Below are 144,179 nucleotides of genomic sequence, written 5' to 3' on the forward strand. Positions count from 1 at the left end.
AATAAAATTCATTTATTGCCATACTTAGTCATGAAGTTGTTCGAAAATATTTCACGGTGTGGTGTCTATTGTGTGTCAACATCCAGCAGTATGATTCGGCACGCCAAATTGAATGCCATGTCTATGCACAGGACTTCAATAAAAAAAATAGAAATAATGACGCCCGTCGAAAGATACAATGTGCGCGCAAGTTATTTGTGTCGTGATACAAAGTAGACAGTGCCTTCATAATTGGACGAGCGAGAATATAACGAAGGGCACGGGTGAATAACATGTACAACAATATGTAGTGTATGTACTTGTATAGATCTTGAAGTTTGTACTTCGAACTCGATATGTAAATTCAAAGTGAAAAAAAAAATGTTTTACAAGTGCATGTAAAGTTCATTAAATTTCCTACTCGTGCAATATGTGGTTGGCATACTTGTATACAATATCGTGAATGTGAGGGATTTACTATTTTACTTAAATGTGTATGTGATTGTTCATCCTTCATTTTGTTTAAAATTCTTTCTTGTATTATGCAGGAAGATTCGCCAATCCCTGAGCCAAAGGAGAATGGTAAGGCAGTAAATGCATATCATATAGGGAAAGTTACTTTACCCGAGTGTCAGAGATATTTTGACATTTTTGGAATGACAAAAAATGGACCAGAATATGATAATAATAATAATAATAATAATAATAATCTTAATAATAATAATAATGATAACGATAATAATGATAATAATAATAAATGATAATAATAATGATGATGATGATAATAATAATAATAATAACAAAAACAATAATAATAATAATGATTATTATTATTATTATTATTATCATTATTATTATCATTATTGTTATTATTACTTACCAAGAGCTACGTTGTACCAACGACATTAACTCATTCTGTATAATGGGAAGCGAAGGGACTCACAATGAAGGAGATAATAATGATTGTTGAAATGTCTCTAAAAGTTGATTTTCATGATGGGACCAACTGAAAGTGCTGGGCGACACTTGTCCCTTGCTTACCGATGGGGTACAATAAAAAAGATAATAAATTTGTTGTCGACAATTTGCTCATCACAACACAAGATTCGAAGCCACAGTATTTAATCAACATCAATACACACACACATACACACATGCTCACATCACACACACACACACACACCCAAGCAAACAACCACAAACAACCACTCAAAAACTTACAAACAGAACAAAAAGAAGGAAAATAATAAACACCCTCGCTATGTCTTGATACTTCTATTTACTCCTACAATAATACATAATTGCTGCAAAGTACAGGTATACAAAAACATTTCAAAAGCCGTATTATGCCCAGTATTATGTAAAAATGCGTTTTTGCGCGTAATATTATTATACTAAGTACATGAATGCATTGCTGTATAAGAAAACTGATACCACAAAGCCTTATAACACCAACGAAGAAAAATTAACATCTCAATTGTAGCATTACATGTATATACATATATATGTGTATATATATATATATATATATATATACATATATACATATGCATATACAGATTTTTATTTATTTGTATATTTATTTATTTCATTTATTTACTTATTTATATATATATATTTATTTAGTTATTTGTTTTCATTCTCTTAGGGGGAGGGGTCGTGGTGATAAAGGTGTTCCCGGAATGTTTTTTTTTTAAATAATTTACTTATTATCTTTCTGTGGTTGTGACGCCGTTGACTAGCAATTATTTTCGAGGAATACTGAAGGAGGATCTCGATGCCTTATGCGATTCCCACAACAAAGTGTTCCTAGCTCGGGCTGATCAGTTGACGCTGATTTTTTTCGGACTTCAATACATTCCTTGATGTGATCTCAAAGTTGACAATGGTATAGGTCTTGAACCTTGAACCTTGAAGTAGTAATCCCTTTCAGCAGTTCCTTGAAACTATCCCGGGATGAGTCTCTCTATAAAGGCCACATATAAAGTTTCCCTTGAGTGGCCTTTCTATATACAGACATTCTATTTCGGTAAAAGCGATGAGTTTCCGTAGAGACCATTATTTTATCTACATGTGTTAGACCACATTTATGTGTGGTTGTGTGGATGTCTTTTTTTTCAGAGGTCCAGCTCAAAATGGCAGCAGTGGGAATCTGTGGGTCAGATATTCATATGTGGTCCGATGGCTCCATAGGCGACCTTGGAATCACATCGCCAAAAACTCTAGGTCACGAAGCTAGCGGCACTGTGACAGCAGTGGGATCAAATGTTACGTCATTGAAAGTTGGTGAGTCATCACCATCAGTAATTTGAACCTCCTGTTGGCCAGATTTCACTCCAAACACACACAGACAAACACACACATACATTTTACAGCGAAGTTTCTTTCTTATTCATTTCATATAATGAAAAAAATCTCATATTTCAGCTGCATAAATATAAAACTTGTCTTATAACCACCCAGAATAAAAAAAAAAATGCCAACGCTGATATATATCTTATTATTATGGGAACATGCTTATACTTGTATTAGCTAAAATGACATTTTTGTGAATTTCGTACATAAAATTCGTGAAAAATTATGAGGGCATGACATCATCAACTCGCTGATTTCAAAATGTCGTATCTTCCTTATTTCTTATCCGAGTTTGATCATTTTTGTATCATTTTGTAGGGAATATTTCTCTCTTTCGTTTGACGTTTATCTAATATTGGGGTGGATTTCTGATTAAAGAAAAAAAAACTAAATCAATGTGCATTTAACAATCAAGAAAATATTCAATTATGATTTCTTCCATTATGTTTTGTAATGTGAATAGGTGACAGGGTGGCTTTGGAACCCGGTATACCGTGTTTGAGGTGCGACATCTGTAAAGGTGGTCGCTACAATGTTTGTCCGAGTATGCTCTATACTGGTGTGACTGTTGACGGTGGACTAAGAAGATACGCTTGCCATCCTGCCGAATTTTGCTTTAAGTAATAAATAATTGCGATTCTCTTTCTCATTCAGCCCCAATTAAGTAAATACTTGCAGCCGTAACAAACAGCAATTGCAGCTATATTAAAGACATTGATATTGTTATCATTTGATATGAAATGTCATTATATAAACTTACCAAAATTATCTTAACTCATACTTTTATTTTAGAAATGTAATTATGATATACACTTGTATCTGTTTGTGCTCGTGTAACTCTAGTTGGGCAGTGAAGTCAGATGAACTGTCGTCATAATTAGCTATTATGGATTGATTCAAATCTTATTTATAAATGTCACTTTAATCGCTCATGCCAAGCAGTTCTCTGTTAAACTTCATTTGTACATGACTTTGAAAAAAGCTAAGATTTACATATTGTCTTTGTGCTACTATCATGAACTATATATCAGTAAACCTAGTCAACTGGACTTCATACTTAATTATGTTTTTGGAGTAGCGACGCTTCACGTCATCTCCGGGACTCTTTATCAAGCCGACTGATCTTTGGCGGCAATTGGTTGTTGACCCGTGACAGGGTCGGGGAATTTTACGTCTGCCTGATGAAACGTCCCGGAGAGGACGTGAAACGTCACTACTTCAACGATACAAGTAAGTCCAGTTGACTAAATTTACTGATATGTTCATGATCTACTTTACCTGGATGACTGAGAACATTCACAGACAATAGTTGGATGTTTGCAAAACAGGTAAACAATTAGTGTTACACAAGTAACTTTATACCTAGGAAAATTTTGTATTTATATATATGAATTGTTATTCTCTGTTTACTGTCCCGTTTTCCTCCTAGTTCCGTTTTGATTCAAGTTCAACCGTTTGTATATTTGCTGTCATTCTTTTTTTTTTTAAATGAAAGTCGATTTGAGATGGAGGGAGGTGGAGTGGAGTTTTAAAGTGAAGTTCACACCACTTTGCAGACTGCCTGACCACGTGAGTCTGGAAGAGGGCGCACTTCTCGAACCATTGTGCGTTGCTATCCATGCTTGCCGAAGGGCCAGCGTCTATGCAGGGTCCAAGGTACTGATCTGTGGCGCAGGTAATTGTGATGTTCTCTTACACATTGATTCTTAATTAACGCAGTATATCTAGTGGCAAGAGCAGTTGAAGTAAAGGCGTTTTAGAAAAACGAACTGATGTGCTGTGGTGTAAAAGTATAATACGCGCTGTACAGACCTCGGAAAAAAAAATAAGGCAAATACACTACAATATTCATATTCTTGAAAATTCTTGATGTTTTGGTGAAATCTAAAATAATCGTATATATCATTTTGATCGTTCGTGTTCTCCATTTGGCTTGGCAAAACTTTGGAAGTATTTTCGTCGCCAGTTGGTCTCGAGGATTGAATAACAATATATTTGCGAAGGCATGCAAGAGCCTTGAACGCATTTTTTTTTTCAACTTAATCTGATTAAACTGAGGAAATGATTTGTCCGACCGAATGGATTTAATTACCGAGTGTGAAACTGAAACGCACGAAAAGTGGCAGCCAACCGTTGCTTCAGATTGTTTTGTTCTTTGTTATGTGCCATTCATTGGTGATTTATAGGGCCGATCGGACTACTGTGTCTTTTGACTGTAAGAGTCATGGGGGCAGCATCTGTTGTTATCACAGGTCAGTAAAACTTTTTCTTTTTCCTTTTTCTTTATTTTTATGTTTTGGGTCATCCGTATGTTCGTCTGTACTGCCTAGATCTCATTAAAATGACTGACAAAAAAAAAATACTAAAATTCTTTTTTTCAGTGCTTAGCAATGATATCATTTTAGGCGAAGTATTTTGTGGTCAGGATCTAATTAATGCCCGTCAACTTTGATTCAGAATGTTATATTCCCTCCATAACTTAAGCTGGAATAAGCTGGGCTGAAATTGAGATAGAGTATACAGTCTTATTATTTATCTGCATAAAACTCACCTTCATAGTTCGCTATGTGACTGGTTTATGGGATAATAATATTACATGTATCATAAGAATGTTCACCATCCTCTGGTATTGAATCAATGTTCTCTACAGATCTCGTACAGAGTCGTCTGGATATGGCCGTTCAGCTGGGCGCTGACCATGCGGTTCTTGTGGACACCAAGGATGTCCAAGAGATGGTCAAGCGTATCCACACTGCCCTTGGGGATAAACCCAACATCACCTTGGAGTGTACTGGGGCGCCCGCTGCTCTACAGACAGCAATTCATGTGAGTATGTCAGTTATCTGCATATATGCGTCATATTTGCATATGAAAATTCGAATTCACTCATATACAAATGTAATTTAACTTGCTAAAATTCCACATTAAGTAATGATGAATGGCAGAAATGTTAGAATTCAAACTTGGACGATATTTAACAATGAAGAAGTTAGGATATTTAGAATATATTGACCAAAAAAAAAATCCATCAAAGGTTGTATTAGGGTCAAATCCTATGTCATCATATCACGCAAGGACCAATGTAGAATATCGAATTCATCCGAAGAGAAACAAGGTAAGGTGGTAGAGTAACAGGAGATATATTTAGGACTTACAGCCTAATCCCTATTTGGAGTTTAAAGGTTAACGGAAGCAGAGCCTCTCTTCAAAGTGAGAAAACGAGATAGTAATTGAGTCCTCGATGTAAAATGAGTGGATGTAAATCAACACTTTCCTTATAAGAGGAACTAAGATATCCACTGACGATTATACAGATTCCAACCGGTTCTCGTAGACGATTACTTCAGATTAATAGGAGAGATAATGGTCTGATGACCGCATTCTTGTTGACTTCCTGATTTCAAAGTACAATATAGTACATGTATAGCACAAATGACGGACCGAAAATAAAGGAAGGTTCGTTAATCCGAAAAGGGAAAAGAAAGTGCGTACTAACAAACCTTCGGAATAACAAAGATTTTTATGTTTTCGGATTAACCAATCTCCGGAATAACGACATTTTTTCATTATCGGATGCATGAATCATGGAATAACGAACCTTATTTCATAACGAATCTTCGGAATAGCCAACCTTACTTCATCTTTGGATTGACGATCCTTCGTTGATAACTCTTAGTGATGAGAGACGAAACGTTAGATATTACTCACTGTACTTAAGCTATTTTCTTCTTTTTTTCGTGTCACATTTCAGCTTTTAATGTCCAGTGGTGATTCAATTTTGGATCTATATTTATAGGAAGGATGAGACATTTATTTCGCTGAAGTCACAAGTTGGAAAGGTCACTGGTTCAAAAGCCACTATAGCCTTAGCTCAAAACTGCAGTTTTTTAGCCATTATGGATAGTCAAAAAAAAAAGGAACTCGGATCGTCCCTCCTACCCCCCCCCCCCCCCTCTGCAAAGAAAGTTAGTCCTCGGTGTCAATAAATAGGATCATTGAATTGCCTCTAAATGTAAATGAATGGCCACTATTATTTGGACTACGGTTATTTCATCAACAACAAAAAAGTGAGGGCATTCCAGCTGAATGAGCGCAGTAGCCAAATACTTGAGCTCGTATTAACATGAAAGCTAACGCACTTCGATTGATCCGGTAGAAATGGATACTAGTATATCGTTGATCGATTCTACATGGTTCTGTTAACAGGCTACCCAGATAGGAGGTGTTGTGACTTTGGTTGGACTGGGCCCATATAACATTGATCTTCCAATCATCCTGGCAGCATTCAAAGAATTGGACGTTCGCGGCGCCATCATGCAACTGAACTGGTGAGTGAATTCTCCTCTGTCCGTCCAAACCAGTGTATGCTGTAACCCCCACCTCCTTTGTTTTGATTTATACTATGATATGATTTCAATTACCTCTTACCAAAACGGCATACAAAAACAAGCATTATTGTGTGTGTTTGTGTGTGGTGTGTGTGTGTGTGATTGTGTGTGTGATTGTGTGTGTGTGTGTGTGAGTGTGATTGTGTGAGTGATATTGTGTGTGTGTGTGTGTGTGTGTGTGTGTGTGTGTGTGTGTGTGTGCTAGACAACCCGAAGTCTATTGTTGATATAAATTATCTTATCAGGACCTTTCTGTATTATAAATACATTGTAATCTATGTCTATCTACATATTCAAGTTATTTAGTGTTCGAAATGATGTATTAGCTTTGTATATTCTGCTTTAATCGCAATCTTTATATTCGAATGACTACCATACATCAACCGTAAATTTTGATTGTTGTTTAAAATCTGCTTGTAGTTTCCCGACTGCTCTGGACATGATAGCGAGCGGTAAAGTGAATGCCAAGCCGATCATCACCCACCATTTCAAGCTGAGCGAGGCGATGAAAGCCTTTGAGACTGCCAAGGCTGGGGCAGACGGCGCCATCAAGGTCATGATCCACTGTGACCAATAGATGGCGTCCTATGAGGTTTCCAAGTGATATTGAGGTTTTCAAGGATTCTATCATAGCGTGAAACACAGCATATAATTTGTGCCAATGCCAGGTTCAAGTGTGTACGTGTGTGTCACACACAAACACTGTATAGCTTCTGACCATTCGAGTATTGAGAATTTAGGATTTCTGGGACGAACACTGAACTAGGACTTTCTATAGCTCGGTCGGTAGAGCACTGGGCTAGCATCCGGAAGTCTCGGGTTCGAATCCCGATGGAATATAAGATATTCAGGGGTGTCAGATAACATGATCGTGTGATAACGGATCATAATGAGTATACTGATCCATTTGGCCATGATTAAGGTCTCTATTGATCCCCAGTCAAATACAGTGCTTTGTTAAGATATTCTTCTATGGGTAATGCCTTTGATTTGGAGCGCAGATATGCCTAATTTCTTTAATCAACCTTAGTCGATACGTTACTGTTTCTCTAAGATTTAGTCACATTTACAGTACAATTTTCTATATAATTTTATCCATCACTCTGTTTGTCTGTCTGTCTGTTTTCCTCTCTCTCTCTCTCTCTCCCTCTCTCGCTATTATATATATATATAATATATATATATATATATATATATTTATATATATATATAATATATATATGTATAAATTATATATATATATATATATATATATATATATATATATATATATTATATGTAATGCATATACATACAGAAACAATTTAGGTGTAAACATAATCCTATCAAAAATTGAACAGAACAAGCTCATGCTGACAGTACCAAGTTTAATTTGGCACACAAATTTTCGAGCTCCTCTCCCTTTATCAAGTGTTCTTGTGTGCATTATTATAATCGTATATTATAATTTTAGTCATGTATGTATGTGTGTTTTGTGTGTGTTTGTTAATGGACATATTGGAATTGCCTGCAAGAAAGTGTAAGAAGCAAAAATTCAATTCTGTGGGATAAACATTTCTTTTTGTTGAATATTGCTATTGGGTATAAATTGTCTATGACAGTCTCATCATCGCAGTCATTCAGAGCAAGAAATGCCGTGTATTATCCTTCAAGTCGAGTGCCTCAGCACAGATGTACTTCGATGGAACATCTGGACAATGCATTTAGCATTACAGTGTATAATGCTTTAATAGATCATACAGGATCAAATTAGAAGGTAGAGAAACAGACTGAACAGCAGTTTAATTCATATTGAAACTGAGTGCTAGTACTGAACATGCTATTATGACATCACAATATTGTTATTACAGTGTACTCCCGTTATAACGAAATGCTCGGGACCGGCAGTGTTCTTTCGTTATAACGAAATTTCGTTATAACCGAACAAATACAATATATAACAAAAACAAAGAAACCGTGCATAGTATTATATTCTGTTTGTTGAATACTCATCGTACACTGGAAAGCAATGTGAAATGGAATGGTACCTTTTTAATTTCGTTTAAATATTACATTTAAAACTATTCGTGACACACGGAGCAAACACACGGTGTTGTGAAGCATTCTTCCATGCAGAGACGCTATAGAAATGCTTGTTCCGCTACGTATTTTCGAAAGCGATCCGCATTTCGTTATAACGGAGCACATTTCTTTTGTTTTTCTTTGTCAGTGGGGCTCGGAAAAGACTTCGTTATGACGAAAATTTCGCTATAACCGTGTTCGATATAAGCGAATTTTGTTCCATAGACTTTAATGGCGATAATTTTGGGACCATAAGTTTTACTTCGTTATATAACGAAATTTCGTTATAACCGTGTTCGTTGTACCGGGAGTGCACTGTATAAGAAGGTAGTGATTATTATGATACATTACGGTGAACTGGTAGGATAGGGAATTGTTATGGTGTTAATCCATCAATACTGAATTCCGAAATCCCCGAAGACTTATTTTTTTTCTGTATGATTTGTGTATGCTCCTGTATGTTCCGGTATCATGTTATGTAACTATTTGCTGTTGTTTTTTAAGATGCACTGACTTGTGAAAGAACAGCCTGTGGCTGAATCAAGTGCACGTGTGGAAATGAAATAAACGAAATGAAATACATGTACACAGGCCACCAGGTTCGTACAGGAAACGATATTTCATAGAAAAGTAGCAAAAGGTATTTGTTGTTATTTTGTTCATGTTTTTATTGTTTTATCTCTTCAAACTGTTTTCAACGTAAGCAAAATTATATATTTCATAGTACTCAACATGACATACATTGGCTAATAAACGAATACAAGGTACAATATGATGTACTATGATTTAGCGAAATAATAAATCATAACATGTAGTTATATGTCTTACAAGATCATAACATTTCCTTGCAATCATTATCCTATGATTAATCTCTTGGAATTAATGACTGAACTATACTGGAGATCGCCATCATAACCTGATTTCGATGTCGGCTTGAAAAAAAAAAAAACCAGAAAATGTATGAGTGAATAATTTGATTTCGATTGGATTGGATTGGATAATGTGTCTGTCCGAAAAATAGTTCGTTATTCCGAATGTACTTTGTTCCGAAACACAAATTCCGAATACCTAGAGTGTTCTTCAATTGTCAAACATTAAAGATGCGTTATTCTGAAGGTTTGTTATTCCCAGGTTGCGTGCTAACGAATTACGAAGCTTGGTTTGTTTTTTTAATTAACGAACTTTAGGAATAATGAGCTTTGTTTCATTTTCAGATTTAAGAACCTTCGGTATAACAAGCTGTAACCCTTTCTAGCACTTCAGCATTCATTGTCCGTACAGACCGCTTGTGTTGATTTCCAAATGCTTGTCATCTAAGTACATGTTTGGTTCAAACTAATTTAGGTGGTGTACCGGTAACTCTCAACCCGATAGAGTTTGGGATGAATTGCACGAAATGCAGTAAATCCGAGTTAAATTACAATAGTGAATTCCACCAAATGCAGTAAATCCGAGTTAAATTACAATAGTTGCATCTGATTATGAATTATTGAATTGTTTACTTTCAAGTAGATATGTAAAATGCGATGCATATTATGCTACCATTTGTAAACATGAATGAAAATATAAAGGACATACCTGTATCGCTTGTGAAACGTGATACTCTTGCGCAGTGTGTTGCGTCCATGTCTACACCAACTACTGAGTGGTATGCTAATCAAACACCTTTGTGACAGACAGAATACTAGTGTAGAACTGCAGTGTTATGTGTTAGATCTTACGCCGATAAAAATGTCGTAGTTTCATGTTGAATAATGAGGAAGATGACTTCGTCGTTCAAAAAACATGTTCAAGTTCACGTTGTAAATGTTATACAAAACCATGTGTGTGTGTGTGTGTGTGTGTGTGCGTGTGAAAGCAGGACTGATAGAAAGTAAGGGTATCATATTGCTGCTTGCATTCAAAATAATCAAAATAAAGTCTCGTCCTTATAGTAATGTTTTATATAGCACACAAATACAAAATCCTTGTTTAAATGCTATAAATTGATCAAATTAAAGAGCTGTCTTAATTGTATGTACACCCAAAGAAGCCACAAGTTCAAGTTGATTTATTTCACTTCCAACAAACAAATAATTACAAATACAATGAAACGCTCGTATACACAGACGTCAGGAAATCAGTACCACAATACGATGAACAAAATAACTTTGTAAAAGAGATACAGGTAAATTATCAACAGAGATACAAATAACTGTTACGTCACTGTGGTAAATGCATAAACAATATTGCTGGAAATGGGGGGGGGGGGACTGCTAAAAAGCAGAGCTTGTAGAATGCAGTCCCCTCATAGAGAAAAAATATAATTGCAAAAAAAAAAAACCCCAACAAATTTCCCTAAGCGGTAGTAAAAAAAAAAAGAAAGACAGAGTAATACACACATACATGCACACATACGGACGCACATTAACAAACACAAGGCGGCTCTCTTGTAAGGAAAGATTGATGAGAGGATAGAAAGATATAGTAGTGAAGAAGGTAGTAAGTCCGAGGTGGACAAGGGGGGGGGGAGAAGAGGGATATGGTGGGTCATAACCAGGGTACTGGAGGCACAGAAGCACGGGCTCGCTGATGAACAAAGAGTAGTGACATTAACGAAGCAACGACAATTTTGAAAATCAAAAGTGAAAAAAGAATGAATTATTATGCTGTATAAGAAGTTTTTAAATGATTCTTTAACTTTAAAGAAAATGTACTAAAAATTAAAGCTTCTTTTAGATTATTATCAAGAGAATTCCAGTGCAATTCCTCTATTTAAGTTGACTTCAATACAGAAATTCAGACAAACAAAGTAGCAGAAGTTTCATAAAGATTTGACATATATAAGAGAGATATGGACTTTTGAAGTGTCCCGTTTTTTCATCTGATGGTGATATGATTGAAACAACGACACGCTTTCATCAGATGCAGGCGATAATGGCATATCTTTTTGTTTTCTTGATGTGTAAACCCACTTTGGGTTGAACTGGTAAATATTTAGTCAGGCATGATTTCATTTTGAGAGAATAACGCAGAACATTTACGTAAATTCTGACATGGAATCAGTACCTTCTTCATTTATGCATGTTCAGTAAAGGTAGAATGACGTTATTGTTTTTAACATAGTACTATAGTATGCAAAAGAAAGTCACAATAGAACATACTCTTATCATTAGAAAAAATCAGACTTAGTGGATGCAGTGAATTTACAACTGAATGAAACTCAGATTACGATCACCTTGCTAATACGCCACCTAATAGACACGTCTTCACATCACACATATACACACACATACACACACACACACACATATATATATATATATTCATACATATACATATATATGTATATATACAAACAAATATATATATATATATATATATATATATATATATATATATATATATTTCAAATCTATGTCATTATTTGGCTTCCATCTACTCATGATGCATCTGCCTTTAATTATGATGTCAGTGATGTTACCGGTGGAAATCCAGGGTCCACTGTCCACGCATTGTAGCATGTTCGTAGTCTCCGTTCATTGCCTCATGGGACAAATTCCACCTCTGCATTTACCTGCAGAAAGCTGAATATCGGTGCCCTTCGCTAGCCCATCATTTCATTGCCAAGCCAGGTATTTTATCCGGTTGTGTCATCTACGTTAACAGTTCCAACTCCTTTAGCAGGTCAAACTCCTTGGGGAAAATTTGGCGTCCAAAGAAGAAGCCCTTCATTGTCGTAATACCGCAGAGCGTTTGTCACATCTTTCCATCCGACGCCATTTTGAAGCCTAACCCGGGAACATGACATGTACTCCCTCACCAGGCGGAAACTTATCAGTTGTCCTACACGCAAAAAATGAAATAGTTTTGGTGAGTGGCAACTTAACATTAATCACGCATCGTATACGAGGTATAATATTATGCTGACAAGCAAGCAGGGTATGGCTTTCTTGATACGTGCTAATATTTTTTCATATTTTTATAATTCTTATCATACTTTATAAAAACATTACTATTGTCAATGGGACACATGTATGTTATGTATAGTAATATGTATGTATAATATACAATATATAACATATAATAATAATAATAATAATAATAGTAATAGTAATAATAATAATAATAATAATAATAATAATAATTGTTTTGGATATAAACTCCAAATTTTATTGTCCAAGAATGGAAATTCATTTTGCCCAATTGATCGTGGGTCCGGCAGCCACTGAGCAGCGCCAGATCGACGTTGCTCTAACCTTTTCAACTATTGAACGGCAAACAATGTAGCAGCAACTCCCATCTTTTAACGTCTTTTGGTATGACGCGGCCGGGGTTTGAACCCACGACCTCCCGATTGTGAGGGCAGCCGCTCTACTCACTGAGCCAACACATCGGTACATATAACATGTAATATATAATATATGACATATAATAATATGATATATGATATATACAATGTTATACTCGTGCATATACAAACAACCGCAGGTCTATATTTGTGTCTTTTGAGACTCTAAATCAATTGCTTTTATTTTCTGCTGTAATTATTTATATGCAATTAGGCTCAATATTTTGGATAGACTGTTTAATGTCAATGATTATAGTATCGTATTATTTGTTTCGTTTGTATATTCACATCAAGAACACGCAATTTAGCCTATGGGCTGGTATGTATTTTCCTTTTGATGAAACAAACCAAGATCTATCTATCTATCTATCTATCTATCTATCTATCTATCTATCTATCTATCTATCTATTCTTGATTTCATAACAATGCTGCCCTGGTCTGCTTGTCCATTCAGACAGTTGCACGGCAGTAAAGAGCAAGTTAATCTGCATTACAGATATGTTTCTAATAGCTACTGATAAGGTATCTTCTTAGAATTTTGTCTTTGGTTTCTCTCAACGAAAAGAGCATTATGACACAGACCCAGATATTGGCGTTTTACGACAATATTATAACTGTAGCTTTTTCAATAAAACTTTTGAAACAAACGTATTGCAGAAGGAAACATATAACACACGGGTGCAGTATTACTGTTTAAGAGAGAGAAAAAGAGAGAGATCCATGTTAACTCTGAGTGCTCCATTAAGGTGATAGTGATATGATCAAATGTCATTTGTAACCGTGAAGTCATTGTCTTTCGCTATAATCAGAATTTGAATTTCATCATACTTGACAGATGCATCAAAATAGAAAAGGGCATTTTAGGATTTTTCTGTTGCTTAAAAGACTGTATGTTTTCCAGCATCGATCTGTTGCGTGGAGTTTTGATTATGAACGACCGACATTTTTAGAAGAAATCGCCAATTGTTCCTGGGTTAGAAAGAGGTCTTTATAGGCCTACTATATTTATGTGATGTATATAATTCATTATTGATTTGATACACAGTCCAATTTCTACTCAGTTAGATTCCAGTCAGTTGCACTTTATTTCCATGAAAAAAAGAATACAGATAGTACGAGGTATAAATTTGGCAAATTATCTATTGTTTAAGACTCTTATAAGTAGTGCAAGTCAAACTTTTTAAAGTATAATACAGGATGTACGAATGAACGCGTAATCAAAGAAACGCTGGGTGCATACTTTGCAAGGACCACACAAGTGAGCATCGATGAAAAAGAGTGATAAACTGAAAAACAAGAGTTTGCAAGACGCAGATCACTCGATAAACAGTATGCAAATAATGCATTTAATATTTAAAAGATATGTGTAACGATAGATCATTATAGCAGAATATGCACGTAATATAAAAAAAAAATACTATACTTGTAGCCAGTACTTGACGTACAGTATAGAGGAATGACAGTTAATGAAGGAGGTGTTTAGATAGTAATCCACTGTCCACTGATTTAAGTGTTTAATACACAATAATGTACTCACAAAATACATCAGTGACTAAAGGAAAGGCTACGCAAGTGATTAGAATTACACTCATGATGTAGAACTACCCGGGAGTGTGACCTATATGAACAAGCAAGAATCATTGAACTTCGTACTTCAGACAATAAGGTAAAAATAACATAATGATTTCTGTATGATGTATTGTTTGTGTTAAAGGACAAGTTCACCTTCATAAACATGTGGATTGAATGAATGCAGCAATATCAATAGAACACATAATTGAATGTTTGGGGGAAATCGGACAATCCGTTCCAAAGCTATATGAATTTTTAAAGCATCTGCGCAGTCACTCCTGGATGAAAAGACTACTACAGTGTATGATGTCATATGCGTAGAAAGATATTAAGAAAATATAAAGAGAATTTCACTTTTTTTAAAGTGCAAATTTCCTCGACTTGTCACTGACGTATATTAAGGGTAATATTATTCCCCTTGCCCTCTCAAAGAGACAAGACAATTGTTCTTTTGTTATGCGAGAAGAGGGAAATTATGTTGAATTTTCTTTATAATATTTTCTTTATATCTTTGTACACATGTGACACCATAACCTGTAGTCGTCTTCTCGTCCAGCAGTGACTGAGCAGAAATTTTGAAAATTCACAACTTTTCAATGGATTGTCTGATTTTCCTCAAACTTTCATTGATGTGTTCTAATAATATTACTGCATTCACTCAATTAGTGTAGCATTATTGCACGTACGGAACAGCTACCTTGATACAGAAAAATGCAATATGTATGTGAACGATGCAATCCTGTGCATAGAGCAGAATACGTGAAGAATTATTTTGGCTGCATGATTCGTTTTGAGTTCCGAAATTTGATTTTTCGTCTATTTGGCAGGAAGATGTGCCCATCTGTGAGCCACAGGAGAATGGTAAGGCACCAATGATTTTTTTTTCCAAATTTACCTAAGTGTCACATAAAACCTTTTAAAACATACTGGACTATAACTGTTGCGCATGCGTAATAAACTAAATCACTTCCCTTCAAAATTCAAGAACCAATGTTTTTGTTTGAAATGTGTGTCGAAATGAGATTTTTGTATTTTCACAGGGTAGGGACACCCATCTTCTTAAACCTTGGTTTAATATTGGTTTCTGACTGACTGTCCGATATTCTATTTGCTTATGACTTACGCTTTAGATTGCGTTCATTCTTTACTCACTCAAATTATAATGACCTAGCTGGTCTTATTTGCTAATGAACGGTACCGTATTAATGTGAAGGGGCCAGGGCGAGTCCATTGTAATTAAAGGTTTGAGACTTCCATGTGGTGTAAAAACTATATATTTGCTTTATCTCAGAGGTCCAACTCAAGATGGGAGCAGTCGGGATCTGTGGGACAGATATTCATTTTTGGTCAGAGGGCAGCGTTGGCGACGTCACAATCAAATCACCAACGATCCTGGGCCACGAGTCTAGCGGCACTGTGACGGCAGTCGGGTCAAAGGTGACATCCTTAAAAGTGGGTAAGTGCCATGATGCCATGAATAATTTTGACACAAGTCACAGCATGGAGAGGGGATGGGGAAGGGGACCGTGATCAAAATGATATAGGAATACTAGGACTTACATGACTTTTTATGCCTAATATCTTTAAGCAGTTTATGTCGTTTACTGATTTCTATATACGCTTCTGCTACCTGGGTCAGAGTGGTATATTTTGAGGCAATCCTAGTGCGCTATGCCCATTAATGTCTTGACAGTGTATAGAAAACGTCAAGTTGAAGTTTTAAAGTTTTATCATGCATGTCATACAGAAAAAAAAAAACGTAATTTGTTTTAAGAATAGCCAACCCTGATGAAAACGCACACATCGGTCGGCTTAGAACTCTCTTATTCAAGTTATCTTGAAAGGAAAATCGGATTTCTTTTCTCCGATAGTAACACAGACATTCATAGATATTTTACCATGAATTCCCTCATTTTTTCCATGACATAAACAGGTGACAGGGTTGCCGTCGAACCTGGTATACCGTGCCTAAGGTGCGACATCTGTAAGCGTGGTCGCTACAATGTTTGTCCACATTGGCTCTTATCCGGGATGACTGCTGATGGTGGGTTGACGAGATACATGTGCCATCCAGCCGACTTCTGCTTCAAGTACGAGTTCATTCCGATTTCTCTATTTCAAATAAGTTTCCTCCAATACTTAAAGGTTGATTTAAAACAAATATGTATGTGTGGATTTAGTGAATGCAGAAATATTAGTAGAGCACATCAATGAGGTTAGAAGAAAATCTGACGATCTGTTAAGTTATGAAAAAAAGGTTGTTGCCGGCACGCTTTGGTGGATAAGAAAGCTACAGCAGTTTGTGTTGTTGTTGTAGCCTTTGAACGATATGGAAGAAATATAAAGAGAATTCAACATATATACATTGTATATATTCTTATATTTAGGTTATACAGCATTATAAAAGAGCAGTTCGTCATACTCCCTTCAGAACTAAGGCAGGGCAACTCAGGAAGAATATACCCTTAACATAAAGCATTACCGGTACAATGCCCTTAGTTTTTGAAGATATCATTGTTTTAAAATGATACGCTGCCACAACACTAGTGTTGTGCAACTCAATAGTGTGTGATTACGAACTTGATCATAATACTCTATGAGGAGTTCTAAACAATAGAAAAGTGTTTTGAAGAAAAATAGATTATCACCACCAAATCAAAATTAATTGGATATCACATAGCAGTGACCATTATACATATCACATTAAGAATCACAACTATAACGTACCGCAACTTTTTCTTAGTAATATTCCGTATGATGCAGTACCATGGGGTGGGAGGGAGGATTATTGCCTATAATAGGTTATGGTCCAAGCTGCGGATCGAGTTCAGGGAAGCATCACTCTTTTTTGGCAAGTTCTGCAAGCCCTCCTGGGAACTACCGCAGGTAGCAGTCATCCATGATGTGACACAGAGTTTTGTCATGATGGCCGCAGTCTGTAGTATTACGCCGGGCTGTTTAAAAAAGCCCCATTCGTGTAGACGGCGGTCTGTGCCGTTGTATGGAGGATGCGGATGCGGTTCAGGGTGGGCCACTGTTTCCGAAGGAGGTTGAATCCCTGTCTGTGGTTTTAATTGCTCTCGGGTAAGTGTTGGTGTTGAACTTAACATGACAGGTACAATGTATCGCAGACAGCATCAGATCAGCGTCTGCCCCATTAAGTTTCACATGGAGTCAAAGTTTTCCAATGACGGAAGGACATTCAGATTGGATTGCAGGATTTACGGCGCTTTGATGGCAGGTTGTTGAGGTTATCGTGGATTTGAAGGTCATGGTCTGCATTAATTGATGGCACTGGTCATCCCAGTTACCATCCTTTCTCTTCCGCGTAGGGAGGGGAAGTGATGTGTGCCAAGTACGGGCAACCAGTGAAGAGAGGTGGACTTGAGAGTGCCTGAGACTACTCGACATCGCATTGCCGAGTTCAGGACTGTATATCAACTCGTTTCGTGTGGCAGATGTTAGCACCTACTCTGTAGTCGAGTAGGTGTTGTAGTATGAAGAGCACGTGCTGGCTTTTGAACCCCAGTTGTTGCTCGCTATTTTCCTAGTGACCATGGACCGGTAACTGGGTGGAATGAACCAAGGTGACGAAGGAGGTTCCATGTCGATCATTCTTCTGGAGTGACTGAAATCCAGTATACGTCCACCATTTCCTGCCACCTTTGGCGTCTTGCTGTTAAGTGATGCCAGGAATTCAGTGTCAATGCCGCAACTCCTGCACTTGAATATCTTTTTTTTTTTTGAATAATTTATTATGCAATAAGCTCGACACTCTTCATGTAACTAGTTGTTCCGTTTATCCTATTTGACAGTTTTACTGTAGGCCCTAATACAAGATACCCTTTTGCAAGTAATGGTATAACTGAAAAGATCAACATTTCTGTCTAAATGTTAGAGTAAGTACTACCGTATGAATACCGTACTCTATCCCCTATTCTATCCAGAGTAGCTAAGCATAGAGTCTCCATACCGTCAAGCCTCGGCTTATTTTGGAGACCCTTCTGTTTAAGTTCCCTATAAGCTGTTTGTATTTGTCTTGTATAATTGTACTAAAAACTATGTGTCGATATACTGTTTGTCATAAATGACGTGTATATAATCATATCTAATGTAACGGAATTAAGCAGAAATAAATCAAATCAAATCAAATCAAATCAAATCAAATCAAATCAAATCAAATATCATTATACGTGAACATCTAAGGTGTACGCCTAATGTATACACTGTTTGCAGACTGCCTGACAACGTGAGTCTGGAAGAAGGTGCACTTCTCGAACCATTGGCTGTCGCTCTCCATGCTTGCCGAAGGGCCAATGTCTTTGCAGGGTCCAAGGTACTCGTCTGTGGCGCAGGTATTCTAAATGCTCCTGTTAAACTGATGCCTTTTAAAAAAATTTTCTCAACGGTTAACGTATACTAGTAATAGAGGCAAAAGTATAAGTAATTGTTTTTGCAGCCAAGAGCTTGTAGTGTTACGATGAAATTAGATTATACACAATTTATACATTGACAGTTGTATATTGACAAAGGCAAGTTCTTTAAAGGAAAACACACAAAGTTCCAAGATGAGTTGCACTGGCATAGGAAAGTGTTGGTCCACAACATAGTACTTTGAACGCGTGTTCTCGCGTTTTTCAGCAATGAAAATGAATCAGTAGAACAATATTACTGGAATAGTATTACTATCAGTGATAATATGCTGGCGATGATGATCAGACATGACTGGTAGAAACTCATCCCTAATTTTGGATTTAACATGTGACGATGCATGTCTTTATCGATATAATGACACAGGTCGTGCAGGAGCAATTACATGTTTTTGCCAAAAAAAGAAAAGAAAAGAAGAAGGCAGCGTTATTACAATTTGATTGCGTTTATTGGTATCTTATACTGGAGAGCATGAATCAACTATATCCATTTTATGGATTTTCTTTCTTTTATTGCTATTTCTTCGTTTTGTAGGGCCGATTGGGCTCTTGTGTCTCTCGATTGCTAGGGTTATGGGGGCGGCGTCTATTGTGATCACAGGTTTGTATACCAATAAGGTTCTTTCTCCCTTTTGTTTATCTATATCATATTGATTTTATCATAAATTTTGCTTACACAATAATATGATAAATTGTGCGAAAAACATAGATATATGAAGAAAGATATATGTTATTGAGTTTTTGTCGGAATGAAAAATACAAGCAAATTCTGGTTTGTATTTTTATCAAGTCATTCCGTGTCATTAACATTTTTTTTTTTAAATACAATTCATTTTTATAAGACTGGTGGCCGGTGATCACTGCATCATTATTTTAGATGCCACATTTCATCACCAAGTATACATGGACTACTGATATTTGCATCAGAAACAGCAGATATTCCTTGAATTTTCCTTCTATATAATGTTACGTTTACTGTTTTTTAAGGTGGCTTAAAAACCTCGTTTGACTGACTTTGATTTTCGTAGTGATCGACAGATTCAGGATGACAACTTTACAAAACGTATATTTACGTTCAACTAATATTGAGGCACGGATTACATGCCCTATACATATACAACAGTGCTATTTCTCTTTTGGAAGCTCGTGGTATTGCATACTCTATGAGGGCTTGCATCCTTACAGTTCAAATACATTTAATAATCTACAGATCTAGAACAGTATCGCTTGGACTTAGCCGTTCAACTGGGCGCTGATCATGCCATTCTTGTGGACACCAAGGATGTCCAAGAGATGGTCAAGCGTATCCACACTGCCCTTGGTGATAAGCCCAACATCACCTTGGAGTGTACTGGGGCGCCCGCCGCTGTTCAGACAGCAATTCATGTAAGTACAGATGGATCCAATTTCAGAGCACTGTAACTTATGGCGGCCATAACTGGGGGCTTCCAAAGAAGATCAAAAACACTTTCAGTAGGTTGTGCAATGAGCCAGCTGCGACGCTATGTCAGTAAATGAATTATTTATTGTTAGGCATACTTGAACCCCCACCCCCGTTACAAATTACCATAAGTAACAGTGCCCAAACAGAATTTGTTTATTTATAATAGACCATATAGGAAAAGCAGTAAGTCTCTCCTTTTTAAAAATATCTATATTCTGTCTAAACCCTGCAACCAACGAAAACGATTCTGTTTTCACGTTTTTTGTTGTTGATGTTGCAATTTTTTATTACAACTTGTCGAGATACTGTCAAGAATGACGCATTCTTTTCACCGAGGTTGAGGAACAAGATAGTGAAATTAACTTAGAGGTCGAGGGTCAAGCTATGGCCTGTAGGTCAAATTTCAAGCTGAATGTTAGGTAACTTCAAAAACTGTTTGACTAATGTACGTAAGAGGATGTAATCTGAAACAATTTCCCAATTACATTCGAAGCTTGCTAAATTGATGCTGACCTCTCTTTTTTGCCGCAGTGAATATACCAGTAAACCATCGTGTTTTATTCATTGGTGGAACCATATTCTCAATATAATTTTCACTCTTAAGTGAAATCTAGTGCAATGTGAAAAGAAAACAGCAAAGCAAAAAGAGATTCTGTCTGTGTGGTTCTCTACAGGCTTCTCAGATAGGAGGAGTTCTGGCCGTGGTTGGATTAGGAGCGTACCACATGAACCTTCCCATTTTTCCGGCGTTGATGAAAGAGCTGGACATTCGCGGAACTAACGCTTATGCAAACTGGTATGGGAAAAGTTTTTCGCCTCCAGTGTTGTGGATTAGTTTAACGTAAGAGTGACAATTACCTCTCTTCCACCAATCCGCACACTGCTACACGTAACCTTGCAAAGTTATCAAATATTATTATTATTAGACGTATTTTCAAAAAAATCTTATTCTGTGTTCTGACTTCAATGGCAGTGCCTGTTCTTCTTTTTAAAAGCACGGACATTTCGCAACGGATTTGATTAAAATTATGATAATTATTTCTCGCAGTAGATCAGTGGATTTCACGAGATGTGTTCTTGTTTTTTCATCTTTAATAACCATCATCATACCGGCTCTTGTTAACCGTTATTAGGAAGTGTTCCCCTCTGTAATGTTTAGTCGCTTGTGACTAACTGCCGTGATATTAATGTCATCATACAGGCATCATACAACAAGAAGCGCCCTTTTGATGTATATATACTTTCCATATAATGTCAACAGAACGTTAATTGTGCAAATAAACAATCATAATATCATGGAACTTGTTATTTTTGTGTGTTTGTAGTTTTCCGACTGCTCTGGACATGCTGGCCAGCGGTAAAGTGAATGCCAAGCCGATCATCACCCACCATTTCAAGCTGAGCGAGGCGATGAAAGCCTTCGAGACTGCCAAGCAAGGAGGAAGTGGCATAATTAAAGTCATGATCCACTGTGATCAGTAGATGCCGTCTCAGGAGTTCCCTGAAGAATCACCAGTCCGGCGTTGACTTCAATATTCACAATAAAATAACGAACGAATTTCCTTTTCCTTTATTATTCAATGTACAACATAGTCGGCCAAACTCAACAAAATTTGAATAACAGTATTCTTTTGACGAAAGTGCATGATTCTATATGAATTTATAAAGGTCAGACGCCGGGCTGAACTAACTTAGGTGTCGTATAGTTCAGTGGCGGAACCAGGAGGGGGCGTACCTGGCGAGCGCTCCCATCCCACCTTTTTTCTTTTTTTTTTCTGAAATAAAAGAAATAAAAAGAAAAAAACATGGGGCTCTTTTAATTTTGTAAAGGCGCCCCCCCCCTTTACGGACTTTCTGAATCATTCTCTGCAATGATGATTACAAAGTATAACTTTTAAGATGTAATATAGAGTCTATATAGCCTCCGAGGGACTTTAGGTTACTTATTATGGTAGATGGTAAATTTTTATTGTCGAAATGATAATGAAAAATTCGATGTTATGGATAAGTTCATCGGCAAACATCAATCAAACGTATATCATTCTAAACACGTTGAACACGTACTATGCATGTTGATAATGACTGTAAAGTGTGGAGCACAGATCCAGAATAGAACCATCTCAACTGTTGGTTTTGAGTTTCCATACCGTACAAGTAATAAGTATCGTTAAAAGTAATAGACCTACAGTCATTAAAGGGGAAGGCTAGTAACTGATCAGTGGGAATCAGTGGAAATGCTGGGAGATGATTGTTCCAATCCTTATGGGATTCATTCAAGAGTTCATTGTATATCTATTGTTGTGTGAAAATGATTTGCTTCAGAACGGTCTCATATTCAAGTAATGTGCAGATTAATGCTCCGTCACTGACCAGGGACGCTAACCTGGAAGCGTTAAACTGCACATTACTTGAATATGAGACCATTCTGAAGCAAATCATTTTCACACAACAATAGATATACAATGAACTCTTGAATGAATCCCATAAGGATTGGAACAATCATCTCCCAGCATTTCCACTGATTCCCACTGATCAGTTACTAGCCTTCCCCTTTAACTGTCGTGTATTATGTGTTCATTTAAGGAGAATGACAATTTCTTGTTTGTGATGGTATCTCGTAAATAATGTCATGAAAAGCTTATTTACTTCTGCTAATGATGACTCTAACTCGGGGCGTTCAGTCTTAACAACTGACGAAGAAAAGAGAGGATGACGTTGTGCATGTTGATACTTGCCATTATAGGACAAACATTTCAAACTTTGAAACAGAACTACGTTGTAAACGTCTCAAACTATATTCATCGTGTTGTTCTAACGAAAGTAATAGTTAAAGGGGATGGCTAGTAACCGATCAGTGGGAATCAGTGGGAATGCTGAGGGATGATTGTTCCAATCCTTGTGGGATTCATTTAAGAGTACATTATATATATATCTACTGTTGTGTGAAAATTATTTGCTTCAGAATGGTCTCATATTGAAGTAATGTGCAGATTAATGCCCCGTCACTGACCAGGCACGCTAACCTGGAAACATTAAACTGCACATATACTTGAATATGAGACCATTCTGAAGCAAATAATTTTCACACAACAATAGCTATAGTAAATGAATCCCACAAGGATTGGAACAATCATCCTCCAGCATTCCCACTGATTCCCATTGATCAGTTACTAGCCTTCCCCTTTGAGGGTCATGCCATCATGATGCCCAGTTGTGGCCAAGCTAGATCAATGTATGTTTAAAACGGATAAGCAAATAAAATGAATAAAAGTGCATGATTATAGACGTGATTATAATCGCGTGGAATATGATGATTGATTACTAACAGCACAAAGACAGCACACAGACTGCAATTCAAACAATTATTGATTCTCTTCAAAGTCAGGAGCAAATCATTAATATTGTGACATTAAATAGTCTATAGCTCCATTTCAATTCGGATGTAGAATGATAATAAAAAAAATCAAGATCTGACACTTCTCGTTAATTTTTGTTTCTGCCCTGTTCAATGCAACTTCGGTGCAATTTTCGTGCATGTTTTCTTAGCGTAACATATTCTTCACACTTGGAATGATTTTATATGGATATCAAAATTAAGTGTTTCTATTTACCTGTTGAGAATGTCGTTAATGAAATTAATAAAATGAAAAGTGAAATAAAAATGTAAAAATCAGACGTGCAGTGTTATTATTTCAGTATAATACAGTCATGGAACAGAATTATCTATTTAAACATAAGATACTGCAATGTTGCACGAATAAAATGGTCAGTTTCAACATTGAATATTTTGTCGATCGGATGCCTAAAAGCATATGACTTTCAACTTGGGAAACAAGTGAAACATAAATCTATGTACCTTCATTAATTGTTTAAAACATTTTTTTATTTTAGTCAGGATATTCATGGTCACAATACAAGGTCACATGATCTCATGCAAACCGTCAGGCACCGAGAGTCCATCTTTCAGGTAACCAATTCATTATACACCGGCATAAATTGGGCAAATATATGATTTTGCCCCCCCCCCCCCTCATAATTCCCGAGATGTGGAAAATTTTCTAGCTTTTCTGTATAGAAAACTGTTCAAATATTCCACCCAAAGCATGCACCAGATTGCTGACTGTCGATTCTAAAATGCTAAATCTCCCTCGCATGGGAAGGGAATACCCCCTCCAACACCCTCCCCTCATGCGCTCTTGATTCTTTGCAATAGACTTAGTATTACATTGCAGATTGACAGATTTCCTAATATTTCATGAAAAGCGCCATACGCAACAGGTCTGTCACTTCAACTAAGGAAATACAAACCTTCTCTTGTGTTGGAATGCTGTATCTTCCCAAATCAAACCTTTCCCCTATCCCCCATAGGTCTAGTTCTATTACACTTTGACTTTGAAGATTTAAAATTTCCCATGTTCTTGTAAGATGCGATATCTTACAAGGTATTATATTTTCATTTGCATTCGAAAAAGAAATGAATGAAGGTAGCTCTCTTGACGCCCGGTCGTCTGTTCTGGGGGCAAGGGGAGAAGTTGCCATTCCTTCTTATGATTTTTTTTTTTTTTTTTTTTTTGGGGGGGGGGGGGGGGGGGGGGGGCTAACACATGATTTAGACCCCTCCCCCATAATTCCAGAGATGATGATGGTGATGATGACGATGATGATTGTTATTCTTATTATCATTATCATTACAATTAGCAGAACCTTTTATTATTTTGTTTTGTTTTTTGAAACAAAATTGTCCAAATATTTCGACCAAAGAGTACGTGCGCCAGGAAGTATAATTGTACATGTATTTCAGTTTCTGAAAATGCAAAACCTCGGCGCGTGGGAATAGGATGCAGCCTCCAACACCCTCCCCCATTAGTTCCCCACTATTCCATACTTGGCTCACTTTCAAGATTAGGCCTAAAAATCAATGTCCAAATTTTACCCCCCCCCCCAAAAAAAAAAAAAAGAAAAGAAAAGAAAAGAAAAGGGGTGATGTTCATCACTTTGTCACTTCAATTCAAAGAAAAAAACAAAACAAATATCAAGAGTTCTCCGCATAGATGACAGACTTAAATTACTACAGTTCTCTCATACAGAATGCATCCGGATATTCCACCAAAAGTGTGCGCCAGATCGATTGTTGAATTTCAATTCCAATATGCAAGTAATATTACTAATAATTAAGCTCCCTCGAATGGGAAGGGGATACTCCCCCCCCCCCCCCATCCCCGACAATTCTCTTCCGCGGTCCCCCTCCGTTGAATCTTTGGGGATTGAGAATTGTCCGAAAATTCCACAAGTTTGCACCTCTTTTTCCCACACACCTTTACTGTGCTACCGATACAATGAGAAAGAGATTCAGAGAGACAGACGGAATGAAAAACAGAAGCCAATTTGGCGATTTAGGCTTTCTTATACAGTGGTTTCAGGTTGTTGCGCACGCACGCGCGCCCGTGCTACTTGTTGTTGCTCTTTCTGCTTCAATATTTGGCGAGAAGATGAGTTGATGCTGAAGGGGGAAGGTAAGAGGATTTTGGCAGTTTGAGACGGGCCCAAGCTTTTTATTATCAGCCCATATGTCGTTAATGTGTCACCGTTATTTGATGGTTAAAAATAACTGCATAGCTGATTTCTCTGTCATTTGCATAGCCATTTATTTTGGTTGGGTAATAAGCTTAAAAAGCGATGGTTGTTTGTGTGGTACCACCTACTGAAAGAAATGTTGGAAGTTTTCGCCGTGCTAAATGCACTGCTAAGACAGTGCTATGCGCTATGCTCCATACGAGCGCTGAGCTGAGCAGCTAGCAGAGCAGAGCTGAGCTGAGCCTGAGGCTGAGCTGTAAGTTAGTAACTATAATAATCCCGGGGCGCTGTGACCAGTACGTGTTGGGGTTGTCATGCGGTTAGACCTAATAGGACTAGAGTCAAAAGGCCTATGATTTAGCTTAGGTCTAGATCTAGACTCGACTCTAGTAATAGTATACTCTACACGGACTACAGCAGAATTGATAGAGATTAGAACCCTAAATAATGATCGTGCTAATTTATTGTGAAACATGATTCTCTTACTCTGTCTAGTCTAACCGTAATACAGTTAGCTAGGTAGAAACCACCTTCTAGACTAATCTAGGGCTCTAGTCTAGAACCTAACAAAGTTACAGAGCTAAATAATAGAAAGTTGCGGTAACAAATGTATATATTTTTATTTTAAGTAATTCATAAGTGAAATTTGATTTAAAATCTAACGTTACCATGGGCGTAATTATCATTCTAAATCCTAAAGACTTCTAGTTTTATAGTTGTTGCCCTCAGGCTCATGGTAAAGATGCTAACTGCTACAAGATGGTAATCATTAATCATGATAAGTGTAGCTGCTGGTTATTGCTACTGACTCTTATATGCTGTAATGTATGATACCCTGGCACCTTGTGTAATCTTGGGTTGGCTCTTTCTTATCACGCCACTCTTCCGCCGATCCGTCTCCCGATTTCCACTTCCATTCACACTTCATCATCCGATCATCACACACACTGATGCTCTGCACACACTTGCGCTGCTCTGGCACGGAACGGTACTCACAAACTTGCAGCGAATCACAATCAAGTAACTGTGCTGTGGTATTGTCCACTGTGTTCTTTAATGCATCGTTTCACGTCTGACTCACTATTTTCTACACTTGGACACTTGAGACACGATGGAGCATCAATGAAGGTCAACACGATGAATTCTTCACTGCCTGTCTGTTCTACATCCTTACATGATTACCGAGCAGAAAAGGTGAAAAGGTGGAAAAGCGGTACAAAGTGGGAAAAGCAGAAGAAGCAGATTGACAGATTGTGCGCCTCCCCCGGGTCACAATCACAGCATCCCTCACTCGTTTCTATCAGCCAAGTCCTCTCTTCTCTTTATATGTACTGCCTATTATACTAGTAAGATGCATTTTTAGATTCGACCACAAGGTGGCGCTATTCCTGTTAAATCGGCAGTAACATTCCGGCCCCTTAATTTTCAACACGCTCGCCGGTGAAAATTATCTCTTTCTGTTTCCTTGAAACCATGGTAACCAACAATATGTAATCAAATGGTATCCCCATTAAACCAAGCACTATCTGTGCTGAAGAAACTTCACTTAGGTTTCTACAAAACACTTCAATGTTCTAGTAACAAATTCAAATACGAACAGATGGTTATCTACCATGCATACATTATAGTATGAAACAAACTAGAACAAGTTAATATAAAACACATAACCCAGTGCTCCTTTGAGTTTGGCACTTTAAACTGTTCTGACTGATGAGCATCCTACTCAACTCAATACAAGGCATGTATTTAATCAAGGCACTTGCACCTCCTGCTGCTCTTTTTACTAGAATCAATCGTCAAGTGATTGAAATCACAATTTCTCTGAGTTAGCTTGTGTTTCAGAGAGTGTTTCTATGTACATGACCAACTTGTAAATGCACAAATCTAGCTTTGAAACTCAGCTTGTCACTATACAACTAAGATCAATTAAGAACAATTGATGCAAAATGTATGCAATACCAAATAACGAGTATGCCCATAACATACCAATTTTGTTCAAATACAAAAACTCTCACTATGCATTTGAATCCTCCTTTGGCCTTTTAAACTTTCGATTCTCTTCTACCAACACCTGTCAACACCAAATCTGCAAACATTATCATCTGATGAACATATTTGCATGATACACTATTCACTATTAATGACATTTACATTGTATGTACCATGTTGTACCTCAATGATAGCATAAAGCAAACAACATCAGAACAACAAATCACCACTTGGTTTTGTCTGATTCTGAAACAATAAAATATACCTTGATAGTATACCACTGCTTCTATCTCTCTTGTTCTGACTTTGTGATCTCACAAAATCCATGTTTACTCTGATCTTATACTAGAAAACTGCAACAACTCCCCATAAAATGAGAATACAATGCAATACACTTGCAATTACAAAGTGCACTTTTGTTTTCACACTTTTCCAAAATTAACTACACCAAAACCAATGATTTGCATACCAAAATTCTATGGTTAACACCTTGACCGATTTAGAAATATTTCTCTTTGTACGTCTGTACCAAACCTCTTATGTTCCATGTTGAATCAGACTTGTGTCTGCACAGCATAACATAAAAACACATAATATCATACAGTACACCTTTGAACTGTTCCATTATGTCATAAAGCATTACACCAAATGACTCACACACTGAAGTGAGCATAGATCAAACAAAATATATCCAAAGACATATTACTGGGAGTCTCTTTGTCAAAAACTCAAACTTTTGGTATGCTTCTAAACTGCATATGTTCAGTGCTATTACATAGTGTGTACATATAAATACTCTTATCTCATATACCACTTTTGGCAAATTATTACTCTTCACCTAAAGAGCAAATTACCACTGGAACTATATTTTCTGAATGTCATCTCCAAAAAATGCACACATACTTTAGCACCTCCATATGATGCAGTATCATGAGGTATATCCACTAGTCAATGAAATATTCTTCTTTTAAGCATCAAAACATGTTCCCAGTGGTCAACTGGTGTAGCACTCCTTTTCATAATCACCTTGTGACTCAAAATGCAATACAAATGTGTAACAAATAACACAACTGCCTTTACCTTGTGTTACACACCAGAATTTTCTCTGTTATAAATGGATCCTTTTTTTTTTTTTTTTTTGAAAACTGATGTTATTTCAGCTTAAACACAAATTTAACCATTTACACATGTACTCTTCATGCAACTGCGGCCATGAAGTCCAATATCGCTTGAAGCTTATACAGTCGGCTTGTTACAGTCTCTGTCTGTATATATCTAATATGTCCAATTTTCTTTGAGTTCCATTAATTTGTTGTTTCCACATATGTCCATTGTGCATCAAACGGTTTGGAGTGTCCTCATCATGCACTTGAGCAAACTTTGTTGAATGCGAGATGGCACATATCCGGTGATCACAAAATCACGGCAAACTAAGAGTGTGGCGGCGCTTGGCTCGCACCACACCTACTATACATTTGCTATTATCTTTGAAGCAAGCAATATTCACACTATTTCAACACGCGATTCACAAATTGTTGTATTGCTGCATAACTGATCCTGCTGCATACACGCTCCATGTAAACGTCATGCTATCCTGCTTGATGCTCCAAAACATACAGCTGTGGTCCAACTTCCATATCAAATCTATTTGTGGCGGCGCTTGGCTCGCACCACATCATAAGCACAAAATAATTCACAAACTTCAGGATCCCACAACTGATTACACATCTCCTTCCAGCAAAAGGCACAACTTGCTGATAGGCCGCGTATAAGCACCCAACTTTGTCTTCACTTCTACGCTGCGAACGTAGCCCTCAGCATCTGGTAGTGTGCGTGTCACTCTCCCCAGCAACCAGGTGTTTCGTGGCAATGTCTGGTCCACCAGCAGCACCAAGTCACCAACCTGGAGATTGCGTTGTGGTTCCACCCACTTCTGCCTCTGCTGCAACTGGGGAAGATATTCTTTCGTCCATCTGCGCCAGAACAGATCTGACATGTACTGCACCTGACGCCATCTTCGTCTGGCATACACATCAGTCTCTCGGGTCACCGTTGGTGGTAGTTGTGGTTGTGACTTCATTAGAAGCAGATGGTTTGGAGTTAATGCTTCTAAATCAGTCGGGTCATCTGACACCTTGGTAATGGGTCTCCCATTAATGATGGCTTCTGCTTCGCAAAGGAGTGTCTGCAAACCTTCGTCATCTAGTGTTTGCTGCTTTACAAGGTTAAACAGCAACTCTCTCACTGTGCGTATCTCGTTCCCAGACGCCGCCATGATGTGAGCCCCCGGGAGGATTGAAGCTCCACTGTATGTTGTGTTGCAGCAGTGCATCGTTGATCTGTGCTTGATTCCATGCATCTATCTCTCGTTTCAGTTCTCTTTTTGCTCCAACCAGATTAGTGCCATTGTCAGATCTCATTACTTGCACTGCACCTCTCCGTGCAATGAACCTTCTAATGGCTGCGATGCATGAATCTGTACTGAGACTGTCAGCCTTCTCGATATGCACTGCTCTGACTGCAAGGCATGTGAACATCACACCATATCTTTTCACAACTGAACGTCCTCTCTTCACATCCAGTGGGCCAAAGAAATCGACTCCTACCCTTGTGAATGGAGGATCATCGGGCTTGATTCTGTCAGCTGGTAAGTCTGCCATCTTCTGCTTAAGAACCTTTGCTCGGTTACGTCTGCATTGGATACAGCTCCCCGTTATCTTCCGGACGGCAGAATTTGCACTTGGCATCCAGTAGTTCTGGTGAAGTCGAGCTAGTACATAGTTTCTCCCACTGTGCCCTGACATCTTGTGTATGTGTTCTAGGATCAACTTTGACACATGACTCTTCTTAGGGAGAATTACAGGATGTTTCACATTCATGGGAAGTGAACCTCGACTCAGCCTTCCTCCAACTCTCAGCAGGCCCTCATCCAGCTCTGGGTCAAGTCTATAGATAGGACTTGCTCTTTTCACCCTTGTTTTCCGTTCTCCTTTACTTGCTGTTTGAATTGAGCCTTCGTTCTGTAGTCCCTCAATTTCACATGGGAATGCTTCACTCTGGGCAAAACCCACAATCTTTGCTTCTGCAGCTTGCATTTCCTGAAGTGTCAGTCTCCCTTTCAGGGATTCATCTTGAGAAGTGGTCTGCTCCTTCTTCTGACTCATCCATTTCTCAAATCGCCTCAACCAGCACACTGCCCTTTTCAGTCTCATCCAGTCTGAGTAGTGATGGATAAGTTTGCTTGTGGGATTTGAAGTTTCCTCTTTGGTCACTTCCGTGGCAAGGCATGTTTTCTTCAATTCCAATTCAACATGCAGATTGCTTGGTGAGACTTCACTTCTTGTCAGCCACTCCTCATCTGGTGTTTGGAGGAACTCTGGGCCTTCCTTCCAGACATCTGACTGCAGAAACTTATCCGCTTCGATTCCTCTTGAACACATGTCGGCAGGATTAAGTGAAGACTCCACATACCTCCACTGGTTTGGTTTGGATCCATCTCGAATCACTGCCACCCTGTTCGCTACGAATGTCTTGAATCGTGACGTGTCATTACTTACGTAGCCAAGAACAGTCATACTATCAGTCCAGAAGAAGGTCTCATCTACCAAGATGTCGAGCTCTTGCTTGATCATGTGGTCAACCCTGACCGCTACAGTTGCTGCTGTCAATTCCATTCTAGGAATAGATACCTCCTTCAGTGGTGCAACTCTAGCTTTGCTCGTCACAAACTTCATTTGTACTCTTTCTGCATTTTTCCATCGCAGATATGTGACGCTGCCATAGCCTTTTTCACTGGCATCACAGAAATGATGCAGGGTGACTGACTCTGGCTCAAAATCTGGCAGTTTCAAGCATCTTTCCATCTTGAACTCCATCAGCCTTGGTAGTTCGGTCTTCCAGGTGTGCCATTTCCTCAGCAAGTCCGGCGGAATCTTGGCATCCCAGCCCAACCGAGATCTACACAGCACTTGGAGCAACTGTTTGGCTGGCAACACAACTGGTGCTACACATCCTATGGGATCATACACAGAGCTCACAGTGGATAAAATCCCTCTTCTTGTTTCAGGTTTGTCCTTCAGATTGATCGTCACACCCAGCGTATCTTCATTTGTAGACCACACAATACCCAGCGCCTTCTCAGTGATCTCATTCTTGACATCTAAGCTCAAGTCTCGAACACTCTTTGCTCTTTCCTCCACTGGGATCTTGGCTAGCACCTCTGGCTCATTGCATAGCCACTTCGTCAGACGAAATCCCCTTCCTCTACAGATCTCTGTCAAGTCTGACACCAATTTCTCAGCCTCCTGTACACTCTGCGTTGAACACAAACAGTCATCGACGTAGAAGTTTCGATGCACAGTACGAATGACCTCATCTGAGAAGCTACCTGTCTGGTCCTGTGCTGCTCTTTTCAAGGTAAAGTTGGCACATGATGGTGATGATACAGCACCGAAGACGTGTACCTTCATTCTGTGCTCTGTCAAAGGTTGCTCAATGTCGCCGTTCTCCCACCACAGAAATCTCAACATGTCTCTGTCTCTTTTAGGTACACGGATCTGTGAGAACATGCCCTCTATGTCTGCTTGCATTGCCACTCTGTCTTGACGAAACCTGGTCAATACTCCAAACAACTTGTTCGCAAGATCCGGCCCCTGTAGCAGCTCCCTATTGAGAGAGAAGTCTCCATACTCAGCTGAGCAATCAAAGACGACCCGCAGCTTCCCTTTTTGAGGATGTACCACACCATGATGGGGAAGATACCACACTCTTCCATCAATTCTTTGTATTTCTTCCTCAGGTACTTTCTCCGTGTACTCTTTCTTCATCATGGAGTCTACAAAGTCAGTGTATTCCCTTTTGAAGTCTGCTTGTCGTTCAAACCTTCTCTTCAAATGGCCTGCTCGCTGCATTGCTTGAAGTTTGTTATTCGGCAACTTCACATCATCTCTACGGAAGGGAAGAGCTATTTCATAATGACCATCTTCCAGCTTCATTGACTGCTCTACCTTCTTGATGAAGATCAAGTCTTCCTGTGACGTCTCTTCCTTGTCATCAATTATCCTTTCATTGAAATCTTGATTGAACAGCCTCTCAAACTGCTGGTCAATGTCAGCCTTAGCCTTCACTCTGTGAGACTGGATTTTGTTTCCTTTAGCTCCATCCCTTGATACACCGTACACCAGCCATCCAAGAACTGTTCTGCATGCAAAGGGCCCATTTGGAATTTCACTGCTTATCACCTCTACTGGCTCCATTGCCCTCGGAACATTGCTTCCTATTAGCAATCCCACATGCGCCTCTTCTGCTAAGGAAGGCATTTCGATGTTCTGCAGATAGCGCCACTTCCGCACATCCTCTTGCCTAGGAATGTCTTCCTTGTCTACTGGTATGTACTGTTGTGAGTAAACTTCTGGCAGTCGTATGATGTTGTGTCCCTGCACATCCATAACCTCTAAGTCTCTCAACACTTGGCTGGTCGTAATCTTTTCGTCTGTCATGGTAGACATGTGGAGGTTGATCGTCTTGCCTTGCACATTCAACGTTGTTGCCAGCTTTTCTGTGCAGAAGACCGCGTTACTGCCAGAGTCGATGAACGCATATGTCTCTGTGCACACACCTGTCCTTTGTGAGCGTACTCTGACAGGCACAATGGCTGGCAAGGTGTCATTTCCTGGTGAACTTGTGTTTAAGCTGCACTTAATTGCGTTTGATGCCACCGCTTGATTTTTGTTCTCACTATTCTGTTGTGGCTGCTGCGTAATAGTGGCAGAAGCCTCTGGTTCTATAGCTTGCTGCTGAGTGCCAGCCGAGTTGTTCTCCCTTTTAGGTTGATCCACCTTAAACTCCCTATGCAGCAGTGTTGGGTGTAGTTTGCTACAAATGCTGCACTTCAATCTCCTCTTGCAATTTCTTGCAAAGTGGGCAGCACCTTGAAGACAGCTGAAGCACAGACCTTCTTTTTTGCAAAATGACAGGCGGTCTTCATATGGCTTGGATGCGAGCACTGTGCAATCAGCCAGAGTATGTGTCCCTCTGCTGCAGAACAAGCACACTTCCTTCTTGCTCTCTGCTTTTGCTGCAGGCATTGCCGATGTGCTGAAACTTGATTTGCCTGCACTTGCAGACACCTTGCCTGTGCCTACAAATTTTGCTGGTGGTTTAGCCTGGTACTTCAGATTCCCATACACCGGATTCGTTGCAATCCTTGCTTGCTTGGCGATGAATGACACCACATCATCGAAGGTTATGTTGCCTTGCTTCTCCTCTTGGATGTCATCTGCTCGATTTCTCCATTTATCCCTCAGCTTGTATGGGAGCTTTCCAATGATCAGCCTTATGTTGTGAGAGTGGTTGACCTCTGACTCCATGTTGAGGTCCCTGGCAAGATTGTGCAGCTCAGTTACAAAAATCGAGAAGCGATGGAGTTCTTCTCCATCTTCTGGTTTGATGTCAGGCCATTGCACTGCTTTCATCATCATGGTCTCTACGATGAGCTGCCTATTGCCAAATTTCCTTCGTAGCAAATCCTTCGCCTTTCTGTAGGCCACAGTCTGGTCTTGGCCGTACATGCAGCTTTTCACGATGGCATTGGCTTCCCCCAATGTGTATTGGTCCAAATAATACAGCCGATCCGAGTCACTGCAAGTCTTAGCTTCGATGGTATGTTCGAATGCTCGCACGAAGGAGTGGTAATGTAGTGGGTTTCCTGTGAATGGTTTCACCTGCTTTTGTGGCAGAGAGGCCTTCATGTTTTGCTCAACGAGCATCCTCATCAGCTGATTCTGTTGCTGTAGAAATGACAACATTGCTGCATTTTCCATTCCAGCAGCACTAGCTGGTGCTGACATTTCCTCACGTGCCTTTCCATTTGCATGCATATTAAGTGGCTGCATTCTTGAAAAGCCTGTATCTAAGCTCTCTGGTGTCCTGAGTGGACTCGATGGTTGAGGCATGTATGGGTCTTGATGATACATTGGATAGTCATCCGACGTCTGCTCATCCATCTTTACAAATGGCTGTCTAAAGTCACTGTACTCCCAAATAAGTAAACGTGAACTAAACCTCGAAACTTGCTGCTTGCTTCCAGCCTGTTTCACTCTTAGTCCTGGCACTGCTTCATCAAGTCTTATCCAAAACTTGTTTAATCTTGGCCTTGCATTTACACTGTAATGTTTGCAAGTAATGTCCTTCAGGATTTCTGTAGTCCTGGCCTTGCTTAAAATATCATCCAAGACTATGCTGCTTTGGTCCTCCAACTCCTTTCAATACTAGACTGTCGACTGTAGATCTAGTCCAAGCTGGCTTCCAGTTGTAGTCCTACTGGTACCAAAGCAATTTGTGTACTGTATTAGTCCTAGCCTTGTTTATGACTGCTCGTAAGCTGTAGAGCTCTAGATCCTTTCTCATTCCAAGGCTCTGCAAACAATTGGTCCTCCAACACTTAAGATCTAGACAGTCCAGATGTAGATCTAGTCCATACTGCCACGAAGTTGTAAGAGTAAGACCACTTTCTATCCAATTGCAGTCAATATCCAGTTCGGACTGGGTATAACAGCACTCTCACATCAATATAAGATCTATTTCCAGACCTTTTCTCCTTTATCCTAGTCTTCAGGTCCAAGACTCTTCCACCATAGACTAGGTGCTAGTCAATGTGGCCTTGTGTCGACATAATATCTATAAATTTGCTATAGTCTTGGCCTTTTACCTGCAGATCTGTTCCAAGACTTCTTAACTTTAGTACTTAGTCCTGGCCTTAGTTGAAGATCATCTGTTCCACAACTATCCTCAGTAGAGTCCTGGCCTTGTGTTTACTCAGATCTGTTCCAAGACTCCTTCACTTTAGTACGGTACTTAACTTAGTCCTGGCCTTACTTGAAGATCATCTGTTCCAAGACTCCTTTACTTTAGCACTTAGTCCTGGCCTGTATACTTGCAGATCTGTTCCACGACTATACTTAGTAAAGTCCTGGCCTTGTGTTTACTTAGATCTGTTCCAAGACTCGTGCTCTTCAAGTTCTTAGATCTAGTCCTGGCCCTGTGTTTACTCAGATCTGTTCCAAGACTCCTTCACTTTAGCCAGGGCTGCCAACTCTCACGCATTGAGCGTGAGACTCACGCAATTCAACCAATTTTGACTGTCTCACTCTGATAAACGAAATCTCACGCTAAACCCCCTAAATGGACTGTACATGACTACAAAAATAAATATATCTCTAAATTCTCTGATATTCCGAATATCGATATGCCCAAGCCCAAAATGTCGAGATTTTCCAGCGCGGGTGTAAAGCTTAACCAATAATAATCGTTTTCGGTTCGCGCGCAAAGACGAGCTATTGGATTACGATTGGCTTCTACCTATACCACGTGAGCGTAGCGTGTACTTTTGGCAAATTACAGTACATATTGTATGGCTATGACGTGTGCTTTACATCGCTTTACATACACTGACTGTGTACGTAGTACGTACGTACGTACGTACGGCCGCACAGCAGGCCGCCAGGTGCTAGCCAGCGAGGTCGCTCCGCTCCCTCGTAGTGTCTCACGCCAAACTCTCACTCAAGGTTGGCAGCCCTGCTTTAGCATCTAGTCCTGGCCTCAAGTACTAGCAGTAGCAGATCTGTTCCAAGACTGCTCCTTCGTAGAGACTAACGTTATGCACTTGTCAATGTAATGACGCACCCCACTACCCCCGGACATGGGTGCGTCATGGTCATTTTTTGACTGACCACACGGGGTTTTTGACGGACACCACAGTCACTTTTTTGACGGACATAACGCTGCAAGTGACGAACACCACAGTCACTTTTTTGACGGACAACACGTTGAAAGTGACGCACACCTCGCTCACTTTTGTGACGGACATCCTCGGTACATTTGACGCACCCCCGTAAATACTGAAACGATTTTTGCATACGTTTTATTCAAGCAATTTCATTTTCTTTTGGTTCGTACACATAATTTGTAAAAGTTTCGGCAAGTTTCCCTTACCATGTAAGCACCGTATTGTCATTCACCGTACATCACGTTGCTGCTACTATATTCCGAACAGTATATTCTGTGCATGCAATCCATACATGACAATCACATGTTCCCATGTGTGCAGAATGCGCTGTGTGTGCGCGGCCATTGCTAGTGCGGTGGATGCATACTGCTGCAGCGCAGGTAGGTACACACCACGCCGCGCCACGGCATTCATATTCCCGCTCGAGTACTGCGTAACTACAGCCTAGTCGCGGTACGTAGAGATCTTATTCGCACAGCTAACAGCGTCGCGCGCGCGCGCTTCAGGCCAGCTGGTCGGGCTATCCCGCGCGATCGCGAGCAGAAAATAGCATGCGGCAGGCAGTTCTTCTGCTGCCGTTTCGACAGGAAAGATTGAACTAAGTTGTTACATCGCTGAACAGTCCCTAGTTTGAGATTGAGTATGCATGATTTCATGGGTTTGTTGGAGGGAAAATGTAAGGAGAAAGGGTGGCTTTTAAATTCTTTGCTTGCCAGATTCTGGCAAGCATTTTTTCCTCTTATTCCAAAACGCTTCCCGACTTTGATTTTCACTTGCCGCGGGAAAGCGCTCACTGTAATTTCACTCGCGGTACGTGTATCCGGGACCGGTAGCGTGCAAAAATGCGTGCAGTTTTCCATAGCCAAGTAAACGTACCATGACGCACCCCTCGGTTCAAAATAATGCGTGTTATTTTCCATAGCCAAGTGACGTACCATGACGCACCCCTCGGTCAAAATTTTGACCGACATTGATGGGATTTTGACGCACCCCTCGGTCAACAATTTGACGGACATAGCTGGTAAAATGACGAACACCTGGGTCACAAATTTGACGGACCAAACGAGGAAATGACGCACCCATGTCCGGGGGTAGTGGGGTAAGTGCATTAGAGTACTTAGTCCTGGCCTTTCTTGCAGATCCGTTCCAAGACTCCTTCACTTTAATACTTAGTCCTGGCCTTCATTGCAGATCTGTTCCAAGACACTGTCACTTTAACGTTAGTACCAATTGCAGGTACTAGACTAGTCCTGGCCTTACATTGAAAGAGTTAGACTTTCTTTCCTTTCATCATTCATATTCCAAGACTAAATCTAGATCTAGATGTCTAACTAGCCATACTTGTACTTGGTAGGACTGGTTTAATTACTTCACTGTATCCACTGAAGTCGCCTCTGTTCCAGTTCATGTTGAGACTCACTGTTTCCACCCAATCAGTTCTGTCACTACACAGTCTCATTCTCCAAACGAGGCAATCTTTCAACTGAATGTAGCTGCTGGTTATTGCTACTGACTCTTATATGCTGTAATGTATGATACCCTGGCACCTTGTGTAATCTTGGGTTAGCTCTTTCTTATCACGCCACTCTTCCGCCGATCCGTCTCCCGATTTCCACTTCCATTCACACTTCATCATCCGATCATCACACACACTGATGCTCTGCACACACTTGCGCTGCTCTGGCACGGAACGGTACTCACAAACTTGCAGCGAATCACAATCAAGTAACTGTGCTGTGGTATTGTCCACTGTGTTCTTTAATGCATCGTTTCACGTCTGACTCACTATTTTCTACACTTGGACACTTGAGACACGATGGAGCATCAATGAAGGTCAACACGATGAATTCTTCACTGCCTGTCTGTTCTACATCCTTACATGATTACCGAGCAGAAAAGGTGAAAAGGTGGAAAAGCGGTACAAAGTGGGAAAAGCAGAAGAAGCAGATTGACAGATTGTGCGCCTCCCCCGGGTCACAATCACAGCATCCCTCACTCGTTTCTATCAGCCAAGTCCTCTCTTCTCTTTATATGTACTGCCTATTATACTAGTAAGATGCATTTTTAGATTCGACCACAAGGTGGCGCTATTCCTGTTAAATCGGCAGTAACAATAAGATTAAAAGAACATCACTCTTGACTTGTAGTAAAATTAGATGAAGTAGCCATTGGAACGAACAACTCCCCAGTACTTTCCAAATGTTGGTGGGACTGTGAATGCATGCATCCGTGTGTGTGTAAAAGCCAGCAAGGGTAGAGAATAAGGTCAGGTAGTTTTGTTGAGTGGTATGGCAAAATTGATGGGGGTGGGTGGGGGGAGCTCAGGGGGGGGGGGGGGGAGACATAAGGAAGTCTTCCCAATGGGGTTATGGCTGGAATGACATAAATTCATTAGTCTCTGAAAGTCCATGATGAAATGATTACATGTTTATCGAAGAATAACTCTGTGATGGACTAGCCAAAGCGAAAGGAAAGTGTCTTTTCAATATTTATAATTGAACAGGGAGAGCTAGATGACAACATGGCCAGCCTTGTGAGCTATGGAATGGGAAGCAGTGATGAGAGTGAGGAGAGTGACCAGGAAGACACTTCTTCTGTCCCCACGATGTCAACAAAGACGTCGTCTGGTCCAAATGCCAGTGCCAATCCATCGCCACCCGTAGCTGAGAAAAAGACATCATTATTTGCCAGTTTACCCAAGCCAAAGCTTACGCCTGGCCCATCTCCTGAAGTCCTGCAGACTGACCCCACTGATGTTGGTGCTTTGGGAGGTTCAGCTGGAAGCTCTCATAGTAATGCCAGTGAAGCTTTCGAGAAGAAGTCCTTGTTTTCCAGTTTGCCTCCTCCGAAGAAAAATACCCCTCCTGTCGGTAAAACAAGTAGGTCTTTACTCTGCTCTGCTGATTGCCTGATTGCCAAAAAAAGAAGAAGAAGAAGAAAAAACAAACAAACAAAAAAACAAACAAAATAAAATGCCCATTGGCTCTATTTCATTTCTCTTGATTACTCTGCCTTTGATGTCTAAGTTTTGCCTTAATTTCATACTGTAGAATAGCTTTTGAAATAGAATTCTTTGTGAGAAAAACTGGCATATATTTGCATTAATGCTAACCCTGACATTATATATGTATCTATTATCCATACCTTTGATGGCTGTAGTAAGTATGATTAACTACCTGTATAATGTTCATGTCATCTGTGCAGCAAGCTCTGTTGCAAACCTTAAGACAATGTCATTAGAAGAGAAAATGCAAATTACATTAAATGTATCTTGCACCAATTACCATGATCATTCTATCACTCTGTGGTTCCATTGCAAATAATGCTTTCCATGTACAGCTCCATGACTCTGTGTAGGACAATTTGCCAGAATGAACGGAAAGGGTTGTGCAAAAGTTATTTAGAGTTTTCTGTTTTACAGCATCCGAGAGTGTAAACATATGAGTTTTACCAATATCTTTAAGTGGACTATTCACTGAAACTGTACACATTATAAAGCATGATTCGTTAGATCTCTCTGGGGTATGATATTGATAGACTAGCCCATGACCACCTAGGCTATAGATACGAGAGACCACTTATCAGTACTTTGACACTGTCCAATTCTCTTATCATTCTCCTGCTCAGATTCTGCTCCAACTTCTGAGCAAGCAACATCATCTGGAGGAAGTAGTGCTACTTCAAGTGGTGTCTCCAAGGGTCTGCTGAACCTACCGCCTCCCAAACGGAAACAGCCTGTGAAAATCAGCCTCCCATCCCTTCCAGATGTACGTGTTGGCACCTTTATGGTGACTTATTTGAGAGAATGTATTAAGAATGATTGATACAGTTGGCGTTACTCAGCCTTTTTGCAGTATTAGGCCAAGTAAAAAAAGAAACCAGTTTCTCGTCCTCGCGCGCATCGATTTTGGCCGCCGCATCGATTTTTTTACTATTTACTATTTTCAAAATGGCGCTGAAAATACCAAGAAATTCATAATTCTCGTCCCAGCCCGCTCCCCGCCCGCATCGATTTTCAGTTGCCGCATCGACTTTTTTGATATTTACTATTTTTTCGGCCGCCGAAAAAAAAAAGATCGACAATTCACCTACCAATCGTGACGTCTCATTTCTAATTTTTACGCCTTGCGTCCTCTACTTAGCTGTAGACTGTAGTACAGCTGTAGCTTCTGTGTGTAGTGCGTATGTAATAACGCATGCATTTCACACTGCGAGCTCGGCCGATCGGCAAGAAGGAATGACCCACAAAGCAGTCGAACTGCACTGTAGTTGGATGGGCGGCGCGGCGGGCCGGCCTACTGGGCTGTGATGTACAGCGCACTCGGTACGTCGTGAACGCAATAGCGGCAACATTTTTGCGAACAATCGCTGTTATTCCACGCATATTTCGCGCGTTGTTCTTATTTTTCCCCGTTTCTGATATTTTAAGCGGATGAATTGTACTGTACAAATGCTTGTGAGGATTGTACGGTATCGAGTTTGTATACATTTTCATGTCATTGTGACTATGTGCATGTGTGTGCAGTGTCGGAAGGTACGGTGCCAGCAGGGAGGTCCACACCTCCCTGGTGCCAGTGCAGTGGCCGTGCCGCACCGTATATCGGCAAAGTGTGCGTGTTTTGTAGCTGTCCAGAGTCCCCATCCCCTGGTCTGTCACGGCGATACATTCTATTTTGCAGAGAAAATGAATGCGCTTTTCCAGCAAATGTAGAATTATTAAATGGGTGTATCTACAAAATAAATAACTTTTCCACGGATTCTGGTTTGTCTCGTATTTCTGCGGGATACTTTTCTTCACGATGTAAATTCACGGACACAGCCGTGAGTGGTATCATCTGTAGTGTGTACTGTTATACAATCATTCATCATCCAAATAATGAGTGATTATCAAATGTCTTTTTAGAACATGAAGAAACATCTTTAAACGTTTAATGCTAGAATGCCATATCAGTATCATTTTGACATCCATCTGCAATTGTACAAGCCAGTTTCCAGTTGAATGTGCTACAATTGTACTGTGAAGAACTGCAGATATACATACCAGCTGTGTGGACACAAAAAGTCACAAACACCAATAAATAAAGCTAGTGTTTTGAATATCATGGAATTTATTTCAGTCGTACATTTGTTGAAAGACATGTTTTATACCTGTTTCAATTAATAGCACAATACATCAGAATTGCAAGTACACTGGTATCAGAAAAGCCATTACAACACTAAATACCAGTATTAAGATGGTCATTTTCCCTTGACATCTGTAGTGGAAAGAAAAAGCAAATGTATTTCTGCATGCATGAAGTTTCATTTCAAGTATGGCACATATATCTATTTGTTTGAAAATGCACAGAGTGCAGGCAAGACGTACACTTGGGACCTGGTCTCATAACACAGCTACCAGAGTGATGTTTCATTTCATAAATTGAATATAGGAAATTGTATAGCCCTCTCTCGTTACCTTTCTCAGAATTACCGGACGAGAAACACATATTACTTTCATTTTGACGATCCTTGAAAAAATAGTAAGATATCAAATAGTAAGGACCTCCCTCATCGCCTTGCTCAAAAAACCCGGACGAGAAACTACTTTCTTTTTTTACTTGGCCTTAACTGTGTGTGTCATATAAAATGTAGGTTTTAGTTCAATGTCATTCTCATTGTAAATGTGCAGTTGCAATTTGGACAGGAATTAAAGAGTGATAAAGAATGATGAGAAGGCATCCAAAGGACAATGGTACCTCCAATTATGATGTTTTCGAAATACAGCCCTCTGATTTAATGACATTTCAACAACTACAGCATATCTTTTACAACACTATGTGAAGTGCATTACATCACTAGAACAATGTCTGATCTTGTTGTTAGCATAATTGTGTAACATGTTAAGTGATTCAGTATGATGTCACAACATAATTTTCTGTCAGATATTTTACTGCAATTTCCTGTAAAGTCAGAACTGAAACTAATGAATCAATCACAGAATGGTTATTCAGTGGAGTGGTGATGTTTACAAGTCATTGTCAATTTCTGTGATGAAAAAGCTTATTGCTATGTCAACATTCATGCTTTCTTTATTCTGATTTTGTCAATGCAGCCCGACTCAGATGAAGACGAACCAGTTGAAAAGAAAACCAAATCAACTAAGGTATGTTCAAATGTAAAGCTCTTATGGCTTGTTTAATTAAGGTTTGATAAAAAGAGACCCATGCTGATAACATTTAATGAAGAATGTCATGGAGAAATTTTAAAGGAAAGAGAGCAAATATGGAAACACATGAAATTGCAAGTTTTGATATAACAAAGCAAATATTGTGTACTTTTTGTGCTTAGAAAGAATTTTTGAGAAACCCTTTCCAATGCTATTTATGTTTGTACATTCAAATACTAATCATAGATTAATCGTACAAGTGTATGCATAATCTGGAGAGTCAATAGTATGATGAGAAAACCAATCTTGAAACCATGAGTTTGCATGTGATGTCAATGAACCTTGGTTTTGAGGTAAGCTGTTCATAGATCCATATTGTTTGGTGAAACCTCGAAGTACTTTATTGCTACTTTCCCTTTCGTTGTTGTTGTTGTTGTTGTTGTTGTTGTGCAGGGAGTTGGCCTGTTCTCTTTACTCCCGAAGCCAAAAACTGCGAGCAGGAAGGAAGCCAACCGCATCCTGATTCCTCACACTCTGACCAAGAAGCCTCCACCTCCGGCATCAACATCAGTTGCTAGTGCCCCACCACGCCCCAAGCCTCCCCAGGTACGCACTTCCATTGGTAGCACCAGCCAGGAGTTGAGAGGTACTGGAGCTAATCCATTGGTGTCTGGATACAACAGTGATGAGGAAGATGATGATAATGAGGGACAAGGGATGAATTTTTTCTCCATGGGCGGGGATGATAATGACAAAATTAAGCCAGTTAATCCAGTCTCCCAAATTCCAACAGTATCAAGTTCGGGAATACCATCTCAAACTTTGAATGAAAACCTAGGCGATGGAGGTGAGGGGAGTCTCCTACAAAGTGGACAAGTTTTGCAACCCCACAATGTGGTATCCAGAACTGATGATGGTGGTAGTGTAGAGGGAACGGCTGCCCAGCCGCACCCATCAGAACACACGTTACCCGCAGCACAGGACCAACCTCTTGTATTCAACCCTGCAATGTCTCACACAGCCAGCCACGCCCCACAGAACTATTACCATGGAAACTACAGTCACAACACTGTGCAGTCTTGGGATGCATCAAACTACAACTATGCAGACAGCAGCGGAGTGCAGTATCATCAATCGTATGATCAGCTTGGAGGTCAAGGGTCAAGTGGTGTGCAGTACTATAACCAGCCCTTCCAGGAGGGGCTGGAAGGTGAAGCATCAGGAGCAGGGGTGCCACAAGTGCAAAATTCTGATACTATGGAGCAACAGCTCCTTCAAGACAAAGAGGTGAGTGGGATTAACTGCTGCATCCTCCTTTGAACAAACACTCCATCCAAACTGTAATGTGTGTATGTGTGTGTTCATCATTCTGTAACGATGTGCTCCGTTGAGATAACACAATGCTACACACTGGCACTAGTCCGACGCTTCAGGAGCAGTAAAATCACTGTCGGTCCAGTAACTTTTTCAGGAATGGACCAGTAATGAATGGAAAAACTGGGTACCTACTGGTCCGACAGACAGGTCGGACCAGTAGAAAAAAATTGGTTAGTGTGCAGCCCTGGGTAACAGGACCCTCCCCCCCCCCCCTCGCTCTTTCTCCTTAGCACATGGCTTGAAGAAGAGCTTCATTGTACTCTATGATTGCAGATTTTCTGATGAGAAAGATATTCCAGGGAAACTGATTTTTCTTTTCTTTCAAGCCTGCGTTGAACATTGTGAAGCCCAGCAACACGGGTGAGAAATTGATGCTGGTGGATAACATGAAAACACTGAAGACATACCGTAATTCTTTATCTTTGCCTAAATTCTATAAATGACCAGATGAAGACTTGTAATTATTCTGGTATGGGAATCCCCTGACATCCGTTTTTTTATAGAAGTACCCCAATTCTATTTTCCCACAAATATGTATGACTTAATTTGTCACAGGTATTTTGTCAACCTAGTGCAAAATTTTATGCTTGTCCCTACTTTCCTGTTTTCTCATTCTGAAGGACTTACTGAACAGTGGTAAAGTAAATTAAAAAAGAAGAAGTGCTGTACAGATGTGGTGCATAATCTTCATAGTTACCCTCTTTCTTGAGCCAACTCTCCATTACTTGCATATCATGCTTTGGTTGAAGTTTTCTTTTTGTGTGTGTGTGTGTTATCTCAAGCTTGTAGTACTGAACTGAAAACAAAAAATCAAGAACAATCTTAATTGTACAAGGCAAACAAGAGTTAAGAAAATCAAAAGTTTTGTCACTCTGTCTTAGTACTCTCTGAAGAAGATGCTCCCATCCCTTTTCTTCCCCTCTCACATTTACATGTTCCATTGCATTGCAGTTTGCTAAGATGGTTGGCAAGAGCAATCGTGGGAGGGAAGCGATTCAAATCATTGACATCAACGCCGATGATCAGATTGGGCCGACATCGGGGCTTCAGCAAATGGTCAAGTCAATGACGGAGGAGACCGAGTACAGAGGAAAACTGGTGAGATCGTCCATAATTCATGATTATAGTCATGGTGGTCCACATTCTTGCAGCGAAGCATTGAACCTGCCTTATTATCATAGTGTGTGTGAGATAACAAAAGTGTGCATGTTGACAGAGTTCTTACTGTTACCATAAACAAGGCATTCTATGTACAGTGCACTCTTGTTATAACGAACACGGTTATAACGAAATTTCGTTATAACGAAGTAAATCTTCTGGTCCCAAAATAATCACCATAAAAGTCTATGGTAAAAGATTCGCTTATAACGAACACGGTTATAGCGAAATTTCCGTTTTAACGAAGTCTTTTCCGAGCGCCATAGACAAAGAAAAACAAAAGAAATGTGCTCCGTTATAACGAAATGCGAATTGCTTTCGAAAATTCGTAGCGGAACAAGCATTTATAGCTTCTCTGCATGGGTGAACGCTTCACACCACTGTGTGTTCGCTCTTTGTGTCACGCACAGTTTCTGAGGGGAACTTGCATTTATTATTGTGATACAGTTATCCCATCACATTTCACATAGCTTTCCAGTGTATGATGAGTATTCAGCAAACAGAATATGATATATATATACGTGGTTTTCTTGTTTTCATTATACATTGTATTTGTTCGGTTATAACGAAATTTCGTTATAACGAAAGAAAACTGCCGGTCCCGAGCATTTCGTTATAATGGGAGTGCACTGTATTGTATGATTCAATGTTCATTCAGCTCATGGCAAAGTTTTTAATCAGCCCATTTTCAGAAACATCTTTGAGGGCCTTAGAACAGTGATAGTGTTACTATAATGTAGAATGAAGCTTTATCTGGTCAATGTTCAAGTCTATAGTACAGTACTTGCTGAAAATGACACCTCTCGACTCGGGATATCACCATCCTCAGTTTACAAGTGTGCAATGTTTACCTCGTGGTTACTACCAAGTACTAGTAGATTATGGTTTGGAATTTTCTGATAAAATGTCTTTCCTTCCTTGTTTATATTTTGTGGTCATCTGTAGAAGAAGGAACAGCTTCCTACATCACAACAAAAGAGAAAGCATCAAATTACCTACTTGGCTCGACAGGTATGTACATTTCTATTTGGAGAGTCTAGGTGTGCATGGTATGATTTTTTGTGTTCCATGTTATCGGAACCTATGAAACCCCTTTAGATATCATGTTTTGGTCTAAAGGCTACAACGATGTAAAATCATTCATATATCCACTTCACGTACCAGCTTAAATGGAGATAAAAATACTGTATCGTAACCATATAAGTTTGGCTTAGAGACTCTGTTTAATTTCCCACATTTTTTTGATTTCCTAACACTTAACACTTAGTTACTGTCATTTATATGCTACAATCATTACATCATGTACTTATTCATATCATGTTCAGATGTTTCCACATTCCAACCAAAAGTTCTCAGATAACAAATTTTATCACATGTATTTTCTATTTCTGACTATCAAATACGCCACGACTGTTTACGAAGCACATGCAGGCTTAACATGAGTGATGTAGTACATTAGAGTATTCCCAATAATCAGGTAATGTCGTTCATGTTTACATTCTCCCCAAGGCCAAGGAGAGGGAACTGGAGCTGAAGAACCAGTGGGCTGACAACCGCATGACGAGGAAGCAGACACAGGCCAAGTACGGCTTCTAAGGATGCCAGTGGGCATGCATGCCCTCATCCCCGACCAGCAAACTTTGGCATGTGCCGGTGTGCCACGCTCACACCAAGACACTCAACATCTCCACAGTGTGCTGGGAGTGGCGCCCATTTCCCTTTTTCCCTACCAAGATCTCCTGATAGTCTGGCACACCACTGTTGTGATCTGGTTCTCTATCTTGATTGAGGGTCAAGGGTGCTTTGATGTGTGTGTGTGTGTGTGTATACTGTGGCAACAAGGCTTCCGCCAAACACTAGTATCCAGGAACTGTATGGCCAGCAGAGCAAGACTTTGCTGAAGAAAAGCAAACATGCTGACTTAGACAAGAATATGCCTGTGGAATGGGAGAAGCAGCCCTTCCCCCTTGACAGGTTTTTATTAGGTGTTTGCAAGGAATTGTCATCATTCCAATGCGAAGGGCAGCCGGACAGCCTTTGCTATCTGGTGATCATTCTAAGTATTGCAATATGTACTTGATATCTGGATGAAAGATCCAGTGAACAGGAAATTTTTTAATTATCATAAATTGTATAATCATGTTGTCACCCCACATCAAACTGGAACTTTTATATGCTATCTGTTGGTAGTAGAATGATATATTTTATTGTAGTCCAGTATAGCTAGACAAGCACATGTATGGTTTAAGCTGCAGTGACAAAAAGGAACAGGTTTGGGCTAGGTGATAGTTCACTTGTGTGGTATATGACTTGATGTAGAGCTCCAAGTGTTCTTGGAAAGAAAAGCACTTGAACTATGTTTCTGGAACAGACCTTTTTATTCAAAGAATTGGAATAATTATTGTGTATTTGCAAGCCTTCTGTGGCGCTGCAAATGGCATTTAGCAATAATGGAAAAAGACAACAGCAACTTTAACAACAACAACTATGTCACTTAGGTGGATATGGTTTTCCCTTGGAAGCTGTAGTGCAAATGATATAAATTCTTTCTGTAAGTTCAGGCTATTACATTTAACCTGCTTGTTCAAGTGAAAAGAAATCCGCAGTTACACTTTGGTGTAAAAGGTGATATGTTGAACTGTGACCTCATGCCCCAAACAACAACAGCAACACCAGCAAATGTATAAAGTCTCCAGTAAAAAAAAAAAAAAAATGGACTCTTAAGTGTTACAACTATTACGAATAATATCAACTTTTACAAATCAGCCACACAAGGTGAATTTTAGGTTAAGTTGTGGTGTGTGATTACGTACACATTGGTGAAAGAAAATGGGGAAAGTTTGTTATCGTTTGTTCCTTTCTATTTCGAACATCGTGGTCACAGCAGAGTTGTGACCAAAGGAGAAGAGGAGACGGTATACTCTTTTTCTTTTCTTTTTTCATTTCAGTGTTTTGTGATTTTTCTACTGTATATCTACTTCAATCAGACTTTGATATATCGGTGTTTCATATCACCTTTTTTTGTCGAAAGGTTTCATCTTTACACAATCAAAGAACAGTTGTATCTTCTTGTCTTTTAAAAGTTGTCAAGTGCATGTTATACCAGTGTTTTCATACCCTTCGTTTCTCTCAGTTAGATAGGGACTTTGCTCGTCAAAGCGACATGATGCATAACCTTGCCTGACATAACAATGGAATCCATGTTTAAGTAAGGAATGAACCTGCATAGACCAGGTTGTAAGAATGAGCTGTCATTTTATACATAGGGAAGCATTTGTTTCATTGTTTTGTATTTAAAGCAGTAACAATCTTTTCTGTTAATATTGCTAAATACATATTACCAGGCTTACTATCTAGTGGATGAATAAGTGCTTGGTACTGCAAAATCAGAAAATAGCATTCAACACAGACATACTAAAGCTTTTCGACATGCACTCATCAGAGTAAAATCGCATGAATGAACAGAAAGCCAGAAATGAAACAATATATTTAGGAAGCGAAGGAAACCATACAGGCGAAATGGCGAGCTGTGATTGGCTGTCAAGGTAAATAAAATTAGCCTTGCTGCCAGCCGTTAGGTTGATTAATGCTAGAATAATGAAAGTGTTCTTACGAACTCTTTCTGACGGCTTCCTTTCCTTCGCTTCTTTTATGTTGTTTTGTTTCTGGCTTTCTGTTCATTCATGCGATTTTACTCTGATGAGTGCATGTCAAAAGGCTTTAGTATGTCTGTGTTGAATGTCTAGTTGATGTGCTGGCAAGCACTGTTCATACAAATTACATAAATAGACACCTGCTCACGAATAATTGGGACTACTCTTCAGTAGGTTAATTAGTGCAAACTGCATTCACATGCGGTGTGTTAGTACATTCCACTTATTGTATTTCTTTGATTTTGACCAAGATGGGAGTGATTATTGTAAATGCAGGAAAATGTAACTCATTATTTTCTTCACCCCCCCCCCCCCCCCGAAAAAAAAGATAATTGCATATCCTCCAAACAATACAGGACTGACAGGGAAATTTTATTATGGAACTTCTCAAAGTCATAAAGGGTCTATTCATATGAGAACATATACCTTTGATGCTGAATAAACAAGTGTTGAAATAGAGATATTAAGACAAAGTTGTCAAGATTGTATGTAATAATATATTTCAGTATTTGGAAATTGTTTTGAGTAAGATGATGTATGTCTCGTGTTGCATTCAGTTGTATGAGGTTCATAGTGTGTTTTGCCTGAATTCTCATCATATACAATTCATTTACCTCTTCTTTTCAATGATTCACATGAATCCTTCCAATTTTCTCCAAAATGTCTGTCACCTAACTATGATATGGCATTTGGAAAAAATGACAAACATATGCTAGCATAGGACTTTATATCTATCTATCTGTCTATCTATCTATCTATCTATCTATCTATCTATCTACCTACCTATCTTATCTATCTATCTATCTACCTACCTATCTTATCTATCTATCTATCTATCTATCTATCTATCTATCTATCTATCTATCTATATACATGTATTTATATGTACAAGTGTATATATAATTATGTGTAATATAATAGAGAGGGATAGAGAGATACACATACATATACTACCATACTTCTCTCATTTGATATACTGTATGTATGTGTGTGTGTGTGTGTGTGTGTGTGTGTTATGTACAAGATTATCCCTTTTATCCACATCAAAATATTATTGTTTTATTTGATTGAATTAAAAGCAATGAGAAAACAAAAGCATAACTGCATTAAGATGAACATAAGACATGAGTTGTATGGAAACCCAAATAAGGTGAGAGACTTGAGTTATGAGGTGTTAAATCCAACTACATGGACGTAAGTATATGGCTGTGTCAAAGTTGACTTCATTTTGTGTTTTCTGCTTGGAAAGTGCTACCTCAGAATCATAAACGATGTAGTGCTAACACTTTCTTTTAGCAATGAGGTTGAAGAATAATTAACACTGACTCAGAGTGTCTTGGAACTGACGCTTGCAAATTAGTGACGGCTATCATCAGCCTGTTACAGCCAGCAAGAATTCAAAGAACCTTAACCTGCCCTTTGAACATCTTTTTCGTCCTCTCAAACAATCCACATGATATCACATTCCTAGTTCAAAGGTATGCATTTTTTTTTTGACAAGTTTTTTTTTTTTGTTTCCCGCCATGTATTCTTCACATAAGAGAAAACCCAGAAATGTACATTTCTAGATTATGTTCTGTGGTACGACGTGTGAATACCACACCTGCCTGTAGGCCTATACTTCCTTTTGGAATAAACCCAAACAAGGTGAGATGATAAAGCAATTCACTCTTGCAGAGGCCACTGGTTTGCTTTTTTTTTTGGGGGGGGGGGGATGTTTATAGTGCATGGAGTTGAGTAGGTCCCCTTCCCCCTTGATCCCCCCCCCCCCTCGAATATCAAGAATCTCCTGTGCGAAGATTAATTTATTTCTCATCATACAGAATTTTTTGTGGAAAAAAGAGAGATCCTCATTCCAATTCAGCCTCTGAAAAGTACTTCTTTTAATATTTTGAAATGTTTTCGAAGACACAGAAATTTCCAGGGAGTCGTTTCTGTTTTCGTTTTTCTGTTTGTTTATTTCATTTCCAACATATGATATGATTACAACATTAGAATAGACATATGATATCTGTACACTACAACAATGCAAAGAAAAACAAACAATGATCCATAATACATGACACAGCCAATTTTATAATAATTTCAAGTCAGTGTAAACATGGAGCTAATTGTACTGTCTCTCAATGGTGTAAACTAAAATGTACTGCTGTTGTTTAGAATCTCCTTGGAAAAAAGATAAATAAAAACGCACTGCATGTTTTAGTTTGAGGGCGCACTTCAATACGACAACGACCGACTGATGACGACCGTCGACCGTCTAACATGTGAATCGATATGCACCCAGGGTAATTTTCTTCGCTATCGATGCATATTGTCGAACAGTGAATGAGTGCTCTTCATCAATCCAGCGTACGCCGACGCCAAAATGACCTCCAAAATGGAGGAAAAGAAGCATTCCTGCCTTTTCGTAGCAACAAAATTAGACATACGAGATGAACTTGAGGAGGTATGTGATTCATCAGTTTATTATGAGCGTGAATTACTGAAAGAAAATCGTGCTACTTTTTCTTAGTAATGGCTGTACAGACAGGCGCTAAAGAGCGTAGTGGTTCCATATTCCTTTACACATTCGGTACGGGTAGCGATGTGGCTGTGCAAAGCCAAGTCACTACGCACGTAACTCAATCGCGTACAAAAAACACGCATGATCGTGGCGTAGAAAGTAAAGACTAGACCGAATGTCGTGTGTGTGCAGTGCATGGTGTATAAAGGATAGTCTCGATCGAAGACTCACTCTTTAAATGAAATGTCTCGGGAGTTTAAAAAGCTATTCCAAACTATCCATCTATAATCTGATTCGCATCAGATACACACAGATGCTGGAGCGTAATGGTAGTTGATGAATCTCATGCTTTTGTAGAATATTTCATTTTATTTGTGTTATTGAAGAACATCCCTGTTAGACTCATAATGCTAGTCTATAAAATGAGGGTCTGAAATCTTGACAGTTTCTGAACTTGGTCCCAATTAACAACAAAACAAGATCCAGACATCTACTCACAACTTAGCACACACAAGGTATCCACTAACTGTATTTTAGTGCCAATCTGGCCTGTATCACATAGATATTTCAACTGTCTACTAATATAATTGTACCATACAGAATGGTTCTAAGTAGCATCTAGCTAGCTAGTTGAGAGATGTTTTTTGATTGGATTGTGTGAATCATTTTAATACAATTGGAAGATTTATTGACGCTGCTCAGTAAGAACAGTTAGAAACTGTCTAACGTTACATCTAACGTTAGAAATCAGTTAAATCACCTCATCACATTTGTGCACGTCATTTCCATTAATATTCACTTTGGTGATAGGGTGTACAAGATGTTAGATATGATTATGCTAACTGTAAATAAACTGATGATTTTTTTTTTTTTTTTGGTGAATTTAAATCTCACTCCATATTTTTGCTAAACTAAGTACCACTGCACTGGTAACTGGAGTCAGCATTGTAAAAATTATTTCTTATAATTTTTGGGGAACCTGAGTTTTTTTTTTTTTGTTTTTTTTTTTTTTTTTTTGCACTCAGCTGAGTAAGATGATTTTCATGTCCTTGTAATTCCACAGAATCAAGGATATCTCAAAATAGTAGTACATCCAAGCAAAAAATTTTTGCACTTTAATTTTGGTGCTAGTTTTATGTTGCATAAAATGCATGAAATACCCATAGGTCCTACCACAAAAATTGCCACTCCTACAGTATAAGAGGGTTGTGCTGCATGCTCTAGGCTTAATTGTTTCTTATGTTAATTGTTTTACAGCAGAATTTGTATAACTATAAATGCTGCCTCTTGCGACAAATTGCTATTTGATTGTTTAGCCTGTGAGTTATGGAATCAAAGCCCACAGTTACATCAACTACTATTTTTACAGGGTGCAAAAGGAGTTTTGCTCGTTTCATTTGATCGTTTCCTAATCTGCTTTGTCTCTGAAATGAAGCAATAATTAGATGACAGTGTATGGCTATAGATCTACTTATATAATAACCAAGTTATGAATTTTTAGATATTTGAAAAATCCATATGCTGCCACTTCTGGATAACAAGACTGCAACATTTTAGGATGTCACATAAAAGTTGCAGAACAGCGATGAAGAGAATTCAATATCTTTCGAGCATCATGAAAGAGCATAGTTTGGCTTACTTCTTTCAGAAGCCAGGGGAAATTATATGACCCCTAGCATGTCAATAAAAAGTAGAAAGACTGTGAATTTTTCTGCATGAAAAATTGAAGTTTGTGGAATTCTTTGAATATTTTCTTCATATTAAGTGTTCTACTGTGATATCACAAACTGGGGTAACTAGTCTTATCTAGCAACAGCACTACCAAAGTTGGAAAATCATAGTTTTTGGATGGATTGTCCAATTTTTCTCAAACTTTTTTGATTTGCTCTGTTCGTATTGTTGCATTCACTCAAGCCACATAATGGTTTCCGTCCTCTTTAATCTTTTATTCGAATTTTTCAATGTTTCATTGCAGAGAATGGAACGGGGTCATGAGCATCTTACCAAGGTCACAGCAGGGATGATGGAGAAAGAGTCCCACGATGCTCTGACAGCAGTGGTGAGTTCATGCCCAGTTTGAGTTTAACAAAAAACAAACAAACAAACAAACAAACAAACAAACAAACAAACAAACGACCCACCTAAGTCAATCAGGCAAAGAGACTCCTTTCCCAGAAATAGCCACATACATTGGACAGTTTTGAAACCAAGTAAAACACTTCCTGTCCATCATTCTGAAAAAAAAAAAAATAGTTTTCTCATGTTTATTGCTTGTTTGGCAAGTGAATCGTTCATTCAGTACCCTTCAGTGAGAATACTTAATATTCATAACTTCAGGATTGACAATGATAAGGAAAATGACATGGAGGGGGAATGGAGGGGTGGGTGGGGGGGGGGGGGAGAGGGAGAGAGAAAAGTTGAAATGAAGAAGGAGGGACAGGTAACAAGAGTATGTAAAGTGAAGCAGAAATAGCTGGAGAGATAGAGAGACGGGAAAGGGAGAGCAAGGAAGAAAATTGAAGATTTAGACAATGATATTGTAAGAGAAACACATGCTCTGGAATCATGTACCACAGACATTTTCTTTTTCTTTTACACCACCTGAAGTGATGTATCTGTTATTGCTGACAATAATACTGTATGTCAGTATACATTTAGATACTGTTGTAATATCTCGTAGCACTTTTAAGTGCTTTGGTACAATGAAGCAAGTCTCTTTTATATTTTGTGTTTGCCTTGTTGTTCTTGCTTTTACAAATGATACATTGCCCCTTCATCCTATTTACAGTCCCAGACAACCAGACAAGTGGGTTTGTTTAGTGTTCATACATTGATATTTTGAAGTCAAGGATTGCTATTGTGTGAGGTTTCTGCATTTGCTGTACTGAACTCACTGTTTTTCTGATACTCTTTGCAGCTGACTAGGCAAAGACTATGAAATTGGCTTAAAATCAATAGAATTTACCTTTTTAAGGAGTGATTACAAAAAACAAAACAAAACAAAGGTGTTGAAAATATCAATTGAGAAGCCACCTGCAAAAAAAAAAAATGCATTCTTCATATTGTGTCACTGATATTGTGTTACTAATGAAATAAATTACATAATTGTATATTGAAGAAAAACAAAATTAGTCCAATGGATTAACATAATATGTGACCGTGCACCTCAAAACGAACATAAAGTCGCACACACTGATTTTGCGTGAGGACTGAAAATAAGTGAAATGGGTCAACCCAGCCGAACTTGACTTTTTTATATTTTCTGAAAGAGCGGGTCTTCTTTTACATTATGCTAAAATTTGGTATCATAAAACGGGCAGGAAAGTGTGTTTGTTTAGCAGTTTATCTCGAACATTTTTGGTAGAATAGTGTGGTTATGTGTGTCTTTAGAATCCTTTTTTTCATTTCTGAAAAACCTTGTCCACACTCTTCACTTTCAAATCTAATAACTTTTGAAAGGATAGTGCTACTGCTTTGAAAGTTGACATTGATTATGGACAGAATGTGTTAATGAGGCATGCTCAATTTCAGTTTAATCTGATAATTCCTTCATTGTTGTTACTCTGGTGGTTTACTTCCTGTTTTTTGTCCCATTCATCGCACAGCCAGCACGGCTTGGTAAAGATTAAGCGCTTGAATAGACACTGTACTTCAGAGCCTCTTTTCTCAGTTCACACTTTTCCTGAGTTTGTGCTTTCTTTCCAATATTTAGATAGGTTAGGAGAGTCCATTTGATTTGAGTTATACATCATTTTAAAGCTTAAAGTCTGCTCTTTCAGAATATGGACTTAACAAAAAATTCATGTCTGGCGACTTTTTGTTTGTTTTGAGGTGCACTGTCACATATATTCAAACCTTAAAGGAGTCAAGACACTTTTCATGAAGGAGTAGGAGTGAGTGGAAATTTAGCTACAGTGCTTTGGAGAATTTCTTATCAGTGAATAGCTGATACACATTTCATATCCTCTGAACAGGTGAGCAAAGGGTTACAGCAACATGAAGAGATAACTCTCGGCCTCATGTACACAATCCTGACGGATGCAGCAGCTGCCCCAAGGGTGAGTACTGCTTCACTGTGTTACAAGACAGTGGAAAAAAACAATAAAACGACAGCAGAAATCCACCAAGACAGAAATTGCTTTGCTTCCATTTCAGTAAATATTTCTGTATGAATATATCTGATTACCAGATATATGTGACATACCAGTATGTTCCACAGGGATAGGTGAACATATAAAATATATGTATATGTATGTCAATATGCTTGTCCAGGTACATGTGACATACCAGTATGTTTCCAAGGGATAGGTGAATGCATGAAAATATCTATGCCAATATATCAATATGCTTGTCCAATTATGGGGGTAAATGGTTAACTCATGTTATGCCTGTCATGTCAGCTCTCTTTCCCAGACAGAAAAAATAAAGGGGAGCTGAGGGGTCCTAATGCAGGCCTAGATTGTACTTCTTCATCTTTTTCTTGAAAACCCCATGATGGATTTTCACCAAACTTGGCAGGTAGCATCCCTTGGGATTAGGATCTCATTTTGTTCAAATGGGCACCATGCTCTCCTTTGACCCTGGGGGCTCCAGGGGGCCCAAATCCCCCAAATTAAGGAATCTTTAAAAATCTTCGTCTCTGGAACTAGAAGGGGTGGAGCTAAGTTGATACTATGAGTTCGTACTTTGATGACTGCAGTTTCAAGTTTGTTCATGGCGGATTTAGGGATGTCCCCCTTGGAGCCTGTGGGAGTGGTCTAAATGGGGGCACCTAGGGGAAATTGGATCTCATTTTTTTCAAATGGGTGCCATGCTCCCCTTTTGGGACGGGTGGGGGGGGGGGGGAAGCGCATACCCCCAAATTGAGAAATCTTTAAAAATCTGAAGAAAAAAAAACAACAACACACAAAGTGATAGAGCTAAGTACTATGAGTATAGTACTTTGATGACTGTAGTTCAAGTTTGTTCGTGGCAGATCTAGAGGTGCCCCCCCCCCTTTGAGCCCAGGGGGCCTAACTTGTACATTTTTATCTTCTTTACAATGCATGTTCAAGTCCTCACCAAACTTGGCAGGTACTATCGCTTGAAAGAACTTTGCAAGAATGAGTGGAAAGTGAACTTGCGATACTCATGTGAGTGCGAGACCCCTGGGTCTCTTTTTGAACTTCGTTTTCTTACTGCTGTACATCTACAGGCTTACCGGGATTTGACCCTCATCACAAGAGATGGATTCGGACTAGTGTGGTCAAGATTGAATCAACTTGTTATCGAGAAATACACAAAGCTCCAAGAAAATATCAGAACACAGGTAAAGTGCTGTATTTCTCTATTCAATATAACACTTTCACACTTGGCCGGGTGAGATGAATTTCAACTGTTTTTGATTCATTCTAATCAGAATCCCATATTGTTTGCCTCTATCATTTGTGTGACATCATACAACAAAGCAATTCCAGGAAGATTTGCTGTTTCATTTTCTCTCCTTTTTTAGCTCACCTGAGCCGCAGGCTCAAGTGAGCTATTGCGATCGTTCTTCGTCCGTCGTCCGTAAACTTTTTACATTTTCATCTTCTTCTTGAAAACCGCAAGACCGATTTTCACCAAACTTGGCAGGTGGCATCCCTAGGGTGTTAAGATCTCAGTTTATTAAAATGGGCACCATGCCCCACCCAGGGGGCCCCAGGGGGCCCAACCCCCCCCCCAAATTAAGAAATCTTTAAAAATCTTCTTCTCTAGAACCAGAAGTGATAGAGCTAAGTTAATACTATGAGTTAGTACATTGATGACTGTAGTTACAAGTTTGATCACGGCAGAATCAGGGGTGCCCCCCTTGGGACCCAGGGGAGGGGGATGGGGAGAAGTCCTAATGGAGCCTAAATTGTACATTTTTATCTTCTTCTTGAGAATCCCATGACCCAGTTTCACCAAACTTGGCAGGTAGTATCCCAAGGGGGTTAGGATCTCAATTTTTTAAAAGGGCATCCTGCCCCACCCAGGGGGCCCCACTGGGCCCAAACTCCCCAAAATGAAGGAATCTTTAAAAATCATCTTCTCTAGAACCAGAAGTGATAGAGCTAAGATAATACTATGAGTTATTACATTGATGACTGTAGTTTCAAGTTTGTTCATGGCGGAATCAGGGGTGCCCCCCCCCCCCCCCTTGGGACCCAGCGAGGGTAGTGGGGAGGTGTCCTCATGGGGCCTAAATTGTACCTTTTCATCTTCTTCTTGAGAATCCCATGACCGATTTTCACCAAACTTCCCAAACCTCCCAAAATTAAGGAATCTTCTCTAGAATCAGAAGTGATAGAGCTAAGATAATACTATGAGTTAGTACATTAATTACTGTAGTTTCAAGTTTGTTCATAGCAGATCCAGGGGTGCCCCTCTTCGGGGTGGGGGGAGGGGTGGGGAGGTCCAAATGGGGGCCTAAATTGTACATTTTCATCTTCTTCTTGAAAACCTCATGATGGATTTTCACCAAACTTGGCAGGTAGCATCCCTAGGGGGGTTAGGATCTCAGTTTATTAAAATGGGCACCATGCCCCACCCCGGGGGCCCCAGGGGGGCCCTCAATCTCCCAAAATTTAGGAATCTTAAAAAAAGGGGGCCCTTATTGTACATTTTCATCTTCTACTTGAGAATGCCTGGTCAAATTTTGGTAGAGCTGTAAATAATTGAGATTAGTGACAGCGTGAAAGGTGAACTTGCGATACTCAGGTGAGCACTAGACCCGCGGGTGTCTTGTTTTTTTATTGAGCGCACTGCATAAACTGCTGTTAGTGGGATGTCAGTGGTAGTGCCGCTGAAAAAAGAAAAAAATTATCTGAACTGGAATACATCGAAAATGATAAAGCATTGTGGTGCATTTGTCCACATTCTCACTATGCCATGTTTTTTATATATTTTGTCCTGTAGGTTGTGTGGTTAGCACGGGAGCTAGTCAAGAACTCGGTGGTCAACGCAGATCAAGTTATCTCATCTCTCATACGGCAAATAGCAGGTAACTATCGTCGATACATTATTGGTAATAACACAGATTGTGTAACAGGAATTAGGTGTTCAAGCGAAACTTGTGTATGGCCCAGAAAAGTGAGAATAATGTAACGCATAATTATGTGTTGGCTCGTGTGTGGTCCAGAAAACAATTTTAGATAATTTTCTTATGTGATGAAATATAATCCCATTAACTCAAAGTAGCCTCTTCAGTAAATAGCAATACATTTCCAGAGGACCCTGTTATGATTACTTCATTATCGCCAAATGCCCAGTTTTAAATTTTATCCAGAGAGACATTGTGGGTAGAACATTCTGCTTGTTCCAATTTGGCAGATTGCAACTGATAATCTCATGACCCAACTATGTAAGGTTCCCAAATAGCTGTGGAAGGAAATTATCCTAGAAGTATGTGGCAAACTGCCCAAGTGTCTTCTTAAAAAAATATTTACAACATGAAAGAGATACTAGAATTACCTTTAGAACTCTGTAAGTATCAAAAGAGGAGACTGCACCTATATATTGCTCGAGCCGATTGATTGCATTGAATATACCATTTTATTAACAGGTGAAAAGAAAACCAACCCAGACATATCCTGTGCATGCAAGCTCTTCCCACAGCATTGTTATGTAAATGCCCCTTACTCCTTGGTGTGTCCAGTCTGAACTTGCCCCAGTTCTGCCATTGGTTCATGTCGGGTGTGTGAAGCGTTCATACTGCGTGAGAGCATACGGCAAGGCTTGTGCTCAATGCAAATGCACCAGAGACTGACTTTGGTGCCGTAAACTTAGCTGATATCGTCCGCCATGCAGACGTTAACATTGACTAGTGGTTAGCTAGGAGCAGTGGAAGGCTTAACATTGTCAAGCATACTGTGGAAAAAAAAATGTTGAAAATGTATTTGTTACTACATCTAAGCGATTTATCACCCATTTCCAAGTAACTACAAATTGTCCTCATCAATGCTAGCAATTTGCGATTGGTGTAGATGACAATAATCGTGAACTGCATTTTGAGAATAAAACCTTGGCAAGTGGCTCTTTGTGTTCCTGAAACTTTGATAGCTTGAATGGAAATGAGATTTAAATCATAAATTGCCTTATCAATCATAGTATTCATATCTCTGGAGATATTTCTGTAACCTTGAAAACCCATTTGTTGTTGGATTCAAAGAATTTTCTGCTGTGAATTATGATATTGTTGTGTATATGTTGGTATAGTTTATTTAAGAATTTCCCAAAAATGTTCAAGGCACAGAATCTTAAGTGCAACTTACACATGAAACATTAATTCTAACATGTTTATGTGTGATTAGTGCCATTTTATTCGCATTCCTAACTGCACACCTATGCTCAAATTCAAGTACAACTCCATTGACTACAGTGATTCCAGCACTGATGCACTTTTGTGTATGTTTCTTTCCAACCAGGTGGTGATATCTCACCAAAGAATGTCTGGCTTGCAGAATCAATGCTTGACCTCTTCACAGAAAACAGGTACGGTGCTGCTCAAATTTACACCAATAAACTAGTTTCTGTGCTAATGTTTTGAGTTGATGTATCTTGTCTTTAAACCCGTTCTCCCAGAAAAAGGCACTAAACTGACCGAGCTGACTTGGTTGGTAGATTTGAGATGGTGTTTAAATTGCTGTTATGAACAGGAAAGCATCAAGTATCACAGAGAGCAATTGATAAAAAGGCAGTTTTAGGATGTCACAAGTCCTGGTTGAGCTTGTAAAAATGCAATAATTAGTCATGAATGTGAAAGTAGGTGACATGCAGATTTGCCCTGACAACGTGCGATGCAACATGTTTTTACGAGCAGCTGTACTTAAATGTGACTGGATTTTGACAAATTTTATCTATAGTAGAGGATCAGTTCAATCCTGTGTCTGATCGAAAGCGTGATTTGTGTGTAAGCTATGTTGCTCCACTGCAAACTACAAATAGTTTATATGATTCAGTTGAAGTGTAGTGGGATATTCCTCTCAGTTTTCAATGCAAGCATTTATTTATTTCAAGCGACTGCAATTAATGTAGTTGTGTCACATTGTTAACTTGTTTCATTTTTGTATTAGCCTGGAGCTGCAGAAACTTTATATCAATTTTCTGATTTGGTGAAAGTGAAAGATGACATGTTTCTCCTCACACAATATTGCAGTACCAGCAAATACCATCCACTCTTCACATACTGGAATTGTACTTGAATAGAATTTACTGTAAATTGTCATCAAGCATACAACTCCTAATGACTGATCCCTTTTCCCCTCCAAATAAAAGTAATAATAAAGTAAAACAAACAAAAAATACTGCCACAGTTTTACAATGCAGTAGACTGTAATATCTTTGTCACCAGCCTCTCTGTGTTTAGATGCTTCCCTTGTCTTTCTTCCTTTTTTAAACTGTATTTGATAGCAAGCTTGAAAATAGAAAGTAAATAACCCACCCCTTCCCTCCCTAAAAGAAATCAAAATTATGACAATCTAGCTGTAAGGTATAGTTAAGGAAGCACATTTTCTTTAAAAAAAGAATAGATTTTGCACTTCCAACAGCTGTTCATTGTCAGAGGATTGCAATGAATTCTGTTTTTGCAGAAGTTAGGTTATTCATTCATTATGTTTTTAGGAAGGCAATACAAAACAAAATCAAAGTGACGTAAAATTGCTATGTGTTGTCCCAAAATGAGATATGATTTTTTGTTTGTTTTCCCAGGACATGGTTAGACAAACACCCTACCCTCCTTGCAATGGTGCTCTACACGTATCTCAGAATAATTGAAGACCACAGCAGCAAGATGTGGACCCACCTCAGGGAGCGAGAAGTGGATTTCTGCATTCAGTTACTGAGGTCAAAGGTGATTGAAGATGCAGCATTACATCCCTTTCATTCAGATCATGTCGGAAATTAAACACCCTCCCCCCCCCTAAACAAAATAAAAAAGTCTTCTATTTACAAGTTGCCAACTGCACTGTCAACTTCTGTATTGTTGTCCCCGCCGAACAAGTTCGAGCAGGGGACTATGAAACGGGCTCCGTACGTGTGTGTGTCTGTGTGTCCGTCTGTCCGTCTGTCCGTCTGTCCATCCGTCCGTCTGTGTGTCTGTGTGTGATCAAAATGTTCAAAATGCTACTCCTTCGCCATTTCTAACCCGATTTTGATTCTGTTTGCTTTATATGATAGCACTACATGGGAGCTTTGAAACTTGTATACAGAATTTCAGTTGTGACCTTTGACCTTGACCTTTGACCTATATTGTACATTTTGCTTCAAAATGCTACTCCTTCGCCATTTCTAACCCGATTTTGATTCCGTTTGCTTTATGTGATGGCACTAGGTGAGGGCTTCAAAACTTCTACACAGAATTTTGACCTTTGACTTCTTTGACCTTTGACCTTGATTTTTGACCTATATTGTACATTTTGCTACAAAATGCTACTCCTTCGCCATTTGTAACCCGATTTCAATTCCGTTTGCTTTATGTGATGGCACTAGGTGAGGGCTTCATAAATTGTACACAGAATTTTGACCTTTGACTTCTTTGACCATTGACCTTGATTTTTTACCTATATTGTACATTGGCTACAAAATGCTACTCCTTCACCATTTCTAACCCGATTTTGATTCTGTTTGCTTTATATGATAGCACTACATGGGAGCTTTGAAACTTCTACACAGAATTTCAGTTGTGACCTTTGACCTTGACCTTTGACATATATTGTACATTTTGCTTCAAAATGCTACTCCTTCGCCATTTCTAACCCGATTTTGATTCCGTTTGCTTTATGTGATGGTACTAGGTGAGGGCTTCAAAACTTCTACACAGAATTTTGACCTTTGACTTCTTTGACCTTTGACCTTGATTTTTTTACCTGTATTGTACATTGGCTACAAAATGCTACTGTTTCGCCATTTCTAACCCGATTTCGATTCCGTTTGCTTTATGTGATGGCACTAGGTGAGGGCTTCAAAACTTTTACACAGAATTTTGACCTTTGACTTCTTTGACCTTTGACCGTGATCTTTTTACCTATATTGTACATTTTGCTACTAAATGCTACTTCCAGCGGGGACATATATTACGCACCGCGTAATTTCTACTTTTCCTTGTTTAAAATATTCAGATGGTAGCAGACCTAATGCTTTTCCTAAAATTGCAGACCAAATGGATTTGTTTACGTATGGCTTTCTTCTAATATACTGTCAGTGTGGAATATTTCAGTGTGGAAATTGTCACAAATTTCATCCTCAACAGAACCTTTGCAAAAATGATGATGTGCAAATATCTCTAGAGACTCGGCATTTATAAAAACAAAAACAAAAAAACAAAACAAAACAAAAACACTCTGTACACATATAAACGAGCAAAGTTCCCTGAGAATAGCCCAGTGATAAAATCTTAATACACAAAAGCTTCAACGTTTATTGTAAATTACAGTGGCAAGTTCCATGTCCATGTAGGCGTGGTTTTGTGCTAGTGCATGACGAGCAATATCTCAGTGGAAGCATCTCTTGTCCAGCTCTGTGACATGTTTTTGTTACCAAGAAAATATAGCACAACACTCACCAATATGAGCCAAAGATTTTGGTTGATGACAGATTCTTTCATGAGAAAATGGGATGTTGAAAGGTCTACACCATTTGCTGTCCTAAACACCAATTGGAAGACCTTTCAGTAGGAGGAAAAGAGTACAGGAATTGACTCTCAATTTTATGATTTCCAGAGCTATTACAGAAGATGCTCTTGCAAAACGATGTGTGTGACAGAATGCCACTAATATAAAGTCAGTGTTAGTGTTAGGATAATCACTACCAGAAATTTGTGGAAAAATGCAATGCATCATTGTTCTCACTTTCCACGGCATGCTAAAGAATATGTGAAGTGGAATCCTTTGTGGCTTGATATGTATATTAACACTCTACTTTGTGATCAGAAGTTGTGTCTGTCATTTGGCATCACAGGCTGCTGTAATTTACCTTTAATGCAGCCAAGGAAAAATTTGATTTTCTTTTAAAAGGTTGTCCTTTTTTGCCTTTGTTTCAAAGTTCAACGAGTGCTGTAGAATAGGCAGGGATCTGGTGCGCCTTCTACAGAGCGTGGCACGCATTCCAGAATTTGAGAAGTTATGGAAAGACATGCTGTACAGGCCGCAGACCCTAAGTCCGCAATTTACAGGTGAGTTAACTCTTACTTATCTGTGTTCATAGTGAAGGAACCTCTTGCTGTAGGAAGAAATTTGTGCTGTGATGTGGATATGTTGTCGTTGTAAACATTGAAATTTTTATTTTGTGTGTGTGAGTAGATAAAATTAAACTATTACTTATATTAGTTTCCTTTCTGTAGAAAATGGCTGATGTACCTTCTTGATGTGTGGAATACCTTCCCATTTTTTATTTCTTTTTGACTAAGTGTACAACCATCATATTGCATCATTGTTTCGGTCAACGAGACATTGCTCCAGTGATTATTATTATCATTATTTTTTTTTTTTTCCAGAGAGTGAGAGGTGAGTTGAGCAACTGTTTCATGACCGGAATTGAATGATATTCAAGTTACCAGTTCCTGCAACAGATGAACAGAATCTAACTGTCAATACAGTGTACCATAAGCAAAGGAAGGTTGTTTCTATCAGTGCCTGGCATGATGTGTAAACCTGTATTTATTTTTTCCTGTCGTATGAATGGTACTCTTTGACTAACCCAAGTATTTCTCTCTGTGACCACTTGTAATTGTATGATCGTTTCATCAGGAATAATGCAGCTCTTGAATCAGCGGACATCGCACAAATTCCTTGCCTGCAGGTTGACCCCTGACATGGAAAAGAAAATGATATTTCTGACCTCAAAGGTAATTGCAGAGTCATCACTTTGTATGCAATCCATGTGAACTACTTCATGTTTATGATATTTGATGCAATGATAAGGCACAGTCCTGAACTGAAAATTTAGTACAGACAATTTATTTGAAATTGGTGTTCAGTTTTGGATGTCAGGACGAAATATTTATCTCTGAAATTTTTAGCTGTCAACGCTACAGCCCTCATCAGCGGAATGACCTGTCTTCATGTTGATCATGTGACAGTTGATAAGCAGGTCATAGACTTTCTGAAGTTTGTAGGCCCCCCACCACACATACCTGTACACACATGATTGTTTCATTTTACTATAAAGAAATGATTATGTGTATATTTTTGGATAGCTCTGTGTTCTGCAGAATGCACAGACGTGATCAGATGCGATTTCCCAAATTTATTGGAGTAGAAAGTAATTTTCATGTGTTCAGATGGCATTGTGCTCAGCCATTTTTCATGACTGCTCTCCCTTTCTATCTTCAGGTTCGATTTGGAAATCAAAAAAGGTATCAGGACTGGTTTCAAAAACAGGTAAGTCATGTTAGCAAGACGTACAAATAACAATATAAATGAAGTTACAAAAGTTGCTTAACGCTCCTTATTCTCTGTTTCTTTAACATCGTTACTACTTGAGCAACTTTTGTGTTGAGACACCAGGCAGTTTGAAATGTCCAGTATATTTCTATAAGATGCCTTTAACTCAATAAAGAAAGAAATGAAAAGATCAATAAGTTACTAAAGAGATAAATAGACGATAGATAGAAAAATATATAAATGAATGAATAAATAAATAAAAAGATAAACAAACAAGTAAATAAATATGCATATATATAGATTTATATTTTTATTTTTATTTATATACACTTTACAATAAAGATGAGGGGAAGAAATTTTAGTGCATTATTAGCGTCCAGTAACTCTTCATGGTTGCATCAATTTTTTCAACACATTACACGTCTTCTTAAGATGACTGAAGTGGAATTGAATAAGTAACAAATTGCTTCTTCCGACCTACCCTTGCTCCGCCCCCTCAATGCAGTACCTGGCAACGCCGGAGAGCCAGTCACTGCGCTGTGACCTGATTCGCTACATCTGCTGCTGTATTCATCCGTCCAATGAGGTGCTCTGCTCAGATGTCATTCAGCGATGGGCCGTCATTGGCTGGCTGCTCACCACCTGCACTGTGAGTTAATTTTCCCCCTAACCCTACATACTGTGTACGCCATATATTCAGTCAGTCAAATTTTTTGTGTGTCCGGAATTCCCAACAATTTCACAAGTGGTTAAATTTGCAGTTTTGGATGACAGTAATGAATGGAGAATGTGATATTCAGTGTGCACATTGCAGTCATGTCAGGTTCAGTATTAGTATATATTTGTGTGACAATTACTGCATTTGCAAAGATTAAAGAGATTGTATAGTGTTGGTTGAGACCCAATTTCCGGTTTCTAAAATTTTTTGTTGAGATAATGAGAAACCTAGACTTATGAAATATGAAAGAGCATGTAATTCTATGAGGAATTCAACGTTTATTTGATGAAAATTGGTTTTGAAATGGCTGAGATATCCAAAACAGAGCAATTCTAATAAAGTGTGGGACCCACCTTTTAAAACGATTTTTGTTCTTGGATGTTTCAGCTATTCCAAACCCTATTTTCATCAAATAAACTTTGAATTCCTCTTTAAATGGTATGCTCTGTACTATTTCATAAGTGTTTTCTTGGTATCTCGAAAAAAGTTAAAAGCCCAATTCTCATCTCCACCAATACTGTACCATCCCTTTAAAACCCCGCAAAGTATATGGCGTATACAGTAGTCTGGGCTAATTTTGGCGCTCCCCCCCCCCCCCCCCCCCAATATTACATGGATATGAACATTTTGTGCAAGTGTAGAATGTGATACTTGGTATGTAAGGGTGTGAATTCTCTATCTTTGATAACTTCTTCTGTCATGGTCTTAACACTGTACAATAATATCTATGCAAATATGAACAAAATATCTTTATCTTTGGTGCTGAGTGAATGTTTGACATCAACTGTGGCATGCTTGTTGCAATTTGATTCCTGCCACTGCAGAAACTTGAAATGTACTCGTGGTAATCACATTTACTTGCCTGACATATGATATTTTAGAATCCTGAGCAGAATCGGGATCAAGAAGTGGCTGCTCATGAGGTAAATGTGATAATACTCAATTCATGGTCACACTCAAAACATTTGCCTCATGAATAGAATCCCACTACCATAAAGTTAGACAAAGAAACCTTTAGCACTGAAACTAGATTTTAAAAAACAGGAGTGATGATCAGAAGAAAGTCAATGATGACTTTACGTGATTACTTTGCAAATGAATGTCTGTACCTTTGTACTTTGCTTGTACACATGAATCCATGTCAATCTCACTTTCAGTGGCCCTTTAATTGTGTGCATGTGGTGTAATATTTCCTTTTCTCTTTCCTTTCCATCAGTCCAACGTGGCTGCATCCTGTGCCAAGTTAGCCTTGTTCTATGACTGGCTGTTCTTCAACCCAGCAAGGGGAAATATCATGGATATAGGTAACAAATTCTCAGATTTATTACGTACTGTTAAAGTGAAAATTTTCGCGGTGTTTAAATTTTTTGCGCATTTCGCGCAAGCAGAAGCTAACGCTAAAATATAAGCACGCGAATATTTTTGCGTGCCATATGTTCCAGTAGTTGATGTCTTGATTCGGCGGAATTAGAAACAAGCAAAACTCTTCTTACCCAGCCAAGCATGAAAAATTAGTCGAGCGAAAATATCCACTTTTACAGTATTACTCTTTGTGATTTGACACAGCTTAAAAAAAAACAACAACAACAATCAGACAAAAAAAGAAATGCTTATAAATTTTGATTTGAGTGAGTGATTACCAGTATACAGTAAACGTCAATCTTTTCATGGTATTGGATAAGATGTGTTACTATGATAGGAATGAAACATGTCAGAGACCATGCTGTCCAAGAAATGCTGACGCAAATTTGAGTGTGTGGGGCAATGCTTTATCAGTGACATTACTCTTTGTTTCATATCTTGGGGAAACCTAAATGTTGATCTTTCAGCAATTTTGTTACATACCCTATATGTGATACATGCCTTACCTTATGCCATCCTCAAAACTAGTGTTCATAAAACAGGGTGATTGGGAAAGTTTTGCTTTCAAAACCACATATTGAGTCAAAAGGTTATGTCTAAGCTCGAAAAGGTACCTTACATTCTACAGACATAAAAGGTCAACAGTTCTACTACAGTTTTTATGAGCACTCCTAGGTATACCAGAATTATAGTATATTCACATGATCTGGTTCAGGTAGATCAAGTACAGTCCAGCCTCAGTTACCCAGCCGTCATTTTTCCAGATCTCTCCATTATCCTGGCATGGTCTGGCACACAGTTGTCTTTTGGTTTCAGTGTGAATTGCTGTTGCTAGAAAGGGCCAAAGACCAAGAGGAAAATGTATTTCCACCGATATCTCACTTCTGCATTATCTGAATGATAAAACATGCAAATGTCATGAAAATCATCCTTGTGAATATAAAAATCAACAATGCCTTTATGTATATCTCCCCAACACAATTTGCTTAAAAGGGTTGTGGTGGAGCATGTCTCGCTTATTCGGATTAGCGCTGGTCCTGGACATGGCTGGATAACTGTTGAACTATAGTTAATCTTCTCTCCAATCTGCATGCAAATAGAGAAATGAATATTCATGAAGCACGTGTAGATTCATTAAATAAATATCATGCATTATGCATAGTTGCTTTACCAATCACTGTGTCTTTCTTTCCGCACATTGTCTCCTTCCTGAGCAGAGCCTGCCATCCTCGTCATGCATCACTCGTTACGAACTCACCCGGCCATCACTGTCACGCTCCTCGACTTTCTGTGTAGGGTAAGATGGAACAAAGTCATTCTACCTGTATGTGATAAGCAGGTGCCACACTAGTAACAATGATGATGATGATGATGATGATGATGATGATGATGATGACTAAAATGATGATGATTGTAATAATGACAATGACACACACAACGGCGACATCACCCTAGATCTTTCTGTAAATGATACTAGTACTTGATATCAAGTAAGTTGGTCAAAGTTTTGCTCACAGTACTGCATTTCAGAGGCCAACATGTCGCAAATGACATGTTCTCACTGTTATTCCAGGTGTATTTCTTTTCCCATGACATTAAAGGTTGCAGTCATCCAGCAATTTTCATGTGATGTCCCTGCATCAAATGTTTGTTCCGCAAGAATTGTTATGTTATGTTACGAGTGAAGTATATTTCTGTCTCTTTCAGAGCCCCAGGGGATGATTTTCTTTCAGCTAAGATTATTTCCCTTGTAGGTTTAACTTCATAAGTTCCTCAATCTATCAATAAATCATTTTCCGACACAGGAACTGGAAAAATTTGTATTGTTGATTTGAGTATGTTAGTCAGAGTATGAGTTCTAACTTGAAAGCTAACTTGTGCAAATTGTGAATCTACTACATTTTTAGCTGTGGCGCTATTCTGATACACCTGGATCATTTGTGTCTCTTTGCCACAGATCATCTACAACTTCTTCCCATCCTTTGAGCCTCAGGTGAAGCAGGGGGTCATAGGTTCCCTCAAGTTCATCCTGGAGAAAAGAGTGCTGCCGTGAGTTCTCTCAGAATTCTTGTTCCTTTAAGAAGCTGAATGACAAGCACTTTCCATTCTCTCTCTCTTTTCCGTGGTTAACTTGTATATTATGGGCAAAGGTGATTTTTTTGTTGTCTGAGAAAAAACAATTTAGCAAAGATGGCAACAGCTAACATGTCAGAGGCTGAGAAATATCATTTCAAACAATTTCCATATCACCTGAAAAACATTCACATCCTTATAAGTACGGAACTGATGAAATATTGTAACAGTGTAGTTTTACCATGTTAATAACTTTGATACATGCATGTTTAACAATGTAAATTTCTATTGTTACTTTTTCACAGTTTACTTGGAGATAATGTGCAATGAGGGTTTTTATGCCTCCGCAACGAAGTGGCCAGAGGCATTATGTTTTCGGGTCGTCCGTCCGTCCGTCCGTCCGTACGTCCGTACGTCCGTCCGTACGTCCTTCCGTACGTCCGTCCGTCCCGTTTTGTTTTTGTCGATATCTCAAGAACCGTGTGGTGGTTTTACATCAAACTTGGTATGAGGGTATATCCTTGGGGGATAATACTTTGTGTGGATTTTAGGGTCACAGGGTCAAAGGTCAAAGGTCACAGGTTTATTTTGTGGAAAAAAAATTGAAATTTCATGTTTTTCTCCATATCTCGCAAATGGTTCAAGGTATCTTCATGGAACTTAGTATATATGCTTGTACCGATGGGCAGTGATTATCTAGGGAAGTTGGGGTCATGGGTCAAAGGTCAGGGGGTCAAAGGTCAAGGTCAACTCCTCAAAATATCACTACTTTCCTTAAAATGCAATAGGCTGAAGGTTTTTTTTTTAAAACTTGATGTATGGCATGTATTACCCAATATATATTTTTGGGGAAGTTTCTTGCCAAAAGGTCAAAGGTCAAAAGGTAAAAGGTCAAGTGAAAGTGCTAAATTGCACTTTTTCCTCCATATCTCGAAAGTAACTCAAGGTATCATCATGAAACTTACATATTTATGCATGTTCAACCTAACAGTGATTCTCTTTGGAACTGTGAGGTCAAAGGTCAAAGGCCAGGTTTAGATAATGCTATTTTCCCATTTGATACTGAAATTATACTTTTTCTCAATACCTTGAAAATTACTCAATGCATAAACTTATAAAAGGGTCAAAAGTCAAGTAAAAATCATTAGTTCCCCAAATACCTGCACTCTGACATTTCAATCATTCATCCAATTGAACCTAGTTCTAGGAAAGTGAACATTCAGCTCATTTGTGTCAAACCTGTCATTTTAATATTTTGCCAATTGTGTGAAACTGTCATCACACATTGTCAAGACATTGTACTATAGACCTATTAGGAGAACCATGCATTATGGCGGAGGCATATCAGTAGCCGTAGCGATATATCTAGTTGTTGTCTGAGATAAAAACAATTGAGGAAAGGTGACAACAGTTAACATGTCATCAGAAGTTAAAAAAAAAAAATTCTCCTTCTCAACTGAAAAAATTCAAAGCCTTGGTATGAGTAAGAACTTATAAAGTTATGTAACTGTAGTTTCGTAGAGTTTATCTTGATACATGCATGTTTCACAATGTAAATTTCCACTGTCGCCTGTAAACTTTTGGTAGCTTTTCCTTATACAAGAGAGCATCAAAAAAGATGAATTACATTTGCTTTGTCATATTTGTCATCATAGTATTAGACACTTAATATATTTCACAACGTGTCCGGAAATGTTGCTAAGCAAAAGGGTAAGCAGTTATATACACAGTCATGCTGTCAGTCTAATCTGCTATACCATAATAATTTGAACAGTTAATTCCATTCTCTTGCCAAATATTTATGTATTTTTATTTCCAGATCCCTCTCGCCTTTGTTCGACAACACAAAGATGGACAAAGAGCTTCGAGCGATGATCAGGGAAACATTTTCAGAATTCTGCACAGCAGAAGGTGAGTAAAGCCTCCGCCAGTCACTTTGCTGAGAGTGCTTTAAATCTTGTGACACACATGCCAATTTTCTTTGTGTATGTGTGTTTCAATTTTGCTCACTTTGCCTCTTTTGCAAGTGAAATTAGTTGCAGAAGTATTGAAAGGGGCTTTTTCAACTCCTTGGATCACTTTCCACGTCCCCTAGTCCTTCTTTAAAGGCAGCCGATCGCCATCCCTTACGGTACGTAAACTCCGAATGACCGAAGTTTGTGCATGCAATTGCGCAATGCCAGACTCGGTGCTACATCCAAAAACGTGTGGGACAATGCTGCCACTGAGACACGTGTGTGTGTGTGCGTGTGTGTGTACGCATCATACACAAACATTGTCACTGTAAGCTGCAGTGATTGGAGGAGAGAGCAGAGACTCCAACTCTCCCGTTTTCGACGGGAGATCTCCCGCCGAAAACCCATTTTTGCAAAATCTCCCGCTCTTCCCGTTTGAGATTTAATTTCTCCCGCCCTCGCTCTTTGTCTCCCGTTGGAAAGGATTTTTTTACATATTTCTGTCGTATGTTGAAAAAAATAAGCCTTAGATAGCACCAGAGAGCATCTAGATCCCTGGGAATTTCGCGCTTCGCACACATCAACTTTGAGTCTCCCGTTTGGTAGGGGTTTCAGGCGGGAGAATCTCCAAATCAGAAGGTACTTTGGATTGGAGTCTCTGAGAGAGGCCAGAAGACGCGTGGCTCTTTTGGCCTCTCTTCATGCGCATGCGCACTGAGAGTGTGCGTCCATTCGGAAGCTCTCGCGGCTCGCTCGGACAGCCATTTTGGGTTAGGAGATTTGTAGCATAGAGCTCTTGTAGGTTAGCGTGTTGTTCGCTGACCCATTGAGCCAGCGCTATTCTCATTCTGGGTCACTACATTTGATACAGAATGGGGGAGACAGCGTGTTGCGTTCGTCTCCGTGCCGCACAAACCACTCGCCACGATTGAGTGCCTTTAAACTTCTTGCATTGCTCAAAAACAAGTATGCGTGACATTGTCTCATCTCTGTACACTTGATGTAGCAGTCTCAGCACTTCTGACGGAGTTTTCCTCAACCGGACCAGAAACTTCAAGTTTGTTTGTTGCTCTGTGCTTATTGCGTAATGACCTGAAAGAGAAAATGTGTACCTGGTATATTAGATTATGTGGAAAAAAAATCTGACGGCTGCAGAGAGCTAAGATCACAATTACATACCCCACATAGATTACTTTGAAGGTGAAACCTCTTAGTTTGAAGTTTGGGTTTGAAATAAATTTTTTATGACACCAGTCCTGGAACTTTCTGACACACCTTTTATGTCCCTTAACTGCAGAGGAATACAACTGGATTATGTTTAACTTTTTCTTGGCATTAATGTGTCCCATATGGTTGGCATATGTCATTCATCGACACATAAGTTGTTGTGAGTGAACTCTCATTGTTACTTTCACTGTAACAGTGTTACTTTTTACTGCCCCTTTACATAATTTCACATAGCCAAACCAGAGAGTCCGGTGCCTGACGCAGCCCCAGAGCCAATTCCCACGACCAACAACAATTCCTCGGGCCATTTTGGCCACGGCCACCGGAGGCACAGTAGTGAGGATGCTGCTTTCAGTGACGAGGAAGATGAGGACAGAGGTATGACTTCATCATCATCATCTTCATCATCATTCATCATCATCATCATCGTAATCATCATCATCATCATCATTGTTATCATCATCATCATCATCATCATCATCATTGTTATCATCATCATCATCATCATCATCATTTTAGTGAAATATTTTGGGAAAAATTTAGACACACATAAAGATGTATTGTTAGAGTTTAGGGAGTTGAACAAAGTGGCAGCTCTCGAGGTCTTGAGCAGCTCTTCATTCAGTTTGTACACACACATACACACACACACAAATCATCAAGTTTCACATCTTTAGATTTGTTCTTGGTTTATAATAAGAGTGATACATATTTGCATTTCCTCGTCAGTGGATAAGTTCTGGCTGTGCCCAAGTATTTAAGAAAAGTGAAAATCAGTCTAAAGTTTCACACATGTACTTCTCTGATTTTACTGTTTTCTTACAAAACAAAATATCAAGAAGGAACATATCTGTTAAGGAAAAAAAGCAACTCTTAAATGAGGCAGGAGTGTTTGGAGAAATTCTGGCAAAACTTGATGAGGTTCTTTTCACCTGTTTTATGAATTATATTGATTTTATGTCATAGCCATTCATCGCTATGGAAACTGGTTCCAAACAACCTCGCCTCTATTGTTGCTAACCATGCTTGCACCTGTTTCAACTAAAGCTATAACAAAAGACTAACATTGTTTTCTTTTGTACCCTATGGAATTTGCGCAGTGATTGTAAACAATAAGGTATGCCACAAACACCTGTGTCCTGCGCACCTGTTTTATGTAAATTATGCATTCCAGGCCTATTGTACATAGACATTTTTTGCTTTTGTAAACAATTGTTTGATGGTGGCACAAACTTTAGGTGGTGCACCTGTTTTGTGTAAATTTCAATGATCACAATACTAGCTTTAAAATAACTGATGCAGAGTTGCAGATAACTTTGCAAAATTTGAATGAACCATAGAACAGTGGTATAAAACAATCCATATTACCACAATAAGGGAAGAAGGGAGATCATCACAGCAGCACTATGTTTTGATTCTTCAGTTTTTACTGGACTTGTTGAAATTAGTCATACCCTAATTCAATAGGATCTCATTACTATAAAACACAGTATTTTTGTGGCATAAATTTTTCGCTTATTGGAGCCGACGGCCTTGGGTTGTTTCATGGCCTTGATGACAACACCTGAAAAGATTATATAGAAATGTGAAGACGAGTAAACTCAGTGAGTTCGTCCTAGTTGTGTCTGAAGTGAAATATTCTAGCTCTGTTTTGCAACATTTTTAGGTGACAGCATTTTTAGAAGGCATATAAAGAAGCAATTGCGCCCTGCCAAACTTGTGTCAACCAACAAATCAAAGCGCTTATTTAGTATTCTAAGTTTGGGAAGAGAAAATGTCCTTTGAAATGGGCTGTACCTCTCCGACCTCCACTCCTTTGGCTTTAGGTCGACCGAATCCTGTGGACATGCTCTTCAGACCCATCAAGCAGGAGGAAGAGGTGAACTTTGACCAGCTCCTGGACGAGATGGAAGGTGACATCAAGAAGTTTTGTGCAAGTCTTTTGGAACAAAGGTGGGTTAGGCAGATGTTATCTTGTGACTACCCCTTCCTAGTTAAGATGAATAAACTTTTATGTGTGATTTGTTGTTCTATGTATTTTTTTTTTGTTGCTATCTTGTGCATATTTTTTCAGTGTATTCATGGTCCTTTGTGTACAATGTCTACAATTCAGCCTGCGGACTGCGATGGATATTGCTCAATGAAATACCTTTCCAGTTCAGTTCTATTCAATTCAGTTCACTTCTTTGTATTCCTATCATTGCTTGTCTTTGCCGTGAATTCCAGAGCAAGAGTTCTGTAGATGTTTAAGAACGTAGTACTACTCTCATATTGCATCATTATGCAGTTTCTAGGAGGGACGTACAAACCATCAAAATATGTCATCGTAAAGCTTACTCATGTTGCTGCACGTCGTTCTATGGCAAATTTCATTTCTTTCATGTCACTGCTAAGTGATGCTCAACTGTGAACCACAGTAAGAGGTAGACCCTGGTCATTTTAAGTATTATATACTAAAGGTACTGGATTCAATAACCACTTCTTTTTAAACATATGGGAGATGAAGGTGATACTTGATATTCATTGGTACTCCCAACATCAATAGTCAAATTTTTGTCAAAGGATGTACATGTCTGTAACAAATTTGTGTCCCATCTGCGTCTACATTTGTCTCCATAGGGATGATGATGTGGAGACGCAGTGTGAAACAATGCAAGAACTTTGCAGCTACCTGCTGGAAATGGTAAGAAGCATTATTCAATATCTATGTTATATTGGATGGCAGTGAATGGGGTACCAGTGGAATATCGCACAAGTTAGGGCCGATATTGCATGAACTGAAGATAAATGCAATATTCCGTGGTATCCCATGAAACAAAGCCATCCAATATAATCATTATCATCTATAATCATCTGTTGGCCCTACATGGCATAAACTGTAAGAAGCAGAATTTGACTTATTGGTAAATTGTAAGGGTGATAATTCTGAGACACATGTCCACTGTAAGAAAATGAAAGCAAACTCCACGTCCAATGCAAAGGCAGAATCAAAGTTCTAAATTTGTAAAACCCTTTGCACTAACATAGTTACAAGTTGTTTAGCCCTTCAAAAAGTTTATTTGTCTAATAGTAACGGTCACATTGCAATTGTTTAGCACAATTGGGCTTTGTGAAAGCCGCATACTTTGAGTTTGTCAACGTTCTGGTCAGAGTAGATTTATCAGTATTTACATTAGCGGCAGAGTTGCAAGCTATGGTGTTAATGTTTTCATCTCTTGTTGCATGTGCACAGTCCTCATTTGTCTCTTGACACGAGACTTGAGATTGAGCATGATGCATTTCCTCAATTTCTTGGGAACTAGTCAAAGAGTAAGTTAGCTCAAAGTTCACCTCTTCTTCAATTTGAGGCTTGGAGCAACTTTTGCAGCGTCTTCAGTTTCACCACTATCCAGTATCATTGGGCATGTTGGGGCTTTGCCCACAGTTGCTGGCACTGTTGACCTTCTTGAGGTCAATTGCTTTTCATTTGTAGAGCATTTCTGGTCTGGTTCTTTTTCTAGAACTCACGACAAAGCATTGGAGATGCCTTATTTCTCGTTGTCACTAACCTGACCGACGTATGAAGCAAGGCTTCTTTCGTTCCTATGACCAAGAGACCCTACAGAACTCCCTTGATGCAAAACCAGTTTTTTGTAGTAACGTAATGCCTATAGCCCTGAGGCAGTAATTTGTGTACACTCTTGACAAGTTTGCAGTTTTTGAAATCTGCACCATCAGAGTGCCTAAGTATGTAAACCCCCACTGGGAACTTTTTGTTCCATGGTCCTGTAGATGGTGCGACCGATTTAGGGGTTTAAAAGAATGCGTCACAATCAGGGTTCAGCTTGGAGATGTATTTCTTGAAAGACACAACATGGTGCTTGTTATCCTGTGTTTCGTCCATTTTACTACTATCAATTCGCATGGAACGATTATCCTCTTGAGTTCGTTCGGTCAGCTCGTCTCTAGCTTGAGCTACATATTCACGGCCGTGTGAGTCGATATTTATTTGGAAACGATCCCATCTTAAGTTCCATCAGTTTTCGCAGCCTCTTCTGTAGATGTAGATTCGTATGCTCAAACCACACTTTATTTTCTGTAAACCACCTGGAGTAGACTGGTCAAAGATTCTTTAATGTTGCAGTGTTGTGATGTCATTTCCGTCCGTTGATGTGTGGTGTACAACATCCCCTTTACATACTTTCTTTAGCTGCAGTTTCTGCTCGGTACGATTCATTTGTGCTGGCGAGCTCACTGTCAATGATATCTGTAATTCAGTGACGTCTTCCATTATTGTATGGAATGATCAACCCCATACAAGAATGAAGCATTCATATATATTGCCGCATCTTTTGCTTAACGTTCCTGAGTTGAATACAGCATTGGATGTGATGGAGACACAGAATCACATACACAGGTTGAGGTGTGATGGCATCTGGCCTTGTGGTAGTACTGTCAAAAGTCGGTAAAGTGTGGTCTGAGGATGAGGTTTCACAGACCTACATGTAGCAGGCACAGTGGTTTAATTACTGGTGTTGGCAAATATGCATTCTGATTTTGTTTCATGCTTTCCTTTTGCATTATTCCCTCACAGAGTGATTTTGATGGAGACACTGCCACCCCGCTGGCGCACTTCCTCTGCAATCTGTACAACCAGCAGTTTGTGGGGAACATCCTCCCTGAGGAGATCAATGATGAGTGAGTGGCATAAAAAGGCTCTCACTTTTAGAGCCTCCTTATCAACCTTTAAAAGTCAGAGCCCTTTAAGATATAGAGTTCCTGGTTTAAGTTATTGACCCTTTAGTCTATAAGAGCCATTTATTAAGTCTATATTTCATTGATAAGAGCCTTTCTATGTCCCCCTCAATTTCCAAGAGGTTTGGTTAGACCTTCTATATATAGAGCACTTAGGTAAACCCTTTCATTATAAGAGCCTGTACATTAAGCCATTAATTTCCCATAGCCCTCAGTGTTAACCTTCATTCTCAGAGATTTTTTATTTGATCAACCCAGTCATTCTCACCTAATGAAATTAGTAATCATTGAGAACTTTAGCCTTTCAACTCTGAAAACATTTGAATCTTTTAATTCTTGACAACCTATGTGTTCACCCTTCAGGGTTTTTTTTTTTTCATTTCAAGGGTAAAATCAAAGTTTCTGCCATAAGTTGAGTTTTTACAATTCTTTTCCCCCACAGAACAATGGAAGATGCTCTTGGAAAGCCACTCTTTGTTATGTTCAGGTAAGAATGATTCACTTGTTCACAGAAGAAGCCATTGAAACAGTACATTCACCATGTTTAACGATAAACCTTTGTAAAAGATTGTCAATGTAATACACTGTGAGTGCAAGCATGATGTAGAACATTTAGGATATTAGAGCAGTCTTTTTTTATGAAAACATCTTCATCTAAAAAATCCCATAGATGTGAAATATCATTGCAGTTGGAGGTTTTGTGACTTTACAAGATGTTTTAGCATTAGAAACTTACTGCCCATTGGCCAGGCCTTGATGCTCACAATGCTTGTTCAAAATGTTGAAATGAAGTCAAAGGTGAAAACAGACCTTGACCGCTGTGGAAGGATAAAATTTTATTTGGCTTGTGGCATGAAACTCAAAGACAGAAACTGATGTAGAAGGAAATGTTGGAAGAAAAGAGTTTCAGATGACTTGTCCACAAGTCATCCAGTCCTTGTGCTTTGAAATCCTAGAGTATTGCAGCATTTAAAGACATTCCTCTTCTGTTTCCCTATCACCCTTACACCTCCCAGAAACCTCAGCCAGGACACCGAAGACAACAGCTGTCCAATCCAGCTACTGATTCTCTTCTGCAGCATGTATGAGAAGCACCCCAAGCTCGGCTACCTCCTCCTCTTCTTCCTCCATGCCAGGTGGGTACCACCCCCTTCCCCCCCCCCCCCCCCATGCTCTCTCCTTGCTCATGCAGCTAGAATTGCCTATGTTTGGAATTACATTGGACTCCCATTATATCAGCATCATCATGCTGCAAGGGCCTGCAGCATTTTGATTATACTGCCAGATTAATTAATTTGAAATTGTTTAGTGTTTGATTGTTGGGGATTTTTTTTTTTCAAAGAAAAAAAAAAACCCTTTTGATTATTGCAGGCTCATGCACAGAAATATATTTGTTGTATTTTAAGTGACCCTTGTGATAAGTCGTTATGTGTGAATTTCCCATTTCTTATGTTGACTTTTGACCTCTGCAGTAGTAAAGATGGGGAGAGCAAACTCCATGTGTACGAAGAGCTGTGTAAGAATACAGAGTCCCGGGACTTGGCAGCGTGTCTAGTGAAGGATTTCACGGTATGATGTCATTATCTTCTTGGTATTAATGTTACCTTACGTGAATGTCCCTGTGTGGAAACATCAGTACCAAGAAATATCTCATCTTTAATCCCATCTCAGGAACCATGATATACTGTCAAAAGCAGTTGAAAACTATAAGCAATTATATAGGCATAGGAGTTCATTCTTTTCCCCCACTTTGGCAGAAGTTAAGGTCTATTTGACAATGCCTGTCATTATATTTAGGGTTACCTACTGCTCCCAACTCCAGCAGGACAAGTTAGGATGCATTATTCTCAACTTTTTATTTTATTGCTCCGATTCTTTGGTAATGGGAGTTACAATTGTATGTTTCGTCAGTGAAATTCATATCAGAATAAGGTGTATCACAGAAAGTTTTAATTGTCTACCTTCTCTATGTTAGTTGATGACTTAAACAGAACTACCCTATGCTGTTCTAATTATATTTCTTTAATTGGGGAATATGCATTCAGTTAAAGCAGATGTATTTAGCCATGTTGTGTGTTTGTGGTCTAGTAGTAGGAAACTGGTTTTTATTGACAGTCACACATTTCACATGCATGGTACAGAGATGAATAAATCAGTTCCTGGTAAATATCTCTGTAGAAATCATTCCAAGAGCCTCTGTGGCCAAAGTGACCTCACTGCTGTTCTGGTGTTTGATAACGTAAAACAAAGCTCTACTCTTGTTTCAAATATTTTGTGCTCAGCTGGTAAATGTGTGACATGTTTGTCTTTTGTTGTAGTCTTATATCAGAATCTAAGAAACTTACATTACAAGTCCAATGATGAAACAAGAAATTGATGGGTTGAGTGAAATAGATAAAGGAAAGCAAAGCTGAAGAGTGGTGAGTAATGATACCAGCGCACACTGTTTCCTTATGCAGGAATGTCAAGAAAATGATGTCAATCTTCTCTGCTACCTGGTGCCTCCCGTCTATACACAGGTAACAATTCCTCTTCTGTGTTGTTACACCCTTACTTTTTGTACTCGGTTCACAACTGAGATATATCTACAGCAAACCTGAAGTCGTAATGTCTGTTCCATATAGAAATTTGGCTTCTTCCATTATGTTAAAGGGGATGGCTAGTAACTGATCAGTGGGAATCAGTGGGAATGCTGGGGGGTGATTGTTCCAATTCTTGTGGCATTCATTAAAGAGTACATTATATGTCTGTTGTTGTGTGAAAATTATTTGCTTCAGAACGGTCTCATATTCAAGTAATGTGCAGTTTAATGCCCCGTCACTGTACAAGCATGCTAACCTGGAAACATTAAACTGCACATTACTTGAATATGAGACCATTCTGAAGCAAATAATTTTCACACAACAATAGTTATATAATGTACTCTTAAATGAATCCCACAAGGATTGGAACAATCATCCCCCTGCATTCCCACTGATCAGTTACTAGCCATCCCCTTTAAGTAATGTAACTAAATAAGAAAAGAAAAGAGAATGATGTAGCATCTAGTATCAAATCATAACATCTTGGTGAGAAATTTAACATTTTTCCCTTGAGTTCATTTCTAGTTTGCCAAACTCTTAAGAATCCAAGAAAGTTCTAAGAACCATGACCTAGCATGAATACAGTTTGACTTGAAATTTGCAAGAAATGCCAAGAAACCCTCCAGGTGTTAGCGGTTAGGTGATATACACTTGTATGCAGCAAAGCTCTGTGGTACAGTTTTGATGCTAAGTTATTGTTTTTTATCTTTTTTCTCCTGCTTTTTTTGTTTTAATTACAGTTTGCCGATAGAGCTATGGGATGCATAGAACTCCTCCACATCATTGTATCTTGCATAGATTCATCACAGGTGAGTTAAAGTCTTCAGCACTGATACTAGTTGAATACCACAACACAAACCCAAACTGGAATGCTATACGTTTCCAAACTAAAATGCCAAACAGAACAAAAAATTGTAGATAATTCAGATGCTGTTTGTACATGGTACAGGCACCAGAGTTTGAAGGTATAGATCAAAAGGACATTGAGGTAATCAAAATATTTGATCTTGCTTGATCATCATTTGCATTGTACTGAAATGTAAACACATCAAAGATGTGAGATACATGTTTTATGATTTGAAAGAGGAAACTTGGCTATAAATGACTTCCTGACTTTGAAGATCTAGTGTGCCCCCCCCCCCAAAAAAAAAAAAATGAATATGTAGCAAATAGTTCAAACTAAAATGTTTATCTACATAAGCACAAGAAAACTAAAGAGAAGCTACCAAACAAAATAAATTTCTAGTCTCATCTCAAGGCTGTGCACAAAAGCTGATATTTAAAAACAAAAAAAGGAAGAAAAAAGACAGGAATTTAGTATGAAGTGGGAAATGGATCACAGATTCTAATATATATATATATTTTTTTTTTCTTATCGAACTTGGACTATATAGACTGGGAAAGAGTGGGTGGGCAGCACACAGATTGAATGCTAATTAGAAGCTCGTCAAGCAGTTACTCTAATTTTTCTCTCTACCCCCACCCAGCACTAAATTAGATAGATGAAGCTTATGTTTTTTAGGGCCTGTCAGAAAAGACCAGCACTGAATTAGAATGATGAAGCTGCATGTTTTTCAGGCAATCCAACATTTTCCAGGCAGGGCCTGTCAGGAAAAAACAAAAAACAAAAAACAAAAAACAGCACTGGATTAATTAGATGAAGCTGTATGTTTTCTAGGGCATGTTAGGAAAAAAAAAAGGTACAGGCTGTACGAGTCAGGCTGACGGCGTCCATCTTGAGCCACTGGGCATCGCAGGAAGAGCAGCATCTGGCAGACGCCATTAAGGGCATAATGGTGCGGGTGGTGAATGCCGCCAAGAGGATACGCCAAAGATGCGTACGTGCAGGCCTGTCCTTTGCAGCAGTGGTGGAGTGCTGATCCTGTTGAAGTTATTCACATGGAATCCTTTCTTTTTTGCATTTTCTTTGCATGTCAATGCTGTCATTTTTGCAGTCCAACATTTTCTAGGCAGGGCCTGTCAGGAAAAAAAAACAAAAAACAAAAAAAAACACTGGATTAATTAGATGAAGCTGTATGTTTTCTGGGGCATATCAGGAAAAAAAATAGGTAAAGGTTGATAGGTGAGCTCTCTGACATTTCATCTTTAATCTGGTGATCTCCCTGTCCACAGTTACAAGGCCTCATCTGTGATATAATGCAAGGCAGCCTTATTGTCTTCAACAAGGATAAAGTGGCAAACTTTTTAGGTGAGTGTGAGTCACTGCAGTGATTCCTCTTTCTGTTTTTCATCATCATTGTAGTACGGTTTCTTCTTCTATCTCGTTGTTGTTTGGGCTTTTTTTCCTCCTTCACTGTATTTCTTTAAAATTGCATAAATGGAAATAGAGGGGAAAAATCAACAGAAGAAGAGGTCATATTTCTGCAGTTTTAGTGCAAAGTGACATATGTTTGATATTTTCCTGATAGGGCTTATTGAGTTTTTGTCATGCACATTATCTTAGTTGCATTTTGCATCACCAAAGTTGGACACATTGAAAGGAATTAAAGAGATCTGTAGTATACCATTGAATTTTCATTACTAAAAGGCAAATATACAGAAAGAAACGTTTTGTTCTTTATAGACCCACGCCAAACAAGTCTGAAAGAGTTTAATGGAGTCAGTGTGTGATTGGTTCAATTCACCAGTCAGTTGATCCATTGATCTATTGCCAAATCTCATGGAGTAAACAACTTGTCTGGTCTTGAATGATATCAAAAAGGAATTTGCTGCACATGTTGATTTTGAGGTTTTGATATTAAATCGAGAAGAAGTCTCGGAAGAATTTCAGAAACTGTATTGTTTTGGGAAATGTATTTCATGGAAATTTTGATGAGTTGCGTGGGCTAAAGCTCACTGGTAAGAATAGTAAGCAAATAATCAACGTTGGTGAAGGTGATGGGACAAACTATCACTTCCAAGGCGATCTGGATGTAGCTATCTTTCCGAAGCGCAGCTGAGGAAAGATAGCGTACACATTCAGATCGCCAAGGAAGTGATAGTTTGTCTCATTGCCTGAAACTAAAAGTTGATTATTTGCTTTATATTCCACATTTAGGGTCATAGAAATTTCCACTTTATTCCACATCTGAAACCGTTTTAGCTGTCTTTAGGTATCCTTAGGGCTTAGGCTACGTGTGCGCGTAGATGACAAAACAATGAATTTGCTGCGCGCACCACACCGCACCGAAGTGAAAGTGCGTTGCACTGTGTACTATCAAGTGACCTAGGTCACATGATAGTCCACAGTGCAACGCACTTTTATTTCGCGCGTACTCATCTTGCGTTAGGATTGTGTGGACTGTGTGGAGATCAGCGAAACAAAAGGGACTATCAACATAGAGTGTAACAAACTTTTCTTCTCAGGTGATGTGATGGGCAAAACTACGCTTCATCACGTGATCAGCTCTGGACCAATCTTATTGCAAGATTCTTAATATGTGGAATATAATGCATACTGTTGTAATTTGACAAACCCATTGTCTTGTATTTCAACAGAATCGACGTTAGAATGGGAGACGTTTGAGCAGTTCTGTGTTTGGCAGCTGCTCCTCGCCCACGATGACATCGAGGTAGAACATCTGGTACCACTCATACCCAAACTCAAATACAAAGGTGAGCTTCAGGGCAGGATGTGATGACTGTCAGTAGATAAGCTGTATGGTTACCGTCTCATGGGTGGTGTTGTTGTTGTTGTTTCTCATGCAATCCAAACAGCAAAAGAATTATTGAAGTTTGAGCAAAAATCAGACACAGAGGAATGCTGACACTTTCATAAGAGAGGTTTCTTTGAAGATGAATGGGAAGTTAGTTTCTCAATACAAAATAAATGCAACTGTACAGTATTAAAGGGTGTGTACAGTTCTGGTCGAGGTGTAGATTTAGCTTTTAACATTTTGCGAGATATTCAGAAACCACTCTATGAGATGTCAAAGAGCATGCAGTTCTAAGGGGTATCAAAAGTTTATTCGATGAAAATCGGTTTTGAAATGGCTGAGATATACAAAAACAAGGTGAAACAAAGAGATCCTAATAAAGTTGGGGCATGTCGCCTTTTATTATTAGCACTTTTTTTTGATATCTCAGCCATTTGAAAACCAATTTTCATCAAATAAACGTTGAATCCTTCTTAAAATTACATGCTCTTTCATATTTCATAAGACGCTTTTCATTATCTCACTTAGGAATGTTTAAAAAACATGAATCCCTACCTCAACCAGTACTGTACAGTCCCTTTAAGATGGCAGATATATAATTGGATTTTTAGGATTTCATTTAAATGCTGGTAGGTAAAAAGATATATTATATATATCAGGAAGCTTTGTGAAAACTTAGATATCTATTTACGTCTGTATAAGAGCAAGAATCTAATTCACAGAGTATTATTCCCATTGAAATATATGTATTACACAAGTATCTTCTGATTGCCCTTTTGATATCTTCCTGAAAATTTGATGGGGAAAATGTTGGCAGCCCTTTCTAACTAAGGACGCTTTTGATGTGATAACATCATCACAGCTGATTTGAATGTGTGATTTTGATTAATGTTATTTTATCAAAATCATGTGGGGAAAAAAAATCTTTGAAATTCCATGCCTTTCTCGAATGTAACATAGTAAATGAATCTTCTACCATTCTGTTTGACTAATGTTACCATCATGATTGGGCATCGTCAAGAGGAAGGCATTCTTGCCCAATTGGTTCTCCTTACCCTTTCTGTTTTATGTTTTAATAATGAGTGTTGTCTCGTGCTTTCATGTCGCAGAACATCCCGAAGCCTTGGCCAACATGCTTCTGATGCTAAAACTTGAGAGGTAAGGCATATTTTGTAGGTCTGTCCAGCACAGTAAACTGATGTATATGGTTAACGTTTGCACTGTGAGTCTATTGCATTGCCAAGAAATATACGCACGGTATGAACAGGTCGATTGAATATTGAAATGGGCTGAAAAAGTCTTGCAGAGAGTATGATGTTAGCCATTCTTGAAATATACAAAAAAAGATGCAGTCATACCGTTTTTCATTACCTTATGCGGATATTCAATGTAAGTCATGAAGCACCCAATACGTTTTCCATGAAAAACCCATTTCCCCGTAACGACAATAATAACAATGTTGCTACTTCTACTACTACTCATAATGTTGATTTTGATTAGAGATATAAGAATGATAGTAATAATTTTGTTGTTGGTGATAACGATGGTGATGATCACTATCATTTGTTAATGCCAGAGGTAGAAGCACCATCATAGTTATGATTGTACTCATATCAGTATATATCTATTTGTGGTATTCCCTTGAAGCTTGTCTTTTGAAAGTGATCTGGACATAAAGTTTCCATGAAGTGCATTTCTTGGACATGATGAAGAGATGTGTTATGAAGATTGTATGTGCCTTTCTCCCCAGGGCTTCGCAAGAATTTCTGAAACCGCTGTTGAGTAGGAAGGTGGAGTCCGGAGACAGGCTGACGGCGTCCATCTTGAGCCACTGGGCGTCGCAGGATGAGCAGCATCTGGCAGACGCCATTAAGGGCATAATGGTGCGGGCGGCGAATGCTGCCAAGAGGATACGCCAAAGGTGCGTACGTGCAGGCCTGTCCTTTGCAACAGTGGTGGAGTGCTGATCCTGTTGAAGTTATTCACATGGAATCCTTTCTTTTTTGCATTTTCTTTGCATGTTAATGCTGTCATACCATTTGCAATCCAACATGAAGGTATTACTCGTAGTTATTAAAGGGGAAGGCTAGTAACTGATCAGTGGGAATCAGTGGAAATGCTGGGAGATGATTGTTCCAATCCTTATGGGATTCATTCAAGAGTTCATTGTATATCTATTGTTGTGTGAAAATGATTTGCTTCAGAATGGTCTCATATTCAAGTAATGTGCAGTTTAATGCTTCCAGGTTAGCGTCCCTGGTCAGTGACGGAGCATTAATCTGCACATTACTTGAATATGAGACCGTTCTGAAGCAAATCATTTTCACACAACAATAGATATACAATGAACTCTTGAATGAATCCCATAAGGATTGGAACAATCATCTCCCAGCATTTCCACTGATTCCCACTGATCAGTTACTAGCCTTCCCCTTTAACCCTATATTGTTGAATCCATTTATATGAATATAAACTAAGCACCATCCACGAGCACCAAAGTCCTTGACCAATGCAAAGTCAGTAATGTTTGTCACCATGATGTATGATGGTGTAAGCTTTCACTGCTGCCTACCAGGTGTTCTGTTATTGACACTTTGAATATTAAATACCAGTCCATGACAGATATACTGATGTTTATCCCACGTTTATGCTTATGCTTGTTTGTTTGATTGCTTGTTTGTTGATCTTGTGTAGACAAACAGCAAAGCAGAACTATCCTACGCCTGCACAGATCTTAGGACACCTTGACGGACTCAGGCATACTTCGGCCAGCAGGCAAACACTCTGTAAGTTGTGACCTTAACTGTAAACACCTGTTAATCTCTATTAGCTCACCTGAGCCAAAGGCTCAAGTGAGCTATTGCGATCGCTCTTTGTCCAGCGTGTGTAAGCTTTTTACATTTTCATGTTCTTCTTGAAAACCCCATGACCGATTTTCACCAAACTTGGCAGGTAGCATCCCTAGGAGGATAGGATCTCATTTTTTTTTTCTCAAATGGGCAACATGCCCCACCTTGGGAGCCCAGGGGCATCTTAAAAAGTCTTCTACTCTAGAACCGGAAGTGATAGAGCTAAGTTAATACTGTGATTTAGTACATTGATGACTTTAGTTTCAAGTTTGTTCATGGCAGATCATGGGGTTGCCACCCTTGAGACCCGTGGGAGGGGGATGGGGAGGGGTCCTAATGAGAGCCTAAGTTGTGCATTTTCATCTTCTTCTTGAAAACCCCATAATGGATTTTCACCAAACTTTACTAGCAGGTAGCATTCCTAGGGGAATAGGATCTCAATTTCTTCAAATGGGCACCATGCCCCACCTGGGGGCCCCAAGGGGCCCAAACCCCCCAAATTTAAGGAATCTTTAAAAATCTTCTTTTCTAGAATTGGCAGTGATAGAGCTAAGTTAATACTATGATTTAGTACAGTGATGACTGTAGTTACAAGTTTGTTCATGGCAGAATCAGGGGTGCCCCCCTTGGGACCCAGGGGAGGGAGTGGGTGGGGTCCTAATGGGGGACTGAATTGTACAATTTCATCTTCTTCTTGAAAACCCCAAGACTGATTTTCACCAACCTGCAGGTAGCATCCCAAGGGGGATAGGATCTTAATTTGTTTAATTGGGCACCATGCCCCACCTGGGGCAGTCAGAACCGCCAAATTGAAGCATCTTTGAAAATCTTCCTTTCTCAAATTGTAAGCGATAAGCTGCAGTAGTGCTATGGGTAATTTAGAATTGTGACTGCGTGGAAGGTGAACTTGCGATACCCGGGTGAGCGCGAGACCCCCAGTTCTCTTGTTCGTTACCACCACACTTTGCTGATTTAAAAATTTGGTTGATTGAATGCCTATGTACATAGAAGGCATTTTAACTTTGTTTTTGTTTCCAGTGAGGTATAATAAAGAAAAGAGAATTGATCTACATATATATACTGTATTCCAGTGGTGAACAAGGTGTTAGTTCAATAATCCATTTTGAATTTCTGTCATGTAAATCACTGTTATTGTGAGAATTTCACCACAATACATTCTGTTAGGATGAGAAGGCTGCAGACATATTCATTCTTTTTGAAGTTTTCATGACATACTATTTGTTTGGATGTTTGCATGTATATCCAAACATTATGCATGCAGCAAAGACATCAATTTCAGTTTCTCATGAAAGATTCTAAAGAGCTTTTCTTCTTTCAATCTCATTCTTCTCTTGTTTTATATCATATTGCCATTCATCCACAGTTTTCCGCCAAGAGTCGTTATTACATGGTCTTCATCAGTTCCAGAACGTGTGCACAGAGAGCCAAAAAACAAAGCAAGTTCCAAGATTTTCATTCCATTTCTGTCGTATAAAGTATTACAAGGTTGTGGATTTATTAATGCCCCATCCAGCTTGTGCAAGTGTGTAGAATTGTGAGTGGGTAGGACAGATTCCAAAGTAATAAACATTGCTTTATTCCTGAAATTCAAACCATATGCTGAGTTTTTATTCACAGTTGTTCGTGGCAGATCAGTTTGTTAATCCCAAAAGCAGAGTTGACAGGCGATTTTCAATTTTTTTGCCTCCGCCATGAAGTGACACCGGAGGTATAATGTTTTCGGGTTGTCCATCCTTCCATCTTTCCATAATCAATTTTGTGAACAGCGTAAAAAAAAAAAAAAAAAAACATTTGAGGTATCATAACAAAACTTGGCTTGTATATGTATGAGTGGGCAAAGTTGTGCCTATCCATTTTGTTGATGTACATGTTCAAGGTCAAAGGTCAAAGGTCTAGGTCAAATGCTCAAAATTTCACTATTTCTCCCATATTTATGCAATGCCTGAAGGTATTTTCTTAACACTTAGTGTATACTTGTACCACCCAATGAATATTCTTTAGAGGGAAGTTCAGGCTATATGGTCAAAGGTTGACTGAAAGTGTTGAAATTTCACTCTTTTCTCCATATCTCACAAATGGTTCAGAACTAAATTTTACAAATGTACACAAATAATACTCAAGGCATTGTACACTTTTAAAAAAAGTCTTCGACGCCCCCTATAATGATGATGTGGCCATTGCAGGTTCAGCGACCTTTTTGCGCTCGTAGAGGACCTGGAGGATGCGTCGAGAACAACTCGCAGTCGGCTTGCCAGGCGGTCACCGGGGAGCACCAGCCCCAGGGCAAGGAAGAGTCAACCGGTCAACAATGATGAGACTTCGTCTTCAGAGGAGGTGAAATGTCTCACTCTTGCACACTACTTTCTTAATAGGATAAGGTTGTTAGATTGATGGAGGGATGGAATGATGGAATGATAGATGAATGGTAAGATTAATGAATGGGTGGATGAATAAATGAAAACACAAGTATTGAATAAATGAATAGGAATAATGATAGTTCTGAGAATAAGTTGTAAGATTTTTTAATGCACTGGAATTCCTGGAAAGATGTTTGAGGAACAGATGAATGAATGAAATAGATAAATAAGCAGATAGATATAGAATAGATAGGTAGATAGACAGATTGATAGATAGATAGATGGATAGATAGATAGAGTATTGGATAGATAGATTAATGGATAGATAAATGAAGAGTTTACAAGATGGATACAAATATACAACTAGAGTATAATGACAACATATGCCAAGTAGATGTCACTGTTGTTTTTGCATTTGTGATTGTGACCAGTGTCACTGTGTTATGAAAAGTATCTGAAATGGTATAATTCCCTTACTTAGTCTTTTGTTATCTCTCACGTAGAGCAAAACTTTCATGGTTCTGAATGTGTGACTTAATTTATAGATTGTTTATCAAAGTCGATTTGAACATGCAGTGGCATATCCCTCAAAGTACAATAAAAGATTGATTAGTATTTGGATGATCTGAGAAATAGGCCCTTATTGAATGCATATCAATGACTTTTGCATCATTTTTCATATTTTATATATTATTTGATTTTCTTGTAGGATGATGAGGTGAAGTTTAAGTCAAAACCAGCCAAGAAGAGGAAAAAGGCCTCCGTCACTGGATCAGATAGTGACTGAAGGGAAGTCCCAAATTCACAGAGACTTTTCATCCATCTGAAATTTGTCGAGGACATTCTTGTTGACCAGCATTCCATTGGTGCAGGGATTATTGTGATCCATCCGTGGTCCCAGCGTACCGATACTGATGGAGCTTGGGTTTCGCAGCCGGGAAAAAGTACGAGCAAGTCAATCAGAGGAGTGCATGCGGCCGAGAGACCCGGTGTCCGGATGTCATCAACTGGTTTAGGTTTTCTCATCGAGGACAGGGAAGCCAGTTTCCAGCGGGATCATCATGCAGCCATTCTTTAATACCCCGTGCAGAGCTCCAAAGACTTCCCCTCATCCGGACAATCAGGCACTCCAAGAGAAGGGATGCTGATCTGGAAACTGTCAGAAACCGTTTCCTGTGTGATTTGGACGACTTCACTCGGAAGTTGGACAGACAGGATGCCACCTTAGGGTTTCGGGGCCATCGTCATCTTCGTGATCAATGAATTTTTCACTTCGATTCAGGCACCCACCTTCTACTGTTTGAACTCTCTCAGTTTTGTTCTCACTTTGTTTATTCAGTGCCTTTATGACAGAGGAATAGTGTTGGTGTACTGGGTGGGATCCTCATTGACAGGAGTGATTTCTCTTTCTTTTTCTTTGTAGTGAATTAGCCTGATCCTCCTCCTCCAAATCTTTTATTTTGCATCAACTGTACCACAATTAATTTGTGATGACGGGGGAAGCTAGAAGTGCCAAGAGAATGCAAACCTCCACCAAGACCAAGGGATCATTAGTGGCAGAGTAATGTGTAGGCATCCTTTAAGAAATATTCTGGATCTGGATCATGGTATGGAATACCACCAATTACTTTCCACCTGTTCCTTTTACCACAGTTGGCCTATCATGAAAAATTGCTTCAAAATTTGTTCTAAACTCTATTTTTTTTTCTTTTTCTTTAAAAAGTAATGTAGCTATGGGACAAACAAAGAAACAAATGCTGGCAAAAACAGGATCTCCTTTGTTGATATTAGTCATAGCACCAACCATAAAACCATCATGATCCTGTAACTGAATGCATGACAGGAGGCAATGAGAGATCTAACTTCATTAACAAAAGAAAGAAAGTTTACAACTTTAATTGCCTCATATAGATACCTTCCACTGGTGAACGTTTCATACCTGAGGTCATCATTTTAGTGTGTCATGTTCAGTGGAAATCGTGGCTTATCTGTAAGGAACCTACAAGGAACCTGCAGGGAATATTGCAGTCATTTGAGAATATTCTTGTGTTCATAAACTGGTCTGTTCCTGTGAGGAGTCCTGTCGGCTACACATTCTTTTCCAAGTTTTGGTTTTGTTTTTGGTTTTTGAGCTTTCAGGTTGAAGCTCTCCACAAAACCTACAACATGCTATGAAGAATAATCACAGTATGGAGTTGTCACACATGCAGTGATGACAAATGCTTACTGAGCAGTGAGATGAATTTCTTTGGTGGCATTCTCTACGATGGTGGCATTTGACACTGTTCTTGAGCGGAACATGCATTAGGCATAATATTTTTTATGTACAGCATCGATATTGAAGATTCAAACACAGCCCAAAATTTTCCTCGGAAGTTTTTTTTTTTGCATGAATGTATCAGGTATCTTTATTTCAATTTAATTGTAAGAAAACAATGACATCTAATAGAGAGTTTGATAATGGTGCACCCATTATCATGGATATTTCCTAGATAACTAAATATGTTGTCAGTAACAGGTCATCATGTACCAGTAATTAATGCGGTCACTGGTTCTTGTTGCTACTACGATACAGTGACGAGGTGGTGGTATGGCTGAATTTTTTAGCAGTTATATTGTGTCTTTGAGGACATCAATTGTGACCCTGCACCTCAAAACAAACAAAAAGTCACCAGACATGAATTTTTAGTTAAGACCATATTCTGAAAGAGCAGACTTTAAGCTTTAAAATGATGTATAACTCAAATCAAATGGACTCTCCTAACCTATCTAAATATTGGAAAGAAAGCACAAACTCAGGAAAAGTGTGAACTAAGAAAAGAGGATCTGAAGTACAGTGTCTATTCAAGCGCTTAATCTTTTCCAAACCGTGCTGGCTGTGTGATGAATGAGACAAAAAACAGAAAGTAAACCACCGGAGTAACAACAATGAAGGGATTATTTGATTGAACTGAAATTAAGCATGCCTTATTAACACACTCTGTTCATAATGAATGCCAACTTTCAAAGCAGTAGCACTATCTTTTCAAAAGTTATTAGAGTTGAAAGTGAAGAGTGTGGACAAGGTTTTTCAGAAGTGAAAAAAGGATTCTGAAGACACACCTAATCACACTATTCTACCAAAAATGTTCGAGACAAACTGCTAAAAAAACACACTTTCCTGCCCATTTTATGATACCAAATTTTAGCATAATGTAAAAGAAAACCCGCTCTTTCAGAATATATGAAAAAGTCAAGTTCGGCTAGGTTGACCCATTTCACTTATTTTCAGTCCTCACGCAAAATCAGTGTGTGCGACTTTATGTTCGTTTTGAGGTGCACGGTCACGATTAGTACTGCTGTAATTCCGAATGGCTACTAGTGTCATTTCTTAGGTGTTTGTAGTCCTTCGCAAATTTTGCATACACCACTGTTTTCTTTCTTACAAAGTACTCTGGAACACCAATCAGACACACCACACGCAAGGAAACCTCATTTTTCTTGTTCTCACTGTATGCATTCCTCAATCTGTGATATTGTCATGGCATTTATGTGTGGAGTTCATGGTGGTGCTGACAAAAAGTCCCATTTGCAGCCGTATAATTTCAGATGAACGTCACAGAGGTATCAAGCAGTGCGAAAGGTTTCACTCGCTGTTTGTGCATATACGACTGATACTAATCTTCTGGTGCGCAGTAGCCTTTGCCGGAGTAAAATTTCTTTTACAGATGTCTATGAATATTGCACTTATTGCTTTTCTGTTGAAAAGGCACATTGATGTGATTTGTCCCAATGAAATAGTGCCAAATACAAGGCATGTTGAAATTATTATCATGTCATTGTTATCATGTCATCACTGTGCAGAAATTTCAACATATGAAGGGAAAGTGATTTTTGCTGTCCCATGTTCTGAACCCAGCAGAAGTTGCACGTGAAGAATAATCAATACAGTGATGTCATGTACATTCAGATCAATCAAAATCCAGTGGTCTGTATTTCAAAGCCCTTGCTAGGCATTTGAGAAGGAGTTATTCTTGCAAGACAAAAATTGTACAAGTGACTGCTGGCATTCTCCTGTTTGGTAGGACAGCCCACCCAATCACCAACTCGCCCCGACTCTGTTATAAAACCAGTCTGTTTTGTTTTGTTATTTTGTTTTGCTTTTGTGCATTAATGGTGTGTAGGCCATGTTATCTAAGATCATCCTAGCAAATCATCAGTCATCGTCAATGTCGAAGAAGCTTATGAAACAAAAGAGATTATCGTATGACTTTGCTGGAGCAATCATGTAAGCCCAGTTTAATGCACATGACCTCCTCTGTCAAATTATATACTTGATATTCCCTGCATTTTCTCTTTCCGTGAAGAAAGCTACTTATTTGCATTTGTCTTACTTTTGAAGCACACTTATACTCTTCTGAGAAACTGACATTTGTGCTCCGGTTAAGCAGCCTCTGCAAGGGAGACACTTGTACAGATTCCATTTCCCTTGATGCAGTCAGCAGCACGTGTCACATCATCTGTTAGGGACTCCATCCATAATCAAGCAGGAGCTAGAAATGTCGCTATGGTAAAAGGTATGTCTCCCCCATGTGCCATTATATTCCCAATAGGTCTACAGAATGTCTTACCAATGTGAGAGTAGACAGTTTCACATGATTGGCAAATGACTATCTGGTAATAATACACCAGTTTTCATGGGGCCACTTTTCAAACATGGAAAATAGTGTGATATTTTCAGCATTTTCACCTGACCTTTGACCATATGGCCTAAATCTTTTACTACAAAATCACTGTGTGGAAATGCTTTTATAGACCAAGTTCGATAAAGTGGGTACCTTCAGTCACTTCCAAAGATATGGAGAAAATGGTGTAATTTTAGCATTCTATCCTGACCTTTGCCCTTGATCTTTGACCCAGGACCCAAAACTCCCAAAGAGAATCATTGTCAGGTAATACATGTATACCAATATACTAAGTTTTCATGGAGATAAATTGAACCATTTCCAAGATCCAAAGGTGATGTATGAAATTTTAATATTTTCATTTGACTTTTGACATTTGACATTTGACCCTGTATCTGATGATACATGTACTGTATTCACCAAGTTTTATGAAAATACCTTCAGGCATTGCAGAGATATTGGAAAAATAGTGAAATCTTTGAATTTAACCTTGGTTTTATTAATTGTTGACCCTGAGATTTTGTAAACTTGTTGAAAGGCACAGCTTCACCCACTCATACACAGGCCTACTTATATGTCAAGTTTTGTTTGGATACCTCAAAAGTTCTTTAACTAACATTATCCACAAAATCTATTGCAGACAGATGGATGGACAACCCAAAGACATTATGTCCCTGGCAACACTTAATGGAGGCATAAAAATTGCATCCTTTCCATTTTCTGCCCTGTCCTTTGATGAGAAGGCATTGAAAATGGTTATTGATGTGGCGTATTCATATGAATTATGCTTATGTTTTTATTTTGATAAAATATATTTATGGATTTGGAGAAAATACACATAACTTTTTCTTTAGGATGCAGTCAAGTTTTTGTTGTTGATTTGATTTGATTTTTTTTTTTTTGTTATGGGGGGAATCATGGATCTGTAAAATTTTGCATAGATATCACAGGAAGTAACATCCATGGTATTGTATACGTGGTGCGGAGCAGCTTAGAGAGTTTGGGATGCAATGATGCATGTTGGGTAGTGAGGTGTCATGATCACATGATGTGCGATGATTGGAAAGGACTTGACGTACCCATGCAAGATTGAATATCATTCGTGATGCTTTTGTGATTCGGAAGTTCACGCCTAATTGTACTTGCACCGCCTAGTCATTTCCTTCTCCAGAGTAGTAGTAAAACTGATCGTCATTGAGATGTGATTAGTATTTCCAGAGCAATTGCCTGTCCTGAAATCATCAAACTGTCACCAGGGCTTGATCTCACATTTAGTGCTGAGTAGTCAGTTAATGTTGTCTTTTCCAACCACTGACTGTATACGCCATATATTTAGCTAGTCAAATTTTTCGCAAATCTGGACTAGTGACAATTTTGTGAGTGGTTAATTTCACGATTGTGAAGCACAGTACTGAATGTATGCGTGCACGTCACTTTCATGCAGGGACCAGAGTTGATATTTTCACATGTCTTTAAAATTCGTGAATAGCACCCAACTCGCGAAGATTACTAAAAATAAAAACCTCACGAAATATTTGGCGTATACAGTAGATCATCACCTGTTACCATTCATGGAAATTTTTTGTCATGGAATTAGAACTTTGATTTCTCTGTATATGTATTTTGATTAGGTATGCAAATTTGCTCATATTCGTGGTTGTGTTGAAATGCAGACTTGCAGGCCATTGATGTAAATGTGATGAACTATTATACCACCTCAGTCATTGATGATATTGACCCATTTTAGTTCAATTGCCTTTTAGAGTGGTAAGTAATTTGATTCTCATATTTGGTCTGGAATGTCATTTTTCTCGCTTGGCCTGGGGTCTGTTTCATGAAAGTCTTATGAGAGACTCTTTGCTCTAAGACACATCATGAAAGACTTCATGAAATTGATTTTGCTTCTCTTTTAAAGTCTCCCATAGCTGCATACAAGCAACTTTGGACATTCTGAGATTTGTGTAAAGACTTTTATGTAATGACTTCATGAAACTGACCCTTAGACTTTCTGACATGGTTGTGATGATATATTTTCTTGGATTCAACAGTGAAAAACAGCTGCATTTACCTGCATTTGTTTCAAACTTTCATCTTGTTTTTCCCTCCCTCAACACTTTCTTTTTCCAAGGGGAAAAATGAGAAGTATCTGTCATATTGAAATCTCACACTATTCCATTTCAGTTTATCTCTATCAAGTTCTCTTTAAAAGAACAGCAGGACTTTAAGGAGATTTGATGTACTGTATACACCATATATATTCAGCAAGTCTAATTTTTCGCCAATGTGGACTTCACGACAATTCATGAGTGGTTAAATTCATGATCTTGGAGCTCCATAATGAATGGAGAAATAGTATATGCATGCATGCCACTTTCAGTCAGGAGCAGAGTTGATATTTTCGCATGTTTTAAATTTGCAGATAACACCCGACTCCTGAAATCCATGAAAATAGAAACCTTGCAAAATAAACGGCCTATGCAGGATTCAGCTGTAAGATTGTACAATCGCTGATGAAGAGGTGCACTAATGACAAAGAGACTGAAGTCATAGATTCGTCTGTGATGATGTGTCTTTGAGAAGCGATGGGAATTTCATGTGTAAAGTTTCCTATGGAAATGGGATACTAGTAGCTGAATGCATTATTGATGCTAGGTAGGAAATGCAAGGTTGTGTCTGTCTTGGAAGAATAGATCATCGTGATAGTCAAGAGGTACATATTTTTATCTTATCCAAAGAAGACAACCGATGTAGAATGATGGTTGAAAATTCTTTCATATGTGTGAAAATTGCTAAGAATGATTCACACCATGATTAGACGTACGCTAGATATTTTGGGGTGGGAAAAAAAAGGTGAAACGGTGTTTTATGAGGAAGCTCTGTGTATCAATAGTGATATGTGTTCAGAGATATGATGTGTTTGTATTATATTGTACAGTGGACTGTTTGTATGTGCGACTGTTAGTTTCACCCATACATACTCAGTATACCAAATTTTGTATAAATCATGAAGTGCACATACCAACTTTATGTACATTTGCCTGAATGTGAAATAAATACAGGCTCTTTTTTTCTACAATTCAGATCCATACATGGCAATTCTTTTCTCATGTGGAAGTGAAGGACTTGCTGTGTGCATCCGTAATATTTTGTTTGCTTCTGATTTGTACATTATCTTATTACAGTAGCTCAGAACTATACCATTGTGAATAACTTTTTACTCCCTTTTTACAAAGGGAATGCATTTGAAAACTACATTTCATATACAGTCACTACATTGATGCAGAAAACTTTCATCAGTTGGGGAACTAAAGGTTGGTAGAAGCCTAAATTTCCTATTGTAGTCACTACATTGTATATCTTTTCCAGGTGCACTTAGAAAGAATACGACAGTTAGTGTACTCTCTTTCAGACACGAGTACATTTGGCGGAAGGTGAAGTGGTTGTTTGACTACCATGAAAGATGATCAGACAACCAAATACAGACGGCAATGCTGTACAGTGTACAAACTGTACTAGGTTTTTAGCCTAGTGATATTTTTGTTGCTTGTATTAATGGAGAAACCGATCTCTCTCCATGGTATAGGGGTATAGGGATCTTTAGTTACTAGTGTCATCCAAAATATTTATTGTTTCCAAACAAGTTACCCAAACAAGATGTTTTATTATGCAAACATACACACATACACACACACACACATGCACACACACACACACACATACACACACACACACACACACACACACACACACACACACACACACACACACACACACACACACATATATACACACATGTGCTTGAATAGAGAAAGCACTCAACCCATCCAGCTTTTGTTTGTTTGTTTCATTTTTTCTTTCTTTTTTTCCCCCAAATGGTATTTGGGATGCAAAGAATTGGGATAAAGTACATGGCATTAATGTTGGAAATCAGAAATACATAATGATTAGATGAAAGTCTGTGAATATGGGACTGAGGACCCTGAGGTGAGTGCATGGTGTGTGGGGGGGGGGGCATTTCATTAAGTGTTCTTTCAGTGATTTTCACTGACAAAGTTGCTCTCAGCCAATCAAAGGATTTCAGTCGCTTAAAACAATATTGTCAGTGACTGACAAGTTTCATGAAACATTGCCCTAGTCTTGAAAAGAACTCGTGAGGAAAACCAGGTGGGAGTGATATACTCAGTTTGGATGGAATATCTCGGGTGACAGAGAGAGAGAGAGAGAAGAGAGAGGAGAGAGATAAAGATATCAGAAAGATCATAGGGGTTGGTTCAGCTACTGGGACGATTTTGGTCTCCCGGCAATGTGGCAACATGACATGAACACAACCTCTCCACGAATTGGAAACGATCATTGATAACAATCGCGTGATGCAGAACAATGGGGTAAGACGAAATCAATCACAGGTTGTATATTTTACCACAACGAATGACTTGCATTCTCATAGCTTGAAAGTCGGGTTTTTGTTGTTTGTTTTGCTTTGTTTTTTGCTATGATGTAAGCAAGCATTGACGTACACTATTAGTTCTGTTCTAAACTTTTTGTTGTCGTTGTTGTTATAAGTCGGAAAGCATGACATATTTCGCAAGAAGGGAAATTTTGTCGTTCCAAAAAGGTTCGATATCATGAGGAAAAGAATAGTTGTATCTGTGAATGAGTTTAATACATTAACCCTAAAAAGACTGGGCTATTTTGGTAGCTCGAAAAACTGGGGGGGGGGGGGGCCTAAAGGGCCCCCCCTTAAGATCTCGGCCGTGGATTGCGCGATCGCCGCGAAAATTTGCACAAGGATAGTGTGCGATGTAATCTACAAGATCGTATATTTAAATTTTCCAAAATAGTCTTCTTTTATTTTATTTTGATTATTTATGCTAATTTATGCGAGAAATCAGACTCTTTGATATAAATCAGTAAATAAAGCTCCAAAAGTGCTCATTTTTGGTCTAATTATTCTTTGTGGCATTCTTAGGAAATGCACTTGAAAAAAAATTTGGTATCAAAATTGATTTCTTATTCATTTTATTGTTTCATGAATTTCTTTTGTATTTCTTTGTTTTTTCGACCTTTTGTTTTCGTTGTTTTTTTAAACAAAATTTGTGGCAGACACTTTTTGAAGCATAATACTCCTAAAACAAATTGATTTTAGCCATTGAGAGTAAAAATAAGCATATTTATATGAACCATGTGAAAAAACTCAATTTGCATTGACTTTGTACACAAAATCACATTTTTGAGCCATTTTCGGCCTCACATGCATGTACAAACTGTTGTGTAACTTCAGAACCGTACCCCCGGGCGTCACAAATTTGGTGTCAAAATGTGCGGGAAACTTGAAAGAAAAAAGTCATAGAGCATCGCGGCGAGAGCATTGCGTGTTGCAGAGTAATCGCGCGAAATATCGAGGGGGGTGGGGCCTTTTAGGCCCCCCCCCCCCCAGTCTTTTTAGGGTTAACGTTTGGGGAAATTCGGAACAGGGAAAGGTATTGATTGAATGATTGATCGATTGATTGATTGGTTGGTTGGTTGATTGATTGATTGATTGATTGATTGTTTGGTTGATTGGTTCATCGGTTATTTGATTGATTGATAGATAGATAGATAGATAGATAGATAGATTGATTGATTGATTGATTGATTGAGTTTAATTCCGCATTTCTTTTACAGACATATTTTATTACGTGTAATTCAATGTCATTTCAACAAACTAATCGAGTGTGATATCATTTTAATCTTACAGCTGAAACAGATTTTAATTCAAGTATTGGACACTATTCCATGATAATACAAAATGAGTATTCACCTCCAAGACCTCATGATCACATAAATAAAGTCGCAAACCTTAAAGCCAAGAGCAAGTCCAGGCACTCATATAATTGAAATTGGTCACAGAATTGTTTGATTTTATCTGTTGTTGATTTTTTTGTTATTTTTTGTGAGTTTTTTTGCTTTTTTTTCAGGGGGGGTTGTTCTATGAAACATGTCAGCATATTGTTGAATTTATTCATGTTGTTTATACTTATAATTTCCTATAGAGACTTTCATAATCAGGAAATTATAATCCTTGTTTGATGTATGAATGTTTACATGTGTTGAATGGGCGAATGAGATGAGTATTGATGGGTATCTATACACATGTGGGTGTGATGTGCATGTGTTTGTGTGTGTGTGTGTGTGTGTGTGTGTGTGTGTGTGTGTATAGGTATATTGATAACTATAGTTATCATTTTAAAGTAATAAATTTTGTACTTTATTTTTTCTCTTATTTGCGTTTTGATAAGATGCAATATACATGTATGGTTCTGTTAATGTTATATTTGTTATTGTTGAAAAGTTATTCATTCATATTTATGGTGTTTATTATTTATAAATATATGTATATATATATAAAATGTAATGCATAGTTTAGTCACCCGGCTACTCAGTACTACTTTGCTTATATTTATCAATAAACCATTATCAATTTAATTCAATAAGAAGAAGGAAAAGAAAAACTTATCCATCTTATTACACTCTACCCAAAACAAAAAAGGAAAGGGGAAACCCCCCCCCCCAAAAAAAAAAAAAAAAAAACCTGACAGTGATTTTTTACCGCGTTGCTTGCACTCTAAACAAGAAGAAAAAAAAAGGGGGAAGTGTTAAAACTATATGACTTTGGAACCCGCAGGAATGAGACACCAAACAAACAATACAGACAAAGAAACAAACAAAAGAAAACGAAACGATGACAAAGTTGATTAATCTCCAGTAACTGGAAGTCTGAGACCATTATGTTGGACACTGTATACTTCCTGTTTGAACTATATTCTCCTTTGATCGTCCACTTCTCGTCCATCCGGACACCTTCTTCCTTGACCACTATCAATTTTAACGACAGAATAAGAGTTTAACAGTCCCCCGAAAATATCGATTCATCAAACTGTCATAGAAATGTACTCATATGGTCAAGCAAACATTTCGTCTTAAAGAGATATCGATTCATCAACCTGTCATAGAAATGTACTTACATGGTCAAGCAAACGTTTCGTCTTCAAAGAGATGTATGGCTGCCAGAAGATATAAATAGGTGAGCAGAACGCTGTGAATTTCATCGTGCTCTTCTCAACATTCGATAGCAGAGACTCGTAACAGCTGACTCCGGCTTTTCGTCGACTACCTTCAAGGTGATAACGTAAGCTTCTTTGCTTTTACAGAATAATTGTAGATAAATGCTTATTTTGTTTGTGTGATATTGTCATTATTAAGCAGATATACTTGTTTATACAACTGCCTGTCGTTTTTGTATTCATATATATACAATTCACTGCCACCTATATGAAGGTATATAGGGGAAAGTTCACTTATCTCAGTTGGAATGATTACCATTTTTTTAGCCAGTCTTTATAACGTCAGATGAGGAAGAACACGTGCAGTGATGCTGTGAAAAAGAACAATATGAAACAAAACGCGTTTACGTAAAACGCACTATACTCATAATCAGATAACCAAAATGTGAGTATTTTATCAACTGTTTATGTCGGTATCGAATTAAGCGCCAGGAGCGTCCAAACACGGGTGCGCTACACTGCATCAGGTAGTATAGCTGCCCATTATACTATTGTAATTATCATATCATCTGCATATAATCATTACTTTATTGTCGTTTTTATATCGGAATCTATAAAGTAAGCAAATCAAAGTAAATTGATGCCTACATTGCACCAGGCAATTACCTGAGTGTAAATCATTCCTTTATTCAAATTATTGCAGTGTACAAACAACCTCCCAGTACAATCATGAAGCTCGCCCTGGTACTGCTCGGCCTCCTGATGACCGTCTCTCTCGGAAGCTCGGCCCCGAGCCGAGAAGACCTGAAGAAGGAAATTCTGGAAAGCCTGGCCAAAGGTAAAGGTTGCATCTGATCCAAGTAGTATGCGGGACAACTGTCCATTCTATTTCCTCTTATCTCTCAAAATGTGGAAAATATGTAACTGATGGAGATTGTAATAAGCATACTGCTATGGCTCTACGGCTGAAAGAAAATGAATACATTTTGATAGTTGTACAATATATATCGTTTTGTTTTGATTGTTTGTTTGTTTGGTTTTTTTTTTTTTGGGGGGGGGGGTAATAATACAAGAGTAAGCAGGGGACATCTGACAGACACAGAAAGTGACTTTGGGTGGCTGTATACAAATGGTTAAAAAAAAGAAGAAATCGAGCGATAATTGCCAATTATGAAGAGGAAGAGTTTGAGACAGAACTAGACACATATAGTTTGATATGGATAGGAGGAAAGGAAAATGTTACTAAAAGGGTAAAAAAAGAAGGTTTATATAATTATGGTTTGCAAACGTTGAAAAAATACGGTATAAGAATTGGTCGGCAGCATTTGACGAAAGAGGCAGCATTTGACGAAAGAAGAAAAAAAATCTATAGAATTAGAGTGATACCTGAAAAGGAAATTTTTTAGGGCCTATATCAAGCCATCTGAGTAGTCATCTAAGTGTCAAAACATCCGTCTAGTTAGATATAGGCAATATGCGCGATGTGTTCATGTGCTCTTAAGTATTATTTCCAACAAAACAGAAATTAATGGTAAGAGCCTTTGATTGCAAAGGTTAGTACTTGTTTTTTCTATACTATACTAATTGACTTCGAACAGTGAAACAGCCATCCCTGAGCCGTGGCTGTTGTAAATATTAAGGAAATTCTGTGCTAAATATAGCAGCTACAACTGTCAACAACATAAATAATACATGAAAGTTTATGTTGAGTCTGAGAGCGCATCGAGCATTGTGATTTATGATAATTTATATTCGTCCTCATTTGGTCTGCATGTAAAAGCCAACATGCAATAATACGGACTTGAAGAAAATGTGATACTAAAATAGACCATCAACTTGTTCCATCAATTATACATTCGGATATAGGCCTAATGGTTGATCTTTGTGTCTTTTGTTTTGATTGTTTTCTTTTTTTCAGGAGGAAGGCAATAATGATTCAGAACAATCAAGGTCAATGACCAATGATGAAATTGACACTCTTGTAACAATATTTTACTCTGCCATTGTGTTCACTGCAATTCCTCACGTAGATAACTTCCGCACCGAAGGCTTCTGGGATACTCTGAAGAATTATGGAAGCAAAGCTTTGGCAGGAGCCAAGAAAGGATGCGCGCTGGTAAATGGTGCATCCGACGCAGAGCTAGGTAAGCTATAGAAAAAAATAATAAAGCCGAAAAGGCAGACGCAATTCTGTTCAATTTCATTATATCAAATCATATTTAATTTAGTTCAATTCAATTCAGCTGAATCCAAATCAATGATTCCATAGCTCCATCGAAGAAAAAGTAATTTACAAAATCATATATGCACATAAAAAATGATTACATAATTATACACATTAAAAAAATGTATCTCCAATCAAATAGCTTAAATTTTTTAACGACGTGGTTTTGAACACAATAAACTGGTAGGGGTATTCCTTAGATACTATATTGATTAGCTGATAGAGTCTTGCATGAGTGAGCACACATTGAACACAAAATGGTAATACCCAAAAGTCACAAGAGTTATTTTTGGGATCTGATGTGAAAGAAGTTTCAGAAACAGTGCTAAAATCTTTAATGAATAAAGAATATGCATTTAGGTCATATCAACAGTGTAGGCCTACATTAGCAGTTCTTGTTTCATCTTTGCAGTGTGGAAACACGACAAAAATATTAGCCAATACCTCGTTTGTTCACACAACATAATGCTGTTTGATACACGTTGGTAACAATGTCAGGTGTAAATTCTGTCAATAAACTAAATTGATTTTGCAACTCTAGGAGCATTGAACGTAGCCGTTTCCCCCGACATTGTGTTCAGCCAACTATTATATATAGACATGATATAGACAATAATTCATATACTGGACGCATTGACAATGTAGAAAGATCAGTAAAACACTCTCTGAAGGTTTTTCGGAGAATGTAACAATCCGTTCAAAAGCTACAATTCAAGTTGTGGGATGATTTCATGTGCTCTTCCCTCAAAATTTTAACAAGAAATTTCACAAATGTTCATTAATCTGATGTTTTGACATTTTTTTTCTCTCATAATTTCTATATCCATGCGTCTTCCCATTTTATTATGTCTATGGTATGTATTTATTGCTCCCCGTCATCATTATTAGGTCCAAGACTTCTTAATCATGTCTATTGTAACCATCAAAAGTCTTAGTATTGTGATTTCTGGTGTGAAAAATATAAGATATTGACAAATGAATTCATGATGATTGTTAAGAGTGACAATGACGACAATGCACAGGGCTTGCGCTCCCACCCCTTAATTTTTGTTAAAGCAAACGAAATAAAAAAATAAATAAATGGAGCCCGTAAATAGCACCAGAAATATTTGTGCCCCCCCCCCCCTTTATGGAATTCCTAGATCCGCCCCTGACATTGGTATTATAAATTATCTTAGTAACATTGCTACTAATGTGATTATCGTATCTACAATATTGATGACACTTGTTATAATGATAATTATTGTCATTGTCATGCATCGTCATCATACTAATAATATCGTTTCCATCATATTCGCCAACGTTGCGTCTTTGCCGCTCGCATGTGACGCGAACACGCTTTGTCCGCCAGCCTTCCGTATGTCGAGGGCCTTTCCCGAGGCCGTGTCGGAGGAGGAATTCCAGGAAAACTGGGATCTCGGAACCATCATTGGCGGAGTTAAAGCAGGCTGCAGTATGCTTCATTAGAATCGTTAGGAGTCATTCGAAGTAAGTAATGCATATACACCCACCTTTTTCCCCCCATGATAATCTTTCACTTCCATTCAATAATACCAACAACGGCAATTCACTTTACCAAGGAGGTACTACAATATTCATCACTGGTCTTGTTTGTCATGCTCAATGAACAAGAATATTTCCTTTAGCGAGTAATATTTTAGCACCGTGGAAATAGGCATTTATGATGGTAAAAACGTTCATTTTTCATTGGTAAGAACAAACAAATAAAATGAAAATACATGTAGTACAGCGATATAAAAAAATGAAAGCATGTTATGTCTGGAATTTAAACATGACCATCCCCCATTCAGCTCCCCTATCTGCCCTTCCTATAACGTCATTCCCAGGGATGCAAGAGTGTACTAGTATATATCATACGCGCAGACAATTTATTACATAATAAGTAAATACGAATAATGCAAATGCATATAGGGTACATGCAGGTAATATGAGACTGCAGGTAATATGGCACGCGTGACTTAAAAACCCTTATTACTCCACCTGAACCACTTCCAAAATGCATATAGCGCCATCTATAATTTTATATCATCACTGTGCTTAGTTCTTGATGATTTTCCTGCTCGCTGACTGAAAGTTTGGTGAGAATATCACCAAATACTGAAAAGATATGTAAAAATTACAGTATTTTTTAGCCTTGATATAAGATTTGACATTTCACCAATTACACTGGTGTAAGTAAAGTTATTTTGTGTGAAATCAATTCTTTGCATTTTACGTAAGCTCATTGATTGGTTTAACCAAAGAAAGTGTGTTTTGGTCTATGTACTGTACTAAATATGTGTTATATGGCTTCAAAGGGGACCAACAAGACCCAACAAGCTGCAGGTAATATGAGACGTCAATATGGCGGACAGGTTTTATTGACATCTCTGATTTCAAGTGACTTGCTAATTAGATAGAAGCCAACATCAAAATACCCCATTTTCTTCTCTGACAGTTTTTATATTCAAAGTATATAAAAAATGTATCACAAAGTACAACACACAGCTATATGAACATGTATGTAAATTAATATTTGTGTACTTTAGATAGGGTGCTTCCAAATTAATGCCACAATTAATTTGGTGTGCTATAATCTTCAGTTTAAGTGTTATTTTATATGTGTTAGATACTGTACACGATTACTTCAAACATTTGAATTCACAATCAGTTTTAACCATAAAAGACTGGGGTCTCAACGTTTTGTGTGATATTTCCGCGGTTTTTATTATTTTTTATCAATTTTCTTTTTGCAACTGAGCTACTTTAGGCCAGGCCTAGCTCAGTTGCAAAAAAAAAAGAATAATAAAATATAATAAAATGCCCATCAGGATTATCTTTTTTTCTTTGAACTTTTGTGCAACATTTGATACCTATTTTGTAAAAATAAAAGTAAAAGACCTTTACGTAATAATCTCATGTCGGTAATGAAAGCTCATGTCGGCGTCAAATTTGAGAATTTCTGAGATTTGTGTACAAACACACGAAAAATTGCGTTTCATGCTTAAAATCAATTTTGGCTTAAAATTGTGTTATTTTTCTCAGTTTTAGATAATATTCATATGATATCTATCAAAATTAAATAGTCAAACAACACCAATAGAAAAAACTCATGAATTTAAGACATAAGATTGTCATTACAACATTGACACAATGTCTACCATGCACAGTCTTATATTACCTGCACATGCAGGTAATATGAGACTTCTGCGATGATGTCATAATTTGCATATTAACTGTCAACAAAAATATTTGATTGGTGCAAATGCTATATAAAAGGAAGGATGAATAGTTGCTAATTCCCAAAAACAAAGTTTGATGGGTTTCTCTGTATGCATCTTCATGCCATTTATGCAAATGAGCTTAATAGTCTCATATTACCTGCATGTACCCTAGCGCAAACACATTATACGCAGGTATGAGTACAAACATACAAAACACACACATACAGTATATGAAAAGAAATTAAGTAGATAATGATACGCAAATATATGAATACATTGTATTATGTATATACTCAATACCTTTATAAACAAGGTAAAAATCTCATCCGCTTGAGCTGTTCAAACGGTCGTAAAGCTCTGGACATAATGGATGTTATGGTAATAAGGGGTAATGTTTTCCAAAAATCAAGTGATAATAGTATGATGTGATTTTAATTCATCTCCTTTTTTCGTTATCTCTTTTTCTCTACAGATCGGCGACATAAGACATGGATGTTGGACATGGATATGGAATCAGACGCGAACGCTAGTTTAAAGTCAGATATTGGCTAATTATATATTTTTTAAACAATTCGTAATATTGAATTTAGACTCAGTTTCTTCTTTGTATTATCGACTTATTTCGTAATACTCCAAAGCCTAAAGGAGACGTAATTCTCATACATATAATGTGATCTATAGAGTAAGAGTGTGAAGAATATTCTGGAGGAATATTTTGTCACTTTGCTTCCTTTCAACGAGCTGAACATTATTTGTTTACTCACCAATGCTGAGTAATTTTAGTAACCCACCATCTCAATAAAATGATCATGAAATCATAATTAGTGAATGGAAAGTCAGTTGTTAATATACTACGCTTGTTGTGTGCTTGTGTGTGTGTGTGTGCTTGTGTGTGTGTGTGTGTGTGTGTGTGTGTGTGTGTGTGTGTGTGCAACTACAGAATGTAACTTTACTGAGCCTCTACTGGCTGGCGTCAATTCGGCTGAGATTTGAAGTGACGGGAATTCGTGTTCAACCACGTCTTATAGCTACTTTCTCTTTCCTGAAGAAGATGAAGTTTAAGTCGAAGAGAAAGAGTCGGTCCCGTTGTGGCTTGCTCATTCAGCTGGTTCCTTTGTGGCCACACACACACACACACACACACACACACACACACACACACACACACACATACACACACACATTGATTAATAGTTAGCCATAGATGTGGACTCTTACTCCCCGGTTAAGAGAGTGGTCTGGTATACGCCATACAAGGGACTGAGTGTGATCTACCTAAAATCTAAGATTGAATACTATTAAGATCATCTGTTTGGACACTTACACACATTCTTCGGATCATTACTCCTCTTTTCAGAAGCCAGCGCGATTGTACTTACCAGTCCAAAAATAAGTTAGTCTGATAAAAAAAGAGTAAAATCTTACGAGTTCAATGGTATAGGGCCTAAATTTGATCGAAATCAGATGAAAAATAAAGAAGTTATGAAATTTGGAAGTTTTGCTAATTTCTGCAAAACAGTTCTTGTACAGTGGATATAAATATGCAAATGAGTGAGCTTACCATGTCATAACCTCACAATTTTTCATTGATTGTGTACACACAAAAAAAAATGACGAAAATTCAATGTTTCTGTCATTGAAGTCTGAAACATGATGTTATTCCTGGTTGAATAACTTCATCAGAATAGTGATCAGTTACATATCAGGATTTGAGCCTCAGGCATAATTGCGTTTGAATGAAAAACCTAAAATTTCAGAATTATGTACAAACTATAGGGCGGCAAGTTGTGAGGGGATGACAGGCTCACTTTGCCATTTGCATATTCATATTGACCGTTAAAGAACTGTTTCCTAAAAAATCTAACTTATGTTTGGACTGGATTTCCCCTTTAAAGGGGAATTTACCCGGCCCAAACATACATTTAGATTGAGTGAATGCAGCAATATTAGTAGAACACATCAGTAAAAGTTTAAGGAAAATGGTACAATCCGTTCAAAGGTTATGCATTTTTGACATTTTTGGTGATGAGACCGCTGGATTAGAAGACTACTACAATCCGTTCAAAAGTGATTAATTTTGGATATCTTGGTGACTGGATTGGAAGACTATATACTGATCATACTACATCACATATGAACTTACACAACATCACATCACATAATTATGACAACATCACAACAAGAACAGCACAACAATTACAACAGCAACATCAGCGACATCACAGATGAAGCTACAACATAAAGAAAATATAAAGAAAATTCCACAAAATATCATTTCATTCAAGTCACCTACACATTTCCTGGGCTTGTACTGACATTTTATAGGCCTACAGTGTATGTCACGGGTAACATTTTCATTGATATTACCCTGCAGCAATTAAGGGGAAAAGGGATGTACAAAAGTAACATTTTATTGTACTAAATTATCGGACAAAAACACTTTTACTTAAATGTGTCCACAAACAAATAGGAAATATCTATAGTGCTTAGGGCAAGATCGACGCATTTGGGTGATATCATCGGTCTCCAACTATATAAGAGAAAACATGGGAAAAGTGTGGAGGAAGCGGATGGTATATTATGCTAGTAAAAACTGACACCACGGGTCCTCTTTATCATCGCATTTATAATGTACATGTATTCACTGAACTCAACCCCCACCCCGAAGATAGATCAGCAGAAGTATGACTGCTCCACATGCGTACATTTCTTTATCCATATCTCGACACACCGCGAAGGCCATCCAAATACGTACGAAGCTAGCCCATGTGGAGCCGGGAAATGTGCAAACACCGGGAAATGTGCAAACGCCGGGAAATGTGCAAACGTCTTGCCGGTAAGGGTGCAAACGCCGGTAAATGTGCAAACGTCTCGCCGGGAAATGTGCAAATCTCTAAATTTCATCAACGGGAAATGTGCAAACGTGACGCCGGGAAATGTGCAAATGTTCAATTTTGCCGGGAAATGTGCAAAAGCCGCCGGGATAATGTGCAAACCGTTCATTTCACCTATTATGTACAGATGGAAGAGAAACTCTCAATCAAACCTGTGGATGAATCATTGCTTCCTTTACCACATGTCGTAGCCCCCATCCTGTCTATAGCGACTTGTCTTTTTAAACATTTTCAACATTTTCTTGTAAACCCCACAACGGATTTTCACCAGATTTGGCAGATAGCATCTTAATAGTGATGTGGTCGTAATTTGTTAAAATGAGCCCCCCCCCCCCACCACCACCACCACCGAAGGGGGGGGGGGGGGGGGAGCCTCAGAGTCCCTGCACTATGGATTTTTTTTTCTCTCTTGTTCTGCCGAACCGAAAAAAGGTTGATCTAAGTCAGTGCTTTGAATACATTAATGACTGAAATTTCATTTTTGATTATAGCGGATCCAGGGGTGCCCTGATTTTTTTTTTTTTTTTTTTTTGGGGGGGGGGGGGGGGGGTGATGCAGAGCCCGAGGGGGTTGTCCACATTTTCAGCATCTTCTCGATAAATCTCATGACAGATTATCACCAAACTTGGCAGAATGCATCTTTACAGTGATAATAACAATGATCCAATTTTGTTAAAATGAGTCCTACCCCCCCCCCCCAACCACCTAAGGGGAGTGGGCGGGGGAGATGAAGTGTCGGATCCCTAATCATTGGGATTTTTGTTTTTATCTTCTTCTGTCAAACCAGAAAAATAAAGGTAAGTTAGTGATATATGAAGACATTAATGACTGAAATTTCATGTTTGATTATGGCGGATCCAGGGGTGCCCAGACTGGGGATTGGGGGGGGGGGGGGGATTTTCCACATTTTCAGCATTTTCTTTAAAAATATACGACGGATTTTTATCAAAGTTGGCAGATAGCATGTTTATGGTAGTATGATCTTAATTGATAAAATGAGCCCCTCCCCTCCCGCCAAAGGAGGGGGGGAGGGGGTTGAAGCTTCAGAGTCCCTAAACTCTGGATTTTTTTTTTTAGAAAATTGAGAAAAATTTGATTTGAGAAAATGAGCCCCCCCCCCCCCCTCCCCCCACAAACACACACATACACCGCTGGGGGGGGGGGGGGTGAAGCCTCAGAGTCCCTAGTCTATACTGTGGAATTTTATCTTCTTCTGCGGAACAAAAAAAAAGATAGGGCTAACTTAGTGCTATATGAAGACATTCATGACTGAAATTTCATTTTTTATTGTGGGGGATCGAGGTATGTCCGTCTGTTTGAGAAATCTTTGACGGTGGATTTTTACCAAACGTGGGAGGTAGCATCTCTAGGGTAATAGAATCCCACTTTGTTCGAAGGGGCAACAAGTCCAATTTGTTCCCCTTTCCCCAAAGCGGGGGCTAAGAGAGTAGCCACCACGTTATAAGCAGACGTGAAATTTCATCAAGGTAGGCCAACCTTCCAAAAAATGTGATAAAATTGTGTTCTACTCTTAGTTGTACAGAAAATTTCTTGAAATATGTAGGCTTATTCCTTTTGTCATGCTTAGGGTTTTCAAGAAATACCTGAAATTTTTCGGTTCTACAGGAGATTTAAAAAAAAAAACAGAGTTTAGGGACTCTGAGGCTTCAACTCCCCCCTCCCCATCCCCTCCTCTTCGGCGGGGGAAGGGGGATCATTTTAATACTTCAAAATCAAGTTAGGTGAAAATCCGCTACGATTTTTCAAGAACATACAGAAAATGTGGAAAATCCCCCTCCTCACCCTCACACCTCCTACCAGCTAGGGCACCCCTGGATCCGTCATCATCAAACGTGAAATTTCAATAACTACGGTGTCTGCATAGCATTAACCTAGTTCTATCTTTTTCGGTTTGACAGAAGAAGATTAAAGATTCCAGAGATTAGGAATCTTTAAAAGCTTCAATCCCCCCCCCCCCCCCGAAAGGGGGCTAGGGATCGAGGAGAGTTGAAGCCTCCCCCTCCCATGGCCTCATGCCCTGCATCCCTGGATTTGCCATTAAACTCGAATTGCTGTCATCAATGTCTTTATAGCACCAACCAAGCTCTACTTTATTTGGTTATATAATATAAGAAGAATTTTGATAAAACCGTAGTTCTGGGACTTTGAGGTTCCTCCCCCCCCCCCCCATTTTTTTTTTTTTGGGGGGGGGGGGGTTATGACTAATCTAAACAAATTGAGATCCCATCGCCATGGTGCTACCTGCCAATTTTGTTGAAAATCTGTCAAGGATATTATTAAGAAGAGGTTCATGCGCAGTTTTGACATGGAGTTTATCTACCATCTTTGTACAAAGTATTGCTAAGGTAAATGGTTTGCACATTTCCCGGCGACGTTTGCACGTTTCCCGGCAAAATTGAACTTTTGCACATTTCTCGGCGTCATGTTTGCACATATCCCCGTTGATGAAATTTGCACATTTCCCGGCGAGACATAATTGCACATTTCCCGGCGTTTGCACATTTCCCGGCAGCGTTTTTTTTTAAGACGGCACAGATTGTGGCATGGCGCGTGTTAAACCTATGGGAAAAACGTTGGGTTAGGGTTTTTGGTTATGGTTATGGTTAGGGTTAGGGTTAACACACGCTTCCCGGCAAGACGTTTGCACATTTCCCGGCGGCGGCGTTTACACAATTCCCGGCGGCGTGTTTTTTTTAGACGGCACAGATTGGGGAAACTAAAAATCTATCGGGGACCCTATCCCTAAACCTAACCCTAATCCTAATCCTAACCCTAACCATCAAACCCTAACCCTAACCCTAACCCTAACCCTAACCCTAACCCTAACCCCAACCCTAACCCTAACCCTGTCCCTAACCATAACCATAACCAAAAACCCTAACCCAACGTTTTTCCCATAGGTTTAACACGCGCCATGCCCCAATCTGTGCCGTCTTAAAAAAAAAAACGCTTCCCGGCGAGACGTTTGCACATTTCCCGGCTCCACAGCCCACCACTGAACGTTATATAGTAGTATACTCGGTGGCGGCGGTGTGAAGGACTGACACGAACGCCCACGTATGTATTATTCTGCCATTTAAGATTTATACCCCAATATAGACAAGGTTTCTAATTCCTAGAACGAGTGTATGTAAATATGTAGCCTGCTTTTAAAGCGAATACATAGCGCTAGCTTAGGCCTATCAAATTTTCGCTATTTTAACGTTATCTTATTTCTTCGGTCCCATATGTTGGTATTCGTGTGTGGTCATCGTAAATCAACCGCACCAGCGCGCAACGAGGCGAGCGAGCGAGCGACCCTTGCCTAGCTAACCTGTTGCTAGTGCTAACTGCGACCAGCCCGAACGCGAAGCGTAGACTGTGTACAAGGAGCGCTCCGGGGTGACAGCGACCCGACCCAACACTACCTACAGCGCCGGGTTACGGGGTGTAATAGTGTTGTGGAAACTGCGACCAGCAGCCCCATCCGCCATATCATACGCATACCATACGCTAAGTATATGGCCTATGCGTATGGGGCTGCTGAGTGCTGGTCGCAGTTCATGAGTTACAAGTTGTGTAACTTACTAGTACATGGTAATACTAACAATAGGCCTACGTACTGAGTATTTGGTACTGACTGGTATTAAGCAACCAAGGCAAAATCGTGAAATAGGCCCCACCGCAGTGTGCGTGTACCTGGTTAGCAAGCAAGGGTAGGTCCAAAAAGGGTTAGGGTTTAGGGTTAGGTAGGGTTGTCTTTTTGCCATTAGATTAGTCGAGGGACATTAGGGAGTCCTTCCGAGAATGAAAAGTTGAAGACAAAAGCAAAAAACGGGAGAAAGGGAGGACGAAAGATGCTATGCTGTGGAAATCGGCCCCACCACTGTATCAATCTCGCGTAAACGCTGTTTGGTGGGGCCGCATTCACGAGTATTATACTAGTCTATGGAAGGAAGCCCCACTGCCATGCTTACCTACCGATGAACGCCACACGATGGGGCTGAATTCACGAGTAGGTGCCTAGTATAAACAGGCGAGCTGCTGTAGTGTAATATGGACACGCAGTGGTGGGGCCTATTTCACGAGTATGCCGCACACCTGACCAACTCGGACCCGGGGCGCTCGTAGCTCCTTGTACACAGTTATACTTTCGCTTTCGGGCTGGTCGCAGTTGAGTTAGTAAGTAAGCAGCTAATGTTACTTAGACTGGACAGAAAATCTGTCTGTCCGGAGGAGTTTTTTAATGATTTAGGGATTTTATTTTTTTTTTTCTCTGAGTCTTATTATTATTTTTATACATTTGTATGGCGTGAATTGCATCACGGCTTAGCTGTAGCTCCTCGCGATTCCGTAAAGCCAGACGCAGTCTCCGCGAAACATTCATATAGGTCTATCCCCGACAAGATACACTACAGTCAACAGATCGATCTTTCAGCCAAGTAAGCGACCTACAACTACATCATCTACATGATATGCCACATTCCACCACCTCTGCCTGCCTGCCCTGCCTGTCTGTCCCTGCCCTGCCCAGGGCCCAGCCCCATCTCTTTTGAGCATCACCATGCACCAGCACCAAGCTATGTGTAGGAAAGTCTACTACTAGTACATACTACTCATTGACCACCTATTTTTAGATCGACCACCCTCGCGCAATGGCTTTCTTGCATATAAAATCAAAAGTACACGTGGGATGGGGCGCAATATGCGGGAACATTCGAACATGAATACAAATCAAGAGAAATTAGGGGGATTCAGGTAAATAACCTATGGAAACGGGAGGAAAAAGAATTTAAAATCCTCATTAGTAATACAAATAATTATTGGTAACAAATATTTTGCCTTTCACTGGATTTACTTGCTTTTAAAGGGAAAATGGGTGGTGGATTAAAATGATAAGCTTGCGCCAGTGCACAGTGAAAAAAAGTCACTTGCGTTTGTCACCGAGAATTTCTGCATGTACGGTACGAGTCAACAATCTGAGCCTCGGATATGAACCTGCGGTATGTTCTGCCTTGATTTTAATGAATATAAGGTGAAACTGAGGGATATTTTCTAAGATACAAGGTATTTAATCAAAGAGTGGTCTATGAGTAGTAGGTGCAACTATTATGTCAAGTCTACGATCAGGTCAATTTGCACAATGTCAATGGTTAATTACCCGTGCATAAGATCGTGAGCTGAGCATGATCAGGAGTCGCCATACTCGTGCCATTTGCCAATGAACTCGTATGAAATAGCATATCAATGTGCACTTAATATAAGTGGCTGGTGCATGAGGAGTGGGAGGGAACTCATTCCAGTCCAATCTTCCAATCCTGTAGCTGTGCTGCACTGAACACAGCACTATTTGACAGGACATGATGCTAAGATGATTATTAAGGTACGCTAAGGCCCTTTTTGTTTTGTTTTATTTTGTTTTTTTTAGGGTCATACGTAGTAACAGAGTGGTACAGGAGTAGTATTATCAAATGCATGATTACTGCCTGTGGATTTATACGATATTGCCTACAACCATTCACATTCAGTGAAATGGCTGGTATATAGTTGTCCTTGAGTGCCTGCAGTCAATTGCTGCTATACAAGACAACTTTGCTGTAAATGTTGCCAATAGCACTAAATCAACAATGCTCAGTTAAACTATCCATGGCATGATGAGTGCTGACTACAGACAGTTTAATTCTTGGATTAGTTACATCTAATACATTGATAGGTTTCCAGGTATCTATAGATGTAGATGTCTGATGACACAATCATGTTTGCACAGATATATGTTAACTGATGATTAGACAGAGAAGGGAGAGGAAAAAACAAAAGGTGAGAGATGGCATGTATTGAAGTGAGTATTAAACAACAAGGAAAAGATATAGTTTAATGAGGACATAGAACTGGAAGTACACTTTTTGATAAACAAGCATTGTAGTTTTAATTTTCTTGTTTATTTCATGAACACTTTGATGATTAGGTAAAGACTTGAAAAGGACCAGCCTCCCCAAAGAGATCACCATGGTTGTTGTTATGAGACTGGCGAGGTTTGGCTGCACCAACAGGCCCTTCTTCCACATTGTCGTCATCCACAACAAGTTTGCTAGGAACAGTGGCCGTGCCCTCGAACAGCTCGGAACGTATGACCCAATGCCAAACAACCACAATGAGAAGCTCATAAGCCTGAATGTGGAACGGATCAAATTCTGGCTAGCCAGTGGTGCTCAGCCGTCCACACCGGTCTCACATCTCCTTGGTGAGCTATTTGGCTGATTCATTCACAATTTGTCTGACCAAAGGATGCTGCAGACATTCAGTGTAGTAGTTGCAGAGGCAAACAAGATTGCTAATTGAAAGCAAAAGAATGTTACAGTGCACTCCTGTTATAACGAACACGGTTATAACGAATTCCAGTTACAACGAAGAAAATATTCAGGCCACAACATTATTGGCTCTACATTTTTTATCTTTTATTTGTTCATTTATAACGAATTTTCGATAGAACGAAAGAAAACTGTCAGTCCCGAGGACTTCGTTATAACGGGAGTCCACTGTAAGGCAGAGGCATAATGCAATGAAGATGTTCCATGACAGATTTGTTTTTTTTTTTTTTATCAATTGTCATCCTCTGTACAAATGCATTTGCAAGATCACAACTGCTATCTACGTTTTAGCAAACATGTTGGAAAAAAGGAACCAGTAGGAATTGAACCTGTCATCGGGCAGCTTCATTACCACTATCAGCATTTACAGTCGTACAAATTAATTTTGTATGGAGGATGACAATTGATAAGACATCTGACGTAGAACAACATATGCTAATGTTGCACAGATTGATTTCAAAGTTTTTTTCAAAGTTTTTCTTCATGTGTCTCTGTGTTTGCCATTCTAACGAATTAAAATAGAAAACAGGAATTTATGTACCAAATCATTACAGAGTTGCTGTAAATTAGCAATGACTATTTAGGGGGAGTGAGTTGAAATAACAAAATCAATGACAAAAGTTCAAGTTCTGTGACTTTATTTTTCTTTGGCCATTTTAGTGAAACTTCCGCAATTTCAACTATGAACTGCGTCATGTCACCTGTTAAACTGCTCACAGACAGTCAAAGCAGTCAGTTGCAAGATTGAGAAGATTATTTTGACCATTGTCTGTTTCTCAATTTCTCTGAACAGGTCTTTCAGGCTTGCTACCAGTCCACCCAAGGACATATGTTTTAGCAAGGAGAGCGAGACATAAGACAGCCATGAAGGAGAAGGAGGCAGCTGCAGCTGCTGAAAATGAAAAAGACGAAGACAACTGAGGAGATTTTCAATACTCAATAACTGTGAATTGGACTTGGTGTGATCCAAGACTTGGACTTCTAAAGAGAGTGCTGTGGAAGCATTGCACGATTTTAGCTCTGCAATACACAAAGTTTTATGGCTTTAAAGGGTGTGTACAGTTCTGGTTGAGGTGAGGATTTAGCATTTAACGTTTTGTGAGATATTCAGAAACCTCTCTATGAGATGTCAAATAGCATGCAATTCTAAGGGGTATCAAAAGTTTATTTGATGAAATTCGGTTTTGAAATGGTTGAGATATCCAAAAACAAGGTGAAACAAAGAGATCCTAATAAAAGGAGTGGCCTGTTGCAGTTTATTATCATAAACATTGAATCCTTCTTAAAATTACATGCTCTTTCCTATTTCATAAGAGGTTTCTCATTATCTCACTTAGGAATGTTCAAAACATGAATCCCCACCTCAACAAGTACTGTACAGTCCCTTTAACCAGTTGAGGACGGGCTGATTTTGCTACAACATGCAATTCCCATAGACACTTGCCCAAGTATACTCTGGACTCGTCAGGGAGTTAATGCCACAATGAATCACAACTTCAGACATTGCTTGGTATGACGGTATGACAACGCGAGTCCAGCCTCTGTCTACACACTTGGGAGGCTACCAACAACGAGCTAAATGTCAAAATTATGTATGTACTTTTGAGGATTCTGCTCAAGAAGCCAATGATTTCTAGCAGAGGAGATATGTTTATGGCAATGCATGTAACCATTTGGTTCAACATCAGATTTTGAATTCATGTTTTGTTTGGGGATGGGGGTGGGGTGGGATGAAGGATGTTCCTTTCCTGTATATCTTTGCTCTGGACCATAACCCAGTTTTAAGACTTGAAAGCATTACCTATGACATCCGATGGGAAATTCCTTGTTACAATTGTATAAGGTGGAGGGGAATCATTCCATCCCTTATTAAGACAGAGAGTGGAGGTCATATACAATGTGTTAGGGATTGCTAACTCAAGCATGTAAGTGACCCCATTTCACTCCTCATGAAGAGCAGCTTGCCAGGGCGGTAAAATAGTCTGCCCCACTTACATACGAAAAACGTGTGAGAGATGCCAGCCCCTTGCGGTCCCCCGAGGTGACTAGCAGTAGCTGACAAGTGGTATCAGCCAGGAACATGTGCTGTGTGAGAAGTAGCATCTCATTGCAAGCAATGAAACCATTTTCTTGGCAAGTAACTGGTCTATGTAACCACACTGTGATACAATTACACACCGAGTACGCTATTCAAATTGGCACTGTGTGTTTTAAGTCTGCCCTCAAAATGAATTTTCACCTGTGAAAATATCCAAATGAAGCATCACTTTGGTGTTTATATACAATTCATACACAGTACATACATTGCTTGCCTGTGCTCAAGGGCTTGAATTATCTCTGTTATTAAATTAGAACAATGAGCATTCACTGTTTTCACAAGATCTGTACATGTATTGTGAAATGTCAAACTGTGCTGTGTAGGACTGTACATCTTGTATATACATGTTTGTACATATACCAAAATTTGGACTAATCAATGTCATCTTTTCTGGGCCTGAACAGTTTAATCTTCCAAAGTATGATAGAAGCTTTAATGATCCAACCCCATGAAGTTGAAGCAAAATGTAAAAAAGAAAAGAAAAAGGAATCACCTGTTGTTATGTGTGTCTAATGTCTGTGTGTGCATTTTTTTTTTAATAAGACCAACATTAGACAGAATTACCAATTGTAGTGAAAGTTTGGAGAGTACTGTACGTGTATTTCCACGAGGACCTGCTGAGGCCCTGCAAAGTCAACCTTTTTCTATAAGCCAGTTTGGAGTTTGCACTTTGCACATGAGCATAAAAATGTCATTTGTACCAACAGGCATGTTGGTTTTTACTTTCACTGAAATGAGTATCTGTAACAAAATTATCATTTGTGTCACCCTTATATGATGCTTGCCAGCACATCCACTAACAACAAGCATGGTATTTGGCAATATTAATTGAAAAAGTTTGTTAATACAGTCAATGCAAAATAATGAGTGGATGCTTCCCAAAGTTTGAAGGACCATTCCATTCAGCTTGCCTACTAAAGCTCATTCTTTGTTAGAACAGGAGTAATAAATTTTATAAATTGTTGTCTAGAAAGCTTATGCATTATATCACTTTGAAAATGAGTGAAGTGCCTAACCAACTGAAAAAAAGGAAAGGTCATTCATGTGTACCAATGTGTGCATGAGCTACTAGAGTGTAACTCCGACCTGGCTTATTGACTGCTCGTACATTTTATCACTTTTTAGCTCACCTGAGCCAAAGGCTCAAGTGAGCTATTGCGATCGCCCTTCGTCCGGCGTCCGTCGTGCGTCGTGCGTCGTGCGTCGTCCGTCGTCCGTCGTGCGTCGTGCGAAAACTTTTTACATTTTCATCTTCTTCTTGAAAACCCCAAGACCGATTTTCATCAAACTTGGCAGGTAGCATCCCTAGGGGGTTAGGAACTCAATTTGTTAAAATGGGCACCATGCCCCACCCAGGGGGCCCCCAGGGGGGCCCAAACCCCCCAAAATTAAGGAATCTGTAAAAATCTTCTTCTCTAGAACCAGAAGTGATAGTGCTTAGTTAATACTATGAGTTAGTACATTGATGACTGTAGTTTCAAGTTTGTTCATGGCAGAATCAGGGGTGCCCCCCTTGGGACCCAGGGGAGGGGGGTGGGGAAGGGTTCTAATGGGGCCTAAATTGTACATTTTCATCTTCTTCTTGAGAACCCCATGACCCATTTTCACCAAACTTGGCAGGTAGCATCCCTAGGGGGTTAGGAACTCAATTTGTTAAAATGGGCACCATGCCCCACCCAGGGGGCCCTCATGGGGCCCAAGCCCCCCAAATTAAGGATTCTGCAAAAATCTTCTTCTCTAGAACCAGAAGTGATAGTGCTTAGTTAATACTATGAGTTAGTACATTGATGACTGTAGTTTCAAGTTTGTTCATGGCAGAATCAGGGGTGCCCCCCTTGGGACCCAGGGGAGGGGGTGAGGAGGGGTCCTAATGGGGCCTAAATTGTACATTTTTATCGTCTTCTTGAGAACCCCATGACCCATTTTCACCAAACTTGGCAGGTAGCATCCCTAGGGGGTTAGGATCTCAATTTGTTAAAATGGGCACCATGCCCCACCCAGGGGGCCCCCAGGGGTCCCAAACCCCCCAAATGAAGGAATCTTTATAAATCTTCTCTAGAATCAGAAGTTATAGAGCTGAGATAATACTATGAGTGAGTACATTAATGACTGTAGTTTCAAGTTTGTTCATAGGAGATCCAGGGGTGCCCCTCTTGGGTAGGGGGGGGGGGGGGTGGTTGGAAGGGTCCAAATGGGGGCCTGAATTGTACATTTTCATCTTCTTCCTGAAAACCTCATGATGGATTTTTGTCAAACTTGGCAGGTAGCATCCCTAGGGGGTCAGGATCTCAATTTATCAAAATGGGCACCATGCCCCACCCAGAGGGCCCCAGGGGGCCCCAATCCCCCCAAATTAAGGAATCTTTAAAAAAAATTGGGCCTTTATTGTACATTTTCATCTTCTACTTGAGAATGCCTGGTCAAATTTTGGTAGAGCTGTGAATAATTTAGGTTAGTGACTGCGTGAAAGGTGAACTTGCGATACTCAGGTGAGCGCTAGACCCGCGGGTCTCTTGTTTTATCATACTGCAGTTACGAATTGACAGATAGAAAGAAATGTGCAATGTGCATAATTCTGTCAACAAGTGTCCTTATGTGTTAGTACATGTACATTGTGCATGTACAGCATGATTTCTCATTCATACAGTACTGGCATTCTGCAAAATACACTGCACTCTTTGTACACACACCACAGTGTACTGTGTACTGTACGTAAGCTGTTATTTTTGCGAATTAGGAGGTCAAGGACATTTTCGTGAGGTGTTATTTTCGCGATTTTGACACCTTGGCTATTTTAAGTGCACTAATGCCTGTCAGTGTGAGAAATTTTTTTGTGTGGTTAAATTCGCCGTCCAACAGTGATTCACGAAAGTCATGAAAATAACAGCTTATACAGTATGTAACTGTTCAATTCTTGAACCACATTATACTCGAACACTGTACGCAATACAAGCAGGCATGCACCCACAGTAACACACACAAATGCAAACTTACACGAACATGTTTGGTAATCTCATGTGACGTTTAAGATTCCAGATACATGTGTGTGGAATTTCTTGACATGTTCTGCCATCCTTTTGTCGAATGGTAAATTTGTACAATCACATATGCAATGTACGAGTCACCTCAGCCAAGTATACTACCAGGTACATTGTACATCAGATGCTGGCCAAAACGGAATTCCATAATGATCCCTCACATCCCTGTCATACCTACTGCATTAGTGCAGACAAATCTTGCTACAATGTAGCAATGTTAGGGATTGATCAGAAATTAAATTCTGCAATGGAAAATGCCTTCTGTTACATGACACAGACCAGTCTCATGAGCAAATTAGTTTACAGCTGGATTTATTTGATGTGGTCATAATAAAAAAAAAAAAAAAAAAAAAAAAATGAACAAAGAGAAAAATAGTATTTTATACCTGTGTGTACAATGTCTTAAGTATATACATTGTACTACATTGTTTTTCCACATGTTCACTTACATTTCCTGCAGAAGTGAAGTTTATATACATCAGTACTGCAATGATACATGATACATACACCTATACATGCACTTTTATTGCTCTGAAGTGTGCAGTTGTACTGTAAATATTTGATCACACACATACACGTAGAATACCCTGAATATGTGAAGTACACTGTCCATGGTACAATGTATTACATGTACCTGTATAACATTCTGTTTTAGCATGTACCTTGAAAATACATTCAGCAGTACCAAGAACAATATACATTGTACCACGTGGGACATCCTTTGAAAGCCACATAAACTTCAATGGGAAGACAGAGTACATGTACACTACATGTCCCACACAATCTACAATAGTATCACCAGTAGATGAACTGATTTTGGTACTAAGTACATGTACTCATATGCTTTAATGGACCACTTTTCATATGTGTATACGTGTATATGTATGTATGTATGTGTGTATGTATGTGTGTGTGTAGTTGTATGTATGCATGTGTGTGTGTGTGTAAATATATATCCCATACAGAGAGAGAGAGTGCAGGTGTCTGTGTAGCATCACCACCACTTCCACTGAAAGCGTATTCTTTCTTTGTAATCTTTCATTAGCAACTTTCACAATACACGCAGTCAAAATGACATGTCATGTAACAAAAATAACTATTATTTACATCAGACCATCACATATGAAGAAAAAAAATATGATTTCCAAGCTGAAAAAAAAAATACATGAACCAATCAATGGCAATCACATGCAACTGACACACAAGCATGGAGCTCTTCTATGAGCAATACAGTGGAAACTCGATATAACGAGATGGTCGGGACCGAGTCATTTTCCTCGTTATAGCCGATATCTCGTTATATCAGTAGGCATAAAAAAGGCATAACATAAAGACATTAATTTGCACATGTGGGACTACCCATCATATTTCAATCAATACTGATAACTTGATATTGTGTGTGAGGGAATTACTCACCTTTATGGGTAAGAAGATGTTTTTCGCCAAGGAAATCCAATATCAAGAATGTGTTTCTTATTTATTGTAGATGTTTGAATTTGTAAATTTAATAGCTTGCGATTGTATCAAGATCGTCTGTGGATTGGTATGTGGTTACCGGATGGGTGTGTGTTGTGTGGAAAGCTTGAAGATGGTCTGCACAATGCTGTGTGTGTATGTGACACATTCTGTATGTATATTATGACTGCGTGTGTGTGTGAAGATGGGGAATTCCCTACGTAGAAGGCCAATCACAGCATCAGATTGCCTCACACCTGCTAAACGTTATGATGATGTCATTATGGCCGTCCCACCACATTTTCTGCATGTATCAGTGTGCGCGCACACACACACTTACACGTACAACATGCAGTGCTAGCTGGAGTGCACTGAAGAAATTGATTATGTGTGTACAAGACAGTTTTTGGCGCATCAAGCTTTACAATCTCGGAAGATGATAGCACTAGGCAAAGTAAAGCTTTACCGAAGGCATTTTGCTTTACCTCGCTATAGCAGGTTTGATTGACTATGTTTTTCTTTGTTTGGAAGTCACAAAATTTATCTCGCTATAGCAGTTATTTCGTTATAGCCGATCTCGCTATAAGAGTATCATTTTACATAGACTTGTGTGGAAGGAAATTTGGGACCGGGAAAATTTCCTCGTTATAACCGATATCTCGTTATAGCAGTGTTCGTTATACCGAGTTTCCCCTGTACAATATGTATGACACAAAGTTGCAAGACGAAACTGATTGATGAAACGATGACATTAAGTTGTAGATGATGTTGTCAGGATTGTGATAACTTGACTGAGGTGTTTATAGCAAATGAATACAATGCACTCCCATTTTAACGAACATGATTACATTGTACAATGAAATTCTCATTACAATGAAAGAAAACTGCCAGTCCCGAGGACTTTGTTTTAACGGGAGTCGCCAGTATAATGATGGTGTTCAGGAACAATGTTTAATTTCATTCAAAGTAACGAAATACAAAAGAGCAATAATATCAAAACAGAATACAAAATTTTGTGCTTGATCCACATTTAATTAAAAGGCACACATGGAAGTCAAACGTTTGTTTGCTTTTTTGACACAGTCCTGGATGGAACACAATTATCCCGCTGTCCCCATGGGATATCACACTGGGCAACTTCAAAACATTACAATGACCACTGCACTCCCTGCATTTGATGGACATTTCTATGAAATCTGAACAGATCAAGTGATCTATATTAGTGATTCTGGTATATACACAAACATCTCTTACATGGAATGCTTTTCAGCTATGTGCCTCAATGTTATTACAATTTGTTGAATGGCTGTTGAGACCCTTTGCCTCCTTCAGGGGGTGGAAGGGGTTCATTCCCTGCTCTCTCGCGACGCGTAGAGGCCAGAAGAGTTGATCAGCTGGAGGAAACTCATCCCACTTCACCCATTCCCATCCTGCAAAAGAAAAGAGAGAATACAAACTACAAGCATTTAAAAGTCATTCAAATCCTGATGTAGAACTTTTTATCTTTTAATCGACTTCTATCTTTCTTTATTTTTGTATGGCTTTACTTCAGTGAGTGGATTTGAAGTGTTCCTGTCAACTGCCTTTATGTCTGTAATCAGAGAAATACACAATACATTACATCCATGTTATCTGAAGAAATGCATATCTACAGAATACAGGAATGAATCATGTCATGCACCAACAAAGAGTAAATTCTTCAGTTTATGTGCATTACCATAAATTGCTTTAAAATAGTTGCCTTTTCCAAAGAGACTATTCAAATGATTCACTATAAAGCAAACAATGCAAATGGTGGTAGGCATTCTTACATTCAAAGCTCAGGACCATTCGACTTCAGTATCTCACCTTCACATTTATCAGGCTCAGTGTTCTCAGGCTCCTTCTTAAAGTCTCGGTCCACCTCTGCTTTCATAAAGATGGTGATGTAGTGGTAGTCCTTCTCCTTGCAGATGGCGTTGACGACTGTCGAGAAGACGACATTGGCGAGACGCAAACCAGTTTCCTCCTCAGTTTCTCTCTCAGCACATTCTGCCCACTCCTCGCTGGGGGCAGGGAAGATAAGAGAAAGAAAGAAGACTGTCACCCGCGAGACATCAGATCAAACCTAGACTGCATCACTGTATTTTTAAATGTTGCAGTAAAGTAAGTGAAGTATATATGACATAGGCCTCCATGTATCCATTAACACATCTACACAGATATCATTTAAGACCTCCAAAGTGTGAATATTTAGGAACTTGCAAATGCCGAACACCAAACAGCAGTCCTGTGAACCAGTCTATAGTGGTCTTTAGCTCTTAGTAAATGTTCAAGTTCATGCATCACCAGCATGTGAGATTTTCCCCATTTCACAGTACATGTATTCAGCTTATATGTAAAGGCATTCCCACTTCCCAATAATGCAATATCACAAGTTGTCGGGTGAGAATGAGAAGGGCGCGCATTAAGTTGCTTTGAACACTATGGCTTTAGAGGCAATTTAAGGCCCAAGGTTATTCTCAACCGACAAAGTTTACCAAGATGTCTTTCTTTTGAAACGACATGTGAATTTGGGGTCAGAATAGCAGTGGCGGATCCAGGGGGGAGCGCACCGGGCACGCGCCCCCTCTTTATTTTATTTTTTATTTTTTGCCAAAACAAAAGAAATAAAAAGATGAAATGAAAATTCGTATGGTCAGCAGACGTGCCTAGGTAGTAGATGTGATAAAAAAGAAAGGACTTTATTCAGATTCTTGCCTCTTTTTATGCTGTGGTAAATGATTGTAACTTGACCAATCTAGAAGTCTATGTATATTTAATATTATAATAATGTATGCATCATCACTTCTAACAGAGTTAGAATCTAGATGTCTATATGAAGGTACATCATGTCATGTACGGTATAACATATAAGTTAGAACCAGGGAGGTGAGAGCCCTGTTAGAACCTAATCAATGATGAATGATACTGAGATCCTGATCTACATAATAATAGAATATGACTTCATGAAGTAGGATCTTGATGGATGTCATTAACGTTTAAGACTAAAGAGTTCCTTTCTTTATGGGGAAGTCATACTACCTAAGATAGTGTGTACATTTAATATGTAGGACAAAAATATTAGGGAGGGGGTACTGGGTAAAGGGAACTCGACGTCTCTTGCCGAAAAAGGAAATACCCCGGTCGCAATTATAGTGTTGCCTGTGCATTGCCGTTGGTGTGATCAGGGAGGTATTCTCTCTTCCACCTCCCTGGTGTGATGGTTAAAGGACAAGTTCACCTTCATTAACATAAGGATTGAGAGAATGTAGCAATATTAGTAGAACACATCATTGAAAGTTTGACGAAAATCGGACAATCCGTTCAAAAGTTATGAATTTTTGAAGTTTTTGTGCAGTAACCGCTGGATGAGAAGACTACTGCAGTGTGTGAATAACTTAGATGTCACATGCGTACGAAAAATATAAAGAGAATTTCACAAAATTTCATCTTTTGAAAAAAGTACACATTCCCCCGACTCGTTACCGACAAATGTTATGGGTAATATTATTCCCCCTGCCTTTAGAAAGAGGCAAGTCAAGTACTCTTTTATTATGCGAAAAAAGTGAAAATATGATGAATTTTCTTCACATTTTCTTTTACTATACTGTTGTACGCATATGACTCACAAGCTGTAGTAGTCTCCTCATCCAGCGGTTCCAACACAAAAATTTTAAAAATTCATAACTTTTGCATCGATTGTCCAATTTTCCTCAAACTTTCACTGATGTGTTCTACTAATATTGCTGCATTCTCTCAATCCTTATGTTTATGAAGGTGAACTTGTCCTTTAAACTTGCCGGACCTACCCAAAGTCCAAATGACCACCTGGGAAGGCAAAGGACCCACTTCCGGATGATCCTATCCGCTTGCCCAACAACACACAGTTAGGATGATCTCTGCTCGTCACTATCACACCAACACCGATGCCTGGTCTCATTGGATCATGTCTTGAAGGCGCCATGTTTTTCTCGAAAGTATTACCCGATGCCGATGCAAACCCGCGATTAACTACTGAAGACCGTGATAGATATGGATGTTTTAATTTGACCTGAGGCTTGATGTGTCGGTAGTAAAATGTGTTCACGGGACGACCGAAGCTAGAGAGAGCTAGAGCTGGGGGTCGCGTAAGCTTATATTCCACATCCGCACGTGCACGAATTGAAAATGAGACAATTCTCCTTCCGATCACCATACCGCCGCTACATGCACTTGTACTTGCCCGCCGCGCTGCCGCCGCGAGCTAGCCGCCAGCAGCCTTTAGCAACAGCTCAAGTAAGTACGCGGGCTTGGTCGAAAATGGCGCGCTGAAGCTGCCCACGTAAACAGAGTTGAACCATTGAACTCTCAATGCGCTGCATTTACAACACAATGCTAGTAGTAGTAGCCTCTCACCAACGCACTGCACTGTCGCACTCTTCTTCGCAAAGCGCAAGTTCGAAAACTTTTTAAAAGCTGCTAGCGAGGTCCAGGGGACCGTTTCATGAAACTTTTTGTCAGTGATTTACACTGACAACTGTTAAAAGCTACTGAAATCCTTGCGTCTGATTGGCTGATAGCAAATTTGTCGGTGAAAACCTCCGACGAACTCGTTGATGAAACGCCCCCCAGGTCAACTCCATGCTAGACGAGAACAATGTGCGTTTTGAGACCTGGGGGGCGTTTCATAAAGCTGTTCGTAAAGTTACGAACAGCTTACGAGCGACTGGTGATCAGTTTTGATGTACTATATTTATCAGAATTTCCATAATTCAGCACAAGAACTGATCACCAGTTGCTCGTAAGTCGTTCGTAACTTTACGAACAGCTTTATGAAACACCCCCAGAATTACGTATATCCGATACTAGGAAGGTAGACTATACCCTATGGAGCAGAGAGGTTTTAATACACTTAAAATGTTCTATTTTTTAACTTTTCTTTTTGATGGAGCCAGGGTATAATTGCCTCAGTGTACTTATATAGTTTTTCCGTAGTAGGTTCATTCAATTTTTCAGTCTCAATCGACTAATATTCTGATGAAAAGAGTGCAGTTTGGCTCTTGTTTATCCTTTGTGACTGATCTACACGATAATCACGAGAACAGGCCAGGGCGGATCCACAAATTCCTAAAAAAAGAAAAGGGGGGGGGGGGGAATGGCGGGCAGTGAGATGGAAAGCAGTTCATATTTAAGGTGCCACTTCCTGAAAAAAATAATTATAGTAATAATGCCTTGCCAGGAATTTTCTTTTCACACTTCCGTGGTTGATAAGAAAAAGGAACGTAGCATTTTATTTCTTCTATTTAAAAAAAAAAGAAAATTAGAGAGGGCACCCCGTGCAGCGCACCCGATGCACCCCCTGCCGCGCCGGATCCGCCACTGAGAGAATTACTTTCAGAATGTTTTTTTTTCTCCCCACCCTCTGATGATTTTGCCACTACCCAGTGATCTACTAATGTGAGGTAACAGTTAGGTCCCCCTACGTGGTCAGGATCAATCTATCGATAAGTTTAGCACACCTCGCTTCGAGACGAACACAGCCTCGGGTTGCCAATATAGCAGAGTTATTATATGCAGGGCCAGGGCATAACGGGGGGGGGGGGGGAGGGGGAGGGGGAGGGGGAGGGGGGAGGGGGAGGGGGAGCGCCCCCTACCACCCCACTTTTTTTGCATTAATACATAGGGGTCTTATCACTTGCCCCCCTCCACTCCACCCCCCCCCCCTCACCTTGCAGAAAATGGGCTTGTCCCCTCAGCCGAGGCCCGATGTTGTTCGAGGAGTGGCTGGCCAAAAAGCTGAAACTTTGCCATGCACTAGCCGATTTTGGTAGGGAAATGACATCCCAAAGTGCGTTGTTTGTTTTGGTTTTTTCTGTTTTTTTTTTCTTTTTGTGTCTATGTTATGTGATAGAGAACCCCACTCCCTCCCCCTCCACTCACACAAACACACACACACACACACACACACACACACACACACACACACACACACACACACACACAACCCACACACACACAGCACACACACCTCTACTTGAGCAGAGAGTTGTCACGGGGTTGTGGCTTGAGTAAGGCTAGCTCGCGAAGCTCCTCGCCAACTTAACCCTGCGTTCAGACGATCCCCCGCTGCGAGGGGAATGTCCCGTTTGCCAGGACATCCCCCGGCAATCCCATCGTGTGGACGCTCGGTGGGACATTCCCCTGTCCCCCGGCAAGCTTGTCGAGCCCGGCAACAAATTCTGGTGGGGGACAGTGCGCGCAGCACATGCAGCTGTTTTTCTCCTAAGTGCGCATGCTCAAAATGCCATTTTGTACGCGCATACGGTGCCTAGCAGTGATTTGTCCCCCGTTCACCGGGGGATATCAAGACACGTGTGGACGGTCGATCGTAAAAAAGATACAATCTCTCTACGCGCTCCCCGCGAAGAGGGGGATCGTCTGAACGCCGGGTAACTAACAACAACAACCAACTCATGTGCCAACCCCGCTCGCGCGTTGCGCCAGGCTGAACACGTTACAGCGGCCGCCGCGCCCGTCCGTAAATGCATGCTAGTGACCTTTGTACCACGGCCGTATCCGTGTGGATTGTGTACAGTTTCCAAGGTATTTTGCAAAATCAAAACAGCTTTTCCTGTCATTTAAACAAGAAGGTAAGATCGCACAGAATAGACATATAAGAACGTTCGCACGTGGATCATTACCTTGTTTTCATAAACTGTGTTCTTTTACTTGTAAGAGAAAGAAAATAGATATTCAAAGGCATAATCTTATTCTAGTTCGTGTCGAGTCACCAGCAGCTCAGTGCACGACACTTCTCTGCATGCACTATTAATAGCGTTAGTACTCTGACTCTGAGGACGTGAGGACTCGAGTCACTCGACTCGTGTACTCGCGATCGCGGACTTGCTCGCGACAGGGAGGAAGATCGTCTCGCTCGAGAGCGGGTCAAGATATCTCGAGATGGAGACCTGTGACGTGTATGCAGGTCTAACGTTAAACCCTAACATTACTAGTACTCGTACGTAGTCATAGTTCTGTTATTCATGAAAGGCAAAGGCAAAGGCCCTAGTCTAGACAATGTATTATAAGTACTCAAACGTTAGACGTTATGACTTATGCTTATGAACAATTACATGTTTTGTTAATGTGAAAAATGATTGATATTGAAACTGAATAGTGAAAGCACTGAATTATAATATGAATAGCTAGCCCGACCAGACGCTGTGTGAAGCACAGCGTTGCCGTTATACAGCGACTGGGCTGTGTAGAGCAAGTTAATGAATAGCAAGTAAATTAATGTTAGGCCCATGGTCTCACGTTGGGTCAGAGTGCCAACCTTGTTCTTTACTGACCTTGATGTAAATGTTTAATTAAAATGACAATGTCTAGAGCGGGCAAGGATTTGAAAGTGAGAGTGAATTGAATTAACTATTTTTTGTATGAAAAAGTGGTCTGTACGGAGCGTAGACCGCCTACTGTTAATTTCCATTAATTTTCAGATGGATTGAAGATGGGAGTAGGACTGTATTTCAGGTGGAGAAAAGAAGAAAGAAATCCACTTGTTATTTTTGAGAAATATTTGAGAAGTATGAAGAAATGTGCACCTCAGTATATTATACACAGCTAGTGCACCTCATGATAGAGGATGCATCTATGAGAACTTCCAAAGAGTGGCAAGACAAGAAATTTACGGCACATGTATTGATTGTCATGCAAGCAAATCAACACAGTTTTTGTACTTTCTCAGTTGGCTTATTGTGATATTGTTTGAATCAAATTCTTTATTCAGATTGACTATCTTCAACATGAGCTGAAATAGTGTAGCAGCAGACCATGACATGGCTGATTGAACTAGTACATCTGCCAGGAGAGTGGCTTGTCTTCTACGCTCAAGGCACCTGATGCCACCATGCCAGGGGTGCTTCGTCCAGTAGCAGTGGTCTGCTACATCTGTGGCAGGGACTTTGGGACAAAGTCCATCGGCATCCATGAGCCACAGTGCCTCAAGAAGTGGCATGCAGAAAACAACAGGCTTCCAAAGCACCAGCAGAGACCTCCACCTAGGAAACCAGATGTGTTACCAGCTCTTAACGGCAGCAGATCACAAGACATAGAGAGATTCAACCAGGCAGCTTATGAGTCTTCGCAGGCACAGTTACTGCCATGTCCCACTTGTGGGAGGACCTTTGTACCAGATAGACTGCCTGTTCACCAGAGGAGCTGTAAGCCAGGCGGTCAGACGCTAAAGCATAAAGTCCATGGGGCAGGTGGTGTTTCTAAATCGTGGGCTGGTTCCGAGTCAGAGGCACCCAGACCTCCATCCAGAAAAAGACCAGGAACAGCCACGCTGTCGCGCCCCAGCTCTGTGACTGTACGACAAAAAGAGTATGTCACAGTGTCAGACTCAACCGTGAACTCTCCTGTCAGTGGGCAGCAAGGTGGCCCAGGAACATCCAAATCAAACAGCTTTCAGCCAAGGCCCCCGCAGATGCCCAAGTCCAAGCCAGCATCACAGCTTGGGCCCCAGAAGCCTCAAACAGTTATCTGCTATATATGCGGAAGGGAGTTTGGGAGCAAGTCTATCTCCATACATGAACCACAGTGCATGGCGAAGTGGAAGCAGCAGAACCAGCAGCTACCAAAGCACATGCGAAGGCCCACACCTCAGAAACCTCAAGCACTTGGTCCAGGAGTGCAAAAAGTCAGGACAGAGGCTTATAATACTGCTGCTGCTCAGAGTGCTAACTACCAGTTAGTTCCATGCAGCCGTTGCGGACGAACATTTGCAACAGACCGCATTGAAAAACATGAGTCTGTGTGCAGTTCAAAGCCTGGTGCCAAGGTCAGGGCTGATACATTAAGTGCTAGCAGTGCATCACTTACAAGGTCAGTCAAAGATTCACTGCAACTCAGCTCTCCCAATCCTGCAAGCTCAAAAAAAGTTCCAAAAACCTTTCAACCAACTCCACCTTCCCGGCCTCGCACGTTGGTCTGCTACATCTGTGGGAGAGAATTCGGATCCAAGTCGCTGCCGATTCATGAGCCACAGTGCTTGCAGAAGTGGAAGATTGAAAACAGCAAGTTGCCTCGGGAGTTGCGCAAACCTTTGCCCAAGAAACCCAGTGTGGTTGGGAGTGCGTCAGGGAATGAAGCAGCATGGGAAGCTGCCAAGGGGAATTTGGTTGCCTGCCGCAAGTGTGGCAGGACATTCAACCCGGACAGGATACAGAAGCATGAATCGATTTGCCGTCCCAAAACGGAGTCTGCACCTCTGAGACCCAAGACTGCAACTCTGAGCTTTGGAAGCCAGCAGACGGGGCAGCAGATGAAGAAGGTTTGTGCAAGAAGAAAGGGAGAAGTTCTGTAATAACACTAATACTGATATGATTACAGGGATGTTTGCCAGCCATGTAGCTCAGGTTGGAATACGTGGGATGGAAGATGATCACTGACCTGCAGTTTGCAAAAAGTACCCTCCCAGCAAGCAGTCTTACAACTTCTGAAGTGAAAAGTTTACAATGGCTGTGTCTGGAGGAAATAATTTTAAGTTATATTCTGAGATATACCAGGGTCTAGGGTCAAAATGCTGTTTCTTTTGTTTTTGTTTTTTTGTTAATTTTCAACAGGGCAGGGATGGAAGAAGGATTGCAATTTTATCCTATTCACACAAAGTCAAGATCAAACTGACACATTAAAGACAAAAAAAAAAAAAATAGGTGGGTTTAAAGGGATCTGTAGTCATCTCTATAGGTCGATCTATGCAAGCAACAAGGATCACACATTTTAAGGTTATGTGAGATCAAGTTGTATTTTTTTGTGTGTGTGTGAAACCAGCATGCAACAAGTGAGAATAGAAAAAAAAATTCTGTTCTGCATATTACTCTTTTATTACACTAACTTTCACCTGCTCTTAATTCCCTTTTAGATATCTGTTCGTAAAAACCCAATCCAGTAATTTACCTTTGAAAGTTACCTGCTTGTTTTTTTGATAGATGCTCTCAGACATTTAGCAAAAAACTCCTTTTTTTTAATGAATTAGTATGCAGAGTAAAATTTGATTATTTCTACTACTTGGAATAGTGAACAGCAAAAAGTTAAGATCAAAGGTCAACTTACCTGGTATGCAAGATATTTTCAGCTATAAATATTCCAGGCTAGGAATGTCCAGTGATGAGGTAAGTTGGGTGTGGTGAAAATGATGGGCAGTTGATGGCATGAAATAATAATGGTCAAAGGTCAAAGGTAAACTATGAAAAAAAAAAAAAGGGATTTTCCCACCTGAGTAAAAATAAATGTACAAAAACAATGATCGAGAGAGGTCCAAGATCAAAACTTACCTTGGGTACTTTTTTGACATTTTAAATGTCATTTTTCAGCTCTACCTTGAGTTTGTAATTTCCAGTGATACATTTAATACGATCTTGTCAGAAGAATATATGAGTTATGACAAAGTGGTTGCTTGAAGGGTCAAGGTCAAACATCACCAAAAATTGGCTTACCAGAAATGTCATACAATGTATGTTGCCATAAGTTCCATATGAGATGTCCGAGAGTGCTGCTTTTTGGTGTGATGGAAAGAAATAAAATGGAGCACTTTCCGATTGTGCAATAGGTGTCAAAGGTTAATCCTTACTGGTCAAGATTAAAGAAATTATCAAATGTAAACAAAGGTCCATAATCTTACAGCAGATGTTGATGATTTCCTGAGAAGTGGAGGCATCTGCATGATACCAGTGAAATTGCTCAGGTTTCTTCTGAAGTTATTCAACTGCTTCTTAACTTAATTTTAATCGTTTGGCTTCTTACTTACTATAAGTTGTTGATAACTTTTTTTTTATTAATTATTAAACTTGGTCAGCACATGTAGCTTTCATACAAACTACAGCCAAAAAAAAAAGAATGAGATGGTATTATAAGAGAAACTGTAAATTGCATTTTTCATTTGCACTGCCAATCAATGAAAAATGATGGTATAACTATTTTGAGTGTACATAGAAGATTTCAAAGACATTAATTTTTAATGCCAGAATGTCCATGAGAATCCCATATGAAAGTATTCTGTGATGGTAATGTAGCATGGACTTTTTGTATTGCAGAGACCCAAAACTCCAGTCATGCGACGCCCGCCCACTGTCGTCTGCTACATCTGTGGTCGAGAGTTTGGCACCAAGTCAATTTCCATTCACGAGCCACAATGTCTGAAGAAATGGCACATTGAGAACGACAAGCTCCCAAAGAAGCTACGCAAAGCAGAGCCGATCAAACCTGTCATTACAGTTGTGCCAATCTCAGGTAGGTTTATTTAAGTTTCCTTTTTTTAGTCGCTTAAAGTTGTTTATTCAATACTCGTCATCCAAGGTATTTTAAGATTGATTCTAGGGGCCCTGCAATGAAATACTAGCAAGGAAGAATTTGCAGTACAACAGGCATACAAATGTTTGTGGTAAATAGTGGATGAAAAGAAAAGGCATGGTTAAGTAATGACGATCAACTGTAACCGCGATGACAATGATGATTTGAACTTTGAAGATGTGACGGTGGCATCTCACATTTAGATTATTGTAAAAGTGAAAATTTTCGCGGTGTTGAAATTTTTGCGCATTTCGCGCAACCGAAAACTAGCGTGAAAATAAAAGCACATGAATATTTTTACTTGCCATATGTTCCTGTGTGTGATGTCTTGATTCCATGGAATTAAAAACATGTGAAACTCTTCTTGCCTGGCCAAGCACAAAAAATTAGTCGCGCAAAAATATCCACTTTTACAGTAGGTGTTCGATATGACTGACAGAGGTTTAGTGTTATAAATGTTCATTCCAATGATGACAGATTGGGTGAGCCCCATTATTTTGAAAAGATTATCTACCCTAATGAATTGTGCTTGTTATAGCCAAATCTTGATGGAAACCATATATTACTGGCTTGATTTTTCTTATTGTAACTTTAAAGGTCAGACACTTGACATCAGAAGATTGTAGAGGTTGTGACATTTATGATTGATCCCTGATTTGACAATAAAAGGACTCTCCTTTTAATATGCTTTCTGCACAGAACACAGAAACTGTGGGTATTGCTGTCAACTAAAATTATGATTTAGTTGATATTAATTCAGTGATATATTTTAGGTTGAAACATTTAAAACTCCACCCATACATTCCAGTTAATAATTTGTACCATTTGTAACCAATCGGGTTTTCACATGCTCAGCTGTTATGAGTACTCCATAGAGGGTCTGTACAACTTCTGTAGTTTTGAAAATGTAAGGAATATGCGAGCGGACTTGCCTAAAAGTTCAAGTTTGCTCCGTGCAATTGTTTTGTGAGCGTGCAAAGTTAAGTCTGCCATTACTTAGTAGGGCATTCCAGTCACCGAACTTTTTGCGATCACAGATGTTTTACATAGTCTGCCCTCCGTAGGCAGTGAGCATACAACCTCTTTGGTACATATAACTCCCCAGTACAGAAGCAGTGGTAATCCTCTTAGCAGTCTCACACTGTCCTCATACCCACTCCTCTCTCCTTTCCCCGCAACGATGCAGGCAGTAAAGATGGCCAGTACAACCTGGATGCTATCAATGAGGCAGCGTGGAAGGCATCCCAAGCCAACCTTGTTCCCTGTGACATCTGTGGCAGGACCTTCCTCCCCGACAGACTCATGGTCCATCAAAGATCTTGCAAACCCAAGAAGTGAGGGCCGCAAATGTGGTACCAGTTTTATTTTGGTGTGTTTTCTAGCTCATCACAAGTTATCATCTAGCATTGTGTCCTTTTAGCAAACCCTAGAAGTGACTTGTGGCTAAAAAAGTGGAGTTATGGCCTTCTAGCAAACTCAAGATGTGAGATGTGGCCTTCTGGCAAACCCAAGAAGTGAGGGCCATGAATCCAGGAGCAGTTCTATTTTGGTATGTGTTCTTTAGCTCATCACAAGTTATAATCGAGTTGGAGTTGTTGCCTTCTAGCAGTAATAGCAGGTTGCAGTAATCATTTGCATGATTGCAGTCCCAAGACCAGTGCTCTTTAAGCTATGGAGATCTAGCGGCAGTTCGTCATGCAGGCACATACAGTAGCTGTAGGAGGAGAAGGAGATGGGATGGGATGGAGAGGAGGCAGTGTTACGGTCTATGGCATTTAAAGTATACATGCAATTTTACCTCATGTCTGAGGTCTGTATTTTCAAGTCAGGTTTAATTGACTCCTTGAAGCAGATCAGGGGGGTGTTTCATGAAACTTTTTGTCGGTGATTTACACCGACAACTGTTAAAAGCTACTGAAATCCTTGCGTCTGATTGGCTGATAGCAAATTTGTCGGTGAAAACCTCCGACAAACTCGTTGATGAAACGCCCCCCTGATGACAACTTATTATAATGCTGAACAACTCTGGACTGCATCGAACAGCACAACTGAAAAGGATCATGATGTTTGGATGGATGATGGAACTGGTCGTTGACCTCTGTTAGAAATGGTTGGACATTGACTTCTGCCTGATATATATATTTTTTTAAAGTTAATGCTAGTTTGTCTGTTTGTGTGTGTGTGTGTGTGTGTTTGTGTGTGCACTTTTTTTTTTTTCAAGCTAGCCAAAACAAGGAAATGTCACAAATTGAAACACCACCTTTTGACTTTCAGTTCCTGTTGATAATCAGGAATTGATTTTTTTTTTCTTTTGCAACATGAAATAGCATATTCAAAGTGACACAGAAAAGAAAGACTGCAAAATTGGATGAAAATCAACTTGTATCCTTTTGCAAATAACAGCCAGTCACTCATACAAAATCTTCCAGTGTGATACTATGTGATGATCACCAACTTTGGGTCATTGAAGGCCCACGTGAACTGTGACTGAACTATAGATGCAGAGAAGGTAGTGTCATTGTCAAACATTACTGATAGCCATACAAGTCATTTGGGTGAAGGATACCACACTGATTACATCTCAAGATTGTGCAGGGCATGTGTTTGTACCCTTAGTTTTTCTGTGTTTTTAGATCATGAAGTTTTCAACTTCCAGGCATGTGTATTTAAAGTAATTCTGGTTATGAAATAGAAATAGTCAACGTCTGTATCTGGAGATGGTTGGATTGGATGTAGTTAATACTGGAGTCCTTACAGTGCTTTCTTCACATGTTGCAGATAGTTTACAGTCAGTTTGTCATTTGTATAGATTTGATGGGACGATCAATTTGTGTGGAAGCTTGATACTGTATGTGGACTATATAAAAATTGTTGTCCATGCTGTTACATTTTCACATTGGAACAATGAAATTGCATCAAAATTGATTGGGTCGATAACAGTGGATTTGCATACATCAGTGCGTGGACTTTCTGGTGGATGATTTCAGAAATGTATTCACAGTTCAACAAGTAAGGGCATGAAATTGTGTCTCAGCAAAATCTCAAAACCTTTTTTGGATTCTATGTGTTTTGTCCAGGAGAAAATTGACTTGACAACTTGATCACACAGATGAAAAGGGCCTTAATGTGTTACACTTTTCACAATAGCTAGTGCCTTACTGCCAGGGGCCTACCAATCTGTTTTGATCTGAAGTATGGTATGCAGGTGATTGATTCCCCTGAAAAGAAGAAGAAGTGCTTTTTATGGTGGCGTGGTATTGTTTTATCATTGATGCTTTTGCCAAATAGAATCACCTTGAGATCTTATGTAGCAGTGGCTGTCTGTCGTAGATACCATTGTCGTACTACAGTGTACATGTGTGCAATTTGATTGTAGAGACATATATTTTTTTTTTCCCTCGGGTTTTAGCTGCATCTCGTGTACAGACAAGTAGAGGACTATAAACAAGAAATTATGAAATATCGCTTACGATTTCTATCAGATTATATGGTCAGAGTTGAAATTCTGATGGTATACATGAAGTGTACATCATGTTCAATTATTTTGTAAATATTTGCTTGATTTTCCAAATCAAAATAATTTCCTCAATATTTGTGGGACATTTGTAAATAATATTTAAGATTGATATAGACTTATATTTATGAATTTGTTGTTTTACTTCCTGCCACCAGTAGATACAGCAGAGTTTTGGAAATATATATGTATTTTTTTTTCCACAAATGTCTTCAATGAATACATGTCATGTCGTGTGAACTTGAAAATTGATATTATTCATTGGATGACAAGATGTACAGTGCGTATCAAAATAAACGCAACAAGATTTGATTTCAAATTTGTGAAGATTGTGTTAACTTTACACCAAAGTGAGTAGCAACATCTTAAAGCCACGTATCTCTTCTTTCCAGTGATATCTTATTTATTCTTACACGGTCATGGATGGCTGAGTAATCATTCTTTTTGGACAATGGGTCAAATTGGACTTGGGACCAAGTTTAGGCAAAGCAATAATCAATGCACCTTATTAGAAATTAACTAAACAAACGGAATAATGAAATTAATTTAATGAAATTAATGATCACAATTAATGAAATTAATGATGGCAACTTACCATTGTCTTTTTACGGATAACTAGTATCTCTTTTTAACATTACATCCCATGCCCCTCAACATGGCCACCATTTCTTTCCACACTGAGATTAGCTCTTAGCCATCTCACGCACAGCCCTGAGAATCATTGGGGCTTGGTGGCGTAGAGCTTCAAACTCATCAGTGATTCTTTGTCTCAGAGTTGCAATGTCAGGTGGAGGGGTAATGAACACTTTGCTCTTGAGATAACCCAAAGAAAAAAGTCAAAAGTCAGATCTGGAGATCGTGGTGGCCAATCCACATCATGATACAAGGCAATCACCCGATTTCCGAATACCTCAGCCAATCTGTTTCTTACTGCAACTAGTCGATCGGCTGGTGTGCCATCCTGTGCCCACCATAGGCATCTGAACACACTCCTTTGTTGCACAGGAAAATTTTCCATTAATTCGGGAATCATATTTCATTTAAAATTTGTAAGTATCCATTTCCATTCATGTTGTTTTCAAAGAAGAAGGCCCTAGGAGCAAACCAATTCCAGAAAATCCAGAACAGACATTCAGCTTTTCTCTACGAAAATCGACGTCATAGTTGAATGCAGAAACTGAAACTTGGTCCCAAGTCCAATTTAACCCATTGTCCAAAAAGAATGATTACTCAGCCATCCATGACCGTGTAACAATAAATAAGATATCACTGTAAAGAAGAGATACGTGGCTTTAAGATGATGCTACTCACTTTGGTGTAAAGTTGACACAATATTCACAAATTTGAAATTAAATCTTGTTGCGTTTTTTTTTGATACGCACTGTATATTTCCATCCATAATTCAACAGTGATGGGATATGCTGACAGTTCATTTTAGACTTTACAGATGTTACAATGTTGTGTGTTGGGATGGACAATAGGAAGTATGCCTTCTTTAAGGTGAATATGAAAATGATAGGATTTAGTATTAAAAAAACAACAACAACACTTTCTACCAGAAAGCAGATGGGCATATTGGAATCAAATCAAAATTAAATGATCATATAAAATCAAATGATTAGCAGTCAGACATGCATGTACCCCCAAGTGGAGGTAGATCATGAATTAGAAGTCCTCATAAGTTCACACAGTTAATTCAGCAAAATGTGTATGGATGAGTTCTCTGTGCCTGTATTATGGAGTTAAGTCAAGTGGTATTCCCACAGTGAATTAACTTTGTGCATCTGAATGTTTGTTTTTTTCTCATTTGTAAATTAGTCGTGTAGAAGTCTTAAGAGAAGTGACAGTTTCTGAATGTTTTAGGGTACTCCATAACTCCTGTGTGTCTGTCAAATTTCTTTTCATATGGTACAACTCAAAAGCAGTAGAAGGAGAAGTTAATTCAGATTGTAGTAAATGTATCCAAAGTGAGATGTTATTTTCTGAGGTAAACTATGAACAGAGTAACAGTCGGTGCAGATTCTGGAATTGCACCATTTATAGGAGTCGCAGATGTTATGATTATTTTTTGGTTGTTATCTTCCCATCCATCTACAATTCTCTGAATCTTGATATTGCAGAAAAACTCAGAAATGGTGGATTTTGCTAGTATTTGACACAGGTGTAGTACGTACAAACGTAGCAAAATTCGTCGAGGTTGAAGATCACTTTACTTTGACCAGAAATGCTATGTTCTAGCCATAACCGCAACTATGAATGTGTTGTAATATGATTCGGTAGGAATTCTTGAAATAGAAAGAAGTACAGTGTAAATGTGAAATGATTCGATGAAAGTTCAAGGGCAAGGGTCAATTTAACTTTGGACCTTCAGTTTGTGATGTTCAGTGTGATTTAATTTGGGTCTCAGTAAATAAATGAATACACAAATGATGTAGTTGACAGGGGTGAGAGGCAAAAGGTTGTAAAGTCCAGAATTAAAGAATGTACTTTGGTAAGGGTTGAAATGAATGGGGAGCTATTTTTCTTGATGTAAGCTTGAACGGTTTGGCCAGTCCTGGTACGACGTCAGTGGTCGCGATCATTGAGTTTCATCTACTGTATTAGTATAATGGAGTTGTCATATTTTTGACAAAATTATGTAAAGTGATGGAATGCAAAGTTAAGGCATGAGTTGAGGCCATTACAGTCGGCCGCCTTGACTATGGAATTGCTGTGATTTATTTCCCCTGAGATAATGGCGTTTACCATGAATTTCAATCAAGCTTGGAGTAAACATGTTTTTGTGCTAGCAAGGTCTATCTAATAAATGGTGTTTCTTAACACCAGAGCGCCTGATTTGCAATGTTAAATTCAGCCTGTGACATTTTGGGAGACTATGAGATAACTGAAGGACCTTGCAGGAGTTTAGTGACGCAAAACGTGGCATGCTTTTTGTGCCGTGACATTTGTTGTCAATATGAATGATAAGAGCTCTTGGCTGATGAGATGGTCATTTGCAAAGAGAGTTGAAGACTGAGAAGAAAGTGACATACTGCTTTTGTTTATGTAAATTACCATCTTGTCGTGATTAAAGGGATGGTGTAGTTTTAGTTGAGATGGAGATTCAGGTTTTAAAGGGATCATATAGTTTTGGTTGAGACCTAATTTCAGGTTTCTAACATTTTTTGGTGAGATAATGAGAAACCTCTTTTGAAATATGAAAGATCATGTAATTCCATGAGGAATTCAACACTTATTTGATGAAAATTGGTTTTGAAATGGCTGAGATATCCAAAACAGTGCGATTCTAGTAAAGTGTGGGACCCACACTTTATTACAATCGCTTTGTTTTACTTTGTTTTTGGATGTTTCAGTCATTCCAAACCCGATTTTCATCAAACAAACTCTTTTTTCTTAAAATGGTATGCTCTGTACTATTTCGTAAGTGTTTTCTTGGCATCTCACAAAAAGTTAAAAGCCCAATTCTCATCTCCACCAATACTGTACTATCCCTTTAACTTGTTGCGTGATAATGACAAACCTTTTATAAAATATGAAAGAACATACTATTCTAAGAGGAAGTCAAAGTGTAGCCTATTTTCTAATGAAAATCGGTTTTGAGTTGGCCAAGATATAAAAAACAAACAAACAAAATAGGTGGTCTTGATAAAAAGTGGGTCCCATCTTTTATTAGGACCACTTTGTTTTACTTTGTTTTTGGACATCTCAGCCATTAGGACTAATATGTCATAAGTGGTTTCTAATCTTGCAAAAAGCTAAAACCTGAATCCCCACCTCTACCAAAACTATACCATCCTTTTAGATTTGTACCCCTTTTATTTACTTCATATCTTATCCTGGACAAGATTAAATGCAATTGGCTAAATGTATTGAATATGCACAAATTCTGAGAGAGATGAAAAAATGATAATCTTCTAAAAGAAGTTACTAATTCAAGATTTACTTACATGTACGTGTATAAAGCAGTTCAGAGGCTTTTAAAATCCTGCAATTAAAGCAAATGCAAATGAATAATCGAAGCTTAAATGAGAAGTTTTTTTTTTTTTTTTTTTTTTGCTCTACTGTATGAAACATTAAAGATGAATAGTGGAGAAAAAGAAATTATGCATTGTTGTTTTTTCGTCTTAAAATGCATTGTTGTTCATCTTTAAAAAAAAAAAAAGGTTTCTTGGACTAGATATGTGGAAACACCCAGTCTTACATGAATAGCAAAATATTTTATCTTTTAGTGAATGCACGTTGTTACAGTTTAGCAAGCAGGTGCATATGCCTTTCGACACGATAGCAAACTTGTGTGATTAAGTCAGTCCATGCTTAGATTTTGTCATTTATACTTGTAAGGTTTAGATACAGAGGAGGTTAATGATGTAAGAAAAATTGTCATTGTCCTACAATCTCCTGATATGAGTTCATATTATATAATTATGAATAATACCTGCAATTATGAGACATTCAATACATAGTAATCTGGAGATAACATTGTCCGATTACAAAAAGACAAAAAGAAGAGACAGGAATTTTTTAGCAGTACCACTTGAGTACGTTCTGATTTGTGACAATTGCACAGTCATGTACACTGTAATCACCGTTAAATTCATATCCAGACCAATTAGCACGAACTCTATTGTAAAGCATGGTGCTTTTGTGTGTTTGTCTTAAATGCATGTATGTGTGTACAGCCAATGTATCTCGATTCATCATTGATCTGATAAAAAGAAAGAACATTCAGTCCAGTAATACATGTATGTTATATCAGCATTCAGCTGTTATTGAAAAGTAATATGTATTTGGATAAAATATTGCAAAACTTATTGTCTTTCAGCACTTACAATGCAAATTGACACAACTTATGATGCAACTTGTGACATGAAAACGGAGTAGGTGAATAATCTGTTCTGTACACTTTTACGCCTTGTTCTAACAAAGATGGTTATAGTCCTGTGATGATATCTTATAAATTTTTAACTTTGTTGAACTGAAATCTCATAATCATTGAAGCGCAATTCTGGACAAGTACAAAATAGTCTTAAGCATCTTTTTAAAAGAAAGAGTGAAGTTTGATAAGCACATCAGTGAAAATTTGATCAAAATCGGATAAAAATGAGGAAAGTTATGAAATTGTGAAGTTTTGGCTATTGTGTAATTTTCACAAAACAAGCTACAACATTGTTTGTACACAAAATCTTATTTGAAATTTCTGTTTATTTATGTATATGTTTTAGCTGAAACGCAATTATACCCAGTCGTAAAATCCTAATATATCAGACTGATCGTTATTTTGAAGTTAACGCAGCAAGGAATGCCTCTATATCTTACACTATTATAGCAGAAAAAAAAAGGACAACTATTTTCTTCGGTTGTTGTTTTTTTTTCAAACACAAGCAATGGAGAATGATGAGGTGATGACATCATTAGCTCACTCATTTGCATATTCCTATTAACTGTTCAAGAACTGATTGGCAAAAAGTAGTGAAAAGTCACAATGTAACTAGTTCTTTCATATTTATCCCATTTTTATCATTTTTTTTTACTGTTATGTTTGAAATTTTACTCTTTGTTTTCAGACTAACATTTAGCTAGTCTGCAATTGCCATGTGATCTCACTCAAAATTTCTCATCAAGGTCATTAAAGATTACGATCTCACCTCATTACTTCTGACTCTCGTACACGGCAATGGTTTATACTGTTGTGTCCTCGATGTTTGCTATGATAGTCTTCTGCGTAGATTTACATTACAACATCAGTTCATAATTTTGTGACAGTGACACTACTAGTATCTAGTAGCATGATATAGCTTGCTTGAAAAAAACAACAACGTATGTTTATATTTATTTCTTATATATATATATATATGTAAAAGATGACGAAGTAGGATGGTAATGCATTTCAGTCCAACAGTGCTAATTATTCAGACCAAATTTTTGACGAATACATTCGTCATCTTTTCTGTACTGGTATCAACACGCGGACTACAAGTATCATATATATATATATATATATATATATACACACACACCCGGAATTTTGCAAATCTTTATTTTGTAGGAACGCACACTGTCATTTGACCCCCGTACTGATATAATAACATTATAGACATTGAAAATAATGTCAACATTTTCCTTGCCTTCTGGAGGAGTTGGGTCAAGAGTTCTCTTCGGACGTCCTCCAACGATGAAGTTTTGTGAAATTACCTTTCATTTTAATTCTCCCCGCCGAACGAGTTCGAGCAGGGGACTATGAAACGGGCTCCGTAAGTGTGTGTGTCCGTGTGTGTGTCCGTGTGTCCGTGTGTCCGTGTGTGCGTCCGTGTGTGATCAAAATCTTCAATTTGCTACTTCTCTGTCATTTATGAGCCAATTTTGATTCTGTTTGCTTTATATGATAGCACTACATGGGAGCTTTGAAACTGCTACACAGAATTTCAGTTGTGACCTTTGACCTTGACCTTTGACCTATATTGTACATTTTGCTACAAAATGCTACTCCTTCGCCATTTCTAACCCGATTTCGATTCCGTTTGCTTTGTGTGATGGCACTAGTGGAGGGCTTCAAAACTTCTACACAGAATTTTGACCTTTGACTTCTTTGACCTTTGACCTTGATTTTTTGACCTGTATTGTACATTTTGCTACAAAATGCTACTCCGCCATTTTTAACCCGATTTCGATTCCGTTTGCTTTATGTGATGGAACTAGGTGAGGGCTTCAAAATTTCTACACAGAATTTTGACCTTTGACCTTGATTTTTGACCTATATTGTACAGTGGCTACAAAATGCTACTCCTTCGCCATTTCTAACCCGATTTCGATTCCGTTTGCTTTATGTGATGGCACTCGTTGAGGGCTTCAAAACTGCTACACAGAAATTTGACCTTTGACTTCTTTGACCTTTGACCTTGATTTTTGACCTATATTGTACAATGGCTACAAAATGCTACTCCTTCGCCATTTCTAACCCAATTTCGATTCTGTTTGCTTTATGTGATGGCACTAGGTGAGGGCTTCAAAACTTCTACACAGAATTTTCACCTTTGACTTCTTTGACCTTTGACCTTGATTTTTGACCTATATTGTACAATGGCTACAAAATGCTACTCCTTCGCCATTTCTAACCCAATTTCGATTCTGTTTGCTTTATGTGATGGCACTAGGTGAGGACTTCAAAACTTCTACACGGAATTTTGACCTTTGACTTCTTTGACCTTTGACCTTGATTTTTCACCTGTATTGTACATTTTGCTACAAAATGCTACTTCCGGCGGGGACATATATTACGCACCGCGTAATTTCTACTTTTCCTTGTTTCCCTTTATGTTGTTCCACTCCTGTGACATCACGAGTTGTGACATAGTTCCCATCCATTAAGAGAGTGGTATAAGTACATAGTAATGAATAGAATTGAGTACATAATAATCTAAAACAGATTGCGAGTTATATTGCTGAATGTTTAAATGGTCTGCCTTTGTTGCATGCATGTTATTATGGACGTAACGGAATGGAAGTTTCCCAGTTCACTCAAAAGGCGCTATGCAGTAAACGGATTTGTGGAATGGTTGAATTGATATTACGCCCTCTTGTGGTGTTGTCGCCGCACTCTCGTACTAACTTTACTATCTTAGGCTGACGAAAGACAAGCTCCGTCATT

The 144,179-nt window shown here is 39.0% G+C and overlaps 8 protein-coding genes across 8 annotated transcripts in view; 6 read left to right on the plus strand and 2 right to left on the minus strand.

Annotated features, from left to right (window-relative positions):
• LOC139731868 (sorbitol dehydrogenase-like) overlaps positions 1 to 7,419 on the plus strand; it is a 10,781-nt gene extending 3,362 nt beyond the window's left edge. The window contains exons 2-9 of the mRNA XM_071642743.1: positions 528 to 561; positions 2,101 to 2,265; positions 2,798 to 2,954; positions 3,891 to 4,009; positions 4,521 to 4,586; positions 4,985 to 5,160; positions 6,541 to 6,662; positions 7,143 to 7,419. Coding sequence (XP_071498844.1) covers positions 528 to 561; positions 2,101 to 2,265; positions 2,798 to 2,954; positions 3,891 to 4,009; positions 4,521 to 4,586; positions 4,985 to 5,160; positions 6,541 to 6,662; positions 7,143 to 7,299 — 996 coding nt within the window. The 3' untranslated portion in view covers positions 7,300 to 7,419. The remainder of the gene's footprint in view (positions 1 to 527; positions 562 to 2,100; positions 2,266 to 2,797; positions 2,955 to 3,890; positions 4,010 to 4,520; positions 4,587 to 4,984; positions 5,161 to 6,540; positions 6,663 to 7,142) is intronic.
• A 4,926-nt stretch (positions 7,420 to 12,345) lies between these two features.
• Positions 12,346 to 22,277, plus strand: LOC139731869 (sorbitol dehydrogenase-like). The gene is made up of 9 exons (XM_071642744.1): positions 12,346 to 12,635; positions 15,514 to 15,547; positions 15,978 to 16,142; positions 16,620 to 16,776; positions 18,923 to 19,041; positions 19,652 to 19,717; positions 20,327 to 20,502; positions 21,235 to 21,356; positions 21,886 to 22,277. The coding sequence occupies exons 1-9, from the start codon at positions 12,567 to 12,569 to the stop codon at positions 22,040 to 22,042; spliced, it is 1,065 nt and encodes a 354-aa protein (XP_071498845.1). The 5' UTR covers positions 12,346 to 12,566; the 3' UTR covers positions 22,043 to 22,277.
• An 8,071-nt stretch (positions 22,278 to 30,348) lies between these two features.
• On the minus strand, positions 30,349 to 35,127 carry LOC139731820 (uncharacterized). Its single transcript, XM_071642696.1, has one exon. It carries the CDS (start codon positions 35,125 to 35,127, stop codon positions 30,349 to 30,351), a length of 4,779 nt encoding a protein of 1,592 aa, XP_071498797.1.
• Positions 35,128 to 39,429: 4,302 nt separating this feature from the next.
• Positions 39,430 to 47,217, plus strand: LOC139731821 (proline-rich protein PRCC-like). Its single transcript, XM_071642697.1, has 7 exons — positions 39,430 to 39,787; positions 40,536 to 40,675; positions 43,000 to 43,050; positions 43,507 to 44,340; positions 45,382 to 45,528; positions 46,534 to 46,599; positions 47,098 to 47,217. Exons 1-7 carry the CDS (start codon positions 39,430 to 39,432, stop codon positions 47,182 to 47,184), a joined length of 1,683 nt encoding a protein of 560 aa, XP_071498798.1. The 3' UTR covers positions 47,185 to 47,217.
• Positions 47,218 to 51,577: 4,360 nt separating this feature from the next.
• Positions 51,578 to 90,510, plus strand: LOC139731870 (integrator complex subunit 3-like). The gene is made up of 32 exons (XM_071642745.1): positions 51,578 to 51,690; positions 53,723 to 53,806; positions 55,722 to 55,805; positions 56,942 to 57,055; positions 58,666 to 58,750; positions 60,174 to 60,240; positions 61,456 to 61,597; positions 63,787 to 63,916; positions 64,491 to 64,588; positions 65,076 to 65,123; positions 65,632 to 65,775; positions 67,061 to 67,148; positions 68,424 to 68,503; positions 69,164 to 69,255; positions 71,099 to 71,190; positions 72,696 to 72,839; positions 74,288 to 74,414; positions 75,081 to 75,144; positions 77,035 to 77,138; positions 77,638 to 77,682; positions 78,212 to 78,331; positions 78,668 to 78,764; positions 79,655 to 79,714; positions 80,518 to 80,586; positions 81,911 to 81,986; positions 83,276 to 83,392; positions 84,543 to 84,591; positions 85,184 to 85,354; positions 86,128 to 86,219; positions 87,667 to 87,739; positions 88,487 to 88,637; positions 89,370 to 90,510. Exons 1-32 carry the CDS (start codon positions 51,610 to 51,612, stop codon positions 89,445 to 89,447), a joined length of 3,066 nt encoding a protein of 1,021 aa, XP_071498846.1. The 5' UTR covers positions 51,578 to 51,609; the 3' UTR covers positions 89,448 to 90,510.
• Positions 90,511 to 114,703: 24,193 nt separating this feature from the next.
• On the plus strand, positions 114,704 to 116,819 carry LOC139731871 (small ribosomal subunit protein bS16m-like). The gene is made up of 2 exons (XM_071642746.1): positions 114,704 to 114,950; positions 115,871 to 116,819. Exons 1-2 carry the CDS (start codon positions 114,716 to 114,718, stop codon positions 115,996 to 115,998), a joined length of 363 nt encoding a protein of 120 aa, XP_071498847.1. The 5' UTR covers positions 114,704 to 114,715; the 3' UTR covers positions 115,999 to 116,819.
• Positions 116,820 to 122,934: 6,115 nt separating this feature from the next.
• On the minus strand, positions 122,935 to 125,884 carry LOC139731823 (nucleotide triphosphate diphosphatase NUDT15-like). Its single transcript, XM_071642698.1, has 3 exons — positions 125,499 to 125,884; positions 123,517 to 123,713; positions 122,935 to 123,098 (listed from the first exon to the last, which is right to left on the minus strand). Exons 1-3 carry the CDS (start codon positions 125,882 to 125,884, stop codon positions 122,935 to 122,937), a joined length of 747 nt encoding a protein of 248 aa, XP_071498799.1.
• Positions 125,885 to 129,577: 3,693 nt separating this feature from the next.
• LOC139731872 (zinc finger protein 474-like) lies at positions 129,578 to 134,533 on the plus strand. Its single transcript, XM_071642747.1, has 4 exons — positions 129,578 to 130,554; positions 130,600 to 131,002; positions 132,765 to 132,960; positions 134,207 to 134,533. Exons 1-4 carry the CDS (start codon positions 129,578 to 129,580, stop codon positions 134,356 to 134,358), a joined length of 1,728 nt encoding a protein of 575 aa, XP_071498848.1. The 3' UTR covers positions 134,359 to 134,533.
• Positions 134,534 to 144,179: the final 9,646 nt, after the last annotated feature.

The sequence above is a fragment of the Diadema antillarum genome, unplaced genomic scaffold (genome assembly GCF_040938485.1).
Source record: "Diadema antillarum isolate AM-2024a unplaced genomic scaffold, OU_Dant_1.0 seq00000386_RagTag, whole genome shotgun sequence".
Classification (NCBI taxonomy): Eukaryota; Metazoa; Echinodermata; class Echinoidea; order Diadematoida; family Diadematidae; genus Diadema; species Diadema antillarum.

Coding starts and splice junctions, on each gene's coding strand:
- LOC139731869 (XM_071642744.1), top strand. CDS start 12,567: ATGACATGTACTCCCTCACCAGGCGGAAACTTATCAGTTGTCCTACAC. Junction 12,636..15,513: donor CAAAAAATGAAATAGTTTTG/GTGAGTGGCAAC, acceptor TCTATTTGGCAG/GAAGATGTGCCCATCTGTGA. Junction 19,042..19,651: donor GGTACTCGTCTGTGGCGCAG/GTATTCTAAATG, acceptor TTCGTTTTGTAG/GGCCGATTGGGCTCTTGTGT.
- LOC139731820 (XM_071642696.1), bottom strand. CDS start 35,127: ATGGATGAGCAGACGTCGGATGACTATCCAATGTATCATCAAGACCCA.
- LOC139731821 (XM_071642697.1), top strand. CDS start 39,430: ATGGCCAGCCTTGTGAGCTATGGAATGGGAAGCAGTGATGAGAGTGAG. Junction 39,788..40,535: donor CCCTCCTGTCGGTAAAACAA/GTAGGTCTTTAC, acceptor TCTCCTGCTCAG/ATTCTGCTCCAACTTCTGAG. Junction 43,051..43,506: donor AGAAAACCAAATCAACTAAG/GTATGTTCAAAT, acceptor GTTGTTGTGCAG/GGAGTTGGCCTGTTCTCTTT.
- LOC139731870 (XM_071642745.1), top strand. CDS start 51,610: ATGACCTCCAAAATGGAGGAAAAGAAGCATTCCTGCCTTTTCGTAGCA. Junction 69,256..71,098: donor CTGGAGAAAAGAGTGCTGCC/GTGAGTTCTCTC, acceptor TTTTATTTCCAG/ATCCCTCTCGCCTTTGTTCG. Junction 88,638..89,369: donor AGACTTCGTCTTCAGAGGAG/GTGAAATGTCTC, acceptor ATTTTCTTGTAG/GATGATGAGGTGAAGTTTAA.
- LOC139731871 (XM_071642746.1), top strand. CDS start 114,716: ATGGTTGTTGTTATGAGACTGGCGAGGTTTGGCTGCACCAACAGGCCC. Junction 114,951..115,870: donor ACCGGTCTCACATCTCCTTG/GTGAGCTATTTG, acceptor TTCTCTGAACAG/GTCTTTCAGGCTTGCTACCA.
- LOC139731823 (XM_071642698.1), bottom strand. CDS start 125,884: ATGGTGATCGGAAGGAGAATTGTCTCATTTTCAATTCGTGCACGTGCG. Junction 123,714..125,498: donor GGTGGTCATTTGGACTTTGG/GTAGGTCCGGCA, acceptor CCCTGCCCCCAG/CGAGGAGTGGGCAGAATGTG. Junction 123,099..123,516: donor TGAGCCTGATAAATGTGAAG/GTGAGATACTGA, acceptor TTTCTTTTGCAG/GATGGGAATGGGTGAAGTGG.
- LOC139731872 (XM_071642747.1), top strand. CDS start 129,578: ATGCCAGGGGTGCTTCGTCCAGTAGCAGTGGTCTGCTACATCTGTGGC. Junction 130,555..130,599: donor AGCAGTGCATCACTTACAAG/GTCAGTCAAAGA, acceptor CAATCCTGCAAG/CTCAAAAAAAGTTCCAAAAA. Junction 132,961..134,206: donor TACAGTTGTGCCAATCTCAG/GTAGGTTTATTT, acceptor GCAACGATGCAG/GCAGTAAAGATGGCCAGTAC.